Source organism: Pelobates fuscus, chromosome 3 (genome assembly GCF_036172605.1).
Source record: "Pelobates fuscus isolate aPelFus1 chromosome 3, aPelFus1.pri, whole genome shotgun sequence".
Lineage (NCBI taxonomy): Eukaryota > Metazoa > Chordata > Amphibia > Anura > Pelobatidae > Pelobates > Pelobates fuscus.
Window position 1 is genome coordinate 276,780,292 of NC_086319.1, and position 144,179 is coordinate 276,924,470.

Here is a 144,179-nt window from a genome sequence, read left to right on the forward strand (position 1 = left end):
AGGCCATTGTACGAAGATGTGTAACGTGTGCTAAAAATAATGCAAGGCAAGGACCAGTAAAGCCACCAGGAGTCCAGTTTATGGGGGGACTCCCCATGTCCGATTTACAAATTGACTATACAGTAATGCCTAAATCTGGTGGACATCACTACCTGCTGGTGGTTGTGTGTACCTATTCAGGCTGGGTAGAAGCATGTCCTACTCGTACAGAGAAAGCAGGAGAAGTTGTGAGATTCCTGTTACGAGAAATAATACCCCGATATGGACTACCCTGCTCTATAGGATCGGACAATGGTCCAGCTTTTGTTCATCAGTGCCTACAACAACTGACTCATATGCTTGGTATAAAGTGGAGGCTTCATACGGCATATAGACCCCAGAGTTCTGGTAAGGTAGAGAGAATGAATAGAACTATTAAGAATCAGTTGGCTAAAATGTGTCAGGAAACCCAACTTAAGTGGAACGTTCTCTTACCCATAGCTCTATTGCGAATCCGCAGTACACCTACCAGAAGGATGGGCCTCTCTCCTTTTGAAATCATGTATGGGCGACCACCTCCCGTACTTGGTAACTTAAGGGGGGATTTGAGTCAGTTGGGAGAAGGAATTACCCGGCAGCAGGTTGTAGAGTTGGGTAAGACTATGGAGGAGGTACAGAAATGGGTACAAGATAGATTACCTGTGAATATTTATCCCCCAGTTCATAGTTACCACCCAGGAGACCAAGTGTGGATTAAAGAGTGGAATAATGTACCGTTAGGGCCCAAGTGGAGAGGTCCTTATGTTGTTCTTTTGTCTACCCCTACAGCGATAAAAGTAGCCGAAGTGACTCCGTGGATACATCACTCCAGGGTTAAACCAGCAGCAGTCGATTCTTGGCAAGTTACAGCAGATCCAGAGAATCCCTGCAAGATCCGGTTAAAGCGCACGACTCAGTCGGAGTGACGAGGAACTTTGTGGATTACAAAATTTTATTGTTTCAGGGATTTGGTAAGTGAGTGAGAAGGCCATAATAAAGCCTGTCCGCTCACCGACGTATAGTATATAAGCCAGGAAAAGTCTCGAAGGGAGCCCTTACATCCTGGAAGCTGAGGTGCCTTCGCACGGACGAAGACTGAGGATGACGACGAAAGATGTGTTTATGATAATGTTTTTATATGTGTATTTTTATATTCAGGAAGGTAGAGGTACCGACACTCCTAGCTGTGAGGTATGCATTAAGACTACAAGAACAGGTAACCATATTTCCCAAACCCTAATTTGGCATTCGCAATACGAGTGTAAAGGAGATGTATCAAGATGTAGATACCTAAATATAGAATATAGTGTGTGCCATTTAGGAGTAGGAGAACCTAAGTGCTTCAGTCCAGAGTATCAGCCTCGTACAATTTGGTTGACTCTCAGGAATGGAGATCCTCAGGGGACCCTAATTAATAAGACGGTATTAGAATCCGTACATTCTTCGGGTGTTCTGCTATTTGATGCGTGTAAGGCGATATCAAGTGGTAGAAAGCCGTGGAATGTATGTGGGGATCTTAGATGGGAGAGGACGTATGGGTCTAACGATAAATATATTTGTCCCAGTAGTAAAAATAAATATGTGAGTCCTAGATGCCCAAATAGAGATTATAACTTTTGCCCATATTGGTCTTGTGTGGGGTGGGCAACTTGGGGACAGACAGTAGACAAGGACAAGATTGTGACTAAGTTGCCTACCAGCCCATATTGTAAGTCTATGGAATGCAATCCAGTCCATATACTTATAAATAACCCCGACAAGTTCTTAGATAAATATGGTAATTTATTTGGGATTCAAATATATGGGACGGGTTTAGATCCTGGGACAGTATTGTTTATAGGGATAGAGACTGATACGGTATCCTCCCAGACTCATCAAGTATACCATTCCTTTTATGAAGAGATGAGCATAGATAATAAGATCCCCCATAATGCTAAAAACCTGTTTATTGATTTAGCCGAAAGTATTGCCGGTAGTCTTAATGTTACCAAATGCTATGTGTGTGGAGGTACTAACATGGGAGACCAATGGCCTTGGGAAGCAAAGGAGGTAATGTCCGGTTCTGAGGCAGTTGACCAATTAATATCTACACAAGCCGATTATCATATGAGTGTTAGAGGTAAATCTGAGTGGAGATTAAAGACCTCCATCATAGGTTATGTTTGCATAGCAAGGAAAGGAATGATGTATAATACTTCTGTAGGAGAATTAACTTGTCTAGGGCAAAAAGCTTATGATGATGATACAAAGAATACAACTTGGTGGTCGGCTTCAAATGTCTCAGAACCATCTAACCCGTTTGCAAGATACGCCAATTTAAAGGATGTGTGGTTTGACCTATCCATCACATCTACCTGGAGAGCCCCAGCAAATTTGTACTGGATCTGTGGTAAGAAAGCCTATTCGGAGTTGCCACAGGACTGGGAAGGGGCATGTGTGTTGGGTATGCTCAAACCATCCTTCTTCTTGTTACCTATTGAAACAGGTGAGACTTTAGGTGTTAAAGTGTATGATGTGAATCATAGGAAGAAAAGGGGACCCATAGAGATAGGCGCCTGGGAAGATAATGAATGGCCTCCCCAGCGTATTATAGATTACTATGGGCCAGCCACGTGGGCAGAGGATGGTACCTTTGGTTATAGAACCCCTATTTATATGCTCAACCGTATTATAAGATTACAGGCGGTGGTTGAGATCATTACTAACGAGACATCACAAGCGCTCAATCTTCTAGCGAAGCATAATACCAGGATGAGGACAGCAGTATACCAAAATAGATTAGCCTTGGATTACCTATTGGCAGTAGAGGGAGGTGTATGTGGGAAGTTTAACCTGAGCAATTGCTGTCTTCAAATAGATGACGAAGGGCAAGCAATAGCTGAGCTTACTAGCCATATGGTTAAACTAGCGCATGTGCCTACTCAGGTATGGAAAGGGTATAATCCAAGTAGTTGGTTTGGTAGCTGGTATGAGTGGTTTGGAGGGCTTAAGGCAGTGGTAGGTGGAGTCCTACTGATTTTAATGTTGTGTCTACTCCTGCCGTGTCTTATACCCTTAGTAGTTAGGTCTGTGCAAAGCCTGATAGAAAATATAGCAGAGAGGAAGGCTGCTGCACAGATAATGGCAATTTATAAATATAAGGCTCTAGATCAGGGAGAACCAATGCAGGAAGATGAGTGTTGAAGATTCACATCATAAGATAAGTCTGGTCTGGTTCAAGGTAACTTGCGGTGTATGCAAACCAAGGTTAAGTGATGCCTCAAGTAATTGTGAAATATCAAGAGGCATCAAAGTAGGGAAAGTGGTGGAATCTCGGTAAAAATAAATTTAGTAGGCCGAGATTACCACGTGGCATGTGTACGTGCATATGCTGACGTATCGATCAGTTGGTTGCACGAGGCAAGATACGATCAGTAGTGTACGGAGCATGTGCAAGAATACAGGATGTAGTATTCCCCTCCTCCATTGTGCTGGACAGGCCATGCGGTCAAGCAGGAAGTTAATTCTTATTTGTATTGATTGGTCAAGAGAATGTGCGGGTGGAGCTTAATATGGGAGGAGTTATATGCCTATATAAGGAGCCTGCACTATTGTCCGGGGCTCAGAACTTGCTGTATTTTGGTGACATTAGTCCCTCTGAGTCCCGATCGGTGATCCAATAAAGAATCTCTTCCTTCCTGAAGAAACCTGTGTCCATCTCTCTGTGCTTGGCTTCCGTCAGTTTCTCCGGTATCACTTCAACTTTCTGCCGTAGTTCGGAGATTTGTGTTGTGTGAGTCTGAGTTGTATTTTCCATCTCACCGAGACGGTCTGTCAGTCCCCGCAGGTCTTGTCGGAGCAAGGCCACATCCGCAGAGATTTTTGATTGGAAGTCCGCCATGATCTCCCTGATGGCTGCCAGTGTCACTGGAGCGGCATCGGGTGCCTTGTGTGGGGGCTCCGTCCTCGCTGTTGGCTGCCGCACTGTTGCCTGTATGTAGTCTCCATCCTCTTCATCCGAGACTCCGTCGGAGAAGTCGGAGCAGCCTCCATGAAGGGACGCCATTGCGGCCTCCTGGGCGCCGCGTGCTTGCAGCCAGAGGTCCCCGATACTTCGCCCCTGTTGGGGTCTGTCGGGTTTTAGTCTTTTCGTCTTCTTGCCCATTAAAGCTTTATTAGGGTCTTTTGGGTGCCCTTTGTCTCGGTTTTTAGGGGTTTATTCTCGTCGTTTTGCCGGAGCTCTGAGGCCATGCGACTGGCTTATTTCTAACTTTAAGTCCCCACCCCCATAAAAAATAAATTTAATCCAGTATTTCCTACGATGCTATATCATTGTACTTTTTTGTGGCTACTAACCACAGAGGTCAATTAAATTCAGGGAGGGCTGGCAACTTTAGCCTAGGTAGTGGAGTTTGTGTGCAAAACATACATATCTCAAAGTGGATGGTTCCTCTAATGGGGAATGTGTTATATACAGTTTGACATATGGAGACTGGTAGAGGTGTGACATCATATATTCCTTCAACGTCCATCATTATGACCAGTATTCCTCTGTCCTTTGACACAGAGGGGACCTCTCATTTCCCTCCTTGTTACACCACCCTGATGAGGGTAAGATTAAAGAAAATAGCCCTGGGCATTTGAATACACAGCAGCCTAGTTTCACATTTTTGGATTTGGATTGGGAGAATTTCAGAGGTTTCAAACTTAAATGTTATGAGATGCTGATATACCATGATCAGCCACAACAGTAAAACCACCAGCCTAATATCGTGTAGTTCCCCCCTAAATGGTGCCAAAACAGCACTCATGTGTCGAGGCAAGGACTCCACAAGACCTGTAAACATGTCACAACCTCTAAACACGTCCTGTGGTATTTGGCACCAAGACATTATCAGTAGATCCTTTAAATCCTGAAAGTTGTGAGGTGGGGCCTCCATTAATCAGATTTTTTGATCCAGCACATTCCATTAATGCTTAATTGGACTGAGATCTAAGGAATTTAGAGGCTAAGGCAACATCTTAAACTCCTTGTCATGTTTTTCAAACCATTGCTGAAAAATTAGTGCGCTGTGGCAAGGTGCATTATCCTGCTAAGAGAGACCACTGCCACCAGGACACCATTGCCATGAAGGGGTGTACGTTGTCTGCAACAATCTCTGGGTAGGTGGTATGTTTTAAATATGTTTATTGGTATCATGTCTTAAGTTCTCATATCAGACAGATTTTCATTAAAGCAAACAGTCGCCTGCGCAGAGGCTAAAGTATCGGTTTAAAAGGGTTAATGCAGATTATCGCCTGCGCAGAGGCGAATTAGTCAGAACATATAAACAGATATAAACTTTGCAGAAATGTATCCGTACATATTACAACACAGACTGCACATAGTGAACTAATGTAACATGTTACGCTAGCTGCCCGTGGGCGTTAAGCTTCATGGTTATGTAGTTTATAACCGCGCTTTGTGGGCTGAAACACAGATATGCCTTAATAAAAGATTTAAAGAAAACTAATAAGGCAAAAAAAAAAAAATACAACGTGTATGCATGGTATATAAGCTTATGTATCCGCTTAAATATGTGGTATGGTAATCATGTATGGCAGTAGTATTACATCAGTCAGATGTCTTAATGCAGTAATAAATCCTATCTATTAGCATTATAGCAGCGGCTAGTTACTCACAGAATAGGCATGCCTGAAAATGAATGTATAATCGTCATATATATGATGCGCATGGTCTCAATGCGCATGGTCATTTCTATGCCTAAGTAAAAGCATATTAATGGTTGTCACCCTATGCAATAGCCTGACTATATAAGGAGGTAGTAATAAAAACTTTAAGTTTATGTGCTTGCTAGTCTAAAGATCAATTGTCCTTATGTTAAATCAAAAGTCCCTTCGCTGGGCGGAGTAATGATGTGCCCGGCACAGGGGATCATGTGGTGCAGAATCTCAGTCTCCCTCGGGTTTTGTTCCTGTGCAGGATTATATGTGCTTCGGGCAGGTTGCGCACATCCGAGTTCCCCCGGCTCCCCCAGCTTGGCGGGGCCCCCCCTTTCACCTCCAAGGCAGACCCCGTGTCCACTCGAGGCCCCGCTGCGTTGTGGGCACTCGGAGGTGTTGGCATTCCTCGCGTTTCTCCCTCCGGTAAGTCCGCATGGCGCCCTCTCCTGCACCTCCCCATTCCCAGCAGGGCCCCTACGAAGCTCCAGCCCAGTCGTGCCTCACCCGCCTCCGGTCTTATACTTGCCGCCGGCACATCCTCCCGGCCACCGGTCCGCCGGGTGTCCGCGCAGCTCAGCGTGACAGGGCTCGCAGAGTTGGGGGCACTGTCTCCGGGATCACACCTGTAACCGGAGATCTGGGCTGGCTCCGTTTCGACCTGTCAGCCGCCCGGGGGCTTCCAGCCGCGGGGTCCGCCGCCCCAGGGACCAAGGCGTCTCCGCGTGGGCTCCCGTGGCCTGCCTCCCTGGTGTGCCTTATTTCTGTGCGGGAGTGAATTATCCGCCGGCCATCTCAGTCTCAAATGGGTTCGGGCTCCATGCCTTATGGGCCTCTTTCCCCAGCCTCCGAAGTGTGGGCTTTCAGGCCTGGATCACCCCCATCGGCCTGTACAAGGGGGGGGGGGGAGCGGGGCTGGGCCGGGTCCCCTGGCTCCAACGCTGTCTCATTGTGGGCCATGTATGGGCACGTGGTTGTTGTGTGCAGTTAGCGGGTCAGGGTCATCTGTGCTCCGCTCCTGGGCATGTCACCCCTCGATTCCGGGCTTGTTCCCGGTTTCTAGCGGGTATTTAGGGTTTTTAAGTGGGTTTTAAGGCTTTGTTTAGCCAGAGCTGGCTTAGGTTGCTGCCGCTTTGCCCCTCCCCCTGGGTAGGTGGTATGTATCAAAGTAACATCCATATGAATGCCTGGACCCAGGGTTTCCTCGCAGAATATTGCCCAGAACATAACACTGCCTCCATTGGCCTTACTTCTTCTCAAAGTGCATCCTGCTTCTTTCTTTTCCCCAGGTAAATGACGCAGATGCACCCGGCTATCCACCTAATCTAAAAGAAAACATGATTCATCCCATTTACCCATAATTCTCAGTAAAATAAATCCCACAGAAGGGCAAACAGCAGACATCATGGGATGAGGAGAAAAATAATGGCTGCACCCAAGTATTGAAATCTAGATCAAGATAATAAAATATGAAATTACATTATATAATAATGTAAACAAAGGCAAGGGGGCATAAGGAAAGTAAATCCAAAAGAAAAATAAACATGACAGGGGCGCCTTAATAACAGAGCACATTATTCATTGAGAAGTGCTCTTTTGTTACATTTCTTTATTATGGGGTGGGTGGTATTAGTGTGGTCTTCAGATTCGTAAGCTTTCATTTTTATATTTGTTATGTTGGGACTATGTCTGCTTTCCTTCTCTTTTGTAATTCCTCTGAACCTGACGTGGAGGCCATGGGCAACTTTAGAGATTACCATTAGATGATGCTGTACTGTTTCTATGCCTCCATGAATCATAACACCTCATGTTTTAATTCTTACGGAGCACTAAGACTCCTAATAAACAACCACAACCTGCAAGGTCTGGTGATGTCTCAGTAAATACCCGAATCAGAAGTATCTCCCTTTGACTGCTTAATGATGTTGCGACTTGTAGTAAACAGTGCCTGACTGGCAGTATCTAGAATAGACATTGTTATGCTGCCATGGCATTCACATTACACGGGTATGACACCTGCAAAACACAAGTCTCTCTTGTAGGTTTTTGTCTTTTTTTTTTTAACAGCTGTGTTCAGGTTGAGTGAAGATGAAAGCAGTTGTGGTGGTGAGGGGGGGGGGGGGGGGGGAGGTGGGTAACATTTGTCTTTCTCTCACCTCCTCTACTTCCTGCTAATTCATATCTGAGAGCTAGAGGAAGCACAGATGTGTCAGATGTGTCACGCTGTCCAAAGAGATGTGGTTATATTTTGTGTCTGGTCCACAGAAACAACAAGCTTGTGGATTATTTCTCTCTGGTTTGGGATCTTAATTTTTCCTTCAGATAGCATCATTTTGACTTTTTTCAATTTATTTTATTTAATGTTTCAGCACTTAATCTTTTAGAGTTATGCCAGACAGGCCATGTATTTTTGTAGATTAAAAACAGAATCTCTTTACGGACACAGTTCTTTGTCTCCAGATTTAGTATCTTCCTAACGTTTCTTAATGATTTTTTGTTTCAATAAAACCTTTAAAGACAATACACTCGTCGGTATCTTGACAGCATGGCCTTTTTGCTGAGGTTTTTGGGGTATGGAGGGGAGAAGAAACGTTTGGTGGAAAGTCAGTGGCTACGTCGTGGTAATCCAGAATTGGACTGGGAGATCATGAATGAACTTGGGGATGGAGCATTTGGAAAAGTTTATAAAGTAAGTACTGAACAAATGAAAAAAACATACGCATGTTATATATATATATATGTAGTTTGTGACAAAACACTGGTAAAAGCTATACAAAACTATAATATTTTTAAAAAGAAAATGAGATTCATTGTTGTGGGAGTTTAACCCCTTAAGGACACATGACATGTGTGACATGTCATGATTCCCTTTTTCCCTTTTATTCCAGAAGTTTGGTCCTTAAGGGGTTAAAGTGAATATACATTATCCCACTGAAAGTCTAAAATGTTCGTAATATTATAAAATACTTGTATTTACATGCATTTTTTGTCAGGTTTCTCTCCTGCTCCCCCTCTCTTACTTATTTTATTACCTTTATCTCGGCCCACTCTCATTTACTGGCGCACAGTCCTTTTCCCCATATTACACAACATTTAACGAAAATGACTTGTCCTCACCTTAGTAATAGCATAAAGGCATTGCTTTACAGGAAGAGGAAACTAAGGTGGGTTGCGATGAGGGAGGAGGGGGTGAAATTAAAAATAGTAACAATGTATTTTAATACTTTGAGGTATAATTCACCTTTATCAAACGACCTACTACTGGTAATTCATTATACTCTACTCTAAATGATATTGTTTGGCATTCTGTGTGAGTCACTCAAACCAGTAATGAGTTTTATAATAGTGAATTTATAATAATACTTATGAACTAAAGGGGTTTTACGCTAATCTGGGGGAATGAGTACATTTTCAAGATTGTTTACTGATCCATGGCTATGTGATTCACATATCGTAGTGTTAATGCGTGTTAAAGTAGCTCTGTTATTTAATACATTTGCATGGCTGGTCTCTGGTGCTCAGAACGTAACAACATCCATCTCATCTCATCTTCCTGACGGGTCGTTTTTTGCATTTCATTTTTTGATTGCTTAGACCACCCTCTGCAACCCAATGATAGCTTGTTAAAGGTGCGGAAATGGTGCATTGTTGATACTCTCTAGAATATGCTTCGGTTCCTAGTTTTCTTACTAAAGGCAACCAGACCACTTTATCTCAATGTCGCTTTAGTCCTGTAATTTAAAACATTGCAGTTTAGTATATACATCAGTGTTTTGTTTTCAAGGCTAAACACACCTCTCTGATGGCTGTCTTCCAGACAGCGACTAGTGAATGCTTACTGCAATGACAGTATTTGACCTAGTTATATGACGTTTGACATTGAACGACATCAAACAGCACTTGATTGGATGAGCACGGCGCTTGCCACACATTTGCTTTTCAGACCCAATGCTTCCCTATGAGAAGCACTGGATTGGATGAGAAGCCAAGAAAGTGGCACCTGTGGGACAAAGGCATCACAGACAGAATGGGCAGCAAATCTTTGTTTTAATTTTATTTAGGGAGACCCCTGAATCGAAATAGGGAGGAAAACACTATAGGGTTAAGAAACATAAGTTGCTTCCTTTAACAAACCAGTGTAATTGAAATTGTGTGGATCTATATATTGAGTCATACATAATTCACATCAAAGAAATAGAAACAAGTCATGCATATTAATATAAATATTATATTATAAATAAGTTATTGCATATTAAAACTAGCCAATCACAATGTGCCCCTGCAAGAAGCAATACTTTTTTACATTCAGCAGCCTCAGTGTGAATGGGAATCTGACTGGCATTGCAATTGTAACAAGCAATATGAAAATCTGAAACAATTTGATTTCCTGTACACATACAATTAAAAAGAGTGAGTAATGGTCTTCTACTAGTACTTAGAAAATATTACAATACATTTATTTATGCCTTATGAAAATGTTTATTATTATTACTATATTTATATAGCGCCATCAGATTCCGTAGCGATGTACAATGGGTGGACTAACAGACATGTAATTGTAACCAGACAACTGGACGTACAGGAACAGAGAGGTGGAGGGCCCTGCTCCATGAGCTTACATGTATCTACCAAGTATGACATTTCAACATCCCCAGCTGTCTCAGAATATATGAGAATCACACTGTACATTTGTATGGTACTTACAGATAATATGGAAGTATAAAATTTATTTAAGTACTGCATATAAAATATAGTTTGAAATAAACACTGGTTGCGTTATACCAAAACCAACATGCGGAAAATAATGTTAAAGATGACAAAAGTTTAAATTATTAGTAAAACGGTGTAAATTCTAGTGTTTTCTAACATTACACCTGCTGACCATGGATAGGGGCTGTGGGGACTGTAACGGATCACCTGGCACCCCGACTTGGTACCTCCGTTAAAGGATGCTCCTAGTGCTTCCTGAGGACTCCAAGCACTCTGGCAGACACCATAATCACCGAATCCAAGAAACCTTTAAATTCTCCCAAGCGTATGAATGCTGTAGACCATTGAATAGGAACCATACGAATAGGCTTGTACCCCTAGCAGTCAACTGGAACAGCATACAATAAATCCTTCCCCCAATAATGAGACGACACATCACTTTGAGGTTAAAACAGGAACTCTGGACTGGCTCATCCAGCCTGGCTTTTATTACACTTGTACACTTACAGGCCACACCCAGGGGGAGGCATAAAATCACCAATCACACATCTGGTGCAACCCACACATTCCCTCCCCTCAGATAAACAGTTAAACCAATTATTACATACAATAAAAATACAGTTTTTACACACACACTGTAACTTTAAAACCATACATCCAATTTCAATAAAAGTTGCATATTCAGACTCAGCATACATCAAACATAAACACTTCCAAAAATCAGCCAAATCCCTCCAGTGGATCAAAAGTTAGCTGGAAGTCCTTTATGACCGACCGCAAGCACAATTTCCTGCCCAAAACAGTTCCATAGATTTGGGCTGTGCGGTCGGTCAATTTCATGCGAAAAAATGACTAAGTCCCATTTCGAACGGGACTTAGTCTCTGGAGCTGCAAGTTCCGTATGGGAGAAGGTAAGGGTCAGCGGTGTTCGGCAGAATGTGTAGCCGATTTCAGTTCCACAGAATCTTTAGCATACACCGCTGACCGCGTTCGACTGAACAAAGATGGCCGCCGCCACGTGCAATTACCCTGCAGTAACCTCACAGCCTGGGAGGTAAATTGCCTGCACACTTTAGCTTCTGGGTGGTCCGCCTGTGTGGTACTTGGTTCAGTAAGCCCTATTTACTGAACCAAGTGGGAGAGAGCCAGGGGCAAGTTATTTTACAGGTCTGGGGACATAGTCTTAAAGGGACATTGTTCACCAAAGTTACAAGATGTCCCCAGACGGTTCTTAAAGGGCCATACACACCAAATAAAAGTCCATACGTTTTCAGGGGCCATAGTCTTAAAGGGTATTGTTACCCAAAGTCTCAATATGTCCCTAGACAGTTCTTAAAGGGCCAGCAGCAGTACAATAAAATACCATTCACTGTGCTTAAAGGGCCAGCAGTCGCACAATAAAATACAATATGCCCCAAATAATCCAGGGGCCATAGTCAGCAGGTAGGAGGCGGGCAAACAGGCTTCTCCAGGGCCCAGTGGCGAGGTCGGTTTCGCCACAGGGACAAAAGGTTTTTCCCATCCACTGGAAGACCCCAGTGTTTATTATTAGAACTCCTACCCTATGTGTGGAGGCTAGGGGGATAATAAGTGTTCGTTATAATTAGACCCCCACCCGCTGACCACAGATTTTACATTGTCTGCGGACAGTGCCCCCACTCATGGGATGATTTGTGGGGACAAGGATGAGGTGCAAAACCTCCTTTGTAAGGAGTCATAGTGACCTCCATAGACTTTTATTTATTTACTTGACTAAGAGTTAGTAAAAAAAAATAAACAAACACATTTATAGGGGGATTTTTCTCACGCAGCCGACTCGTTTATTATGTTCAACTGCTAGAATTTTGTCTGCCATTAAATCCAGTCGAAATTTGATTAAAAAAATATTAATCATGCATAGTGAATACAAACATATACTGGGTATGTATACCCTTTCAATTTGTCAATTAATGGATCACATGGTTAGTCCAATTAACAATAAATTCTTGAAATCCTGACATGGATTACTCAAACTGGTTACAAATCTATTTGATCACAAAAAACAGTATAAAACCAACATAAAAAACATTACATGGAGTGTTCTATGTTAATGGTGCAGGCATAATAGTTTAAACTGTTTTATAGGCATATAGCTCGCATTATAAAATAGATAGTTTTATAATATATTCACATTGTAATACATATGAGATAAGTTCTTTACTTATATACAATAACAATTAAAGCCATCTCATCACATAAAATTGCAAGCATCATGTTTTTGTGATTATATTCTGGTGCACATCGATAATCTGAATTAAACAATATCATAATGTCTATCCTCTATATGCTCTTTACAGACAATATCAGTCCAAGTCAGGTTAAATCTATTTAAAGGACCTTGCGCCCCGAGCTGGGAACCGTGGTGCAGGATAGTGGGGCAGCGGCCGTCTGCCCCAATCACCGCTGGAGAAGGCCCTGTTCGTGGCGACGAGAGTATCTCCTCCCGGGGACTTTAGCTCGCTGAGCCAGCCTCTCCCGGTGTCCAGCAGTCCCTGTGAAAAAAAATTGTTTTCAATAACTCCGTCACACCAGCACTTATGTATACACAACTGCCAGGCTATGCAACCATACCCCGCAATCGTGTATTAACAATTAGCATATTTGCTCATTTTAATTTGTTTATTGTAAATTATGCCATAACTACTGTCAGAGAGCTCACAACGCAGCGGCACAGTAAGCTGCAACAATGCAAGCCTAGTCTAAACAGTGAATACAGAGACTAGCTCTTTATATCCAACGTTGTAAGCCCACCCTTCAACATATCTACAGCTTCTTATACACACACAATTTAAACCACAATTTTTTTTTTTCACTAATAGTGTTAGTGGGGACCTCATGTTTGAGTTTCACCTAAGGCCTCGACAAGTCTAGAGCCGCCACTGTCCAAGGGTTACAGCAGTGGAGGATCGATCATAAGGACAGCTGGGGAAGTGCCTTACCAGTTTTTGTTGCAATAAAAAATAATAATATAAATAAACTACACATTTTTTTTCTCATCCAGGCATTAAATGATAGCACTGCTCCCAAGCCAGATAGAACTTTACTTGATACTCTGCATATAGAATTTTAAATAAATTGTTTAGTAGTACCTTAAACAGTTAAGCCTTACCATCACAGACCTTGGAGTGTCACCTGTGTTCCTTGTTGTTGCACTTCTCCACACTCTGTCACCCCTTCTCACTCTGTCACCCCCTCCATACACTCTGTCACCCTGTCCTCACACACTGTCACCCCTCTCTACACACACTGTCACCACTCTCCGCACCTTGTCACTGCAGTTCTTGCTGACTACATTTTCCATGAGACTCAGTCAGCCATTCAATTGGATAAGTGTCTTGAGAAATATAATGTACTTATACTAGAGTACAACTGGTAAGGCATAAGTGTCATAAAACATAAAAAGACATCCAACGAGAAGGAAAACCACATTATGTCCTCCTATCGACTGATGTCGCAGGAGGAGGAACGCGACCCAACACTGGAATCAGGTAAGTGAATAAAGGGTTATTTAACCCTTTACATCACGGTGGGGGTGCACAGCCAGTGTAATCGTGTAATGCAACGCTCAGGGCTGAAAATGTATCTGCCAAAATGAATCCATGGATTGTTAGAGGATGATCCAGATCAGCATTTACAATTCTGTGAGGCAATTTTGAATGAAGAAACACAAGGAGATGGCATGATTAGAAGAATAACTTGGTCCGACGAAGCCAGCTTCAGACTTTCAGGTGCTATTAATAAGCACAACTGTGTATATTACTAAACAGAATACCTCCATGCAAATATTGAAAAAACAGCTGGATCAACCTGGAGTTACAGTTTGCACAGCTTTCATGCAAAGGGGTAATTGGACCTCTCTTTTTCAAAACAATGGTTACATCAGACCTGTACGATAACATGCTCCAAAAAAATGTCACACCACAATTGCAGTTGGATCATGAAAATGAAGACTTCTGTTTTCAGCAAGATGGAGCCATTCTTTATTATGCTGTAGCGGTGCATAATATATAATTTTCTTGACAAAAAAAATAATCCAAAAGGTGGATAGGTAAACAAGGCCTGGTTGAATGGCCAACACGATCACCAGAACTTACCCCAATGGACTTTTTCTTTTGGGGAGTCTTCAAAGATAAAGCATATTCAAGAAAACCACGCACAGTTGATAACATGATTTAACTCATGAAAGAAGCATGCCAAGAAATGAATGCCAATAAAGAACTTTGTGCCAAAGTGTAAAAACTATATTACAGCAATGTGTAAACAGCGAGGGCCACCAATTTGAGCATTTAAGAGATTGTACTTAATTGTTTTGTTAACCAATAACATTTTTTTTTTTAAATTCTTTATTTTTCGTGTGCAGATGATGACAACAAGCAAGTAGAGCCACAACAGCATCCACAAGCATAGTTATTGCAGTTTACATTGTGGCAGTTTAGTCGGCACATTTTTTGAATAAAGTTGACAGGCTAATAGAAACGCTTACATAACATGCTACAATAATTAATCCTATAACAAAGCTAGTCACGTTTAAGGAGTGTTTAGAGAAAATTAACGTCATTCACTACTGAACGCTTTTGATTGAAAGAGTATTAACATAACGTATTTAAATCAATAAATGCGTAGCTAGCTTATAAACATATAATGATAGAGTTGAACATTTGCTTGGCTTATAAAACCAATAACATTTTATTTAAACTGTATACCTATTAATAATAATTATTATTATTATATTTACCTTTTATTTAAACTGTGTACCTACTTCTGCACTCTCTGTATTGTTGATAGAATATAGGGGCAAAGTTTATGGAGAGGGGCAGAATAAGATTACTGGGGTAGAACCTAGCGTCCACCATCCTAAAAACGACACAAGCCGCCACTGTAATAATCATGATGAGATTCGTTTTTGGAAATTGTGAGAATAGGACTCTAATTAGACAACAGAACATAAAATAATAGAAAAGTGCAAATTAAACCGTATTGCCTAGTTAAAATGAGCTTAGACATAATTGTGAAACAAACATTGCAGTCGTAAAAGCAGATGCAGTGTTTAGACTTAACATCACAGATGCCATCCATGCTCTTTTATGTACAAGTAACAATAGAAGGCATGACTGTTTGATAGGCAGGAAATTAGCATGTCCCTTTCCTACTACACTTACTACATCCAAATCTTTCTCTGATCTAGGTGCATACCTGAAGCCAGTTTCCATATGCTACCTACAAGGAAGGGAAGAAGAGAGAAAAGTGTAGGTACACAAATGAGTCCTGAGCAGAGAGATTTCAAATATTGTGTTTAGTGAGAAAGAAGGGTTTAGAGCTGAGGGACTTTACGCTTAAAAAAAATTATCTTACAAATGCACTGCAGATCATTGAGAAGCATAGGAAAGAGCTTCTGCATGAGCTTCCGAGCATACAATCGTGGCTCCAGCACTGCAGCTTCCTTCATCCGTATTGGTGTGTTTCACAGCACAGACTAAAAGTCTGTGCCGGGGAGAGAATGGGGGCTTACAAAGGCTGCAGACAGTTTGAAAGAAAACACGAAAAAAAAATGCATGCATGTTTTATTTGATGGTATATCTACTAAATTGGCAAAAAAATACAACATTGTTTCAAAGAAGTGTTCATTTAAAGAAGATTTTACCCAATTAGTCGGGCACTATAAAATTCTTTAGATTAAAGGGATACTATAGTGTCAGGAATACAAGCTGTATTGCAGCACAAGGAGCAAAAGGGACAGTGCACCCAGACTGCATCAATGAGCTGAAGTGGTCTGGGTGACTACAGTGCCCCATTAATATGTCTGTGCTGAGTAGAGTGACAGTAACAAGTTTAAACACTAGAAGACTTTTATATGGTCCCTCCAGTGTTCCTTTAAGTAGAAAAGTTTGGCCAGGGTCATCTGCTAAAAAAAAGAAAGTCATCTTTCTTGATCAGTACTCTTAGTACTCTTTCCATGCTGTCCATTACTGTTGGGAGAATAAGGTCCTTTCACTCCCAGCCTGCCAGTGTTAGGTGGCACTCAGATGTACAACACGAGGGAGGTGTAGATATTGGTTATGGTATGTTATGGACACATACATGCCTGGACCGGATATTGGGCCAAACGGGCAAATGTCCAGTGGGCAACGAGGACTATGACCAAGGCCAACCACAGAGATCAAAGGATCTCCAAGACCAAGAAATGCAAGGATGGCACTCAGTGAGCTCTGATTCCCATAGAAGGGGCTCAGTCCCTTCATGGGCCAGTGGGGAGATCAAAGATTATTTGCCTAGGTTAGGTCTTTAAAAAAAAAAAAAAAAAATTAAGTTTTGTGAGCTTTGACATTGCTGTTTAGTGAATGATCTTAAGTAACAAAAGTTTTCCCAGTCTGGTCGGGGACACAAATAATCTGGTAGAGGAGTCGCGTGAAGGGGTTATCCCTATACCAAAGTCCATTATTTTCACAAAAATGGTACCTGTATAGAAAGCTGTTATGAAATAAGAATTCCATTTGACTGAAGAGAATTACAATTTTAAGAGCTTCAACCTAGGGGAGGGGATGTGGATATGCACATGTAAGTGAAAATTTGATTGTAACTGCCCATCCATCTAAAAGTGAATAAAGCATAGGTTTTTTTTATATATATATTGTGAGAAAAAATTTGGTTTGGTAGTTGATGGCATATACATTAGGCCTGATTTACTGAACAACACTTAACTCCCAGGGAGCATCTCTCCCTGGGAGTTAAGTGTCCCAGGGAGAGATGTTAGGTTTTCAAGATGCATTACTGGTACTCTGCAAACCACGGTATGGGTCCCCGGGGCGGAGCACTTGGAGAGCAGGGCGGGCCAGTGCTCCAATAGCACCAGCTGCTATGTAACAGTCGAACCAGAACTTTTATTTTGCTTAGTAGTTTTACTTATGTCTAATTGCACCTCACCTGTACCTGATCAATTTGATAGCAGGCTTTTAAAAAGAAAGGATCAGCATGCTGCAGAGTGAGGAGGAAAAGCCAGAGGAATGGTGTCTTGCAGTTATACTTTTTGTAAATTGGCAAGTGGGAAAGCCACCCAATTCCAGATAGGGATTTGCTGTGTATAGTAAGTGCTCAAGCAAGAGCAAGGAATTTAGTTTTGTCTATTTTTAATTTTTGAAACACCTGTATATATATATTTCACCGAATAAATCTGAAAAACTGAGCTGGATGTGTCCTGGACTTTCATTACCCTAGAAGGCTGTGGTTACAAGATCTAAATGTAGAAAGTAATCCAGGCACTCCAACAAATTCCAAAAATAGGCAATTTTATTAGAACCAGGAGCTACACAGCAATGTTTCAATTGCCTATTTTTGGAATTCGTTGGAGTGCCTGGATTACTTTCTACATTTATATTTCATATTTGGTCCGTCTGGTACTGGGACTTTTCCATTGGAGCACCCTGGATTCCAAGACAGATGGGTTGAGTGCACTTCCATCTTCTATTGTGGTTACAAGATCTGTGACAAAATCCTACCTGGAAATGAGGTGGTGTGTTACAATATACATACATATTGTGAATAGAGCTAATTGGCAAACCATTTGTTTAAACTCAACTTTTCAGTTGCATTTATAATGTGATTTAGGTACTTCAAAGAAAATACACTTTTTATAAGGCATTTCCTTTATATGTTAGGCTCAAAAATGCTCATCATGCATTTCTTTTCAATGCGTTGACTTCATGTCAGAAATGACTTTACTTTATTATATATGAATTCAAAAAGACAGTCTATCCCTGATTTCAACAACAACAAAAAGATAAATTAAACAAAATAGACACTCTGGGCACCCACACAACGTATGCTCATTTGATACTTTTTTAACCTCATAGTCCTAAATAATTTTTCTCTTTGTTTAAATCTATATCGTTTTCTTAAAAATGAAACGGAAAAAAGAGTTTGCAGGTTTCTGCAGCTTAACCTGTCCTGTTTATCCACGTCCCCTTTTTATACAATGATGTATTAAGGCAAAACAGGTGCTAATTTTGGTGCAATATGCTAAATGTTGAGATATATTCCAAACGATAAACGGACTTTATTGAGCACTTTACCACAGAACAGCAGACGTTTATGCCTCGATAAATTCCCCCAGAGTGGATTGGTGTCTGTCACTCAATATGTACTCAGTCACTGAGATCAGAGTGAGCTGAGCTGCGGAGAGACAGAGACTACTTTTACCATCACAAAGTCAATCACAGTGTACATAGCGTAATAATTAAAAATCAGAGTAGTTCAATAATGTCTTGGGATTCAGCCAAGTCCGAATGTGAAGCACAAACATATGTGAATTTAAGCAAAGTAGTTGAGTTTATAATTTTCATACCAGTTATGGTGACTGTTACTAACATATGTATGTCTGCCTGGCTGTCTATTTTATTTAATTTTGCTTTGTTTCACATCCCCTGTGAGTCAGCTCAAGGGAATATTAAAACCATTAGCTTTGAGCACCCATATTCACAAAGGTAGCGGAATCGGCCTACTGGAAGGACGCTCTATACTCTGGCTACATGCTTTACCTGATGCATTTCAGGGACCACTCAACACCCATAAAGCACTTCAGCTTTATGGATGAGGAATATCGCATAATAATGACAATTTATAAAAGTGACGATTTCAATAAGAAATCGTCACTTTTATTAAAACAAATAATGAAACACCCCCCCCCCATGCTGTCAATCAAACATTCACGGGGGTTCTTCCTGCATCTACTTGAGTGCTTGCCTCATTCCTCCCCCTTTCACTGATATCAACCAGCACATAACGTTTACTGTTTTGCAAACTGGATTTATGTCAAGAAGAAGGCCCATTTTCCATTTTGCTTACATATCAACTCTACCAGAACACTTAAAGGCTAGTGGTGTTGCCATAGAAACATCAAATGGAGGTCCAGTGCATTGAGAAAGGGGAGAACCCAAAACGTTTGTATTTGTTGTCCTTCAAATAAATCTTTATGTTCGCAATTGGTAGCGCTGCCCTCATGTTTTCTTTTTATTCTGTAATATCTAGATAATTTAAGTGCCCTGTTGATGCCCTGCAGTGCTTTAAGGGCCACTAATAGATACTAGATAAACCTTGGTAATTGTAGGATAAATGTCTACAACAGACAATGCAGATTTCCACAAAAATCCCACATATTAATTAATCCAACCCATCAAAAAAAGGGGTATTTTTTTTATACATCCCTACATGCATATTAACCCTTAATAGGGAACACATAGGATGGACTGCAGCATTGTAACCTAGCTGTTTAATATAAAAGTGAATACAAATACAAAGAAACAAATCCTGCGCTCAAACTCCCATCATTCCTGGGCGGCAGCAATGAAATGAACTCAACAATCTCATGTATTCCTCTTGTATTCTGTTGATTGTCATATAAAAAGTGTCAGGAGCTAAGGAGCATAGCGGGAAGCAGAATAATTACATTCTCTCTATCAGTCCTAATTCTGTTAATTTGATAGAAACTGTTAATTCAAGGTAATTTCTATTTATCTATAACTGAGTGTGATTGTGTTATATAAAGGTAAGGAGAGTATACTTGCATACAACAAACTTCTATTGTCTGGATGAGTTCCCCTTGTAAACTATACAAGTAAGCCAGGAATAGTTATATTTGTGCGTGATTATTATATTTATATATAACTATTCCTGAATAAATGATAATACATCAAGCACATAGCACACATCTTAGGTAGATTTATTCCCATATAGTGTCACCTTTAGAGAAGGTCCCAATAGGCCATTAATATAATGTATATGTAACTAAACTGTGGACGTAACTGCATTTTCCTATCTTATAACTTATCATAAAAATACATATTAATAATTAATAAAGCATAATACGTTATATTCCCCCATAACATTAATAAGATTTTTTTTTTTTTTACTTTAAACAGAGTAAATAATTATACTGCATAATCATATCTAAACTCGCATTCACATCTCATATAGGACGCTGGAGTATTTCCTTCCTGCCCAGTAGCGGATAGTAAAAAAACCACAGTAGTTTCCAGCAATGAGTAAAGTCTGGTATCACTTCAAATGTAATAATGTTATTGCAGAACATACATATGTGTATCTCTTACAATAAGGGCAAAATCCAACCCAATATGAGCAGAGAGGCATATACCATTTTACTATACTACAGTTGCAAGAAAAAGTATGTGAGCCCTTTGGAATGATATGGATTTCTGCACAAATTGGTCATAAAATGTGATCTGATCATCATCTAAGTCACAACAATAGACAATCACAGTCTGCTTAAACTAATAACACACAAATAATGAAATGTTGCCATGTTTTTATTGAACACACCATGTAAACATTCACAGTGCAGGTGGAAAAAGTATGTGAACCCTTGGATTTAATAACTGGTTGAACCTCCTTTGGCAGCAATAACTTCAACCAAACGTTTCCTGTAGTTGCAGATCAGACGTGCACAACGGTCAAGAGTTATTCTTGACCATTCCTCTTTACAGAACTGTTTCAGTTCAGCAATATTCTTTGGATTTCTGGTGTGAATCGCTTTCTTGAGGTCATGCCACAGCATCTTAATCGGGTTGAGGTCAGGACATTGAATGGGCCACTTCAGAAGGCGTATTTTCTTCTGTTTAAGCCATTCTGTTGTTGATTTACATCTATGCTTTGGGTCATTGTCCTGTTGCAACACCCATCTTCTGTTGAGCTTTAGCTGGTAGACAGATGGCTTAAGTTCTCCTGCAAAATGTCTTGATAAACTTGGGAATTCATTTTTCCTTCGATGATAGCAATCCGTCCAGCCCCTGACGCAGCAAAGCAGCCCCAAACCATGATGCCGCCACCACCATACTTCACAGTTGGGATGAGGTTTTGATGTTGGTGTGCCCAATAGTGATGTTTTGTTTTGGACAGTTCTGAATATGGGTCCCATTTCCCCCCATCCTGCATTTGAAATATCTCCAATAAGCAGGGCTGTATTTACCACAAGGCAAACAAGGCATTTGCCTAGGGCGGCACTTTCAGGGTCGGTGGCAAAAAACACCGCCCAAGCACCAAGGCAAATCCCTTGTTTGCCTTGTGTCCTGGTGGGCCCAAGAGCTGACTGGCTGGCTACCTTATGGCCCCCCATGCTGTTAAACTACTAATATTCTATCCGTGTTGTGAGGGAGATCTGTCCTCCGTTCTTGTTGCTCCCTTGCATGATGCTGGGAGCCAAAATATGACATCACTCTGGTCCCGGAATCAATAAGCGGTGCAGAGGGAGCTGAGCAATAAGAGCTCAGTTCCCTTGCTGCCTCCACTGAGCGCTAGCAGCCCCATCAGAGCCAGCAGCCCCAGCCAGCCCCGCCAGCAGCCCCATTAGAGGCAGCAGCCACAGCAAAGCCAGAAACCCCAGCAGAGCCACCCCAGCCAGCAGTCTCATTAGAGACAGCAGCCCCAGCAAAGCCAGCCCAGTCAGCAGCCCCAGCAGAGCCAGCCTAGTCAGCAAGAGCCGGCAAGGAGCCTGCCCAGCCAGCCCAGCAGCTGTAAGGGACAGCATCCACTTCAGCTCTCCCAAAGGTAGGGAGGCTGGGTGGATTTAAATTTTAAAAATATATTAATAATTTGTGAGTGTAATGAGTGTATGAGAAAATGTGTGTGTGTATGTGTGTGTCAGTCAGTGGGTGTGTTTGTGTCTGTCAGTGATTGTGTGTGTGTGTGTGTGAGTGTATGTGTGTCCGTCAGTGAATGTGTGTGTGTGTGCCTGTCAGTGAATTTGTTTGTGTCTGTTAGTGAGTGTGTATCTGTCATTGTGAGTCTGTGTGTCTGTCATTGTGAGTGTGTGTCCCTGTCAGTGAGTGTGAGTGTCATTGTGACTGTTAGTGAGTGTGTGTGTGTATGTCTGTGAATGAATGTGTGTGTGTCTGTCAGAGTGTGTCAAATCAGTGAGAATGTGTGTGTCTGTGAGTGTGTGTCTGTCAGTGTATGTGTATCTGAGAGTATGCGTCTGTCAATGAGTGGGTGTGTCAGTGTGTGTCTCAGTGAAAGTGTGTGTTGGTTAAACAGCGTATGTGCCAATGACTGTGTATCTGTCAGTGAGTGCATGTAAGTGCATGTATCAATGAGGGCATGTGTCTTTCAGTCAAAAACATGGCCCTGATATAAATTGGTGAGGCAAATTTAGATTAGGGAGGTGCCCGAATCATTGGCGGATCCAGGGGGGGGGGGGCAACGAGGCAATTGCCCCTCCCCGAGATTCCCCCCTGCCGGCTAGTGCAGTGCTGGCATTGCCCAAGCGCCAGCCCTGCAATGTGCCTGCGGACCAGGGAGGGTGATCAGTGATCTCCCTCCCCGGTCCGCAGGCACTGTGCTGACAGCCGGCAGGGGAGGGAGATGGAGGAGAGAGGACCCGGGAGCTCAGCCCGCAGCTCCTCCGGGTCCTCCTCTCGCGAGATTTGGAGCGTTGCCACGGTTACCACGGCAACGCTCCAAATCTCGCGAGAGTAAACTCTAGCCCTGGAGCAAAGGGCTAGAGTTCACTGTAACCACTGGACCACCAGGGATTCCCCACTGGGACCACCAGGGATCCAGAAATGTCCCCGCTCCTCTTCAATAAAGGTAAGAAGGGAGGGGGGACATAAATATATTTATTTTATTAAATACATTTTTTTTATTTATTAAAAAAGCCTCCCTTCCCTCCTCCCCCTTCCATACACACACTGCCCCACATACAAACACTGTCCCCATACACACACTGACCCACAAACACTGCCCCACATACAAACACTGTCCCCATACACACACTGACCCACAAACACTGTCCCCATACACACACTGACCCACAAACACTGCCCCACATACAAACACTGTCCCCATACACACACTGACCCCATACACACACACTGCCCCCACACACACTGCCCCCACACACACACACTGCCCCCACACACACACACTGCCCCCACACACACACTGCCCCCACATACAAACACTGCCCCCATACACACACTGTCCCCATACACACACTGCCCCACAAACACTGCCCCACAAACACTGCCCTATACACACACTGCCCCACAAACACTGTCCCCATACAGACACTGCCCCCATACACACACTGCCCCCATACACACACTACACACACTGACCCCATACACACACTGCCCCACAAACACTGCCCCCATACACACACTGTCCCACAAACACTGTCCCCATACACACACTGCCCCATACACACACTGCCCCACAAACACTGCCTCACACACTGTCACCATAAACACTGCCTCACACCCTGTCCCCATACACACACTGTCCCCACAAACACTGTCCCCATACAAACACTGCCCACATACACACACTGCCCCACAAGCAGTGCTCCATACACACACTGCCCCACACAGACTGTCCCCATACACACACTGCCCCCATACACACACTGCCCCACAAACACTGTCCACATACACGCACTGCACACCCATATACACACTTCCCCACAAACACTGCCCCATAGACATACTGCCCCGCACACACTGCACACCCATACACACACTGCAAACCTACACACACAGACACATACAGTGCCCTACACACACTGCTGCCCCCCATACACACATTGCCCCACACACACATGAACTCCCCATACACACAGTGCCCCCCCATACACACACTGCCCCACACATACATACAGTGCCCCCCCATACACACACTGCCCCACATAGACATACAGTGCCCCCCATACACACACTGCCACCCTCACACACACTGCCCCCTAACACACACACTGCCGCCCTTACGCACTCACACTCACACACACTTCACCGCTCACACACACACTGCACCTTTCACACACACTTCACCCCTAACACACACCACTTCTCCTATGCCCTATATCCCAGCAGACCCCAGGTAAGTTGTCAAACTGTTCTTAAACGGTATGACTACTTACTCTGGTGTGGGATCCTTGCACTACTGGCACCATAACTACTACACTAAGCTGTAGTGGGTATTGTGCCAGGATTATTTATTTAAATAATCTACAAGTGCCCCTCCCGAGATCAGGCTCTGGATCCGCCACTGGCCCGAATTTAGTCGTGCCTAGGGCAGCACATTTCCAAAATACACAACTGCCAATAAGCACAACATGAGCACATCATTAAATGTACATATATTGTGCAAACATAGGGAAATATCAGGGTACTTAATCGGTATGATAGTACTTCAGCATCATTCTGTTAAGGTTAAACAGTTCTGTTCCCTCACCCTAGTAATCGTTATTGCAGTGTTTACTGATGTGAATAGAGCATTAATGGTATGTAAAAAAAAATATATATTTACCTCCCCTGCACTTCTTTATTGGTGCAGATTTTGCCATTTCATATTGATTTGGATGTGCTCAGACATTGGCAGAGAAATTCTGAAATGACTGCATTCGCTCTCCAACCACAACCACAAAAATGGATGAACACAAATAGAGTGCCAAAAAGAGGTTTAAAAATCACACAAACAGGGTTTTTAAATCCAATATAAAGAGAATGTGCATAAAACCACTTGGCTTTGTTAAGGTAAACATGGTAAGCTGTAACCATGGTGGCCATAAGTAGCATTCCTAGTGCAAGTGGAGACGGCAATATTTCTGGGTTTGTATGTAACAAGTATGAGGGGATTTTTTATTGTATAGAAAATGTATGATTCATAAAAAGGACTAATGGACTTTCTGTTGTCTGAGTCACCTAGCATCATTTCTGACTTGCTACCTACTCCATTGGTTTCATGCCCAGTGTGAGACATTTGCCAAAACCTTTTTCCTTCTTTATGTACCTTTACAGGCACAGCACAAAATTAGCAAATACCTGGCGGCAGTGAAAGTGTTGGAAATATCCTCTGACGAGGCTCTGGAAGATCACATCGCAGAAATAAATATCCTGGGCCAATGCCAGCACCCCAGTATCCTCAATCTTCTAGAAGCAGTGTACTGGGAGCGGCAGCTATGGGTAAGATTATGGGGTAGATTGGTAAAAACAATGGTTGCCATTGTAAGGGCCATTTTGAAGTTTCCTCAGCTCTTGTTAACCAAAAAAGATATTTGTGCTGTTTTTAAATTAAAAGTCACATTCCAAAAATAAATAAATAAAATAACAAATTTGTTTTATCATGTTTCATCTCCTTTATTTACATTTTGGCATATACTATTTGCATGTATGTGTTAATTTTCCATGTTGTTTTAACACTGTCTCTATCAGCTCTTCATGCCTCATTGTGTGCATGTAAGGCAGATTACAGAAACTCGGCTAAATGGTGTAGGGACACAGCTGTTCAGGATGAAGTAGGAAGGATCAACAGCCAAGTAGTATGGAGAAGTAGACCAATAGGCAGCTGGGTTTGATACTCTTCAGAATTACTGAGATAAAGAACCCTTTAACATGGCGGGGTATCCTGGGTTGAGTGTTTGAGACTTTTGATTATGACACCTATTTGGCCTGCCAATTTTGTCTGGACCGCTACACAATGATAATTCACCAAGAGGCTTTATAGTAAATACATTTTTGTACTACTAATATCCTGTAAAACTAATATTCTTATCGATAAAAGGAGCAGTTACACCTGTGACACACATCTCCCTTACTTGAAGGGTTACTCCAACCATCATAACCACTACAACCTGGGTCCCTGCCATGCACCTTGTCTCTTCTCAAGCAGGTTGACGACATTAGGCTTCTGCAGAGGTGCAGAAACTGGAATCAGATTCTGATGGCCAATTATTGGCTGAGAGCGATACCACTGAACAATGAATGCAACTCAGTGCATAGGAATTACTAATAATGCTGTCAAATGTTAAGTTACGCCTCCAGCAGGTAAAGGTTTAATTTCAGTATGTTTAGCAGTTTATCGCAAAACGCTGCACATACAGACTCTAGGCACCATGACCACTTAAAATCACTGTTCATGGTTCTTGCCATTTAAATCAGTTATATATGTGTCCCTTATGGCACATATCTTCCCTTTTAAAATTTTCTAAGGCTTGACAAAGATCCTTCAGGGGCTGAAACACTGGCTCAGTGCTGCACAGTAGGCAGCAGTGCTATTCAGCGTCTCCATGCTCTGCATGGGGACGCTGAATTTTCCTCATAGAGATGCATTGATTCAATGCATCTCTATGAGGAGGTATTGATTGGTCAAAGCTGTGTTTGGCCCTGCCCCTTTGCCGATTTCAGTCAATCCAATACTTTCCCCATGGGAAAGCATTGGATTGGCAAAAAATCTGAAATTCTGATGATGTCACAAAGGAGGGAGTAGCTAGTGACGGCACACCTGCACGGCGCTGGAATTAAGGTGAGTTTATATTCCTGCTTAAGGGGCTAATGGGGTGCAACCTACCTAAATAGTTGGTTTAGCACTATAGGGTCAGGAATACATGGTTGTGTTCCTGACCCTATAGTGTTCCGTTAACACTCAATGAGGGTTCCTGACTTCCTGTAGCCCTGCTCCCACTGGAGGTGTGGCTAAAGCAGAGATTAAACTCTTCCTTCCTAGTCATGCCGATTCATACCTAAATGCGCACTAAAGGTGGTCAGCTGATACTCACAGCCAGTCACACCTGCCCATTGCTGCTCAGGCTAATACTTGAGAACTATGATGTAGCATTAAAACATTAAAAATGATTTAACACTGAATGGAAGGACAGCAGACCCCAGACACTGTTGCCACTTCAATGAGATGAAGCAGTTAAACTGCCTACAGCATCCCTTTAAGGTCGTACATTGCAAAAAGTCAAAATAAATCAGATCAAAATAAATATGGTTCTGTCTTTCTCAGATCCTGGTTGAGTTCTGTGCTGGAGGAGCGCTTGATAGTGTCATGCTAGGTGAGTTCCAAAATGTATATCATACATGTATGTCTATACTCTGAATCACAGACCTCCACAGCAGGCAAACAGTACTGTGTCTTTAAACTATTGTAAATGTGTTTATAAATCAGATTCTACAAATACAATTATATGATCATCTAAATTACTTTTTTAAGTGGAATAGTCATGCCCATAGATCACGTGCCCAGCCACACATCCTATGACAAAAACAACCCCTCATTAACCATAACTATGTGTCTCCTTAACAGAGCTGGGACGTGGTCTCAATGAATCTCAGATCCGTGTGGTCTGTTTACACACACTGAATGCCCTTCAGTACTTGCACAGCCATAAAATCATTCACAGGGACCTGAAAGCAGGAAATATTCTGCTTACACAGCAAGGTGACATTCGACTAGGTGAGTAGAGTACCTCCTAATACTAGCAAAATCAACTGGGTTGACCTGCTTTATATTAGGATCAGATTTTATTAGGCAATGATTGATGTAAAGTGGTGTGCATTAAAATATGCCCAGTGTATAAAATTCCATGTTATTGTATTTATTTATAATTTTATATGTTAAAAAATGATATTGGGGGGCGGGGCCGGGCGGGGGAACTGAACAGACGCTTGCAGCATGAGCTCCCGTCTGAATACTCACTTTCAAGGAAATTAACCCGATTTCCAAGCAATTTAACCCCATGTAATTGCATCACTCATGTCAGGGAAGCAAAGGAGATCATAACGAGACGTTTCAAGAACCGCTGAGACACGGGAAACGCGGCTACATCACTGGGGCCTACTGCAGCGCTAACCGACCCGTTTTGCGGCCTGGGAAGAGGCGAGGGCGCGGGTGAGGCGGCCGATCACCCAGCCTGGAGCCCCCTGGAAGCAGATCTCAAAGCAACAGACGACCATCCACCAGCCTCCCTCCCCCCCCCCCACCGGTAAGGGATATCCCGGCACCAACGGTACAGTTAAGGCAGAGACCCACGGCCCAAGGCCTGCTCGAGCCAAGAATCACCAAGCCCAAAATGGCGGACGCCATGCGCCAGCCGGCAGGCATGGGGGCCTGTGGGGACCCAGCGACTGACTCACTTACAAAGCTCAACGAGATTTTCGCTGCCTTCTGGGCCAAGATATGGTCGAGGAAGCTGAACACGGTTCCAGTCAAACAGGCTATTACTGCACCTACACCCCCGGCAATTTCATGCCTTCAGAGCGGAAGCAGAATGACAATTGCTGGCGGCTCCTTGAAGAGGCGCCGACGTCGGTACCGGCAACACAGGCAGAAACGAAAAGTCTGCCCCACGACTAACATCCACCCTCACCCCAACTCACCACAACTCCGAACCAGAACGGAAGCACCTTGCCCAGCAGGGCAGCACAGACTCCCCGACAACGTAAACCTCCGCCAACACCTGCTGGACGCCTGGCACCTACTCATCTTCATGCCTCCGACGCTCCAGGTGACAAGGGTTCTGGGGGACTGTAGCTGGCACCCAGAGGGGATCGGGTGAACAGAGGCACAGAACCGGAGTCTGCCAGGCATGTTTCACCACAGCTGGACTTCCTCACCATGCCCCCTAATACAAGAACTGTTCTCTGCACACTAGCTTGACACACAGTACAGTAATAGTCCTAACATGTTATTCCTTTATTTTGCGCAGAGTTTTTGTGCTTACTCCTTACCTGAGTTTATTTTAACAGCTCATGCTTTGTGTTATCAGCTAGGACAACTAATGGGGCAGCCCATGCATGTTATAAAAAAAAATTGTGGAAATACTGTTGGTTTAAATTCACATTTAACACCAAGCTATCATTGACTCAAACATAAAAATCTCCTTCTCAAATGCTATGCTACACACCTTACCATCGCTTTAAGCATGACTTGCCTGAGCATATGCATAATATCGAGTCTAGCATGTTTACTATAAAATATTGTTATCTTATGTTCTCCATGTTATATAAAAATGCGCTACTCTCTATGCCACAGTTTAGCCTGTTTAAAATTTACTTGTACGCTGTCGTGGCGTCTTTCAATGCTTATGTACCCTCCTGCGCAACAAAAATAAAGAATTCAAAAAAAAAAAAAAAAAAAAATGATATTGGGCCCAGATTGCCAGGACTGCACAGACTTTCTGTGTTAAATTACATTTATTTTATCTGTACATAGTAAGTAAAGTTGAATAGGATATAAACATTTTTTTTTTATTTCACAAAATATGAGGGTAAACTAACAAAATATGGCAAATTAAAGTGCTTTAAGGAAACGTGTTTTGTTTGTACATTTCAATTCAGTGTTATGCAAACTCTACTAGTTCTCGATTTAATGTTGTTGTTTGTTGGGCATGCTTTCCAAATGATTTAATGTTTTTGTATAAACTTTTTAAAATAGTTTAATAGTATGAAAAATATATACATTTTGTAAAGTTGTAAAATATTTTTAGATTTTGATAGCTTTTTTTTTTTTTACCATATTATGTTTTTTTAATATTTTAATATGTTGAAAAAAGTCATTTAAAAAGTTTATTCAGAAATAATAAATAATTTGGAAATCTTATACAGTAATACTAAATTGAGTTGTTAGTAATGAAAATGATAAACTCAGTGTGATAAAAGCATATAAAACCTACACAGTGCCCTGCTGAAGAGTCCTATAAGAGTAAAAATGCACAGTCCATGGCTAGGCCTGGCTTTGTGCGGTTTAGAGCAGTAACAGCAGGAATAGTTTCTCTGGCTCAGGAACTAAGCTAGCAGTGATGTATGCTCAAGGTGACCACATTTCTTTACATTGTCAGCGGATTTTGGAGTGTCAGCTGTGAATAAGGAAGCACAACAGCGTCGGAGTTCATTCATTGGATCCCCGTATTGGTGAGTTTACAAGTAGCAACCCTGATTAAGGCACACCTTAATTTATGAAAAGCATTCTGGAAAGAACAAATAGGGTGAGATAAAGCTGGAACACATCATATGAGATGGAGAACCCAAGATGAGATGGAATTGCAATTTTCTAGGATGAGCTCCACCACAATGGTACAGGTATCCCTAACATTGCTGGCTTCCAGCAAGTTACTATGCTTATCCTATCCATCTCTAACTACTAGCAATTTCTACAGAGTGACAAAAATAATATCCTGATAACTTTATACATTCATACCATTCAGTCCTACTGATTAGCAGTATGGGCTCTCCAATCAGATGTTTTTGTCGGCCACTGTGATGCATGATGATTGAGGTGCTCATTATGGTCAAGGCTTACATGATGCCTTTTTTCTATATATTGAAAAATAGGCTATTTTCATTTCATGTTATGTGTTAATGTTTTTTCTACACAATCAATACAATAGTTTTTGCATTTTTGTTCCAGTTAGGCAATAAGAGAATATTTCCATACGGCAACATATTCAAAGTGCCCATTTACCCCCATAGGATGGCGCCAGAAGTTGTCATATGTGAAACGTGTAAAGATGCCCCGTATGATTACCTCGCAGATATTTGGTCTCTAGGAGTAACTCTGATTGAGCTGGCTGAAAGGGAGCCTCCAAATCATGATCTGAACCCTACCCGTGTCTTGCTCAAGATTATCAAATCTCAGCCACCCAGTCTGAAATATCGTAAACTCTGGTGAGTCAACACCTGTCACTTAAAGGTAATGGTAACATACAAGAAAAAAATTCTTGTAAGGATCTGTGCATGAAATGCCATAAAAACCAGTAATATGTGAAATGTTTTCTATAAAATAGAAAAATGCCATGATCAGTTTTGCCATGATAATAGAAGACTGGATTTTTATATGTGGTACATAACGTTACCCATGGTGTCTATAGTGGAACTGTGGAATAATTATAGGTAATGCAGAGTTATTCTTTGTAAATAAAACCAGCTTACTATACAGTGCAGGCAATTACAATGTCCTTTGAATTCACTCAGGTCTCAGGATTTTAACAACTTCCTAGAGAAGTGTCTGCAAAGAAACCCTCGGGATAGATTTTCTGCAAGTCAGCTTTTAGAGGTAAGTGACAACAGTATGCCACAAGAGAACACTGTTACGTTGTATCAATATGGCTTTTAAAAAGTACACCTGAAGAAATTACACTATAAATCAGCTTTTTTGAAAGGTCCACTACAAAAACCACAATATATTTATTTAATGTAAAATATTTTTTCTACAATATCAGCAGTAACCACTACTAGCAGCTGCCTTCTTTATGATAAGCCTAGGCAGGTTGCCCACTGAAAAAAAAAAAACAAGACTCAGTTTACTTTATGATTAAAAAAAAAAAACAGCACTTCATTCCCTAGAAGTAACAACAAAAGAGACCAAAGTCAATACAAATAAACTTATTACAAAATTATAGATGAAAGCTCTTGGTTAATATTATGGAAAAGTTATTTTTCGATCAGTAAAAATATTGTCATTCCATATGTATATGTTCCAGTACTCACCACAGGGATATAGCAAAGTTTGAAAGAAGTGAGGGTCAAGCAAGAAACAGACCTTAATAATCCTCTGGAGAATCTTGACTAAAGGAAATTGGTAATGTCTGCTAAACATGTAAAGTGAACACCAGATTGTAACCACACATCTGTCCAGGAGAACAGAAGTAGATATAGCCCTTGCAGAACCAGAGCCTGGTGACAGGTGGAAACGTAAAAAGACAGAAAATGGTATGAATCCTCATTGAAATGGTTGCTATAGAAGCCACCATCCATTTTGATTACCTCAGAAGGTAACAAGTTAATGGTCCATCTTTCTGGTTTTCTTTGCTGTTTTTAAAATATCTTTATTTAAGAAAGGAATTGAAATAGCAGCAAGTGAACAAATCTTTGACAATGACAAATGAAATCCGTGTACACAATCTATACCTTATGTATTCAAACCAAAAGAAAATGTCATCCACAAAAGTAAATAAAAAGGAACACTGTGGTATGGGTTTCATTCCTGTGACATGAGTGCCTAACTCCAGAACATGATGTAGTGTCGCGTACACCATGCCCAAGACGAGCTTTAGACAATGGGACTATTTAGAGAAACACTGCCTGACTCTTTTGTTCTTATTGTGTGTCACTCGTAAGTCAATAAGCCAGTGTGTTTGGCCTGAAAGCAGGAGCCTCTGTTTTGGATCAGTTATCTACGCTGGCATTTCACATGCACCTGCCAAAGTGTGCAGTAGGACCCTTTGTCCTATTGGGTGGCAACCTAAGTTGGTATTTGCAAAAATGCCAAACAGTGCCCATTCTGGGGTTAATGTGAAGGTGAAGTCTAACACAAGGATTGTTAGGCCTAGAGAACTATTGAAACTTATTAATGGGGTAAGATTAGCTTTGTGGAGTATCTTGAACAAAATTTCCCAAATCGGTTGTGTACATTATATTATTATAGAAAGCTGCACTGAAGTAGATATAACAGAGCACGGAGGCGGTGGGAGAGGGGAGGTATCAATTCTGTTCTTGAAGCTGAAGGAGGATGGGCCATTCTTCTAAAGGACAATGCAGCTGAGTAAAGTTCCCTTTTAGTTTTTGACGAGGAATATAGTGGTGATCCAGAATCCAAGTTTGCATTAGTAGCCCTCAGCATCTTCCTTTTCAGGCTAATTTTGATCTAACCTTTACCAGGACTATTGGAAATAATACCACAGTTTGGCAAAAATAATATTCTAAGGCACAATAAAAACATCAAGTGCCTCTGGGGTTTCGTCTTGTTGAGAGAAATAAAACAAGGCACATTCTTGTTTATCCTGAGGATCATTAAAACTTTGTGGACGATTAAAACAATTGCATTGTCTTTCTGTTCCTCTAGAGGTCTACTGAGAGTGTCTACAATATGGTTGTTGAAACCTCTTACTGGGTTATTTACTAAAGTGGGAATTGCCTGAAATTCAAAGCAAAAATAGCAAAATTAAAAAAAGAATTGACTTAAATAATTATTCTAATTTAGCATTTTTGGACAATACTCTAAATTCGAATTACTCCCTGCGCCTTCTTCACCAGGATCCACTGAATGGTTTTCCAATAAAAATGAAATAAACACATTATGGAACGCCTACTTGCCAGGAACAGGTGAGTACTGGAGAGTGGAGTTGCCAGGTTTTTAAAAGTCTTGTGAGTTTCAGTGAGCTATCTGTTTAGGTGCAGCGTGCAGGAAGAAGAATGCAACTACTCAGCGATGAGTACTGCTGCTTTATGTACATAAATAGTAACTAAAGACAAGTTGCCAGATAATATTTTGTCCCCCCTATCTTTCTCCAGCACCCATTTGTGCCCAAGGTCACAGACAACCAGCCATTGAGGGAACTGGTGGCTGAGGTCTTGGCTGAAGTGACGGAGGAAGAAGGGTACCCGAAGACGAATGGTCATGACAATGTGGTGAGGTTAACATTATTTTGAAGACCAACAACTCTTAGTTATTAGAGACAAATCACAGAACTATAACCATATGTATGCTAGCTATGTAAAATGTAGATAACCAAGCATTCAGTGGAACATAAAACAGTGTAGTTCGATGTACATGCTGTGTGTATATGTTTTGATTCCATTTCATGTACAGTATATAATTAATAAAGACAGAAAAAGGTAGAAAACGGAGACTAGTGAGCAATGCATTGCATAAGACTTGTACAGTTTAAATAATGTATCCTTATCGTAGAAAATGTTCAAACATTATCATGAAAGGTGAATACATCTTATCTATTATATATAGCTATAGTTATAATTACATTTAGACATTTTCTAATCTCCACAGAATAATATTCCCCTTACCTATCACAACAAAGAAAAAAGTGTGGGGTACATGAAACATGAAAATGTTTCTTCAACGAAACATAACAATGGATATACTGGAGTAAATAGATGTGTCCTAGAAGGGGCTCAATCAGAAAAGCTAGTAAAACCTATGGATCAAGATGCACCATTGAGAGCACGTAGAGGGTCCAGCTTCCTGAAACAGATGCGCAGACGCTCCGCTCCCATATTTGCAAGGGAGTCTAGACCATCTATGAAGTGGAAGCTTGATAATGAGCTTAAAGGAGAAAAGCCTAAGGAATATCATGAAGAGTTGAAGGAGCAAACATTGCAAAATGTTCCTGCAGGATCAAAACATTCTGAACTGCATCTTCTTTCAAGGACTTCACAGGAAAAAACAGAAGTGAAGATGGATATTAAAGAATGGTACCATAAAGATGTGAATGTTAGTGATGCTGTACAATCAGACTCCCTCCCTCCAATTTGTAGGGAAAATGCAGAAATCAGTGGAGATGAGGTGGGCCAGGAGAGCATATGTAAAAATAATGCTTCTGAAAGCCACATAAATAAGGACAAATCACTTCCCTGCTATGCATCCCCAAGAATGTTGAAATTAAGATGTAGAAGTCATGAAAACCTGCACATTTCCAAGAAATTATTTAGAAGATGGACAGTGCCAAGGGACAACAAAGTAAATGCATGGAAAAGTTCAAAAACAAAACTAAGCAATGGAGTGAAACACAGCGAGACTGATGGAGATAAAGTAGCATTTTTGCATAGCAAAGTTGATTGTCAAACACTCAGGACTTCTGAACATTTGGAATCTAGTTCTATCAAGGATAATGAAGATAACAATGTCAAATTGAGTAAGAAAATGATAATCACACTGGCATCTGATTCTGGTCAGATTACAGATGGGGCCCAACAAAAGGTGACTCAAGAAAGATGTCCCTTGACTAAAAAGTCCAGGAAATCAACTGAGGGGACTGTTCTACTTTACACCACTGAAGCTTCCTCAATTTCGAGGGAAGCTAGAGCCTCAGTAAAATGGATGGTCAAAAGAGAAGATATAGGACTGACTCCTAGAATTCTCCAGGACTCTTCTACTAAGTCACCAAGTTTGGAATTGCCTCAGTGTGGTAGTCTTACTTTTGTAGCAGCAGGTGGCATTACAGAGAAAGAAATTATTGATGAAGGAGGTATGCGCTCACATTGTATAACAAGTAAAAATAATACCATTAAAGATAAACTGAATCAGGATTTACCACTTAAGAATGTAAGTGAATGTGAAGAAGATAAAACAAAGGAGGCAGACATTGTCAAGGGTTCACCATGGAGAAGTACCGAAAATATATGTATTTCTTCCAGGAAGTTATGTAGGAGGTGGTCAGTGCCAAGTACAAGGTACAAACTAATCACAAAAGTCCAGACCAGTGAAAAAGACACAGAGAACAAAATGGAGCAATTTGATCTATTGTCAGGCAAGTGGACCAATTCACATACTGTAGAAAAGAAAGTAGTTAGGACAACTCAAAGTTTTGGTTCAGGCTACACTGAGAAGAGAGAGGCAACCACTGGAGAGAGAGGCAGGAAAGATGACCTCACCTCACTTATGCACAGGAGAGATGGACATAAAAAAAGATTGCACTTTGCTCGATGTTCATGGTCTGTTCATCTGAATGACTCCAATGGAGTAGTAAATCTGCCAAGACAAGAGGAGTCAACAGACAAAGAAGAGGAAACAGTTGACTTGGACTCGGATAAAGGCCTTAATATGCAGGTATGAGGATTTGTTTCATATTCACAAAATCACTATTTGGAAATAGCATACCTATGAATGCGGAGATAATGGGCATTGGAGTGATAGTCCAAATGGAAATAACAGTAAAAAAATAAAAATAAAACAACAATATAAAGAGGTGGAAAAGGGTGACAGGGAAATCCTGAAATAAGTACAAAATGATAGTTGAGTAAATTATTACAATCCAGGGATGAGCAATGAGGCAAGGATATGTAATAAATAAAAGTATAACCTTGAAGTGGTGCAAGAACAGATACAATAGGCAAATGGATACTGTTAAGGAAAAATGAGGATGGTAAAGTCCACAACGTGGATAATTTATAGTATTTTAAATTAAAGCAGTCTGAAGATCATAGATATAAACATAATTTAATGAGCAAGTGTCAGAAACAAAGTGTCAGAAACAAAGATTTAAAAAAAAAAAATCTTTATTATGCCTTCAAATGAAATAGACAGGAGTATACAGGCATACCCCGCTTTACATACCCTCACTTTACATACACTCACGAGTACAGACATACCCGCGCCTCTTCTGTTTGCAAGCGAACAAGAAAATGGCAGGTTCTATTCTCGCCCGGAGCAGCTCAGTTCAGTGCCATTGGGGTAAGAACTTATCACACCTTCTGACATGAGCAATTTAATGAACAAGTGTTGGGTCAGAAACAAAGATTTTAATTTTTTTAATTCTTTATTTTGCCTTCAAGTAAAATAGACAGGAGTATACAGTAATAAGGGTTGAGGAAACAGAGGGCTGCATTTATTTTAGAAAGAGTAAGGGTTTACTGTGCTTACTGAAAAGTAATGTTCCCATATATTTCAATGGAGGAATTGTTATTCAGTGAGTAGAGTAAATCCTGCCCATTATATTTAACATGACTAAATATTATATTTTTAGCAGAAGCATACTGAGAAGCATTTATCGTGATGGCAGATACAAGAGAGTTTTTCCTATCTAGTCATATGAAATGTAGTCCATGTCATTTGGATTGGGAAAAGTTTACTAATCTATATGTTAGAATGAGAAAGAGCAGCCTTTCAGCTTTTGGGAGGAGTAGCACGCAACAGCGCTGAAGGAGACTCAGCGCTGGAGAAAAGGTGAGTAGATAGTTTTTTTATACTGCACACCAGAGGGGGGTGAGTGAGGGATAAACTAGCTAGGGACAGGTTTTCTATAGCACTAGGAATACAGATGAAGTATACTATGATGTTAATGGTTAGAGAAAGTGTAGTGAATAATGAAATATAGCATCACAAAACGAGGTATGAGGAACTGGATAAAAAGATCCAGATATAGCAACAACAAAAAACATCAGAAAAAATAGTACTCACAAATGAAGCAAAGCCTCTCACTGCTGCTCAAACAGTGACAATCCACAGTACAAATCAAAAAAATAGAGGCTGCACAAAATGTTGCTACGTGCACAAACAAAGTGCTACCAAAATTTATTGGAGGACAGAATAATAAACAAACGTTTCGGGTACAACCCTTTTCAATGCACCATGTCCCTCCTGAAATATAGCATATGGGCATAGTTCAAGTTCACATTTATTGGTGTCTTGGTTGTTTTAGATGCCCATCTGTAAATGCCTCTTGGTAATTAGCTTGTCTATGTTTTATAACTGCCAGGACATAAAGCACAGGGCATTTACAAATGTCAAACAAAAACATGAGGAAGCTGCCATGATTTGTCATACAGTTTGGTGCCTACAATACACAATAAGGTGATAATTGCTATACCTAAATAAGTGGACTTTAGAATTTTATGAGCTGCAGGACTATAATTTGACATAGCAAACCATAATAATTTATTACTCAAATTAAGCATAAGTTTGTAAGTCAATGTGGTCTACAGCAGGAGGGAAACCTACCAACTGAACAAAAGGACAAACAAACTATATGGATTACACGGAGGTTCATTGTAGACGGGAAGGAGGTGAAAGTGTCTTCATGCAAACGCAAGACTGAACCAAGTGTCCGAGACATAAAGGAACGCACTGTGAGGTGAGAATGTGTGTAATAAAAGCATGAAATTCAACTTAGGTCCATTATCCATCCACTAGCCATGATCCAGCCCTTGAACAATGTCTAAGCTAAAGAATTACTAACTATAATAAGTCAATGTCACATTCCATTCCATTTAATTTAATCAAACTGATAATATTAGTTATAACTTACTAGGTGGGCATGAGATCTTTTGAACCATGAACATGATAGAGTGGTCAGCGGCAACCAGAATTGGCCAGTGAAACTGGGAAAACATGGCATTAAACAGAGCATATTCTGTTCACTGGCCTTTAAAATATGTATGATAATTCCATCACGAAAAAACAGACATTTCATACTTCTAGTAAATAGAAACTATTGGTTCAACCAATATATATATATTTGTGTTAAGGGCTCATGATAGTACAGAAGATACAAACACTGATGGTATTAAAAGAGCAAGTCGGTTGTGGTGTGCCGGAACCGACGATGAGGTAGGCCTGTAAATAAAGAGGGCCCACCAAGAAGAAATGTAAAGAGAAAAGGAGTTAATAATGAGGAGTGGGCAGGGGCGGGCTGGGCCGGGGGGCAGGGTGGCAATTGCCCCCCAGGCCGCCCTAAATCCAGGGCTGCCCACATCCAAAAAAAAAAAAAAAAAGTTCCCCCAGTGGCTGAACTACCGGGTCGGAGCTGCGTCCAGGCCCATCACACCAGGGGGCCTGGCTGCTCTGTAGACCCCTGCTGGCAGGACTGCCTCCCCTTGCAAAACTGCTATTTAGTATATTGCTAATTCGACAATATACTAAATAGAAATTATCCTACCTCACTGATTGGCCGATCGGCCAGTAACCTCAGTAAGGGGCAGAGTGAGGTGCAGATGGAGGTCCCGCTGCATTCATTGTTTGGGTGTGCCGCGGAGGCACACTGGAACTCAATGCCTAACCCTCACCTCTTCCTGGGCGGAGTTCTGGCAGAGCTGCCTCCATATCCTGCCTGCAGGGCCCCTCCCTCAGTTCCCAGGATGCCAGCACTTAGACAGCACAGGGGAGCACAGAGCAAGCCCAGCAGACCTCAGGCCCACAGGATTTCCTGTCCCAGCTTGCAGCAGTGGCACACAGGATCAAGGTGAGTGAAATACTCTCCATCACCTCTTCCTGCACACATAGGAGGCTGTCTCTTCCTGGCTCTACTTCTTTCTGTGTGTCTCACTTCCTTTCTGTCTCTCAAGTTTTTTAACTGTCTTAGGCTCTCCTTTCCTTGTATCACTCTCTGTCTCTCTATAGCTTTCTAGCTGTCTCTAGATCTCCTTTCCTTGTGTCACTCTCTGTCTCTCTAGTTTTCTAGCTGTCTCAGTCTCTCCTTTCCTTGTGTTACTCTGTCTCTAGCTGTCTCTGGCTCTCCTTTCCTTGTGTCACTCTCTGTCTCTCTATGGTTTTCTAGCTGTCTCTGGCTCTCCTTTCCTTGTGTCACTCTCTGTCTCTCTATGGTTTTCTAGCTGTCTCAGTCTCTCCTTTCCTTGTGTCACTCTCTGTCTCTCTATAGTTTTCTAGCTGTCTCCGTCTCTCCTTTCCTTGTGTCACTCTCTGTCTCTCTATGGTTTTCTAGCTGTCTCAGTCTCTCCTTTCCTTGTGTCACTCTCTGTCTCTCTATAGTTTTCTAGCTGTCTCCGTCTCTCCTTTCCTTGTGTCACTCTCTGTCTCTCTATGGTTTTATAGCTGTCTCAGTCTCTCCTTTCCTTGTGTCACTCTCTGTCTCTCTATGGTTTTCTAGCTGTCAGTCTCTCCTTTCCTTGTGTCACTCTTTGTCTCTCTCTAGCTGTCTCTGGCTCTCCTTTCCTTGTGTCACTCTCTGTCTCTCCATCTCTTTACATGTGTAGCTCTGTCTCCCTTTGGCTCTCTGTCTCGGTCTCTCCCTCCCTATCTGTCTTCTCTGCACTCTATCTCCCTCTCTGTTTCTTTGTCTCTCTCTCAAACAGCCACAAATACAATCACACTCAGCCAGCTCTCACACCCACACAATCACACTCATCCAACTACACACATACATGTAACACTCACCCAGCAACAGTACAATCACACAAAGAAACCATACACATGTCAACCATGTGTATTGCTTAGTGGGGAGTGACGAGGAGTGAAAATATGCACCAGGTAGAGTGACAAGGGGGCCCTACTTTAATTCTTGCACAGGGGCCCAGTGGTCCCCAGTTATGCCCCTCGTTGCCCCCCATGGGCCCGCGGTACTGGTACTGTGGTTGAACTGGGGCCCACACACTAAGGGGGACCACCGGGTGACCCATACAAAGCAAGAAGAGCTAGACCCCAACTCCCAAGCACCCTAGCCAACACACTGGACCTCAGGAAAGGTACCAGCAAAGGTAGGAAACTGTCTTTAAAAGTGTAAAGTGTGTGTGTGTCAGTATGTCTGTGTCTGTGTGTGTGTGTCAGTAGGTCTGTGTGTGTGTGTCAGTAGGTCTGTGTGTGTGTGTCAGTAGGTCTGTCTGTGTGTGTCAGTAGGTCTGTCTGTGTGTGTCAGTAGGTCTGTCTGTGTGTGTGTGTCAGTAGGTCTGTGTGTGTGCAAGTATGTCTGTGTGTGTGTGTGCAAGTATGTATGTCTCTGTGTGTGTGCCAGTTTGTCTGTGTCTGTGTGAGTTAGTATGCCTGTAACTGTGTTTCTGTCAGTGAGTGTGCGTGTGCCTGTCAGTGAGTTTGTTAGTGTGTGTCAAATCAGCAAGTGTGTGTGCCTGTCAGTGAGTGTGTCTGTTTAGGTGACTGCCCCCCCCTTTCAATCACATGGAAACGTGTTTTTACTCTCCTCTTGTTGCGATGGGCCACTTGACTGGATTTGCCCCCCAGGCCTAACGCTGCCAGCCCTCCCCTGGGAGTGGGTGGGAGGGTGATGCAGCGCTGACCTCGAACGATATGGAGCCAGGTAAGGGGTGTCCCTTAAGTAGGGAAGAGGTGTGTCATACGCCCCTCCCACAATTACAGGCCAAAAGGCCTTAATACTTGTGTTAAGGGCTCATGATAGTACAGAAGATACAAACACTGATGGTATTAAAAGAGCAAGTCGGTTGTGGTGTGCCGGAACCGACGATGAGGTAGGCCTGTAAATAAAGAGGGCAAAAGTAGAAAATCAAATTTATTACATACCAGCAATATACATACTTTAACCAGACATGTCTTGAAAGGCATTTCTTACTTCTTGTACCGGGTTAGGTATGTATCTAGAGTAAGCCGATGATTTCCAGCGCCCTAGTGACTTGATAACATGAACTGGAATGTTTGCACTGGATGCTGTGGAGGCCGCTCCTATGCGGAAGGAGTGGCCCAAATAGTTAGCTGATTTGAGGCCCAGCTGTGCAAGTAAAGACCTGACGTGTGTCATAAAGGTGGTGGTAGTGAGTACCGAACCTTGTAGACTGAAAGTGGTTGAGATGGTGGTTCGTTGTTATGCTGGGTATATGAGTCCAGTAGTTGGACGGGGCTCCACCTGTTGTGAGTAGGATAGTACTTAACCTCTACTGAAAATGCATGTTGACTGGTTTTGGAGTGAGGCAGAGTCAAGATATAATAGTCCATGTGTTTTGTTAAGTGTGAATGAAGTAGGATGTGAGTGGACTGTGTTGTGCTGATGGCGGTAAATTCTCTTGGTCTCAAGAAACCATAAACAAGGCTACGTATATGGCGGTTTTAACGATGAGGTTTGTGTTGTTGGCAAAGGGTTTAAATCTAGTGAATTGTATAAGTCTTTAAAAATATGGAAATCTATGGGTAGCCTCTGGGCCGTACGTGGGGGTTCGGATCTCTGAATACCCCTAAGGGTGTTCTTAATTGGTAGGAGGACACTTGATTTGTCTGGTTGTAAAGTTAGCATGTGATGTTGGATGCCTGTCAGATATGGTTTGATTGTGTTGTTTGATAGTTTGAGTTTGAGGTGGCAAAAAGAAGCAAAGCCCAACCAGGATGTCACGATGAAAGGTTGTAAGATGTTGTGTTCAGAAAGGAATCTTTAAATCAAATGAAAGCTCTATCGTAAGTTTCCCGGGTATTAGTAGACAGTGCTAATTGGGACAATGTTCTGCTATGTTGCATAATAGCATCTAGTCCATTACTAGATGGTGGAATAGTGGGGTGTTCATGGCTGTGAGTGCGGCTGACGGGAGTATTTGACGAAAAGCCTGGAAATTAAAGCGAGACAAATTGTCAGCAGCAGTGTTACATACACCTGGAACATGAATACAAAACAAGAGAAAATTATGACATGCAGCCAGCCAAGTGAGTTTCCTCAAGAATCTCATAATAGTCAGTGATTTGGATCGGCCTTGTTTATAATGTGACAAGTTACTTGGTTGTCTGAGTAGCAACGTACAGACGAACCTGCCCATAAATGCACCCATGCCACGGCAACCGTCATGATGGGATATATCTCAAACAGAGCTGAGGTAGTGTAAAAACCCTCCAGGTCCTGAACTTCTGAAGGCCAGCTGCCCCAAAGCCATTCGTTCCTGAAAAAATGCTGTAACACCTGTGGTAGACGCCGCGTCTGACCAAATGGTAGGTGAGGAGTCAGACAATTTTGGAAGGAACATGCTTTTACCATTCAAGGTGGTTAAAAATTTTCTCCACATAATTACGCCTGCCGTGGCTTGGGTATCCAGGGGTGACCTGTGTCCATCATGTCTAAAAGTGGGAAACATGTAAAGGAGTTGTGAGATGAAAGCCCGGCCTTGAGGTATGATGCGAATGGCAAAATTCAGTGACCCAAGCAGAGACTAATTCTTGCGGTTGCAAGTACCGAGTTGTATGTAGAGATTATGTTGATCAGAATGTTTTCTACCTTGGGCGTGGCAGGCTAGCTTGCATGGTGGCTGAGTCTAGTATGATACCCAGGAATGTGATGAAGGTATCTGGTCCTTCAGTCTTGGTGGAGGAGACTGGGACACCCACCTGTTCGAATAGACTGATGGTTTCTTTTAGGCTACTGGGAGGGGAAATATTCTCCTCGACCAGTAAGAAATCATCCAGATAATGTATAACTGTAGGGCATCTGGCTATATTTAATAAAACCAGCATAGGGTTTCGGCGAATACGTCGAAAATGGCCGGACTACTTTGGAACCTAAATGTTAAACGTGAGCAAAATAGTAGTTCCCTGCCCACTTGATACCATGCAGGTGACACAGTGTAGGGTGGATAGGCAGTAACTTGAAAGCATTGTGATATCAGTCTTACTGAGCCATGCTCCGGCCCCTGCCTGCATGATAGCCGTAATGGCGTGATCTATGGTGGAATATTGCAGTGAAAATTCCTCAGAGGGTATGAGGGAGTTCAGACTAGGAGTGGCAGAGGTGTGAGGTGTTGATAGATCAATGATAAGTCTCTGTTTGTGAGAAGATTTCCCCGTGACAATACCGATGGGGTTTGTCCGCCATGTGGTGAACGGAGGGGACTGGAAGGGCCCCCATAAGAAGTCCTCTGCCACTTCCTGGCTATGAGTGCCTCCACCGCTGTAGGGTTTGTTGTGCGGATTGTAAATTAGGACATTCCAGGATTCCGGAAGGCATGTGTATGAGGCCTGTGTGAATCCTTCTGATAGACCCGAGATAATGAATTCCACCAAATGTCTAGATGGATGATGTGGCAGTAATGTCGTAAGTACAGAAATGTTTATTGATGTTAAGTATAGTTTTGGGATACATTTTATTTGGACACAGATTTAGCATGTGCCCTGAAACAGATGGCTGGAGAAAGTGATTGCAACTCAACCAGTGCTGGAGGGGTCGCAGCGGCCGACCCAGCCATGGTAAGGGGTGTAGTGACCGATTCCCCAGGGGTGATACTGGCAGGCTAACTAGGCCTGAAAGGCGAAAAATTAATCTTGTTTGTGACAGGTGAGGCCCTGCTAGTTGCCAAGTGGCTATGAGAGGCTCTGTCTATGAGTTGGCGCGAGGGGTTATTGAGGCCACCCGTCGTAGTGGCAGGAATCGTAGGCCTCTCAGTGATAGTAAAAGAAAACAGGGGGAGGGAGTGACAGGTGAGGCCCTCTCTATAATATTGCGAGGCGGCTTACTCACGTGTGGCCCGATGGCGTTTGCCTCCGAAACGTTGAGGCGGGGTGTTGGCCTCGAGGACCACTAAACGATAGGCAGAAATGCCAAGAAGGGAGGTACCTATTTGGGCCTATACCCCTAACTTGCCAGTACTCTATGGCCTAGAAGAATGAAACGTATGTGAACTACAACGTGAGCAGGCTTACGTACCTGGTAGTATGTATGAAGTTTTGAGATTCGACAGGTATGAAAACCTGGATAAACCTAAAAAGGGATCGAGTGAGAATGGATCCTGTGAGACCTGTGTAATCTGTATAGGCTGGGATTAGGCTTCTAGCAGTATGTGTGGGAGGTGTAAAATCTATGAGTATGATAGTGACATGACTGCCCATGCTTGGTGACAAGCGTTACGCTGAGTCCGATACCTGGCAGCAGGGGATTGGCCGTGTAATGTGTATATATGGAAGGTGATCAGATGATATGCATGTCACTAAACTGATCTGGGAATGCAAGGGACTTTTTAATGTGAAGTGACAATATGCAGAATCATAAATGTTGCTGTAAAGTGACGTATGAATGTATGAACCAGAACGTGTGATTCAAAAACCGAAAGTCTTGTGAGACGTATATGCCGTGTTCTTGAATACTCGTGTTACGTCGCCTGAGTGTGTCAAGAAAAGGCCTGAGTTTGTAAATGCCATGTGAAATTATGTGAAATGACAATCTATGCAGAAAATGTTGTAACGTGACGTATGAGTGGTTGAACCAATGCGTGTGATTCAACCCGAAACCCTCTGTGGAAGGTAGGACCGTGTTCTTATATACTCGTGGTATATCGTATGAGTATGATAAGAAATGGCCTGAATAGTTAGTGCCATGTAATCGTAATGTACATGGTTGTAATAACATCATATCTCCATTATACTCTTTGAAAATAGGACCGTGTCCTTGAACTCGTGGTATGTCGTACGAGCATGACAGAAAAAGGAGCCGTAATGTAGGCTAACCATAACAGTAATATACATGTAATATCTGCATTGTAAAATAAAATAACTTATTATTAAAACCATATATATATAATAAGCAAACTGAAACAAAATAGACAACCTAAGATCGTGTAAAATAAGTATTTTAAAGTTTAACCGATAACTGTGCAGGAAACGTATGATTGGTTGGATCAGTACGTGTGATTCAACCCGAGTATGCATGAAAAGGAATTAAATCCTTGTGTCATGGTTAACAACAAAGAAATGAGGCCTGTAACGTAGGCTGATTTAATTGTAATGAAATGGATAATTATAAAAAAAACTCCAGTAAGCGTGGGAGTCCAATGTCTATACAGAAATGTTAGCTGGTTTCATACCCTTGATGTAATAAGTGATACCTTAAAAATAGCATGAAAATGGTCTGTCTATTTAACCAAGCAACTTTTTAACCAAATGTAAATACATAAAATGATGAAATGTAACTCACGAAAAAGATCTATGTGAATACATAGCAGAATAACCGAATCTTAGTATGAAGGGAAACAGAAGTTAGCATGAATAGCTTAACCGTATGCATTTTAATGCGAACAGCAATCGTGCATAGAATATACTATGAATAAGTGCCGACCAGAAAACACAAACCGAAATGACAATCGTTTAAATGAAGCAAGGTTGTTTTTTACATGAAATGCAATAATGTCTGAGAAGCCTGTAGTACACTGAATGACCGGTAGGGGTCAGTGTGTAGGCGAAAATGCAGTGGTTTGATGGTTTGTACATGAAATGCAATAATGTCTGAGAAGCCTGTAGTACACCGAATGACCGGTAGGGGTCAGTGTGTAGGCGAAAATGCAGTGGTTCGTTGGTTTGTACATGAAATGCAATAATGTCTGAGAAGCCTGTAGTAGACTGAATGACCGGTAGGGGTCAGTGTGTAGGCGAAAATGCAGTGGTTTGTACATGAAATGCGATAATGTCTAAGAAGCCTGTAGTACACCCAAAGACCGGTAGGGGGTTTAAACGAATGATATGCATGAACATGCAATGGTTTTAGAACAGACTTAGACAAAATGCAGCCGTAAAGTGAGGACCTGACCCGTGCATGGTGCCGTGGGACTGATGCCTGGCATAACGGGTAGGTTGACTTACAGTTTGTGAGTCACTTGGACACCATCCACGGCGATGGATTGAAGAAAGAAGGTGGTAGGCCGGAAAAGCCTGTGGCTGGATTCCTGACACAGCTCTGCTTAAAAAACCTCATGGAGTAATCAGGTAAAATGGCGTCTGGATGACCCGGAAGTGGAAATGATGCAGCGCTGACCTCGAACGATATGGAGCCAGGTAAGGGGTGTCCCTTAAGTAGGGAAGAGGTGTGTCATACGCCCCTCCCACAATTACAGGCCAAAAGGCCTTAATACATATATATCTTAGATTAGAATGCTCTCAACAGAATCAAATCACAACTTTCCAACCAACCTGGGATTTGACATAATTTCAGAATTCCGTTTACAGGACTCCAGTTTAAGTAACTGTATATAATAGATTTAGAAATGAAATAGATCTCCTTTAACCAAATAAATGAATATTAGTCTAAAAAAAAAAAAAGAACCAGCAGGCCCATTGATTTCCTCCCATGTGATAATGTCCCATAGGGTTATTCATTAAGCATTGGATTTTGTCCAGATGGAGAAAACCTGGTGAAAATAACTGAATTCCAATCAGAATAGCCATTCTCATACTTTTCTCATACGTTTTCTAACGCTAACTCTGGTCAGAATTTGGTCAACTTGAACAGATTTGCCACAATTGGCAAATCAGTGCTTTTCGCATCCAAACCCTGTAAAAAGTACAGGATTCATAATATGTACAAAGCACTGATTTTGAATTCAATAAGGACCAATCACATCCAATAGAATGCACATTCACAAATTATTGTTCACTTGCCTTTCTGCAAGTAAATGATAGTTTAAAGTACTGTTTCCCGCTGCCCATTCGCTAAGAAAGGCCCCGTCTCATTTGCTAGCAGGCAAATAGTGTGGACATTTAAAATCTGGGTCTTGATTTTCAGTTTTAGTGCCCATATTTTAACTATTTGGATCGAGATTTCAGCCATTAGGCAGCTTTCAGTTTGGTTGAAATCCAGACCAAATTCAGACTCACTCAGATTCTATTTGGCAAAATATGGACATTGTAACATGCTGTGAACAATGTACAGATTTTGTAGTCTGAATGGTGCGGCCTATTTGGAACAACCCTGCCATTATAGTTATTACATTTCCTGCAGTTCTGGGCATTGACGATGTTGGTTAATAAACCTATGTTTTACCCCGAATATCCTACTTAGTAGTGACATAGGATATCAGAAAGCTAGGGTGGACACACGCACAAGCACTCATAACACCTCTAGCCACAGCCTATGCCTCACACCACAACTTCACCACATCCTTTATTAGCACTAGCTCCTGACACCCACATACATACACTCATGAAGCTGATAAATCAGAGGTGATCGATGTGTTCTGAGGGCCCCGTGCTGGCCCGGGCCCACTAGACTACCACGGATCACCGGTGAAATATTAATTTAACGGGGTCCACACCTGGTCATCGCCAGTGGGGTTTACAGGCTCTTCCTACATTCTTATATATAGCTGATAGGCTCCGACACCTTTACAACTCTTTTTTTTCGAAACACTGTATATGAAACTTTGCATGTATTATTGCATTCTCCCTCAACTGCTTTAAGACTTGCAAGTCTCGCATCTACACCTATTGCATTATTGTCATGTTGTAATTAATTATCTTAACCTTAATAAAGCCTTTGTGACCTAAATAAACCTATGTTTTAAAACATTATAGCAATCTGTGGAAGGAAGGGATACCATATGATCTTAACACAATGTCTTCATAATACCCACCCTGCAGACGCCAGGAGTTGCAGCAGTTGAGACTGTTGCAGAGAGAAGAAAAGAAATCTCAGAGTCAGCTAGAACAGAGAATGCAAAGAGAACGGGAGCTCATGTTTCGTCATATCGAACAAGAAATCATAGTAAGAAGGATCTAGTATTTATTGTGAGCTAGTTAATTATTTGGACATGGGAAATAGTTCACAAATGAAGCAACATGCGTGCCGCACAAATGTCAATTTTGTACTAAAAGACATTAATTTATTGCCAGTGTTTATACCATAACATCCAGATACCTCCAGATACATATTGGTAATGAGCAGCTCAGCTGCCAAATATATTATAAAAACTGTAAGAGTTTACTACCTAACCAGAAAATTATAAATGTCAGGCCAAAATAAACTGTGTAAAAAAACAAAAACAAAAACAAAATACATGGGTCTGAAAATATTAGGTAATTAATCTTAAAACTTGTAACTTTGTTGTAAAATATCCATAAGGTCTACAGTGAATATACCACACAGGCTGCAAAATTAAAAGGACACTTGGACACTCCAGGCACCAATACAACGTAAAAGGGTATTATATGTATGATGTATTTTCTCTGCATTCAAGTCTTTTTTTAGTATTGCTTCCGTCAGTGTAACTCCACCCCATAGCCACAATCTTCTTTTCACAAAGGGACTTCCTTATTAGATGTCCATTGAGTATGTACTCAGCTAAACCAATGAGGAATCGTTGTTAGCTAGGTTACTGATGTGACTTCACCCCACAGCCAATCGTTGTCCTCTTATCTCTTATCTCTGTTATAAGCAATATTAGTCAGTACGGAGAGAAAACTCATTAAGACCATAACAATTGTGTTTTTGCGCACTTGCAGGGGAAGAAGCACTATTATGAACGTGAAATTGAGACCCTGGAAAAACAGATGGAGCAGGCAAGAGCACGGTGGGAGCAGGAGCACACAAATCGAATGCAGCAGGACGCACTGCGCCTGAAATCTCAACAGCAGAAAGAGAGAACCAAAAAAAAAGCAGAGTTAAAGGAGAAATGGCAAGAGGTCAGATTCTACCTGTGGATGCAGAATATCAGCTGTCTGGCACAAGAGTTATTACAATAAATTGTACTATGTTGGACAGCAGTGCCTCAAATAAAAAAAAAATATATATATATATATATATATATGTTCAGCTCCTGCATTTTCCATACTATTTCCATACTATATGAACTCGCACTATGTTAATAATATGGAAAAATGCAGGAGTTGAAAATATATATTTTTTTTTTAGGCAACACAGTCCAACATAACACAAAGGCTGTCTGCAGGGAGAATGTGAAGAGTGAGCTGCTGCTCTGATTAGTAACAGAAAAAGGATGGCACATACAATGAGAAATAGACTCGGGACTAATCACCCATTTTAACCCCTTAAGGACACATCCATGACATGTGTGACATGTCACGATTCCCTTTTATTCCAGAAGTTTGATCCTTAAGGGGTTAAGTGGAGGATCATACCCACAAGCACCATTACATAAACCCAAAGTGAGAATTGTTAGGGATTTTAAAGTGAATTTGCTTTCAGTCCAGTAACGGGGCCGTAAATGTGCAATGTATATTTATTACCTAGTTATCAGATATCCTCATCCTGCAAGACATACGGCAGATTTTGGCAGTTCATTGTGAACAGAGGGACCTAATGAACGAGGAGACTAAAGTGCATTTGTTAAAATAGCACAAAAACCATCATCCAATTCACTTTTTAAACTCTCAGACTGACAAGTTATTTTAGTATTTGTTCAAGAAATCATTAAAACAACTTGATTAACAGGCAGCGCTCTTATAACTGTTTTATTCAGGATAAATGCCTGTTAGAGCAGCAGCAGGAGCTGAATGCCACTTTACAAAAAGTTGTTGCCGAACACAAAAAGAAAGTAATGAATATTGAGAGGGAGAATCTCTGCAAAATCCACAGCTTGAAGAGAGGTAGGTGATCACAGCATAATCCTAGTTCTTGAATGACCAAATACAATGATGCACATAACTTTTCAGCTTTTAACCCCTTAACCCCTTAAGGACCAAACTTCTGGAATAAAAGGGAATCATGACATGTCAGGCATGTCATGTGTCCTTAACCCCTTAAGGACACATGACGTGTGTGACACGTCATGATTCCCTTTTATTCCAGAAGTTTGGTCCTTAAGGGGTTAAGGGGTTAAGGACACATGACATGTGTGACATGTCATTATTCCCTTTTATTCCAGAAGTTTGGTCCTTAAGGTGTTAATGAGTGAACCTCAACATAATTAGAATGTAATCAACAGAGACTCAACAGCCAGTGTAGGGTCAGACAACCTTCCACTGGAGTTGGTTCGGTTGCAGGGTATCAGGGCATAACCCTATGGAATGAATATGAAAAAGAGAAAGAGACTAGATAGGGATGGAAGAAAATTCCTCCCCCTTCAAGTCCCTATACCCAAAACAACGTTAGTTCGTTAGTATGATGGCAGAAGTGTGCCTGTATAGAACTAACAGGAAATATATGAAAAAATAACAAATTTTTATTAATCCCACTTAGGGAAAACAAATATAAAATCAATACTCAATAGTGTATCACACAGTGATGAGTTAAAATAAATATAGGTGTATCAAAAACGGTGATAAAGAAATAAAAAATAAAATAATTATTAACAGTAGTTGTCTAGAGTTTGCTGTGCAGGCTCTACATGTATTATACAGGTAGTAATTGTCTAAAGTTTGCTGTGCAGGCTCTGCACTTATTATGTTGGTGTAAGCCAGTCGCTGGTAGTAGGTTTAGGGTAATTCGAGCATATATTTATAAAAATAGTCCAAACAATTGCTGTACACACTCAGCACTAACGTATAGGTAATAGTAAGCCACTGAAATAAGGTTCATAGGGTAGACCGTGTATCGAAATTTCAAATATGGTTAACAACAGAGTCTAAATGAACCACAGTAGCTCTATACATGTACCAATTGTGGCAAATTATAACGACTAAAACGGCTACTGTATTCCCCTCGTCAGTGGCCAGAATACGTAGACGGAATAGGTCCGTGCAAAGTCGCTAGTAACACCTCTACACGGTAAAGTATAATAGACCAAGCCAGTCTTCGTAGCAATTTAACCCGATAATAGAGGGTATGGGTATGGGGAACTCGGTAGTCACACCGAAAAAAATAAAGTGAGACTATAGGTATGCGGAAACACGTAACTTCCTAGTAGATTCCTAATCAGATAACAGTTGAGGTACTAGTTACACTAAGGTAGCCAAAAGGATAATAATTGGAAGCCAGTGCCCTGGATCCCAGGTTCCCCAAACCGAGTGTGTTGTCTCACCGGGAAAAACTCAAAAGGTGAGACAGTTAGTATGCAGACACAGGCATTACTCCCATAGTGGGTTAAATTTTTCCAGATAGCTGCTTGAGTCCTGCAATACACCACTAACGTACTAGGTGTAGTAGGGTAACAAGGAGATATTAACCAACTATGAATCAATTCCCTGAGTCCTAATTCCCCAGTCAAAGTAGAGGCAATCCCTCCTTGCTCAATATTAACGTAAAACAAAGTAACTGAATGGCCTAGAAACGAAGTATAGACCGTGTGGTCGCAGCAAACGATCAGTTCCCTAATCAGAGTGGAAGCAGAAAATTTCTTGCTAAATATAAACGTAAGAACGAGTAGATAGACTGCCTAAGCTGAGGTATAGACCATGTGGTCGCTGCAGACAAGCCCCGTTCCCCAGTTGAGGTGAAAGCAATCCTTCCTTACTAATATTAAAGATGCAAACAGAGTAACTAGACTAACTAAACTGAAGTAAAGGCCATGTGGTCGTGGTAAAAGCTCAACGCGCGTTTCGGCGCTATTGATGCGCCTTTCTCAAGAGCTTACCTGCCTTATCTCGCGCCACAATTTAAACCCCCTTAGGCTCCGCCTTCCGGTATCTGACGTCACCGCAGTAGTGATTGACGTCAGTCTAGTGGGCGGGGAATAGGTAGGTGAGTGGCAGGAATATCCTCACTGCTGGGAGATGGGTATGAATTAACCCTTCGAGTCCCTGTTTGTGCAGGAGGATGTTATTACAAAAGATCCCAGAATGCAGGATATATTAATAAAAAATGGTAAACGATAATAGGTAGTCTTCTATATTTCAAATGGAGCTGGTTGTATTAAGTGCATACAACAGAGTTCATGGAATACAAAATTCCAATAATGTAAAAAGGTGCAAAGAAATAAAGATACAGAATCTAAATAAATAGAAATAAATGGATAAATCAATGGATAAATAAGTGAATAAATCGATGAATCGATGGGTCGATAAACAGATAAAGTTTAAATATTGTTGAGCACATTAGAAAGGTATACATTCATATGTCCAACTTAACAGTAGGCGCCCCAGGTTAATACTGCATTGATGTGCTATATGGGTGGGAGCCTGATTGAAGTGATGTGGCAGCCACGGTAGGTACCAATACTGACTCAGGACATACAAAGTAAAAATGGATTATTGATATATTAGTATATTAAGTTAGTAATATATATATAATCCGTAGGACGCAGGTGATGATGGTGCACCTGTGGGAGATAACCCTAAATGAATTAGAGTGAGAGGCTTATAGTGAATAGAGGATACTGATATTTAAGATAAATGGGGCAAATGAAAAGCCTTCATTCAGGCCTTTCGGTTGTAGGGTCTTAAGTCTATAGATCCAAAAACTTTCACGTTGCCTTAGGAATCTGTCGTAGTCCCCCCTCCTCTTATTTCGTTTCACTAATTCAAGTCCACAGAATCGTAAGCCATGAGGCTTACTTGAGTGGTGTTCCTTAAGATGGCGAGCAATGGGTGTTTCAGTAGTGAGTTTGGGTGACCTGACATGCTCTTTAATCCTTTCTTTAAAAGGACGAAAGGTTTTACCCACGTACTTACGGTCACATTCACAAGTGAGAAGGTATACCAGGCCAGAGGTGTTACAATTAAAAAATGATGTCACATTAAAGACCTGTTTGTTCTCGCTATCGGATACTTTCTTTGAGTCTCGTCTAATATATTTACAGGCGACACAGCGTCCGCATTGGAAGGTCCCAGTTACCGGTTTGTTCAGCCATGTCTTCAAATTTGGACGTGGTAGTTGGAAGTGGCTAGGGACCAGGAGGTCTCTAAGGTTTTTTCCCCTCCGTGCCGTTATTTCAACTTTAGGGCCCAGAATTTTGGTGAGATGAATGTCGCCAGTCAGGAGTGGCCAGTATTTTTCAATGCCGGATCTAACTTTATCCCAACCTGCATCAAAGGTTGCAATCATGCGAGGGCGGGATGCCGTAGATGTTGAGGGTTTGTTTTTGCAGAGTAATGTCTCCCTATCAGATTCTAATGCTCTCCTGTACGCCCTTTTTAGGCACCGATTCGGGTATCCCTTTTCTTTAAACTGTTTATGAAAGCATAAAAAATGTGGACCTTGATTTTTATCCCAACATGAATCTAACAAAAAGTGAGGGAAAGGCTCTTCTGTCCCTCAAAGAAGATAGGGAAACAATAATAAAACCCGCAGATAAAGGCGGTAACATAGTGTTGATGAAATCCACCAACTATGTTAAAATGGCCTTAAAAATCTTGGATGACAGGGAAACGTATCGGATACTCCCCAATGATCCGACCAACTCCTTCCTGGAGGATTATAAACGGATCTTGGATAAGGGTCTCAGGAGGGGGGTTGCTATCTAGGGAGGAATATGACTTCATCCTCAATAAGAACCCTAGGATAGCAACCTTCTACTGTCTACCAAAAATCCATAAAAACAGGATGGACCCCCCAGGTCGCCCTATAGTGTCGGGCAATGAGGGGCTCACACAAAATGGGAGCATCTATCTTGACCAACTCTTACGCCCCTTTGTGGAAACCCTACCCTCCTTTATCCAAGACACCAAACAGACATTGGCACTCCTCTCAAACCTCTCACTTCCAGAAAATGCGAACCTATGCAGTCTTGATGTTGAGACCCTTCATTCCTCCATACCCCATGAGGGGGGACTACAGCATGTCCAATATTATTTGGAAAAAAGAGGAGTAAGCCATGCAGCGCATACAGAGTTCACCCTGGAACTACTCAAATTTGTGCTGACACATAATTATTTCTTATTCAATGACAAGTTCTACCACCAGGTGCGGGGCACTGCGATGGGGACAGCTTGTGCCCCATCATATGCCAATCTGCACCTGGGTTGGTGGGAGGATATTGTCATTGGATCCACGAAGCTCTCATCTTTTACCCCCATGATACATCTATGGGCGAGGTATATAGATGACATCCTAATAGTGTGGCAAGGCACGGCGAATGAATTTAATCAATTTGTAACCCTCTTGAATGACAATGACTATAATCTCAGATTCACCTCTGAATTTGGTGGAAAAAACCTGAACTTCCTAGACCTAACTGTCTCCATTGATGACAAAGCCATCCAAACAACTCTCTTTAGGAAACCTACCGCCTCAAACAGTCTTCTGGATTGGAAGAGTTTCCACCCCAAGCCTCTAAAGAATGGTATTCCTATAGGCCAATACTTGAGGGCCCGTAGGAATTGCAGCACCATTCAGGAATTTCAAACTCAAGCGGATAGACTGCGGAAACAGTTTAAAGAAAAGGGATACCCGAATCGGTGCCTAAAAAGGGCGTACAGGAGAGCATTAGAATCTGATAGGGAGACATTACTCTGCAAAAACAAACCCTCAACATCTACGGCATCCCGCCCTCGCATGATTGCAACCTTTGATGCAGGTTGGGATAAAGTTAGATCCGGCATTGAAAAATACTGGCCACTCCTGACTGGCGACATTCATCTCACCAAAATTCTGGGCCCTAAAGTTGAAATAACGGCACGGAGGGGAAAAAACCTTAGAGACCTCCTGGTCCCTAGCCACTTCCAACTACCACGTCCAAATTTGAAGACATGGCTGAACAAACCGGTAACTGGGACCTTCCAATGCGGACGCTGTGTCGCCTGTAAATATATTAGACGAGACTCAAAGAAAGTATCCGATAGCGAGAACAAACAGGTCTTTAATGTGACATCATTTTTTAATTGTAACACCTCTGGCCTGGTATACCTTCTCACTTGTGAATGTGACCGTAAGTACGTGGGTAAAACCTTTCGTCCTTTTAAAGAAAGGATTAAAGAGCATGTCAGGTCACCCAAACTCACTACTGAAACACCCATTGCTCGCCATCTTAAGGAACACCACTCAAGTAAGCCTCATGGCTTACGATTCTGTGGACTTGAATTAGTGAAACGAAATAAGAGGAGGGGGGACTACGACAGATTCCTAAGGCAACGTGAAAGTTTTTGGATCTATAGACTTAAGACCCTACAACCGAAAGGCCTGAATGAAGGCTTTTCATTTGCCCCATTTATCTAAAATATCAGTATCCTCTATTCACTATAAGCCTCTCACTCTAATTCATTTAGGGTTATCTCCCACAGGTGCACCATCATCACCTGCGTCCTACGGATTATATATATATTACTAACTTAATATACTAATATATCAATAATCCATTTTTACTTTGTATGTCCTGAGTCAGTATTGGTACCTACCGTGGCTGCCACATCACTTCAATCAGGCTCCCACCCATATAGCACATCAATGCAGTATTAACCTGGGGCGCCTACTGTTAAGTTGGACATATGAATGTATACCTTTCTAATGTGCTCAACAATATTTAAACTTTATCTGTTTATCGACCCATCGATTCATCGATTTATTCACTTATTTATCCATTGATTTATCCATTTATTTCTATTTATTTAGATTCTGTATCTTTATTTCTTTGCACCTTTTTACATTATTGGAATTTTGTATTCCATGAACTCTGTTGTATGCACTTAATACAACCAGCTCCATTTGAAATATAGAAGACTACCTATTATTGTTTACCATTTTTTATTAATATATCCTGCATTCTGGGATCTTTTGTAATAACATCCTCCTGCACAAACAGGGACTCGAAGGGTTAATTCATACCCATCTCCCAGCAGTGAGGATATTCCTGCCACTCACCTACCTATTCCCCGCCCACTAGACTGACGTCAATCACTACTGCGGTGACGTCAGATACCGGAAGGCGGAGCCTAAGGGGGTTTAAATTGTGGCGCGAGATAAGGCCGGTAAGCTCTTGAGAAAGGCGCATCAATAGCGCCGAAACGCGCGTTGAGCTTTTACCACGACCACATGGCCTTTACTTCAGTTTAGTTAGTCTAGTTACTCTGTTTGCATCTTTAATATTAGTAAGGAAGGATTGCTTTCACCTCAACTGGGGAACGGGGCTTGTCTGCAGCGACCACATGGTCTATACCTCAGCTTAGGCAGTCTATCTACACGTTCTTACGTTTATATTTAGCAAGAAATTTTCTGCTTCCACTCTGATTAGGGAACTGATCGTTTGCTGCGACCACACGGTCTATACTTCGTTTCTAGGCCATTCAGTTACTTTGTTTTACGTTAATATTGAGCAAGGAGGGATTGCCTCTACTTTGACTGGGGAATTAGGACTCAGGGAATTGATTCATAGTTGGTTAATATCTCCTTGTTACCCTACTACACCTAGTACGTTAGTGGTGTATTGCAGGACTCAAGCAGCTATCTGGAAAAATTTAACCCACTATGGGAGTAATGCCTGTGTCTGCATACTAACTGTCTCACCTTTTGAGTTTTTCCCGGTGAGACAACACACTCGGTTTGGGGAACCTGGGATCCAGGGCACTGGCTTCCAATTATTATCCTTTTGGCTACCTTAGTGTAACTAGTACCTCAACTGTTATCTGATTAGGAATCTACTAGGAAGTTACGTGTTTCCGCATACCTATAGTCTCACTTTATTTTTTTCGGTGTGACTACCGAGTTCCCCATACCCATACCCTCTATTATCGGGTTAAATTGCTACGAAGACTGGCTTGGTCTATTATACTTTAGTATGTTAGAGGTGTTACTAGCGACTTTGCACGGACCTATTCCGTCTACGTATTCTGGCCACTGACGAGGGGAATACAGTAGCCGTTTTAGTCGTTATAATTTGCCACAATTGGTACATGTATAGAGCTACTGTGGTTCATTTAGACTCTGTTGTTAACCATATTTGAAATTTCGATACACGGTCTACCCTATGAACCTTATTTCAGTGGCTTACTATTACCTATACGTTAGTGCTGAGTGTGTACAGCAATTGTTTGGACTATTTTTATAAATATATGCTCGAATTACCCTAAACCTACTACCAGCGACTGGCTTACACCAACATAATAAGTGCAGAGCCTGCACAGCAAACTTTAGACAATTACTACCTGTATAATACATGTAGAGCCTGCACAGCAAACTCTAGACAACTACTGTTAATAATTATTTTATTTTTTATTTCTTTATCACCGTTTTTGATACACCTATATTTATTTTAACTCATCACTGTGTGATACACTATTGAGTATTGATTTTATATTTGTTTTCCCTAAGTGGGATTAATAAAAATTTGTTATTTTTTCATATATTTCCTGTTAGTTCTATACAGGCACACTTCTGCCATCATACTAACGAACTAACGTTGTTTTGGGTATAGGGACTTGAAGGGGGAGGAATTTTCTTCCATCCCTATCTAGTCTCTTTCTCTTTTTCATAATTAGAATGTATTTGATCTAGTGCCTATTAATTTGATATACCTATACCTTGTCTCAACAAATCCCAGGCACCAGGATGCCATGGTGAATACGAATTTTGTCCTGGCACCTGGGGTTTGTCAGCACGTTTCCCTCCCCCCCCCCCCCCTCCTCCTGCCCGTCTATCCCCGTGCAGCTCTCTGTGCGCCGGTGTACTGGGAAGAAGTGAAGAGAACTGTAATTACTTCCTCCCGGAGCTAGGGCCATGTAGAGCACCAGTTGAAGACGGTGTTTAGCTCTGCTCGCCACCCATTCCCCTGTGGCCTCGGCGCCGGGAGGAAGTAATTACTGATCATTTAAACTTCTTCCCGGCACACAGAGAGCTACATGGGGATAGAGAGACAGGAGGAAGAGGAAGGAGTCTGGACCAGAGGCAGACCACCCCCATTAGCCACAGCAAGCCTCATTGCCCAGTCCCACTGGACCCCAAGGAAGCCACCCTTCTGCACCCAAAAGGTAGGAAATAGGAGAGTGGCTAAAAATATGTCTTATTTTTCTTAATTTCTGTGTGTGTATATCTGTGACAGTGTGTATATGTCTATATGTGTATCTATGAATCTTTGTGTGTGTGTTTCTCTATATGAATGTATCAAATAATAATAATTAAAAAAAAAAATAATAATACTACTTTGTGTGAATCCCATAGAAAAGCATCGTGAAGCTATTGGGCATGTGTGGCAAAATGCTACACCAATCAGCATCTTCTCAAATAAATGCATTCAAACAATGCTGCACCAATCAGCATCTCCTCATCAATGTATCTCTATGGAAAATGTTCAGCGCCTCCATGCAGAGCGTGGAGACACTAAATATAGGTACTGAGATAGGAGACACTTTAGTGACTGTTTGAGTGAATGCCACTAGAGGTGTTACTAGTCAGCAGTGTAAGCTGCCTTTTCTCTGCAGGGAGAGGCTATATTTACCAGAGCCACTTTAATAAACTGTAGTGGTTCTGGTGACTAGACTGTTCCTTTAAGAATTGTATTTTTGTTGTTAAAAAAGTTAGGAGCCAGTTTTTTTCATCTGGCTCCTAGATTCAAAGCAAATTTCTTAAGCCCTGGCCTATACACAATATACATTTTAAAGAGGCCACATCCTATGAAGTAATGTAGCTGGCAATTTCACACAAAACATTGAATGAAGACCAAAGAGGCCACTTTAAGATGTACATTGCCGGCTGTCTGCCAGCCTTCGATGAGAAAATAGCACCCTGCAGAGTCATACCCAGGTTCTCTGGAAGGGTTAAGCCTTTTACTCACTATATGCAACTGTAGCTTAATCTGTTGCAAACATCTGAAACACAGCCACCAGGCCTTCGTTGGGTACTACAGAACAAATATGTGAACAAATATGTTTTGCATGAATTTATACTTTAGGCTTCTTTAATCGTTTTCCTATAATGTTTTTATTGTCTGTATTAACTGAACCGGTTATAGATTAGAAAGGAATATTGAATAATTCTTAATACCTATTGTAATTAGCCCCATAGCAGCTTCCTCCATCTCTTTAACACAGGACTGTGTGGTATTAACGTAAAATACTGCAGAAACAAACTGAATCGGAATAATGGGTGGCTTTGATCTCCAGATATTTATTTTTGTGTAATGTAGCCCGAGAGTCTGTGATTTTGAGGCTTGAAGAGCGGCACCTGCACGAGAAATATCAACTATTTCGCCAACAAGTGAATGAACAATATAACTTACAAAAGCAGCAGCTAAACAAGCGGCATGAAAAGGTGAGGGAAGTGCAAATGGTGACCAAAACGGTCATATTCCAATTTGCTATATAGACAATCGCTCTGCACATTATGTATCTGTCTATTTTAATGCCCAGAGTAAAGAATATTTTCTTATTCAGACATATCTATATCATAGCCAGTTCAAGCATTTACTGTAACATTGTATTTCATGTAGATACAATATTTATGAAATATTCATACTGACTGTGTTAACATTTCACTTAAATTCCAACCCTGTCAAAAGATATACTAAGACAAAGTATGCTAAAATTTGATGTCTGCTGCAAGTTCACAACAATTCAGTTTAGTGAACAACCTCAGTTAATGTTAAAGATATTTTGCTAAAAAAAAAAAGTAATCTATGTACAATATAGTTGCCGAAATTTGACTGTACACACACATAGTAAGGAAGTTCTAAGAGAGGATAAGTAAAACTGAACAACAAAACTACTGTCAAAAAAAATAAAAACTGTCACACACAGAAAAAACAAAACCACAAAGCTTCCTTGCTTAGTAAATGTTTCGTTTTTAAACATTTGTGCAGTTATATAGCAGAAAGTGCTAATTATGTGGTGTCCTTTTGGTAAATCTGTCAGGAAGTGGAAAGGCTGAAACAATACCAGAACCTCCTTCTGGATGAGCTTAGATGCCAACAGTCCCAAGACAGAACACAGAACCAGAAATCTTTGCGTAGCGAAGGCAGGACCCGTCTCGCCATGTTCAAGGAAGGAATGAAAAGTCAAGGAATAAGCGTGACTGAGCAGAAAGAAAGGAGTAAACAGGTAATGATCCTTACCCTCAAAATAATTATAGACGTAATCTGTAATAATCTAATTGTTAATGAAGTCCTAAAGAAAATCATATTGCCATTTTCCAGAAGAATTGTATCACATTGTCATTGCCACTGGTTGATGAGCTCAGTTGAAAATATAAACAAGCAACCAAAACAAAACAAAACTACTGCAGAAATGAAGTTAGTGGGGATATTTATTGTGATGGAAAAGTGCACAGTATAGAAGTAGAGGGACGGGATCATGGAGTTTGGAGAACTCTTGCCCATCATTACATACAACCTCCCTATCCTGCCCGTTTGCATTTCTACATAATACAAATGATTTTGTACCTTCAAAGTGTAAGGTATGTTATGTTAAATGGTAAAAACACCCATGAGTTAAAATTAGGGTAGGGGAACTAGCGCTCTTAGTCCTTACAAGGAATTTCCCTGCTGCATCCCCTGCAAGCTGGAACAGCAGACACAGGTTAAATCTTCCTCACCTCCAGTAACTATACAAGACACCGTTCTGTAGGTACAAACGCTGACAAATTTATTTGGAACACACAGATTTTATGCACAGACCCCTGCAGGGTGTCTCCATTCAAAATAACCCAAAACATAAGCCCGCCCCGGCGTCGCTGTGTCTGGGAGATAATAAAGTTCCCTCTCAAGTCCAGAGGGTAATCCCTCTCATGATCTTATGTGCCTGAGAGATAATCAAGTTCCCTCTCAGGTCCAGAAAAGTCTACAATAATTCCAAAGCCCCCCCCACACACACATTTTAACATTACAAAATGTGTTAATTGATTGTATGATAGGACAGAGCTTACAACCCGAGTTACTCTTTGAAGCTAGAGACTTCAACAGAGCTATTCGGTAAGGTGTGGGAAGTCACACCTAAGTGGCCTGGAAGCCTGGTCTCTTAGATAGGAAGTCCTTTGACATGTTAATGCTTATCAGCTAATTAACCAAATAAATACGTTTTACTCACCTTATTTCCCCCGGGAGCTGGTCTCACTGCACTTCTGCTAGCTACGATCATAAATATTGATGATCTCAGCCAATCCAGTGCCTTCCAATTGGGAGGCTAGTAAGCATGGGCAGCAATCGCTACGTCAATCAAAATCTCTTCATAGACACAATGTATCTCTGTGTGGAGTGCTTAACCTTTCCAAGCAGAGCGTGGAGATGCGCGGAACGTCAGCCCTATACAGGAAGTCCCTCTAGAGGATGTCATGAAGTAGCAGTGTAAACACTGCCGTTTCATTAAGTTGTAATGATTTTGGTGCTTAGTGTCCCTTTCACTTCTTTAGGGACTGGTAGAAGAGTAGTGTATGCTTAGTATGTGGTTGAGGCTTATTGAATAAGGAAAAGTGTTTAACAGGTTAGTACAGTGAACTTGTATCATGCGCTGGTTGATGTATATTTTTTAATGTGCAATAAAGCAGGTTGCATGATTCATATAGCTTTGAACCCTGGTCCCCAAAATCTGCTAAAAGACAAAAGTGCACAGTGGCAAAGTGTACAAAACAAAAATCAAGAGAATGGAAAACATCTATTTCTAAAACTGCTCTTTCTTCTTTAGTTCCTTCTACAGGAAGCTGCCCGGCAAAAGGAACAGACTCAAAAGCAGCAGTATGAGCAGGAAGAAGAACTTCAGAAGCTCAAACAACAGCTTGAACAGACATGTAATGAGTTGGTCCAAATACAGGTAAACCTATGATATTGGTGAATTATACATAAATACCTGGAACCTACAGTATTAAAGCAAGGTTGACAGACAGCCTGAATGGTGGCAAGGTAGGTGGAGGGATACCAGTTTGCCAAACCTGTTATATAGCTGGCAACAAATAAATATTCAGTACGAGATGAATCGGATATCTATTTTGATCATCTTTTAAAAACATTTTGGATCAATTTGGCATTTTTACCCCTGGATCAAAGCACAGGACTAGGTCTCTTTCGATTTCCTGCTCATTTTTACATCCAAGCGCTCCTCATCTTTACAGGAAGAAAAGATGCAGACTTTGCAAGCACAAAAGACAAAAAAATTACAGCAGTTAGACTCAGAGCATAGCATGGAGGCAGAACAATGGAAAGTACGCCTGAGAATAAGTAAAGAGGTAAGCAGCTAAAATCCTCTAATACCTGGCTTACAATTGTTCTTTTTATCCACTGCCTGACAGTGATTGTTTTTATTTCCTTCACAGAACTTAGATACAGAGTTTGCCTTAAGACAGCAGAAGATCCTAGAAACTGGGAAACAGCCATGGAAAGATTCTGAGCGACGCACTTCATGGTTCTTTCATTCATGACCTCAAACACAATCCAGCAATCTGTTTCATGTGGATGACATTGATTTATAAATAAAAATAACAATAATCTATTTGGGTTTTGGTTCACATTTATTTATACTTGGGCTCAGAAAAGTTTGGAAAAAAATGAAAATTTATTTTTGCAAGTCAGATAAATACACTATATACAGGGATTTGGAAATGTAACTATGATTCAGATAATGTGATATATTCTCATTTGGAGAGGCAGATAATAAAAACAAGTATTTTTTCATGGTTTTGTGAGAATTGCTTGGAGGTCTCTTTAATTTGTTACCCCTCTTTGTTACTTAATCTCCTTGCATTATCAGCACATCAGAAAGATCATCCACACCTTGTAGCTTTAAATTCTGTAAAACAAAAATAATGTTAGGATAACCAGAAATTTCCTCACAGTGACACATATGCAAGAGTAAAAGTGGCTCAGTGAGTTGTGGAATCTTAGTGAATTTTTTATTGTTAACTATGTTTTTAGAACTTTGCCTCAGATAAGCTCTTTACTTCATATTTTTCCTGACAGCACTTGTACTTCCACACTTACCTTTTCATTAGCAAGGTGCAAGAGGCAAGCAAATGCCAATGGAACAGATAAGTTCTGTGCCATCACTGAAGGTAACCTGAAGATTAGAAACAAATTACAATTAGGGCATCATGTGGAAATAGTTGAAAAAAATGTAATTTTACTCACCATAAATTCCTTTTTAATATGGTGGCAGTACAATAGGGATGTACTCTTCCCTCGGGACAAGCATCTGAAATAAATAATTATTAACATAAAAAGTACCTCCCCATACCAGGTATAAGAGACCCAACCAGCCCAGGGACCTCAGTACGTACCAAGAACACCCAAATATAATATATATACATAAAGGGAGGGAGTGATGTACTGCCACCATAGTAAGGAAAAAGGAATTTATGGTGAGTAAAATTACAGTTTTTCCTGACATATGGTGGCAGTACAATAGGGATATATCGAGATCCCATACTAAGGGCGGGAATTTAGGCAATAACAGCTTGTAACACCTTGTGCCCAAAATTAGCGTCAGAGGCAGAGAATACGTCTAGCCTGTAATGCTTGACATATGTGTTGAAAGAAGAATAGGTAGACGCCTTGCATATATCTTCCGGAGAGGCACACGCTTTTCCGGCCCAAGAGGCAGCCATGGCTCTAGAAGAATGTGCTTTCAAGGAGGCAGGCAGAGGTAGATTCGAGAATAAGCCAATTTAATAGTATCCACCAGCCATCTAGCTAAAGTGGCCTTGGAGGCAACTTGGCCTTTAAATTTTCCAAAGAAATTCACGAATAGATGATCAGTCATCCTATATGTAGAGGAGCGGTCCAAGTAGATTTTTTTAGAGACCTACCCAGATCTAGTTGGCACCAATCAAATTTCCAATCTGGCATAGATGGACCATTAAAGGAAGGAAGAAAAATAGGTTGGTTTATAACCTTGGAGGAGATGACTTTCTGAAGAAAGGAAGGCTTAGGGTACATAACCACTTTATCCGGAAGAAGCTTTGTAAAGGCAGGAGAGGACGAAAGGGCCTGGAGTTCCTCTGTCCTCTTAGCCGAAGTAATGGCCACCAAAAACACGGTTTTCAGGGACAGATTCTTCAATGAAGCTTCTTCCAAAGGTTCGAAAGGCTCAGTACACAGAGATTTCAAAACTAAAGACAAATCCCAAGAGGGAAAACAGATTTTCTTAGGAGGCTTTACGAGTCTAACAGCTTTAAAAAAATCTCCTAATGAGAGGATCAGAAGCCCAATTTTTTTTTTACCAAAAAATGACTGAGAGCGGAAACTTGGACTTTGAGGGTAGATGTCACGTTTAAACATTTGTTATGAAGGAACACAACTGCAGATTTCGTATAGTTTGAATATTTATTAAAGAAAGTAAAAGGTAAAGACTTTAATTCCACTTTACAGGTACTGTAGCATTAAGTAATAAACGATAAATGAAGTCCACAGTTACATGCACTGTAGCTTTAAGGAGTAAACGGAACTGAAGCAGCAAGAGTCCTTTAGTAGTATTAGTTAATTAGATGATAAGAAGTTACAATAGCTGTTCCATAGACTTTAAATGAAGAAAGATAGATGCAGCTAACTGAGACAAGTATGAGTTGAAGTTAGCTGTAACGGTTGGCTTTAACGAAGGACTTTGGAGACAGGAAATAACAGCTTTAGATGCAATGCTTATCAGAGAAGTTTTACTTAGCTTCCGGCACATAGAACACTGGTTCCCGAGATTTCCTCAGAGGCGGATTATCCTGCATGGATAGAGTTCAGCTTTAGCCGTGGATGAGGAAAGGTGAAGGGAACTTTGCAGAGTCTTTCAGTCCGGTCTGGTAGCAGAGGCTTTCACAACGAAGTTGTAGCCGGGTTGTGAGTAAGGAACGTAGTTCAATAATCCAGCCCTGATCAGCTGGTGCAGTCAGATTAAATAGGCAGACCGTGTCATAGAGGGGTGTGGCTAGACTCCGTGGAACCAGGAAGTAAGAGGATACCGTAGTTAAGGCATTACAGTAGACAGACTAAAACCTTGAGCAAGACCATCTTGCAAAAAATAAAGGATAGTATCAGTAGAAGGAGAGGATCCTATGCAACAATGAGATATGCACCAGTGAAGAAATCTCGTCCACATTTTTAAGTACATAGAAGAAGTAGAGCTTCTGGTAGAATTTAACAGTAACTGAAACCTCTCTTCTTTAATGCCCCGATTATGCAGAATTAGCCGTGCAGCAGCCAAGCCGTCAACCTGAACATGTTCAATACTTCTACTGGAATTCCCTTGTTTTCCAGAAGATCCGGTGTTACCGGGAGAATCCAGTACTTTAAAGCCATCTTCTTTAAAACCAAGAACAAGCTGCGGTTTGGCCAGTATGGTATTATGGCCAGAATACGAGCTTGATCTGATGTTACCTTTTGCAGAATCCTTGGGACACGGCTCACTGAGGGAAAAATGTAAGCAAGGGGAAACTCCCACCGGATCGAAAGACCATCCATTACCAGTGGCTTGTCTACCTTAAAGAGGGAGGCAAACAATCTTACTTTTGCATTTGATCTTCTTGCCATAAGGTCTATGACTGGCAGACCGAATCTCTTCACCAGATGAGCGAAAATTTCTGGATTGAGAGACCACTCGTTCTGGGACCATTTTGATCTGCTTAAATCGTCCGCTACCACGTTGTCTACTCCTCGAATGTAAATGGCGGAAATGTCGTCTAGATGACTTTGAGCCCAGGACATAATCCGTGAGCAAAGGAAATACAATTTTTTTACTCTTGTACCGCCTTGTTTGTTTAGGTAGGAGACTGTAGTCTGATTGTCCGACTGGATCTTTAAAGCTTTTCCTATAATGAAATCCTTGAACTGCTGAAGAGCATAGAGAACTGCCAACTCCTCACTGAAATTTGAAGATTCCTTTGTTTCCTTTTTCGACCGAACACCTTGTCTTAAGCGATACAGGAGGTGAGCTCCCCAACCTGTATTTGAAGCATCTGTAGAAATCACGATCCAAGGTCTTTGACGAAAAGACAGGCCTTCTGTAATTAATTTTTCCTCTAGCCACCAAGAGATCTTTTCTTTTGTATGATCTGATATACTCAATGCATCCAAGTCTTCTTCCTTTTTTGACGATTGGAAAAGAATTTCCCACTGTAAGGGCCTTGATTCTGCTCTGGCCCATTTTACTGCCGGAATTGTAGAGGTCAGATGACCTAAAACCTGCATGGCTTTCCTCACCGAACATTCTGACATCCGAAGAAGGTTTTTTATTAAAATCTTTATCTTTTTTCTCTTTTCTCTTGTCAGATGAACCGACAGAGTCTCTGACTTGATCAAGAACCCTAGAAACAGGATAGATCTCGTAGGTGTAAGGTGTGATTTTTCTAGGTTGATAATCCAACCATGTTCTTCCAGGATTTCTAGCGTATAGGCCACATCTGACTCTAGAGCGCCTCTTGAATCTGCCTTTATTAACCAGTCGTCCAAGTAAGGTACTACTGTGATTCTTTGTATCCTTAAAAAAAGCTGTGACAGGTGTGAGGACCTTTGTAAAAATCCTGGGTGCTGAAGCTAGACCGAATGGAAGGGCTTTGAATTGGAAATTATGGACTTTTTTCCCTTTCCCTTTCCTTATAGCAAACCTTTCACATCCATAGGAATATGCAGATAGGCATCCTTTAGATCAAGTTGCCATGAAATCTCCTTTTCGAAGGATATGGGTGACAGACGCTATAGTCTCCATTCTGAAATGTTGGTAAGGAATGAGTTTGTTCAGGTTTTTTAGATCCAAGATTGGACGAAAAGACATGTCCGGTTTTGGGACTAGTAACAACCTGGAGTATACCCCTTGATATACTTGGGAAGTTGGAATCCTTTCTACCACACCTTTTCTTAATAGGAAGACCGTGGCAGAGAAAAGGGCTTGGTTTTTTAACTTCGATCGGTAGGAGGAGACAAGGAAACTCGGTCTTTGAATATCTAAGAATTTTATTCGGTATCCATTTTGCACCAAATTCAGAACCCATGGATTTGTAGTGGTCTCCCTCCATTTGTGAACAACGCCTTGCAACCTTACGCCCACTCTGATGGCATCAGAAACGTTTGTTTCTGTCAGACTTAGGGTCTTTTTGTGTGTCAAATCTTGGATTTTTTCTTTGTTAACGAAAAAAACCTGGGTTTTTCTTGAAAACCCCTACGGTTTTTGAACTGGAAATTTCTATACCTGGGTTTCCAGGCATATTTCCTGTCTTGAGGCAGGGCCTTCTTGGTTTCCGGCATTTGTCGGATTAACTCTTCTAAAGGAGAACCAAACAACTTTTTCTTCTCCAAAGGCAGTTCACATAATGCAGATTTTGATGCAGTGTCTGCTGTCCAGGCTTTAAGCCACAGTGCCCTTTGGGCCACAGATGTCAAACCCATGACACGAGCCGAAAGCTTTATCACCTCCGTGACAATATCCATAAGGTACTCATTAGACAAACTTAAATTCTGGAACATGAGGGAAAGACCTTTGTCTTGGTTATCACCCAGACCATCTTCCAAAGTGTTAAGCCAAAGATTCTGAGCTCTCACCACTGAAGCCCCGGCTAATGCTGCATTAGCCTGAAAACCTGCAGCCTGATAAGCCCTTATGCTGGAAGTTTCAGCCCTCTTATCCATAGGGTCTTTCAGACCAGAAACTTCACCAATAGGTATGGTAGTTTATTTAGACAATTGAGCCACTTGTACATCAACCACCGGCAATTCTTCCCATTTATCTTCCTCCTCTATTTTAACAATACTTTTAAAATATCTGGAGACAAAAGCCCTTTTCTCAGGGTTCTTCCATTCTCTGAATATTGAATCCAGCATTTTTTGTTGGACTGGAAGTGTTTTACCCTTGGATTTATCTACCGTTTCATCAGAAAGGGTAACATTAACCTCTAATAAATTTACTCAACTCATCATGAGGAAAACCAACCTCAGAAATAGAAGAGTCGCTAGAGGATTCTGAATAAGAAAAAGAACATTCACCCGAGGATAGTTCTGAACTAGAGGAGGTTCTCTTCCTTTTAGACTTCGGTTTAGTAGCTTTTACAGGAGAAGTGTGAGCAGGATCTTTAAAAGACTCAAAAGTCTGGGCCAGATTATCCTGAAACCAAGACAAAAAGGATTTCATTTCTTGTTGCTTGGATTTTTCTAGCGTCAAGAAGGAGCAAACATTACAGACTTTCCTTTTAAAACCATCTGGTAAAGGAGTAGAGCATTCACTACAACAGAGATGTTTAGCTTTGGAACTGGCTTTTTTTTAGAAGCAGATGTAGGCACTTTGTCTTTATCCATATTATCAGTAGAGACAGGACTAGACATATCTGTAATACATAAGCATATAAATCATTTTTTTGTAGAAACAATTAAAAAAAAAAAAGTTTTAAAGATGAGAGTAAAGAATCATACCTCTAAAACCTCTGACCCGTGTGGGGGGTCTGGTGACACGGGAGACCTTCACTGCCGAGCATCCATGCTCACAGGAAGGTCTGCACAGCATAAATAGGCAGATCCGCTTTAAATTTGGCGCCATTTCGGAGAGTTCAGACCACGCATGCACAATAGCGCGGTCGGTACTCCAGTGGAACGCAAAACTACCCGGGCGTGCGTTCCACCGCCGTGCGCATGCGTCTCCAATGGACTGTGATTTGTTGCCACTAGAGACCGCCACCCTGCTTTGCCGGTGACGGCACTCGGCATAAAAGCAGGCTTACATACCTGCTCCGTAATCTGCAGGATGTTTTCTGGCCATTCAGCTCTCCACCCGGGAGGCTATCAGACCGGATCCCCTGGCAGCAACCCATGTGCCTCACCATCCACATTCCAGATGCCGTCCGTTCCTGTTGGAACAAGAAAGAGAACTGGGGTCCCTGGGCTGGTTGGGTCTCTTATACCTGGTAAGGGGAGGTACTTTTTATGTTAATTATTTATTTCAGATGCTTGTCCCGAGGGAAGAGTACATCCCTATTGTACTGCCACCATATGTCAGGAAAACATCAATTTTGTTAAGTGCAACTGTAAATTCTTACCTTTTCTGCAGATGCTGTGTGATATTACTGAACACGCTCTCTTGCGCTACACCTGCAGGTTCAGTTTCATTGCTTGAGGGTCGCTTGAGTCCATAAAAAAAAAATATATATATTTTAACATATTTCCTTTAGTCCACTCTTTTTCTAGGTAGAGCTATTTGGGAACATTCCAATTAACTATTCAAGTTTGTGTATAATGTTAATTTATTTCATCCTTGAAAGAACTGAATTAAAAATCATTTATTTTTACGTAAATACAGAATGGGACAATTCCTTTTCCCAGAGAAAACCATCCAAGTAAGCCAATTCACAGGTAATCAATGAAAAAAAAAATTACACTTTTGGGTATCCTAAATAAAATTCTAAAGAACGTATATTCGGCAAACAAATCTCAGGCTCACAGAGAATAGAGATCTGAATGTCAAGCTATACATTTAAATACAATTACAATACATTATCAAGACTCTCTCTGTTTGTGGTTTGTTTTGTACGTTCTTTAGATTTTTTTTTTATTTACAATATGCATACATGGAAAATAAAGAAGAATTTTTTTATTGATTACTGATGAGTCAGATTCTATGGGTCATCTTGTCTAAGAAACGGAATAGCACATTTCTTTATTTACGTTGATATTGGGAATAGACTGGCCCGATAACTTCAGAGGGAGTGGGGCGCCTGGGCAGAAAACATAAGACATATTAGTAGCTGTTAAGTCTGGCATAAAACAGGGCTTGAGACATATCTATAATTATAACTGCTATAATAATAATAATAATAATAATAAAAAAATCAAAAAAAAAATCCTACTTTTAAAATAATTTCTTACTGCTCTTGCTATTTGTTTCCTATTTTGTATATCTTAAGCAAGCGATAACATTTTCAGTGAAAAAACTATTATCAATCTCGTTACCTCTTCTGCAGAGTCTGGGCAGTTTGTCAGCAACCCCCACATGGTAGTCTTTAGGCGTTTCATGTCCATTTTCTTGGCTGTTCTGGCATAATTAATTTCTATTTTGTTGACCTGCATGAAAGAAAAAGTATTAGAAGACAATATATAACATAACCATCTCTACCAGTCTAGCAATTACCAGTTCCCACTTAATTCACCTTCTGTGGCTCAGCAACCAGATTGCTCTCTGAATAGCTGGTGATGTTCATCGGTTTCTCAGGCAATCCTGTGTTTGGTATGAAATCATACTCATCTCCTGGTCCAGTGAATGGTCCATCATCATCATCACTGTCTGCAGCCTGAAAATAATAAATATTTAGACACACATTAAAGAGTACTATTGAAAGTATTTGGAGTGTCATTTAAAGAGATGCAGAAATCACCTGAAGGGCTGGACAGAAGTCGGCGGTATCATTGGGATTATTGTAGTCATATTCTCCAATAACATCTTCATGCTCAGAAACTGAGTCTTTATTAACCATCTTCCGGATCTGATGAAAGAAATATATTAAGGAACATGCTGGATGTAAAGATGATGGGCAGAAAGAACAGAAAAATAATTACCCGATCCACTGGCCTTAAGCTTAGCTTTACAATGTTGTCTGGGTCGTAATGAAAATCTGCCGGAAGTATGGTAGACTTTTTATTCTGGCTTCCCAGGGTAGACTTTGTGAGAGTTGTAGCTGCCTGCGCAGAGACAAGATATTAGATAAAAATTATCTCATGGTGAAGACATGGCTCCACCAATAATAAGACTCATTTGAAAAAGGAAACCTGAATTACCAGGGATTGAGTTTTTTTTTTTAAATTTCCACACAACTAAATAAATAAAAAAATAAACATTTCTGGTGTACTGTGTTTCAATTGGCATCCCAAACAAGTCAAGATTATTTATCAGGTTAAAGTTATAGAAACAAATTTGAGGAAGATCATTCAGGGCAACTGTAAGAAATCCACTACATTGATGAATGACTGAATTGAGAAAATTCAGCTCTAAATTTTCTGAAACAGCTCAGGTTAAAAGGCATACTCTAAAAACGATAATCAGTTGATCTCATTGAATTATTTATAGTGCAGTAATAAACCATTTTCAAGCAGTGTAAGGCTGAGTTAGGGTCCCAAGCCGTCTACAGGTAGAGGTATAACTAAAGCAGTGATGATACTCTTCTTTAGCCATATAAATTCAGATCAACAATAGGTGGCAAGTGACACTCTCAGATAATCATCGCTGCCCTGCCTGCAGCATAGGGGCGCTGAGGATCTCCTGTTTAGCATTGCACCAGTTAAGACACTGAACAAAAGGGCAGTGCCAGGTGAATTCAATGAGATGAAGTGGTTGCAGTGTTCCACATCCTAACATTCTATTTACAATCAGTATGGGTTGAATAAGGTAAGTGGCACGCTTTGTCAGAACCTGGGGAAGGTTCTGACAGTCAATCAGATGGGAGGTTCCCAAGAACGCGCTCAATCACACATCTCCCAGCATTTCAAATTTTTTATCCACTTGAGAAAGTCCTAAGGGGAGAAACTCTTTGTGGAAATTTTAACTAACTGTATTTTAATAAAGGTATTTTGGCCACTTTCTTTGTTGTGAGTTAGCCATTTTATCTTTTTTACCTTTTTTATTATTTTACTACATGGCATTTGAGTTTTACTTGTTCCAGAGAGATACTACTCCAAAGCATCCTTGGTAGATTATACCACTTATGCCCTATCATTGAGCAGTGCATCTGTCCAATTAAATGTGAGTAACCATTTGGTTATTTTATACACTCTCCTGGTTTTATCACAGTGAGCACTATTGTTTTTTATGCTACATATGGTCCCCATCTGACTAGATATCGGCCAGTTACGCATAGCCTTGTGCTTCTGACATGACTCTAGTAGGCTGGATAGCAGGGCAGCGGCCATCCACCCCGCTCACCACACCGAGCGATCCCCATCTTGGATGACAGAGAGCACCTCTCCAAGGGACTAGAACTAAACATCAAGCCTCTCCTCAGAACCATAATGTCTTCTTGCACTGGGTCATAGCTGCAAGTCGTTAGGTAGGTACTAATTCTGTGTTTGTGGGCTAAAAATAGGAAAGATTGCAGGAGCTGCTCTGTTGTGTGACCGTTCAGCATGGCGGTCTGGCCCTGCCCCCGACAGCTTTTTTTTTTTTTTTATTCCTTACACATGAAAATCTCTGAATCTAGGGATAAGGGATAATTTTGTTGCCAATAGTGATGCAATCTGAAACATATTTTCAAGGTAAAATGCCAGAACACATCTCTAAATTGCAAATAAATTAAACTCAAATGTAAATTCAGGAATATTTCCCCAAAATAGTATATAATAAATCAATACATAAACTATAAAAGCACATATGGTCTTTAGTGAAGTTTCCTAAATTAGTTGCCCTTTGTTTGCAAGCTGTGGAGATATCTAAATACTTAGTAACACACTTATTGAGGGCCTGCTAGCGTTATTGCTGGAGGACGTAACTTACTCTGGTTTTGCAGAAATGAACATCAAAGTCAATGTCATCATCAAAGTTCAGCTCAAAAGCTTTCTTCACCTTCTTGACCTTCTGTTTGTCAGTGCTAGAATCAGCTGTAAAAGGAAGATGAAATCATGTAATTCAAGAGTAAACACAGGCTATATTTTTGCAGCCTTAATGTAAAAGAGAGACCCACCTTTGTGACGAGGACGGAAACGCCAATGCTCAGGCCCTGCCCACATAGACATTGTGCGAGGGCTGAAGTAGGAATACTCTCCTGGACAAGAGGACAGCTGAAGGCACATGGTGTCAATGTCTCCATTTCCAATTTGAGTTATTTGGGGGCTGCAGTGAAAGTGTTGGTAAGTTGAATGAACTCAGTAATATAATCATCCAGATTTATTTGAATGCTATCAGAAACAAAGGCCTCGTGCACTATAAATTCTCCCCCTCATCTTCTACTTTAAATATAATATATGATCAGACAACTAGAAAGAAATGTACAGTTGCATGGTCTGTGCAGCATTTTGTAATTCACATGCATGAAAAGCACATACCTAACACAGTAGAGGTACAACTGGTTTCCTAGTGATTAGGAAAATAAAGGGACTTGCTAAGTAACAGAACCACTACAGCTCAGGGTAATGGTTACGTTGCCAATAGACTCTGGGCACTCTACCCAAGTCCTTTTTCAAACCATTTGGAAGTGGATGCATTTATAAGTGCTCTCAGCATAGAAGCATGTGGTCCGAGTTGAATGCTTAGAGTGATCCTTTAAGAATCCAAGTACAGGGTTTGCTGTAAAATGGGGCAATTAGGTTGGGGTATTTTGCTGTCAATCAAGATTACATTCATTTAACATAATAGGGAAACATGAATATTATTTGACGATCATCATGTTTTATGTCAACTGTTGTGTTTTTATACATGAAAACATAACTTGAAAGTTTAGTAATGCACAAAATAAAGTGTGCAGCTTAACAGAGAGTAAAACAGAGTTAAATAATCATTATGTAACCTATACATTTTGAATTAAGGCAAGTTTACAGCTCTGCGTTGTAAAATATTTTACCAACAAAAATTGTGGGTGAAGAAAATACTGTTGGTTTTGTTTGAACATGATCAAAAGAAACAATATATTTTTAATACTTTTAGAGTACAATGTTTAGATAAGCAAGCATTTCTGAAGTACTGGCTGAACCAAAAATAACAGTTTTAAACTGGGAGATTGAAATGGACATGTAGGAAGCTTGTGGTGTCTTATTTACAAATGGAGAACTCTCAAAACATTCTTACTATTCCACCTTTGTAGGTCAGCAGATTCTTACCCTTTCCGCTCCGATCTAAAAGCTTCACGATGCTCTGAAAATTCCCCAAGATCTCCAGATTCCATTCCATCACATGCATCTGCATCAAAGTCATCTGCTATAGGATCTGCTGCATCTGCACAGTCCTCCTCTACTTCAGCATTAATGTCAAACACATGGTCGCTCTTCTTAAACTTATCCATCAACGATGATACTGTCTGTATAATAACAACAACAACAACATCATCAGATGTAGTTGAGTTAATCAGGTATTCATGTTTTAAGGACAGCAGTCATGACATTTTCACTTCTTGTTTCTTAGAAACTTATTACATTTAATGATACTTGGTATATATATATATATATATATTTTTTTTTATTATTATTATTTTTAATTATGTGTATTGATTTCTAAAAAAAAAAATTTTTAAAGAAAATTTCACTTTATCTGGCTGAGCAGCCATGTTGTTGATAACAGTCGGGTCTACTGTTATCTGACCAGATGCTGCTCAACTTAAATGTTTACTGGGCACTGCCTTCAACCAGACGTCAGCCATGGCCTTGCGCAGTCCAATCATCGGATTGTTTCACTGGCTTAGAGCACAAGCATGCATTCAGAACCGGCAAAGTGAGGTAGAGCGGGTGGGACAGAATTAAAACAAAAAATTGCATTATTGAGGTGATAGGGAGGAGGGGAGGGGAGGGTGAGGACACCCACACTTAACATATCCATTACAGCGTGCACTGACAAAGGACATATTTTATGCACAAAATTAGCATTTGGCATCTCGGAATGTGTGCTGAGGATGTAACTTTCCCAAGGCACACAAGTGCAGATTGCTCTGTATGTTCAGCATTATAAGCAGAAATGCTGCCTATATTGAAGTGGTCATAGTGATTGAAGTAACCATTAACTTACCTGTTGTTGCTTTTGCTCTATGTAAAGCATCAGCATGGGCAGCAGGTAATCAGTTATCAATAAAGTCTGACCCAATATGGCTAACATTTTTTCAAAATATCAATATAAATCATTTTTTTTAATTAAATATCGCTGTTTCATTAAATGTAATAAACTTTTAGAAAATGAAAATTTCACGATAGTTGTCCTTTAATGTAGATTGAGAACAGAAAAGTCCTTCTCCATTATCCAATAAACCATAAAAGTTATATATTACAAATATATTTTTTTAACATTTCAAAATGCATTCCCTGCAGTATTAATTCACATCCTACCCAGTTTACAGCTCTACGTTAAATTGAGAAAATGTTAAAATGACAGAAAACTGACAAGAGGCATCTAGAATCACCACACTGTGATATATTATGGTTTCAGATGAGACACAAAAGAAGCAACATATATAGACCCACAAGAAAGTAAATTCATTTAGAGTAATTAATTGCTTACTTAACCTGCTTAGCAGAACTTTAAATGTTTTTACCGTATGGCCAATACAGATTAATACAAAGTCAGGAATGCACTTTCAAATAATAACATTAAAATAATTAGAATAGTAAACCAAACAAAATATGAAGTGTTGCAGTATTAAATAGCAAATAGTTCCATATTTGTTGGCAGAACTAGCGTAGACAAAACTATAATACAGGAAAGAATAGCAGCAAGCTTAAAGAGCAAATAAATGCACTGCTAGGGACAGAGAAAAAAAAAAATAATGGTGACAAAAGAAACAAGGATTACAAGAACAGAAATGAAAAGAGTGTATATTAAGTAAGCCCCAGTTCTGATTTGTCATCAACTGCATTAACTCTGTAGCCCCAATGTTATTGATTTTTCCAAGCAAGTGTGACACACCTCATTTTGAAGATCACTGTCCCACTGCATGAATCGAAAACCTGAGAGCGATGGACATATCGGACGTTTCTCCACACACTGTGATAGAGGAGCTGTCAATGTAAACATGCAAGTCAAAACATTACATACCCTAACTTAGTGATCTCTCAGCTGAAAACAAACTGGAAAAGATTAAAGAACTCTAAACACTAATTACAAAATAAAACATTAATTATAAAAATACTTGAATGAAAAATCTTCGTAAAACAGCAATAATATTCACCAAAACATCTTTAGCTTAAAGGAACACTATAGTCACCTAAATTACTTTAGCTAAATAAAGCAGTTTTAGTGTATAGGTCATTCCCCTGCAATTTCACTGCTCAATTCACTGTCATTTAGGAGTTAAATCACTTTGTTTCTGTCTATGCAGCCCTAGCCACACCTCCCCTGGCTATGATTGACAGAGCCTGCATGAAAGAAAAAAAAAACTGGTTTCACTTTCAAACAGATGTAATTTACCTTAAATAATTGTATCTCAATCTCTAAATTGAACTTTAATCACATACAGGAGGCTCTTGCAGGGTCTAGCAAGCTATTAACATAGCAGGGGATAAGAAAATATTAATTAAACAGAACTTGCAATAAAGAAAGCCTAAATAGGGCTCTCTTTACAGGAAGTGTTTATGGAAGGCTGTGCAAGTCACATGCAGGGAGGTGTGACTAGGGTTCATAAACAAAGGGATTTAACTCCTAAATGGCAGAGGATTGAGCAGTGAGGCTACAGGGGCACGTTCTATACACCAAAACTGCTTCATTAAGCTAAAGTTGTTCAGGTGACCATAGTGTCCCTTTAATGAAGCAATGTTTGTATATAGATCATACTTCTGCAGTTTCACTGCTCAATCATTTAGGAGTTAAAATCAGTTTGCTTCTGTCCATGCCACCCTAGCCACACCTCCCCCTATCCATGACTGACACATCCTGCATGAACAAAAAGGGTTTCATTTTCAATCAGATAATAACTTTAGAAATGTGTATCTTCTACTCTGTAAACTGAACTTTAATCACACACAGAAGGCTCCTGCAAGGTCTTGCAAGCTATTACCAGTACAGGATATAAGACATTCTAAATTAAACAATAGATCTTACTTTACATGAAGTGTTTAGGAATACTGTGTTCATTACATGTAGGTAGGTGTGGCTTCGGCTCCATAAACAAAGTGATTTAACTCACAAATGGCAGAAGATTTAGCAGTGAGACTCCAGGGGCATGCTCTATATACCAAAACAGCTCCATTAAGCTAATGTTGGTTTGGTAATTATAGTGCCCAGTGTAATAACAAAACAATAACAGTTTTGGAGAGTCTTACCTATGTAGTTTACTAACTGTAAGAGCCTGGCAATAGGTTTGGCTTTCTACTTTATCTTTCAGTCCGTTACCGTACTCAGAAAAAAAAACATTACGTCCCTTGCTTTTTAAAGGACAACTGTCACCTCAACATTATTTTTTAATATAATGATTTTTTTTTTCTTCAAATTGTTTTCATCTGATTTTTTTTGTTAAATTAAGTATATATAAAGAAAATATTAAAAACTAGTCTTTACCTTTAGTATATGGCAGGATCCTTCAGACATATACATGCAGTTTGGGATAGTGACAACATTTGGCAGTTAGTCTTTATGTTCTTCCCTAGTTCACTCCCTGCACAGCGCAGTGACATTTTCAGCCCGACTAACTGTCCAATTCTAATACTGTCTGACCCAAGGTGTATGTATTTGGCTGAAGGTTGCTGTCATATACTAAAGATAGGGTGTTTTACCTCCATTTCTTACATATACTTCATACAACAAACATCTATTACCTTTCAAACCTTGATGAAAGGATCATTATATTAAAATATAGTGTTGAGGTGACAGTTGTCTTTTAAGTAAACCCTAGGTAGCATGCACTCTTGAAATTGAATGGATGTTTTAAATGTTAAATATTATTAGGTTTTTCACAAACTTGAACTCAGAAATACAGATTCCCATCATTATGCATTGAGTAAAAAATAAAAATAAAAAAATCTACCTTCTGCAACAGAACATTTTATATAATAAATAAATTACTCCAGTAAGCAACTGCAACATACATTTCAGCTCCGATACATCCACAGACAATGGGCTTGGAGGATCATTTTCTTCAATGGTTGAAAGTGGCTTCACATCTGTCTCAAAGCGAAGCTCACTGTGGTAATTGTGACATTGAAGGGTAGAAAGAAAGACACCAGCAGTGCTAAATTCATCAAACGATGCAGCTGACTTCTGGAAGAGGGGGTCAACCTGCAGAGAGAAGGGATTACTGGCAGGCTGGTCTGCTACTTCTGAAATTCAAGTATGTTTTTCAAATTTAGAGTACAGTAAAATATAACAATGCCACTGAGTCAGCTATCGTGGAATAGACATGCTGAGTGGCAGCAAGCTCTTAGAAACATAAAAAAGGCAGTCAAACCACCAGCCCAATTTGTACTCAACCATATGCAACAGATCATTTATCAGAAAATATTTTTTTTGTTACTGAATCAGAAAACAGTCAGAAAAACAAATCATAAAAAACCCCAAGCCACACCAAAACCAACAAGAAACAATACATACAAATACTTAGTTTGTAGTTAATTCACTATACAAAAACGGTGACTGTAAGAAATCTAACCAGTTCAAAACCAGAAACAAATTGGCAATATGACAGGTATTTACTTTAACATACTTTAGTTTATTGCTTCTACAAGTTAAATACAGGACAGAAAACACATAAAAGCTGGGTATGCAGGGGATACTCAGTTAGTGAAGTACCTCCCTATGGGTACACACCCACCTCACTCTTGCAATCATTTTCAGAGCGATTAATGTTGTTTAGATTTTTCTCAATGGTTTTGTAGGAACGCTTTCTTTTTTTCCCCTTCTTTTTATCATCTTGACCTTCTGTAGAGGCATCTGTATTGAGAACATTACTAGTAAGTAAGTCAAGAAAACATAATTTGAATATAGAATTATACTCCCTAAATGTTACTTTGTTTTTATTACAGATTAAAAAAATTGGAAATATCCTGCACCCTAGATCGCAACCTCTATATCTGAAAGTGAACAAGAGTGTGATGTTGAGTTGCTTCTTCATTCATCTGGTTTTTATGATCTACATTTCCACTGAAATTAGCATGTTCAAATTAGTTTAGCTGCTTTCAAGATTGTATTATTTTAATATTTATATAGCGCCAGCAAATTTCATAGTGCTGTACAATGGGAGGACTAACAGACATGTAATTGGAACCAGACAAATGGAAGCACAGGAACAGAGGTGTTGTGGGCCCTGCTCAATGTGCTTACATGGTAGAGGGAGTGGGGTATAGTGACACAAAGGGTATAAGTAGGGGTAATGAAATAGATTGCTAGAAAAGTGATCACTGAGAACTTAGGTTATTTTTGACAGTTGCAGGAGAGGAGTCATGTGGGGGAGTGTTTACCCGGTCAGTGCCAAAATCATTATGGGCACTGGCTTGGGTACTCCTCTCAAGAAAACACTGCAGGGAAAAATAGCCAAACACCTCACAGGAGACGCAATGTCACAACTCTTGGTAACATATGCAATAAAAAAAAACCTTACTCAGGTTATGAAAAAACATTTAGCTTATTTGCTTATTACCTCTACATTTCCTATGAAAGCCTTAGATCCACTTACAGACTAAAGGTCCGTAACGGAGGACTAAAAAAACACAAACTATTGGCCCTCCGGCTAATGTAATGGAGCTCTTGAGCGGCGCTCAGTAGTCCCAGGTAAAAAGTCAAATTGTTATAAAACAGTTTAGCTACCTACAGTATAAAGGGTCAGGGAACTTCTTGTGCCATAACCACAACAGTGACCAAGTTTTTTTTTTCACTTAAAAATTACCTTATCTTATGACTGGTTTCTGAATTATTTAGTCTTAGTTAGTCTTCACTGCAGATGATTCTTGCATTGATTTGAAAGCATGCTTTAATGTAAGGTGCCATTAACATGGAAATTGTCATGCATGGAGCCAGGTATCGTTGTAGTTACATACCAGGGTCTTGATGTTCAGACTCCTCTGGAATCTGCGACTCTTTCCCAAGCCCGCCTAGAACTTTATATACATCTAAATGGACTGCATCAACTCTAACGGCATAGATTTTAGCACTTGCATCCAGTGTTCCAGCAGCAACCTACACAACAAGACACAATGCAAAGTGAACTCTGACAAAAAGCTGTAGCTTTGAACAGGGAATACATGATATGTAAGTTACTCACTTTGAAATTTGTCAGTTCACTGTCCTTTTGTTTCAAGATGTCTCCCATATAATCAATCAGGTGCAATCCAAATGCATTTTTTGTTGTGATTTTCTAAAACAGAAACAGAGTATGCATTAACCCATTCAGGACCGGCCTGTTTTTGCGATGTTTGTACGTTAAGGACCAGAGCAGTTTTAACACTTTTGTGGTGTTTGTGTTTAGCTGTAATTTTCCGCTCTCTCATTTACGGTTCCCATACAAGTTATATATTGTTTTTTTCAAGACAAGAAGGGCTTTCTTTACATACCAGTATTTATATTATGTCATATATTGTATTTAAAAAAAATAATGAAATATGGTGAAAAAAAAAAAAAAAAACATGTTTTTGGACTTTTACTTGAAAAATCTTTTACTTATCTACAAAAGCTAATGAAAAAAACTGCTAAATAGATTCAAAATTTTGTCCCGAGTTTAAAAACACCCAGTGTTTACATGCTTTATTGCTTTTTTTTGCAAGTTATAGGCCTATAAATACAAGTAGGAAATTGCTGTTTCAATATATATATATTTTAAATGTATCAATAGTGACATTGTTACACCGTTATCTGTCATAAATCCCCGAAACACACCTAACATGTACATATTTTTTAAAGTAGACAACCCAGGGTATTTACAATGGGGTATGTCCAGTCTTTTTTAGTAGCCACCTAGTCACAAACACTGGCCAAAGTTAGCATTTATATTTGTTTGTGTGTTAAAAATGCAAAAACCGCTAACTTTGGCCGGTGTTTGTGACTAAGTGGCTACTAAAAAAGGCTGAACATACCCCATTTGCAATACCTTGGGTTGTCTTCTTTTGTAAATGGTATGCCATCATGGGGCTAATTCTCATTCCTTGGCTACCATACGCTGTCAAAGGCAACCTAACCAATCTGACAAATTTCAATTAAAAAAATCAAGCCTTATATTTGACCCTGTAACTTTCACAAACACTATAAAACCTCTACATGTGGGGTACTGTTATACTCAGGAGACTTCGCTGAACACAAATATTAGTGTATCAGAACAGTAAAATATATCACAGCAATAATATCCTCAGTGAAAGAGCTGTTTGTGTGTGAAAAATGCAAAAAACTTCACTTTCACTGACAATATCATCGCTGTGATATGTTTTACTGTTTTGAAACACTAATATTTGTGTTCAGCGAAGTCTCCCGAGTAAAACAGTACCCCCATGTACAGGATTTAGGGTGTCATAGAAAGTTACAGGGTTAAGCACAGTGCTAGCAAATTAAATTATCTGGACTTTTGGCCTGGGTTGGCAGGCAGGTCCCTCAAATTGCAATCATTAAAATTACTTAATTAGGTAAAAATATTACATAAATATGCACGTAGAATTTTAATATATATACATATTTATATATTTGACGTCTACGTGTATATTTATGAAATTAATAATGTAATTTTGTATGTGGACATATGTATATTTCGTATTATTTTTATTTATTTATTTATACATAGATATATATATCATTACATTCTAAGTGTATTTTGATATAAATATATATATCAATATCAAAATACTGTTAGAATAAAATTGAATATATATATATAATTTTTTTTTAATTATTAAAAATTATTTTTATTTTTATTAACATATTATTTGTATTTTATAATAATATATATATACCATATATATAGTTATTATATATATTGTATATATTCGTGTGTAATTTAAATATAAGTGTATTTTTATATTAATATACGTATATATAAATATAAAAATACACTTAGTGTGACATTATATATATGATACATATACATATATTATATATATAGATATAATACATGTATATATATCATATATATACACATATTATAATTTTTTTTTACACTGATTGTTTTTTTTTTAACTTTATTTTATGATTTTACACTTGCAGGGAGACTGCCTGTCAGCACAGACAGTCCCCCTGCAGGCAGATACAAAGACCCCTATTGCGGTCATGTGATCGAGTGATCACATGGCCGTGGGGTCCTGATCTGCCGAGGGGGGACTGCCCGGGCAGACAGGCAGTCCCCCTGGACCGGGAGGAGAGCTGATCGCCGCCGTGGGACCGACGGCGATCAGGTAAGTAGCCCAAAACCGTTATGACGGTTCAGGACCGTCAGCGGTCCAAACGCACGTTTTACCGCTGACGGTCCTGAACCGTCAGCGGTCCTGAAGGGGTTAACACAGCTCTTAATGCACTGTGTTGGATATATGAGCAAAATTGATTTTCAACAAAGAAAGTATTGAAAGCAAGAACCTGAATTGAACGACCTGAATTGTGATCTATAAAAAAAAAAAAATCTATAAAAGGGATGTCAAGCTGCAGCCTTCTAGCTTTCTCTGGACTACTACTCCCACAATTATGTTTGGCTATGGTAGAGAATCAAGGAATTTAAAGTTTAAAAATATGTGGGGCTACAGATCAATAAACTGGCTTTACACTAAACATTTAATGGATATTGATACTTTAGAGAGAGTTCAGAGAGGGGCTACTAAACTGGTTCATGGATTGCAGGATAAAATTTACAAGGAAAGATTAAAGGATCTTAACATGTATAGCTTGGTGGAAAGACGAGACGGGGGAGATGGCAGGGGCAGGGGGTCCGCCACCGCTCCTCTGGCCCGCGTCCCGCCACGCACGTCTGTGAGCAGGCCGCGGCTACTCAGTCTAGTGCATTTAACTGCTGTCTTGTAGGTCTGCCGTAAGGCTCTCAATGTTATATATTTTTTCTCTACTTTCTCTATCCATTCCTGACTTCCACTTGGCTGGTATCAGGATCTTTGCCGCGTTCAGAAAGTGTTTCGTGAGGGATCTCTTATATCTCCCAATGAGGTGTGGTGGAGTAGCATTGGGAGGGGTTGCAGAGGAATATCTGAGTCCAGGATCTATTTCAGTTTCTAATGGATTTGTTGCCAAAAGCTGACGGTGACGGGACACGACCACCATATGTGTAGGTCCGTACCTTCCGCCGTGCCGCATCTCCAGCAACTAGCCGTCTGGGAAAGGCCTATGCGGAACAGTCGCGCTGGCGTCCTGTACCAGCAAGTCATGAGTTTATAATTAAGCTCCTGGATCTTGGCGCTGATCATCCCTTGATGCGTCAGGATGTGGATCTTCTCCCATTCGGCCTCCGATAATACAAGCCCCGTGGCGTGCTCCCATTTCGCCTGGTAAGGTGCCGGCAGGGTCTTTGTGGCTGCGGGTATTATGGCATAGAGCATCGAGATTCCCCTAGGTAGGTGTGTCTCTGCGGTGCATAATGCTTCGAATTGGGTTAAGGTCCTGTGTATGACATATTCTATGTGTCTTGTCTGCAACCATACATCACCTCCCTCCATATATTTAAGAAAGCAATGCTGAGTTGGAAAGTGAAACAGTAAATACTCACATTTTCCTGTGAAAGTTTGATGCAGGTGGAGTAATGATCAGAGATCTGTGTATTATTCAGCTTTGGAAGTAGTGAAGTGGGAGTGTCAGTCCCCCTAAAGAACAGGCAAAGTGGCAACAATCATTAAAACTATATTCAACATGGAATCAAAAATATTCAAACTGGGACAGATGACAATTAATTTGTACTCGAAGTCTGTATTTAAAGCAAAAAAATAAAATTAAAGGGACACTATAGTCACCTGAACAACTACAGCTTAATGTAGTTGTTCAGGTATGATCTATAGCTCCCTGCAGGCAATCTAATGTAAACACTGTATTATTAGAGAAAATACAGTGTTTACATTGATTGATAGGAATACCTCCAGTGGCCGTCACTCAGACGGCCACCAGAGGGACTTCCTATCATGCAGGGCCCTAAAAAGGCCCTGTATACGTCAGACGTATTAAAATACGTCTGACGTGTGCAGGAGAGAGAAGGCACTGTGTGCGCGCCTTCTCTCTCCAGCCTGTCAGCAGAGATGGGGGGCGGGCAAAGACCGTGAGCTGAGCTGTCAGTCAGCTCAGCTCGCGGCCGCGCACATGCGCAGTAGTGCGCTCAGGACTTCAGAGGGCGGCTTGAATGCCGCCCTCTGAAGTATGTGCGCATGTGCGGCAAAGCCGCGCATGCGCACAAGGGAGCAATGACGCTCCCAAATGGAAGCGTCTGATTGCTCCCTGCTCGCGCCCGCCTATTTCGTCATTTTGACGAAATAGGGGGCGCGGCTTCACGAGGCTCCCGGCGCTGGAATGAGGTGAGTAAAAGACTCTGCCTGGAGAGTCCCTTTAATAATAATTAAAGGGTTACTCAGCTAGTTGCACCCCAAGCACACGTGACATTGTCAGCCCAGAACTGTGTTCCGGGTTGTCTAACGTCAACTCTGAACATAAAATCTGTATGCATAAAACGGACATCAAAATGTTCCCCTTGCATGCAGAGCTGTCCCCTCCCATCCTGTGGGCGCTCCCTCTGTGCAGCAGTGATTTATTGATTTTTTTTAAAACACCCTCCCTCCACCTGTCTGGAGAGCGCACATATGCTTTGAGACAGCGAAATGGTCCAAAGATTTCTCTATGACGCAAGATTTAGGCAAAAATAGTTTTAACCTCACTTGTGTAATTAAGATATCATTTTGCTGAACACTCCAAGTAACAATCACTACAGCATGCTGTTGTGGTTATGGCACAAGAAGTTCCCTGACCCTTTATACTGTAGGTAGCTAAACTGTTTTATAACAATTTGACTTTTTACCTGGGACTACTGAGCGCTGCTCAAGAGCTCCATTACATTAGCCAGAGGGCCAATAGTTTGTGTTTTTTTAGTTTTCATTAGCTCTCCTTAGCCAAGCTCTGGAGCACAGAGGTAGCTCATTGGCTGAGACCATCAGGTGATTTCTCTCAGAATATGAGCTAAGCCCTGCTACTGTCAAGCTTAGCACAGAGAGTTTCTTGCTCTCCAGCTGACGTAGTTGAGGCCAGGGGCAGCTGCTGGTGAGTGGTGGTCACTAAGTAAATTTGTCTTTAGTTTTTTATTATCAGTAAAAAAAAATGTTTAATTTAAATCACAATTTAAATGTGTTAATGATATCTATCTGAACCTGTGATAAAATAATTTTACTGCAAGAAAAATAACAAAATATTGAATATGTTTCATAGAGAAGTTAAGTATGCACATTTACACAAAAAGTGAATAGTTCTGGTGCAGTAGAATTAAAGCAGCTTCAGGTGCCAATGTGAAGTGTAGGAAGCAGGCCAACTGAAGATGAGAGTCATCATATTGCAAACTTCACTGCCTATCTATATACAGGAAGTATGAAAAATTGAAATGCCAATATATCTTCCAAAAACTTTACAAACAAGGCAACATTTCAATCTTCTTACATCCATGTGCTGCCTAGTCATGTTCTCAGTTAAAAGCTTGCCAAATATTTAGTAAACAAACCCCTCCAACTTTTTTATTGAGTTGTTGCACATTGATGTACCTGTGAGTTGGAGAGATGGTGGATGCTGGGGAGTCAGCATTACTGAGCTGCAGGTCGATGACCCTAGACATACGCCTTTGTTTTCTTTCCCGTTCATCATCGTTGCTGGTGAAGTTCTGCAAAGTTGGTGTGCCAGCCAAACTTACTGGCTGACGTCTGGTTGCAGGGGATAGGAAAACACTATCTGGGGTGTCAACTTGGTGACGGTCACCTGACTGAGGCGTAGAAATCGACATGATGTCTAAAAATACAGTAAAGAGAGAAAAAAAATAAAGTAATAAATTAGACCAATATCGAATACCAGATGGATATAAAAAGAAAAGCGAATAACCACAGAGTAACAATTTTAGTAGAGGCAAATAATTTGCCATGGATAGCTATTAATTTGTTCTTAATGTAAAAGTTAAACAGCAATCATATAATAAAGTGAAACTTTTAAAGGAGTGTGCTAAAGTAGCACGTTGCTATCTTGAATGCGATAAATATATAGAAGGGGATGATACAGGGATTGTGAGGGAAAGGTAAGAGCCATATCATTAGAAACACTACAATAAATAGGTATATATAGCTAAATTTAGTGCCGCGAAGGAGTTTGTTGAATTGCACTACATGAAGAAAGGAAAGGCCTTAAATTGGAACGGTCACTACTCTGAAAATAATAAAACATTGAAAAATCCCCATAACATGGGCCAAACCTTTCACATTCGATGCTCTGTATTCTTTTAAATTTATCAACAGTTGTACCAGATTGATCAAGGCACAGACATGACACACAATGCTAGAGAAAATTAATATCGTTTTGATTTCTCCTCTTCCACTGTTCTTGGCAGAAAAGGGCAACATTTATTACAATGATGCCAATATGGCGATGCCCAGTTCCAGAACAGACATGTGGATTTCTATGTTTAATTTTATTTTTCAGACCTCTTAAAAACAATTTTGATAAATATAGAGGACCGGTAAAATGACTTTGTAATCACATACACATGTATATAAATATATCACACATAACCACAGATACACAAAAACACACAAAATCACAGACCGATACTCACAGTCACAAATACACACACTCAATCACAGACCTATACAGTCACATACACACACACACACACACATTTACAGACCTATACACACAATCACAGATGCACACACACAATCATATACACATACAATCACTGACAAAACATACACAAATAATCACACATATACACAATCACAGACCTATACACACATAGAATCACACTTCTATATACACAATCACCGCTACACACCTAAAACCACACACATATCCGTAGACCCCCATACCACACACAAACACTGACAAAACATATACAAAAATCACATACACACATTTAGTACTAAAGAGCGCCCATTGCAGGGTGCAAGAAGGAGCTGTGCCGGAGGAGCACAGAATGGAATAAGCTCCCTGACTCCCGGCTTTAATTTTAGGTATATACTGTCGGTTTCCAAACCATACACCCTACTGGGCACTTTGTATCTAGTAACCCCCCTTCATTCCCCTTGTATCTAGTTCACCACTGTAGATTCGACTTTTAATTATAGGCTCGCTCACAGGGCTGCCCACGAGTGAAGAATCCAATTACATTCGTTGCGAGAGTGTTGATGACAGATGTCATTTTTGCACAGCATTAACATTAGTTATCATTGCACAGAGTTCAAGGCTGACTTATGTACATGTACAGGGGATGTAACTAGAACAAAACCCCTAATAGAAGTGGTCATGACAGTTTGAAAAGCCCTTTATTGCTGAATTGAAAACTAAACTGCAAAATTTAGACAAAAGTTGTAGATTTTGAAAAATTCTTCAACTCGGTCAAAGCTTAGCTATTTTAGCATAAATATGCTATTTAGTTTTCAACTAGCCACAATTTGGTGTTTAGTGAATCAACACCACAGTGACAGCTGGAATTTTTAAAGGAACAATATAGGCACCAGACTACTTCAAGGAACACTATAGTCACCTAAATTACTTTAGCTAAATAAATCAGTTTTAGTGTAAAGATCATTCCCCTGCAATTTCACTGCTCAATTCACTGTCATTTAGGAGTTAAATCACTTTGTTTCTGTTTATGCAACCCTAGCCACACCTCCCCTGGCCATGATTGACAGAGCCTGCATGAAAAAAAAACTGGTTTCACTTTCAAACAGATGTAATTTACCTTAAATAATTGTATCTCAATCTCTAAATTGAACTTTAATCACATACAGGAGGCTCTTGCATGGTCTAGCAAGCTATTAACATAGCAGGGGATAAGAAAATCTTAATTAAACAGAACTTGCAATAAAGAAAGCCTAAATAGGGCTCTCTATACAGTAAGTGTTTATGGAAGGCTGTGCAAGTCACATGCAGGGAGGTGTGACTAGGGTTCATAAACAAAGGGATTTAACTCCTAAATGGCAGAGGATTGAGCAGTGAGGCTGCAGGGGCATGTTCTATACACCAAAACTGCTGCATTACGCTAAAGTTGTTCAGGTGACTATAGTGTCCCTTTCAGCTAATTGAAGTGGTGTGGGTGCAGTGTTCCTGTCCCACTTACTTATGCAATGTAAATCATTGCCGTTTTAGAGAAACTGCAATGATTATATTGCAGGACTAAGACTGCCTCTTGTGGCTGTCAATTAGACAGAGACACTTCCTGGTGGCTAGGCGATGTTGCACCGGACGCTGGATGTCCTCACGTTTTGAATGAGGACATCCAGTATCAGTAAAATCCCCATTGGAAAGCATTGAAGCAATACTTTCCTATGGGGAGGGCCTAAGGCGCTTGCGGCACTCACCGTAAAAATGTGCATCATCCCCATCCAGCAGCTCTCACTAAAAGGCTTACACACTGAAGCAAAGGCTGGTGGTAGAGGGACCAAGAGTTCAGACACTGTTGAGAGAACTTATGGGTTAAACTTTTCAGAAAAAGTTTAACGCCCTGTGGGAAGACAGTGCTCCAAACACCGCGATTGTGACAAAGTTATGGTGCCTGGAGTGAAGCAAAATTGTCACTTCTCTAGAAGTTCAAAAACAAAGACAGTCAAGCACTACCGTAATATAGCAAATATGTGCACAATGTGGAAAAGAGTCAATAAGAAGCTCTATACACCTCAAAGTGGTGCCCCCTATACCACTTTAAAATCAACAATATACATACACAAACAAGATGGAGCTTCTTAAAATGGCAGTATAACAGATATTCTGTAAAATAGAATGTATACCATACAATACAGTAATGCAAATAAAATAAGGGATATACACACAATAAAATATCACTCACAAGCCTGGAGTCATAATCTCATATGACTCGGATGGTATGCGCCCTTGGACCATTACAGGATGTCCAGATCCTTCTTTCATACAGGATTATGTTTGTTGTCACCTTTAACCAGCTCACAGACACGAAATGCAAGGTCAGCAGCGTGTTTCCAAAAGGATGGTGCTTTATTTTCAAATTAAAAAACTTGGATCAAAAGTAGTAAATTAAAATATAACAATTCAAATGTTAATAGGGCTATATAGTCCTTTAAAAAAATCACCAAAACGCGTTTCGCCTGGTACAACAGGCTTCCTCAGTTGGCTAGATTATCCTCTGTTTGGTCGTTCCTCTCTTTTTAAAAGTCCGCTCGTTTTTACTTCCGGGTTCCGGTTTCTGCCTAGTTGGAACGCATTATGTGTTCCAGCGATGTCACTTCCTATTGCGTCACTTCCGGGTTTCGTGCACGCTGCGTTCCAACTATGCACTATGGTATAAATTCTATTTTACAGAATATCTGTTATACTGCCATTTTAAGAAGCTCCATCTTGTTTATGTACGTATAAAGTCAAGCACTACCGCATAACATGTTTCCCTTTATTAAAGGGCAAAAAAACATACAAATCAATGTTTCCACCAAATGGAATCATTATTGAAGCATTTAAGTGTGAAACAGAAGCGGAAGTGAAAAAAAAAAAAACATTAATCAGCTACATGTCTCTGTTATTGACAACAAAGCTTTGTCTCTCAGTGGTGCTTCATACATGCTCATGTGTATTTACATAAATACTGTACAGGTTCACAAACACTCCTTCCTTGAGCAGTGGGTACAGCTCTGCAGGTGTTAAATATAATTGTGCGGAGCTAATGCATGAAACTGAACAGTCGACATTTCTTTGAGCTCTTCACGGTCCCAGCAAAATCCATATAATATCTCCTTCCCAACTCGCCATCAAGCTTCGAAACCACGAAAACTGCACACAGGCCCCTATACCGCATCGACCGTTGCCCTTTCAGTACACCCGAGGAAAAATAAACAGAGGCGCAGATCTGAGGCCTACCGCCTCAAAGCCTAGACTCGCTCCATGACTCCCTCATCGGAGTGCAAACACCCCGGAGCAGCTCTGGTCGCCCCCCGCTGCCCGATACTCCAAATATGAAATGTCGAACGCAGAAACCCGACAGGAACATAGGGGCTATGCTCTAGAGACTCGCAGCCTTGAAGACTCAAACAGCAGAGGCCAAACATGCCACAGTGGTGCCACCCTTGGGGACAGAGAGCAGGGACATGGGAACTGGGCCCACCATTAGCCATCCCAAAGCTTACAGCATGGCACCAACCACTAAAGGTGACCTCAAACTGCTCCTCGCAGACCTCCATAAAATGATGGCGGCTGACCTTACACGTGTACGCACAGAAATTCATGTCAACACAGACTGCATAAAGGCCATGGAGGAAAGCATCCTGGATGCCCATAATGGAGGTGTCCCACGTCAAGAGCCCAGTACAGCGGCTCAATACTCACCACCGGGCACTGGCACACCGGCTGACAACACCTGAAGATCAGCTACGGCGGAACAACATTAAAATCTGAGGCATAACAGCGGCGGTAGGAGCTGAAGAACTTCCGCATTATACCCGGAGGCTGCTAGCCGCCATACTGCCACCAACGGTGGCCAAAAAAGTCACACTAGATGGCGTATTCTGAATCACCTGCATGACCAAGCCTTCCACCCCTGAGCCAAGGGACGTGATCATCAGCTGCACCTCTGCGAATGACAAAGGCCGTATTATGGCGGCAGTACGAGGTAAAACCCCACTGCAGTTTGAGGACTCCTCATTAAATTTATTTCAATACCTAACAAGGACAACGCTGCAGTGGTGCAGACAAATGGGCCCCATCACGACTCACCTCTTATCCAAAGGATTACCATACCGCTGGGGAATGCAGGGCACCTTACTCGTAACGGAACTACCCACACACTCCGAACACCTACGGAGGCGCCTACACTCAGGATAGAGGCACCTGACCTCAGCATCCCTGGAAGTACCACGAATGGAATATGGGATCCTGAGATGGTGCCACAACATGGGAGCCACTCATCGACAGAGACTTGACTATGGGAAACAAAATCAGGTCGGAGCCCACTGACCCAACCACAGGACTAAGCCATGGATAACCTTATTGTATATATTTTGTTGTTTCCGCTGTATACATCTTAGGGATCGACCGATTATCGGTTTTACCGATATAATCGGCCGATATTCGGTATTTTCGGCAATATCGGTATCGGCCAATAGGGATACTGATATTGCCGATAATACCTCCCAGGACCGCCAGGCTCATTACAAGCCCGGCGGTCCTGGGGGGGCGGGCAGCAAGCGTTTACTCACCTCCCAGCAGCTCCCCAGTGTAAATCTCGCGAGACCCGCGGCCAGCTCTGACGGCCGCGGGTCTCGCGAGATTTACACTGGGGAGTTGGAGGAGCTGCTGGGAGGAGAGTAAACGCTTGCTGCCCACCCCACCCCACCCCCAGCTAAGCCAATGCCACTGGACCACCAGGGATTAACATATCCCCCCTCCCTGGCAAGGCAACAAGCAGGGAGGGGGGGACAACAAAAAATAATTTAATATAAAAAAAAATTTAATAAAAATTGCCCCCTCACACATACACTATTATTATACACATACACTACAAAAACACACTGTGTATATAATTCAGTGTGTTTGTATAGTGTGTGTATATATAATGCAGTGTGTTTGTATAGTGTGTGTATATATAATGCAGTGTGTTTGTATAGTGTGTGTATATAATGCACACTACACAAACACACTGTATTATATACACACACACACACACACACTATACAAACACACACTGCATTATATACACACACTATACAAACACACTGCATTATATACACACACTATACAAACACACTGCATTATATAAACACTACACAAACACTGCATTATATACACAGTGTGTTTGTATAGTGTGTTTATATAATTCAGTGTGTGTTTGTGTAGTGTGTTTATATAATGCACACTACACACACTCTGCATTATATACACACACTATACAAACACACACACTACATTCACTATACACACACTACACAAATACACACACTCTGCATTCCTTATATACCCACTCTACACAAACACACACACTTTGCATTTAGTATATACAGCATTCACTTTACACACACTGCATTCACTTTACGCACACTACCCACACACTACACAAACACTCTGCTTTCATTATATACACACTAGACAAATACACACTGCATCCACACCACTCACACTACACAAACACACACTGCATCCACTACACACACACTGCACTAACACTGCATCCACTACACACACATACACAGCTCCCCTGTCTAAACACACTGCATCCACTACACGTGGCATGTATATTTTGTGCATTTACCTTTAGAAATAGTTTTTTATTTTCCAAAATGGTAAATGTACAGAATATCGGCAAATTATATCGGCCTGAAAGTTCACAGAATATCGGTATCTGTATCGGCTCTAAAAAAATCAATATCGGTCGATCCCTAATACATCTTCAGTTTCTCCTTACCACTGAGTAGATCAACGTTATAGAGGCCCAGTAGCCCCTGATGTTGCAGATCCGATGACCTGCCCCCCCTCCCCCGGTTATGGGGTAACATACACACAGATAGGGCTGAGGCACACTACCACCCATGAAAGCAACAGCCACTTCTCGCATCATACCGACCAGTAAAGCTAATGCACCACACCACAAGTAGCAGCAGGTCATACTCCTTATCGCAAACCCTCATGCACACCGCCACCACACTATGTGATATGTACCTGAATCTACAAAGCCACCTGAACAACCTTACTGCTCCCTATACCCAATAGTAGATCCACAAGGTGGCAGAGGGCGCATAAGAATGGAGGAAAAAAATATAAAAAGGTGTTCCTTTTTCACCGATCATATCCCAGTTATACTCCTGTCTATACTCTTGTGATGCTATGCTGACTCAAAATAAGGTGTATATATATATATAAAAAAAATAATATAATTGTCATCTCTGACAGCGCATGTAAATAAAAAATAAAATTAAAAAAAACAAAACTTTTCATTAGAACATTCTGAAGTTCTGCAAGTGACCGTTCCTCTGTAATAGCTACAAATCCCGTGTTGCCAGCCTGATCCTGCAGTGAGCGGTGAATATTAGCGATATTTCACAGTGAGTTAGTGGCTGCATGCTCACACTCCTAATTACAGGGTTATTTACTAAAGTGGATTTTACATTTAAGGTCAAAATAGCCGAACTGGAAAAGCTCAATCTATTCTCGTAGTTCGGCTACTCTGGCCTTAAATCTGAAACTCCCTCTTTATTCGCACTTTAGTGAATAGCCCGGTGCCGTGCCGGCCGCTCGTGGGGTTTACAATACAGACTCGGGCTGTCACTGTTACACGGTACGCAGAGCGAGGCTCCCGCGCTATTTATTCTGTCGGTAAATAGTAAAGCCGAGCCCGTGGTTACATACCGAGTCCGGTCACCCGCTTCCGGTCCCCGAGTTCCTTTCAAAAAGTTCGCGCCCTGCGTGCTGAGCGCGCGCGTGCGTGGTAACGTCAGAGCAGGAGGCGGGGCGAGTGCGGTGATAACGGTCGCGGATAGAAGAGGAGTGAGCTAGTTCGACGTATTGCGCTCCTGCTACTGCATGCGTTCTGCTTGAGCCATGAACCGTAAAAATAACGAAAGGGGCTGCAAGCACAGTGCGCTCTGCTCGGTCCTCAGAGGCATATCGCAGAGGGACAGGCATTTATTTTAAAATGCAGTGTTAGTCAAACATTAAAAGACATCTTTTAGGCAGATTTGTGGTATAAAACCTGTCTATACAATATGTATGTTTAGTATAAGGAAAGAGCCGCCTTGCACAAAAGGCAATCATCAAAAATATGGAGGAGAATCATCCCACTACAAAACAAGATTATAAAACAAACTATACAGACCTTGCTATTTATTATAGTATGGGCTCATACCTTGCAAATCAAACAGTAACTACCACCACTATAAACTTATATCAAATCAAACTAACTATAAACTTATATCAAATCAAACAGTAACTACCACCACTATAAACTTATATCAAATCAAACAGTAACTACCACCACTATAAACTTATATCACATCAAACTAACTATAAACTTATATCAAATCAAACAGTAACTACCACCACTATAAACCTTTTATCAAATCAAACTAACTATAAACTTATATCAAATCAAACAGTAACTACCACCACTATAAACTTATATCAAATCAAACTAACTACCACCACTATAAACTTATATCAAATCAAACAGTAACTTCCACCACTATAAACTTATATCAAATCAAACTAACTACCACCACTACCCCAACACCGGTGGCCAGACACATCAATAATTTTCATGAAGGCAAACCTGAAAATCTCAAATTCCAGGCAATAGAAAGATTATTGCCCAACCCTAGAAAAGGAAACTTCAATAGAACTTTGTTACAAAAAGAATCTAAATGGATTTATCTCTTTAAGACTTTGGTTCCATCGGGACTGAATGAAGAATTTAACTATACCGCATTCATTCACCGATGACAAGCACTGTACAAAACTTTAATTGACTTTGAACTGACTAGCACTTTTGTTGCATTAATATCATTTCGATACTCTCCAGTTAATACAACTATCTATTAACCTACAACGGCATATCTATCTCTTGCGATATACCACCAACCACCATGAATTATTCACTAATTACATTCATCACCCAAGCACCTTTATGGGCATGAACCTTTTTCATTACCAAATATCCTGTCATCAATTTAAGATTGGCAATAATCACGTAGAATTCTATGTGGATACTGCTATTTATCCGTGGGAAGATCTCATTTTATTCTCTAATGTTTATTGCCCTTTATACTACCATAATGCATTAGTTTCTTCATGTCAGGATGAAAATTTCGGGTGCCAATGAATATACATAATACATGATCACTACGATGTACTCCTTTGTTAGCGCTTTTTTACTCTTATTGATCGCGCTGAGCCACCGTAGCTGGCAATGATCGTTCATGACATCATGTACGTGGTTGGTCCAATGAGGACTCTCAGCGGGTTATTTAAACTCACCTTGTTCGGGGAGTCGGTTCCCCCTGATGAGCCTGTGTTCGGTGAAACGCGCGTCGGGGCTCTTGACATTTGGTCCTGTCCGGTGTTATATATATATTTTGCTAATCTTCGTGCTACCTTACACGTTTATTTTGCAGTTATCTTTGCTACACCCAGGACCTCTGGACTCTTTTCAGTAGTTCTATTATATTAGACCATTATACTATATTTAGCATACTAGTACTATTACCGTGATCAGCACTGCTAGGTGCCCACGAAGGCACAGATTAGGGCATCAGTCTAGACCAAGATTTGGTTTTAGTGCTTACACGGTTAGCCCTTCTTTAAGGTACTCAGTATTTATTTGCACTCTTCAGTGACAGGTACCCCTGAAGGCACAGTTGAGAATTTTTGACCTAGTTTATTCTCACTCTACTACCACTTGTGTGCTGACTAACTGCTACATCCTCCGCTATACCATCTGGGACCCCGATGTATTCTATTTTCTGAGCGGGGTTTTTCCTAAGGAGGATACTAGTTCTGGTCTTCGTTTTTTAGGGCATTTACCTATATTGTTGTTCCCACTTCTTATTTTTCCAGCTACCACACACCTGGTTATTCTAGCCCCTTACATTGTTGGGCAATATTTGCTATACTGTATCCATTTCTGTGTACCTTGATAGCTTTCGTTACACTGCACTGACACATTACGATCTTGCCAATGAGTTAACTCTGGGAAACTGTATCGTGTGCACTGTGCAGCTATCCGTGTGGGGACGTATCTACTAAACCTCTTTTTGCGGTTTTTGCCCTGTATTTGTCCATTTATGTTCTGTTCACCCACTTCTCGTTTGTATATATTCCTCACTTTGTATGTTTAGTTGCAGTCATCCTCTCTACCCCAGGTATCCATTATTGGGGCAGTAGTGACTAGTGATTTTGTCATATTGTGTATGTTTTTAGTCTTACCTAATAAAGCATTTTTCTAGATTTTCTTCTATATTACTTAGGGACAGTCCTTTTTCTTCTTCTCTTGCACTATAAACTTATATCAAATCAAACAATAACTACCACCACTATAAACTTATATCAAATCAAACAGTAACTACCACCACTATAAACTTATATCAAATCAAACAGTAACTACCACCACTATAAACTTATATCAAATCAAACAGTAACTACCACCACTATAAACTTATATCAAATCAAACAGTAACTACCACCACTAGAAACTTATATCAAATCAAACTTATATCAAATCAAACAGTAACTACCACCACCACTATAAACTTATATCAAACAGTAACTACCACCAATAGAAACTTATATCAAACAGTAACTACCACCAATAGAAACATATATCAAATCAAACTAACTACCACCACTAGAAACTTATATCAAATCAAACAGTAACTATCACCAATATAAATTAATCCTGCATCTTGGTAACTGCTAAATCCTTCCTAGTGACCAGAGTGACTGTCAAATGAGCACTTCTAGCACAATAACAAGATAGTGTGCTGCAGTGGTTGTGGTGCCAAGAGTGCCCAGCACCGTCCCTCTGTAAAATGTCATATTGTTTTTGCACAGTTTGACAACTTATATGGGTGCCACCGGGTACCCGTGCAGCATCCACTGCAGCTGGCCTTTTCCAAAAATAGATGCTGAATTGCTCTACAATGCTTAAAATTGTGTTTTTACCCCAGGCAATTGAGGGTTAGACAGGGTTAATCACTAAACTGAGAATTCAAAGAGAGTTTCAAATTTATGGCCAAAATATCCAAATTGAAAACATAACTGACTTCCCAGCAATTCTCACTTTAGTGAATAACCCAGACAGTGTGTTTAAAGGTAGGAGTCGTGAGGTGGTTTTGGTGTGTTCATGGTTAAATAGTTTTTAGGAGAAAGCCTTGCTGAGTAAAAGGCATGACAGTTAAAGGATTCCTCTGAGCATCATTACTACTGCAATCAACTATGGTAATGGTGCTAGGAGTACCCTGGTGAACTTCCCCCTTAATAGGTTTTGCACCAAACTGAGTGCTGAGTGAACAACATTTGGCTACCTCAGAGCTGCAGAAGCTGGATGCTGGTCATTCATTGGCTGAAAGCTTCAAACGAGTGCTTTCAGCCAATTTATAAGTAACTGTGCAAAGAAATATACACACAGTTTATATTAACTAGCCAGAAACTAGCTCGTGCTGACTAATGACGCTGCTGGGGGTGGAGTTAGAACCGCGGCAGCAACATTTGATATCTAAGTATGTGCAGCATTTCAAACATGGTCCTTGACTATAAAACACTGATGTGGTCATGGTGCTTGGAATATCCCTCAGAGGAAATCACTCTAAACACAAGAAGCACTTCAACTTGCTAAAGTTTGTTTGGAGTCTGTAATTTCTGTCATGGCAGATCAGCATGTTTGGGGCAGGGCCTAACTGCCATGTTGTTCAGATGCACTTGATGAGAGCTCTGTGTGAAATAGCCATTAACTGAGATATGCTTCTGATTAATGCAGTTATTATTTTCTGTCTTTTTTCTCTTACATAAAATTGAATTGTTTATCTGTCTACATATGTGCGGTCCATAGGTGTTTTTTTTTTTTTACATTTTATGTCTAATATGATTGTTATCCATTTACCTCAATAATAAAATAAATGACAAAAACTAAATCATCACAATTTTTATTTGTGGACAGAAATACTTCCCTAAAAAAAAACCTATAAAAAACAAAAATAGAAAGTTCAATATAGACAAACCCCAATATCTCCTGTAAATAATCCTGACTTTGCAATAATGTATAAACCAGAATCTGATTTTCATACATCAAGCAGCTAACTTAAAGGACCACTATAGTCACCCAGACCACTTCAGCTCAATGAAGTGGTCTGGGTGCCAGGTCCCCCAGGTTTTAGCTATGTTTACATTGCAGGGTTAATCCAGCCTCTAGTGGCTGTCTTCCTGACAGCCTCTAGAGGCGCTTCCGTGACGCTCAATGTGAAAATCGCATTGCGCACGAAGAACGTCCATAGGAAAGCATTGAGTAATGATTTCCTATGGGCAGTTTGAATGCGCGCGCGGCTCCACTCTGGAGCTGACGTCGGAGGGGAAGGAGAGGTCACCAGCACCGAGGGAGCCCGGCGCTGGATTAAGGTAAGTGGCTGATGGGCCACTCCCACCCGCTGACCTGTCGAGTCTCCCCGCAACTTCCAGCAAGCTGGCTCCAAACTCTGATCATGCTGGAAATGGACAGCTTTCTTTGGAGAACGCTTCGGCTTTTGCCACACGGAAGAACGCCTGTCACTGTTGTGACGTGACGTCATGGTGAAATCCCCTATAGATTAACACTGAAAATTAAGCACACTAAATCTACGTGTTTTTCAGAAATAATGGGCTTTATAAAGACAAGGCTGCCACCAAAAGAAACTCATTATATACAGTCATCCGCTATAATTACTTAATGGTATACAAGTCTAATAAGTTGCTAAATATCAAGTCAGTTGCTTAGGGATGCATTTTTATTGAATACCTCTATTGCAGCATATAAATGCTACGTACAGGTTTATTCACTGAATCCCAGATTAAAATCTAAATTGCAAGATGTAACTCTACCTCAGTTGGATAATTTTTCCATATCTGCTATTTTTGGCTAATTTCCATTAGGAATGCAATTTTCTACATTTCTGAGTAAGCTGGGTTATTCGCTAAAGTGAGAATTGCCTGGAATTCAAAGTGAATTTCAAGTTTAGAGTCAAAATGAAAAAAAAGAAACTGTAAAAATTATCCAAGTCAGCTATGCTTTCAGTTGAACTTCTTTGGCCATAAATTTGAACAATTAAGTAAGTGAAGTGACAGACACAGGAGTAACAACACTTGAGGGAGGAAAGACCAGAATTTCAGTTTTAGTCAAATTTAGTTAATGGAAGTGAGCAGCCATCCAGTTAGAAATGGCAGAGAGGCAGTCAGAGACACTAGTCAAGAGGGACGGGGAGAGATCAGGAGAGGACAGGTAGATTTGCTTGTCATGTGCATAGAAATTATATTGGAAGCCAAAGGAGCTAATGAGTTTAGCAAGGGAGGCAGTATAGATGGAGAACAGTAGGGGACCACGGACTGAACCTTGGGGGACACCAACAGAGAGGAGTTGGGGAGAAGAAGCTGAGCCAGAGAAAGAAACACTGAAAGAGCGCTGGGAGAGGTAGGAGGAGCACCAGGAAAGAGCAATATCTTGTAGACCGATATTGCGGACGATGAGAAGAAGCTGTTGATGATCAACAGTGTCAAAAGCCGCAGACAGGTCAAGGAGAATCACTATAGAGTAGTGACCACAAGATTTTGCAGTGAGTAGCTCATTGGATACTTTGGTCAGTGCCGTTTCTACAGAGTGCTTAGAAACATAGAAACATAGAATGTGACGGCAGATAAGAACCATTCGGCCCATCTAGTCTGCCCAGTTTTCTAAATACTAAATACTGCTTAGCGAGGAAACCATTCTGAAGCGGGTCTAGCATAGAGTTGGACTCAAGGAAGTCTGTCAATCTCGCATACACAACTCTTTTAAGGATCCTGGATGCAAAAAGCAGTAGCGACATAGGATGGGAGTTGGATGGGGAGTTAGGGTCAACGTTGGGCTTCTTTAGATTTGGGGTTACAGTTGCATGTTTGAAGGGCGATGTAAATATACCAGAGGAGAGATAGATTGAAAATTTTTGTGAGATAGATATACATTAAACTAGTACCCATAATTTTGGTAATACATGAAAACAAGTTTGACTGGGCAACCCTATCTCTCCCCCATACCTGGATGCAGTGCCAAAGATACAATAAACAAGTAGCACCCATCTTTTTGGTAGTACAATACATTTATATTTCAGAATGACTAACGAAGAATGAATTGCTTGAAATTACTGTATTATTTGCTACAATTTTATGTTCTAAAAAAAAAGGAAAAGCACTTGGCACTGTGTTTTAGTTAGGATAAACCACACACGCATGGGCTTCATAGACAACAACATAGAAATTGCGTCTTGACTGATAAAGTTACGTTAAAAAAAAAAATCAACAGGAAGTACACTTAGACTGCTCCGGAAGTTGAAGCTGCTAACCGGAAGTGTCGTCTGCAGCGCGTTGTTGCCCCGTGAGTGGAGAGTGAGAACGGGCATCAGGCGGCAGGATGGCGGATGTAACAGCCCGTAGTTTGCAGTATGAATACAAAGCGGTGAGTAGACCGGAGAGTGCACAGGGAGCACGCTGCTTGTAATACGAAGTACTGGAAGTCACACATAACTATTTAGGCAGAAAAGGACCGACTGCCAATTGCCCAGGTGGGAGCGCAAGGCAGGCGACTAGATAGTAACTGGGTCTCTCAGACCTTCCTGGAGCAGTGAGGGCTGAGCATTTATTTGTAATTAAACGTCTCACGATTTTCCTGCATAATTAGAAATGTAACCTCTAGCAGCCGCAATGCCAAGTGTTTCCTCCACCGTACTAAGTGAACGAGATAAAGAGAATCTAACCTGCATGGGATTTGGTTTTCTTTCTCCATTTTGGCATCTATAGGAATCATTAAGTGTGAAACATTACTTTTCATGTTTTCATTACAATCAATAATATATATATATATATTTTTTTAAACATTGGTAAGGCACATAGGGACATATGTGACATTTGAGTTTTTAGACTTACTATTATACCTTTTTTTTTTTTGTCCTGCACAGAACTCTAATCTTGTACTTCAAGCTGATCGCTCATTGATAGACAGAACCCGCAGAGATGAACCCACAGGTGAGGTGTTGTCACTTGTGGGGAAGCTGGAAGGATCCCGGATGGGTGATAAAGCTCAGCGAACCAAACCTCAGATGCAGGAAGAGAGACGAGCTAAGTAAGTGTTGCCATCTTAATTATATTATGTTTTGTGTGTGTGTGTGTGTGTGCAAGGTTGAAATGATACTCTAAGCACCAAAACGACTTTAGCTTTAATAGGCAGTTTTAGTATATGCATTGTGTGCATGTCCATGTAGCCATTACTGCTCCATTCTCTATTTAGGATTTAAATCACTTTTGTTTATGTTTTTGCAGTCCTAGCCACACCTCCCCTGGCTATGAAAGAAATTGTTTAATTTTCAATCCGTACAGTGTGTTTACTTTATAAGTTTTTATCTCCTGCTTTGGTAATTGAACTTTTATCACACACAGGAGACACATGCAGTCTATTTTACAGAGCAGGAGATAAGAACTATTAAAGGGCAGATAATTTGGCAGTTAGACTGCAGGGCCATAATTTACGCATCAAAACCACTCCATTAAGCAGTTATTCCAATGTCCATGACCAATTGAAAGAGATATTTGCACTTTTGTGCCCGGGCTAGTTGCACCCGTGGCACACATGACTCTGTTTCGGTGGCCTAATGTCAATTCTGTGCAAATTTGACATCTGTGCACAGTTTGAGCTGACGACATATGTAATTACCTTCTTCACTTGAAGGCAGACATGTGACAGTGCTTTTAAATGAAGCCCTCTCTTCTTCCTTCCCTTAAGATTACATCAAAGTAAGCAAGTCCTCTCTTCGTGCCATCCACCCTCCATTCTACTTCACTTACAAGAGCTCCCCACTTTTAATTTGTCCACAAACACCACTTGTTTGTCAGAGCATGCACAAAATTTAAAAGATCACTCCAGACCAAATTGCTGAAGTGCATTTTGGATGAGGATTATCCCATTGAAAATGCAATTTTATTTTTAATTTATGAAACACCCCCCTGCTGTCCAACAACCAGTGATGTTTGCTCTCTGTAGCTTCTCTGAACTCAAGTATAGTGCACTTGCATCCCCCAGCATATCTCATTCTCAGAGCAGTGTTCTTAAAATAGCTTTAGAGGCTTCTCAATGAGAGCCAACTGACAGGTTATTTACCTGTGAAAAGATTTAGTCTCTTCCCAGGATAAAGGGAAGGGCTTACGTTGGTTGCTGTTAATGAGAACTGCAGCTTTTGCAAGCTATTTTTAGGTACAATAAATACATGCATGTGTTCATTGGGGGTGTACCTACTAAATAGTGATTGCTTTTTCTCTCAAGTTTAAATGTGGAGTGGTCTTTTAAGGTAACGTTGTCTCTTTTAGTCATCATTCCCTCACTAATATTACCTTTATTTGCTTGGAGAATGTATGAGAATGCAGGTTGTAAATAAAAAATAGAGAATTTGCCTAAATGTGCTTTGATACAAGCACAATACACAGATTTGTATTGGATAACTTTCTGTAACTTTTTGAAGTAGCCGATTAATTTCAAATAAAAAAAAAGTTGAATTTTTATTAAAAAGAAGAAAAAAAACTTGTAAAAAATAGCCTATTTTGTTCTACACTGTTAAGTGACAATTCCTAATGCAATGTTGTTTCATTCCAGGAGAAGAAAGCGAGACGAAGACAGACATGATATTAATAAGATGAAAGGATTCACCCTACTGTCAGAGGGGATTGATGAGATGGTTGGCATAATTTATAAACCAAAAACTAAGGAGACCAGAGAAACCTATGAAGTGCTTCTTAGCTTTATCCAAGCAGCCCTGGGCGATCAGGTAAAATATATCACAGGATTGGCTTTAATATGTTGGCTCCTGTAAAGTGAGGGTCAGATATCATTTTTATACCTTATTCCCTTACTTACAGAGACAGGAGATAATATGCTTTAATGTCAGGTTATTCAAACCTTTTAAATTTAAGTGGATAGAGGCTGTTGTGTTCAAATATATAACCATAGCCAAAAAAATATAGGTAATAGTTGTGCTTAACTTCTCGTGCAGTCTAGCACATTAAAAGAATACATCTGATAACATAATTCTCAGCATCAGGAAATATAGTTCACAAATACATACAGGGCCAGGGTCAACTAGAGGAAATATGAGTACTCTGTAGTTACAGCACAGAGCTTACTAAAAAAAAATAGATGTTTAAAAAAATAAATAATGTGTATACTGTATGCCAAATTAGGTACGTTTGTAAAACATTCCAACCTATTTAGATTATGGATGTTTTTTTCTCAGATATGGTATTTTGACCAGAATTTTGGAACTCTTTTTAGTTATTTCAACCCATTGAGGAATTAATTCTTCTGAAGTTTACTTAATTGTACTGATTTTTGTGTTTTACCAGCCACGAGACATCCTTTGTGGAGCTGCTGATGAGGTTCTTGCTGTGTTAAAGAATGATAAACTAAGAGACAAGGAGAGGAGAAGGGAGGTGGATCAGCTTTTGGGGCAGACAGACGATACTAGGTACCATGTGCTTGTGAACTTGGGCAAAAAGATTACAGACTACGGTGGAGATAAGGAAATTCAGAATATGGGTAAGTATAATACATCATGTGTAAAGATTTTCATTCTGTAGTATGACTGTAACAAAGCCACTTTAATTGCTCTTTTCCTTCTGGTTGTTATCATGACTTCAAAATGCATATTACATATTTTCTAAAAAAAAAAATCTTTTCATACTGTGCACTTTTCTGACATCTTAACTATATCTCTCTTCACCTGTTCCGCAAAGCGTGTTGTTCAGAAATCCCTTTCCAGCTTTATCTACATTTATTGTCTTATCAATAATTCTTACCAACCGTTTCCTTTTATTTCGACAACTCGTCCACCTCACCTATTGTCTTATTTATGCTTCAAGACTCCTATATTTGTGCTGTACCTTTCTGCTACTATTCTGACTGACCTCTATTAAACAAATTCTGTTTTCAAATGGTAATTGTAGATGTCAACTCTTTTTTGCAGATGACAACATAGATGAGACATATGGAGTAAACGTGCAGTTTGAATCGGATGAAGAGGTTAGTTGAGAATAGTGTACATTGAAAATAAATATAAAGCAGTGGCTGTTCTTTGTCTTGGGTTTATTCATGGTCTAGTTTGGAGGCTTTGTGCTTAGGCAAATAGCATGCTTGCTTTGGACATTCCTTTTGTGTTACTGTATGTGTCCTGTAAACTACACATGGGCTGTAGCTGAAGGATATCAACTTTTTATTTATTTATTTTATTCTAACAATTCTATTCTTTTCTAACTATTAAAACTATTTTTGAGCCAGAGAATTATTACACCTGGGTATTTTTTAAATGCTGACAGGAACACGCTAAACAAAGTAATTCAATCATAGGTTCCTGTTGTATTTTAGTTTAGTATACTGGGCATCCTCTTTTTATTTTTTTTATTTTAAAGAAAATTAAAGTTGCTTTAAAACTTACTTGTGATCCATCATCCAGACATTCTTCTCACTGTGGCCCAATTATTTTCTAGTGAAGCAAAAAATTCTGATAGCTTCTGTTGTACCAGGTGGTTCCCAAAGAGAAGCATTGAGAGCACATACATAGCAATTCAGCAATTGCTGAGATCATTAGTAAGAGTGGAAATAAAAAAAATGTAAGCAGTCACGTTTTTTTGTTTTTAATTGCAATGGTGCAAGGAGAGCATCTATGTCCCAAAATCACTTCATGATGGTGAAGTAATTTTCGTGCATAGATGTCACTTTACAATCCATAAGTAGGATATTAAGTAGCATTGGATTCTAATATTTGTGAATTCCTGTAATAAACTATACCTTGTGCATAAGGATTTTTAGGACATTTTATGTTACACTGCAGATTAATTGAAGTGCATTCATTTTATATGCACTATAGTTGGGTGTATGCTGCTGGAAGATGGTTCCACCATAAACTTGTTTTTGAAACTGTAGGTTGGTGATGAAGATGTGTATGGTGAGGTGCGAGATGAAGCATCAGATGATGACATGGAAGGAGATGAAGCTGTGGTGCGCGGCACATTGTCAGCCAATGTAAGGAAACATACAATCTGTGCATTGTTTGTACATATTCTTTGATATTTTTTTTTTTTACGTGCATTTTTGTGTTACAATATTAAACGTGAAGATCTGCTCAACTTCCTGTTAATCCTTTAGCTTGTGACGTCTGGGGAGTTGATGAGTTCTAAGAAGAAAGATCTCCACCCCCGGGATATTGATGCTTTCTGGTTGCAGAGGCAGCTAAGCAGATTTTATGATGATGCTATTGTGTCTCAAAAGAAAGCAGATGAAGTTCTGGAGATATTAAAGGTATGTTAATGACTAATACAACATTCCAAACTGAGTTAGTAGACTTTATCCTCTAGCTTAAGGGTTCCCAACCCAGTCCTCAAGTACCCCTAACAGTCCAGGATTTAGGGATTACCCAGTTGTGTCTAAAGTGTTTTGTTTCTTAAAAATACAACCGAGTAATCCCAACTGGGTAGATCCACTGCTCGAAGCTGATCGATTGCCGTTTCCATAATTCTTTGGAAATTGGATTTACTATATTCCATTAATGCACTGTTCGCTAGTTCAAAATGCACAGACTTACTCTGAGAGCCCTATGTATGTTTAAGTGCAGATTTAAAAAAACAAACAAAAAAAAAACCTTACTATATATATATATATTATATCTCATAATTTATATATTACGGGAAAGTAATACCCCCAAGAGGCTTTGTCGAACTCATAATAAACCATAAGACCGAGGGTTTTAAAGGCCTGGCCTGCTTCTTGTTGAAGTGGAAAGTGTGTGTCTGTCTCTCTCTCTCTCTCTCTCTCGTTAAAAAATGGCAGCTCGATGTTTCAGTCCTGTTCTAGGACTTTCATCAGAAACACTCAGAACAGGACTGAAACGTTGAGCTGCCATTTTTTAACTATGTTTGTTTGAATAAAGTTTATACTTTTCATCTACTCTACAAAACTGTGAGTGCTGGTCATACTGTTCATTTTTGATATTTAAATCTGCCCTGGATTTCAAGCACCCGGACCTTAACGCTACAGTCAGTGTGCAAGGAACCTTATGTGGTGAACACATTTAATAAGAAAGTATTTAAATACCCTGCAATGATTCCAGAAAAATAGGAGAATCATTACAGGGTATTTCAATCCTTTCTTATTAAGTGTGCTCACCACATAAGGTTATACACTCGTGTGTGTGTGTGTGTATGTATGCTTGTATATGTGCGTGCACTTTCCACTCTTTCTTTGTTTGGCTTTATGTAATTTTGTGAAAATTAGTGATTGTTTTCACGGTGGTATTTAGCAGCACTAATTTATACTTTTGAAGCACCTCTTTTACTATGCATTTGTTTTTATTACCATTTGTGCTTGTTGAAGTAACTGCTGTATCATGTAATATAATGCAACATAATAAAACGTTGTCATTCTTCAGTGATTTTTCCCTCTTCTCTCTTTTTCAGACTGCAGGTGATGACCGTGAATGTGAAAACCAGTTGGTTCTGTTACTGGGTTTCAACACCTTTGATTTCATTAAAATTCTTCGTCAACATCGTATGATGAGTAAGTCTCCTTTCATCCAGACTTTGCATAACTTGTATTAATAATTGATGTCTTGCTCCTACTCTCTCATAGACCTTATGGTCACTGTTGATGAATATGTGATGTACCTCTGATGGAGGGGGGGAGTATGGAGTGATTTAATTCCTAAATTGCAAGCAATTGAGCAGTTAGGCAGCAGGGGCATAATCTATACACCAAATCTACTACATTAAGCTACAGTTGTTTTGGTGGCTATAGTGTCCCTTTAATGATATTGTGCAGTAGCAACAAACTGGTCACATGTTCTAGAACTTATTAGACATATTTGAGTTAATACTGGTGTTTCTGTTTGTGTTTTCCAGTCCTGTACTGTACCCTTCTGGCCAGTGCGCAGAGTGAAGCTGAAAAGGAAAGGATAATGAGTAAAATGGATTCTGATCCTGAGCTCTCAAAGTACCTGTATCAGTTGCAAGAGACTGAAAAAGAGGATTTGATTAGGGTAAGTGGTGCTATTAAGTAAGCCGTTTTAATATATTAAATGGTTGTCTCTCTCTATAACATAATTTTCTCTATTGTTAGGAGGAACGCACACGTAGGGAAAGAGTAAGACAATCTCGCGTTGACACAGATTTGGAGAGCATGGAGCTTGAGCAAGGAGAGGTGTGTGCAGGCTGAATCATCACTACAAATTATTTTGCTTTTAATCTTTCACACGCTACAGGATTATAAAGAATTGGCCATCACCTGGACAGTTAAGGGGCTTATTATATGTTTTTATGTTTCCCTCTGCCGTGTAGGGTGATTATTTCAAACTAGAATTTGACAAGTCTCTATCTTTTTATTTATTTTTTTAATTCTGTATAGTTTGCAGCTCTGTCACTAGAGTTTGCCAACAGAGTTGAGCACTATTTGTGCAAGTTTATTTGCTACGCTGAAAATTGACAAAATGGCCAATCTGAAAAATTGGCTAGGTTAGATAATTTTGATATTTTGTTTTAGAGGTTTCAGTTAATTTTCTGTGCATTCATTTTTTTTTTCTGCAGTCTTTCACTCCTCGCCAAGTTCTTGACCTGGAGGATTTGGTATTTGCTCAGGGCAGTCATTTTATGGCCAACAAACGTTGCCAACTCCCTGATGGTTCATTCAGACGTCAGAGAAAGGGTTATGAGGAGGTACACGTGCCTGCCCTAAAACCTAAACCTTTTGGTACAGATGAGGTGGGTCAAATTAATTTATTGTCATGCCTGCTCTCTTATTCTCAGATGTTACATGTGAAATCTTTTTCTCTTATTTTCAGCAACTAGTGGCAGTGGAGAAGTTGCCAAAATATGCCCAGGCTGGGTTTGAAGGATTCAAAACACTGAACAGAATCCAAAGCAAACTCCACAAAGCTGCTCTGGAAACAGATGAAAACTTGCTGCTGTGTGCCCCCACTGTAAGAACATGCTTTTATTCAGGGCAGTTATGTGATTTTAATGTATTCATTTGTCATTTAGCTCAGTCCTATTGACATTTGTATTTTTAACAGAAATGATCTATACTTTATTTTGGCACATTTATCAAGGTTTTCAATTTTCTACCAGACACACAATCAGTAAATATTTTCTATAAAACTGGTAGCTTTATAGAATAGGGTTTTTATAAATTAGTCCTTGTAACGGACCGTTTTGCTCACCAGAGGTTAAAAACCGTTTAGGCGATATTCCCCTTTCAGATGCACAGGCAGCAACTGTAAGCACCAATCTCCCGAACTGCAAACTCTACAAATCCTGGAAACAGCTAAACATGAAAACCATACGAAAGGGTTACACTCCTGGCAGTCAGCATACAATCCAATTCCCCCAATAACGAGACACTTCGTTTTGAGGGTTAAACAGAATCTCACTGTCCTGGCACATACAGTCTCTTTTATTCCCAATCCACAACCACAGTACAGCCCACAGGGTATTACAGAACAACCAATCAATCCGTACAATACACACAGACACTCCCACACAAAATCCTCCCCTCTGCCTGTGATATGATTACTGAACACATGGGTAATCTCATTATCACAGGCAGAGGAATACAGTTTTTACACAATATTCATTCCTTTGAAAGTATGCATCACATTCACATAAAACTTACATTTTCAGAATCAGCATACTCCAAATACAAACATATGTTATCCAAATTGGTCCACTGGTTCAAAAGATAGATCGAAGTCCTTTGTGACCAAATGAAGCATGGCTTTTCTGCCCAAAACCAGCTCCACAGAGTCTTCTATCCTGGAGATAATTGAGAAGTAATCCAATTATCTCCAAGGACAGAGGCAAAACTCCATTAAGCACATGGCTGTAAAAAGACAGTAAAATACACATGGTTACATTTATTACATAAAATACAGACATTCTACCTATCCCCAGATAGCTTATATCTGAGCGCACATTATTACCGGATGGCGCTCAGATCACATGCATACAGTTCAATCGCCATGGAGCCAAAGTCTTTCATACAGTCTTTCAGTATACGGCTGGGCTCCATGGCATAGCTATCTGGGGTAGCATGGCTTTAACAGTCCGCAGAAAGGCACAAACCAGCCTTTCTGCAGGGAAAAAGACTAGGGGCCATAGTCTAAAGGCAAGAGGCGGGCAAGCAGGTTTCGCCACAGTCCTTTTCATATTTTTCGCTGTATCTAATGTATTCATCTGCCTGTTTTTCCAGGGAGCTGGTAAAACCAATGTGGCTCTAATGTGCATGCTCCGGGAAATTGGAAAACACATCAACGTGGATGGCACCATCAATGTAGACAACTTTAAAATTATTTACATTGCTCCCATGAGATCCTTGGTACAGGAAATGGTGGGAAACTTCAGCAAGGTAAACTAACTAGTTATGCCTTCTCATTGCATGGAATATCTGTAGTGTTGGCATTTGTGTATTCACTCTTTCATGCCTTTCTATCGTCAGAGGTTGGCTACATACGGTATCAATGTGGCAGAGTTAACTGGGGATCACCAGTTGTGCAAAGAGGAGATCAATGCTACGCAGATCATAGTCTGCACTCCAGAGAAGTGGGATATCATCACCCGTAAAGGAGGGGAGAGGACTTACACTCAGCTTGTTCGTCTCATCATTCTGGTGGGTTTTATATACATATAAATGGCTATTGCTAGTATAGGAAATCTCTAAGCACTACAGCAAACTGTAGTGGTTATGGTGGCAGGTAGGCGCTGGCATCCTCCCAGATTACACATTCGCACTTTGTAAACAGTTTGTCAACTTTCCTGTTGTCTGCTGGGTGCCTATCTCAGATTTCTGTTGAACTGAGTGCCGGATCATTGGCTAGGAGTGATCAGCTGGGGATGTCAGCCAAAGAGCAGACCCTGCAATGCTGCAGTGCAAATAACTTCCAGCAGTTGAGTAAAAGATAAGTGACTGGGAGACCCCAGGTAAGTCTTCAAACAAATTGCAAACAGTGTGACTATTTATCCTGGCAGGGCTCCATAAGCACTACAACCTGCTGTAGTGGTTATGTTCTTGGAGTGTTTCTTTGAACGACAACTGATAATTTATTGAACGACAACGATAATTTATTGAAGAAAATTGCACTCTTTTATTTGGTTGAGCAGCCATGTTCTGTCAGATGAGTTATCTGACCATCTGCTGCAGGTTCTCACAGATAACACTTAGCAATCACAACAGCAGACATGTTAGGTTGAGCAGACAACCGTAGAATCTGACCCAACATGTCTGCTCAGCCAGATAAAAAGTAAGATTTTCATAATTATACATACACATAATTATTTTATTTTTTTTTTTTAAGTCTTTCTTCCATTAAATGTCAACGAGATGTGAACCTTTAAAAGATAACTTCCATAAAAAAAATTGTATGATGTCTTAGTACGTGAAATCTGTATACCTCAATGTTACAAAGCATGTAGGTATAACAGGCAGAAAGATTCTGTCTGAACAATGCAGATTCATCAAGCTGGGAATAATAGAGAAGGAGAATCAAAGAAAAACGGTAGTGACAGGAAAGGTGAGAGGGGAATGTGCAGGGAATCCAGAAAAGGAAGAGAAGCACAATTGAGTAAGATTGAAAATTAGTAGTAGAATTCAGACAAGCAAATCTAATGGAATCTGAGGAATACAATAATGAACATGTTGGCTTGCACGTATGAATAACTACAGCTGAAGAGAGGACATCTGAGAAAAGGAGTAGGAAACCGCAAAGAGTGCGAAAAGAATGGTGGAAAAGTAGTAGGAGTAGTATGATGAGAGAGAAAAGCAAAAAGGAGGCTGAACAGGAGGACGGGTATAGGGACAAAGAATGTCCGGACATATCAAATGCCAACAAGTACACCATATAATGTGTGTCAGGAAAGAATGTCAAGGAAGACACACGGGGTAGCTCTAGCACCCTTCACATGAACAAAATACAGCGCTCTGTCTGCATTAAAACTAAGGCAGAGATAAGCTACTGAGCACATAGTCCAGCGGGTTTCCACACCCCAGGGCAACGTGGGTGACCATAGATGCCTCCCCTCAAATATCTCAGCAAGATTTGTAAACGTATTTCTCAAAGTCAGGGCTTGTTTAACAATGTGACCCAAATCCTCCAACTATTGAGGTAGTTTTTAGGTTTCCTCTATAGATCAAATTTTAACAATCCATTGTTGAGAGAAGGGGGTGTTGGAAGGAATTTCGGATTTGAGGAATTAGAGCTATTCACAGTATTAAGTAAATGAAACATTAGTGAGTGTACGACTTACTTGATGGAGAGCTGTGGTGGAAGAGAAGTTGCTCTAGGGACAAAGGGACAGAGATACCTGTAACAGAAAAAAAATCGATGTTTCTAGAAGGAAATTATTTTCTGCCAAGTCCACCAAATATGCCCACGAGTGGCTCCATCATTATTGTATCCCCAACAGAATGTTAGTAGGGCTATTTGGTAGTATTGTGTAAAAAAAAAAAAAAAAAAATCTTTCAATCTTGGTCAGTTCAGTGTATGTCCAATACTTTTGGGTAGTAATAGTTATTTTCTAATCTCAATCTACTGTTACACAGGATGAGGTTCACCTGCTGCATGATGACAGAGGCCCTGTTTTGGAGTCACTAGTTGCTCGTGCCATCAGAAATATTGAGATGACCCAAGAAGATGTGAGATTGGTTGGTCTCAGTGCCACACTGCCTAACTATGAGGATGTGGCAACTTTTCTTCGTGTGGATCCTGCCAAGGGACTGTTCTATTTTGATAACAGGTATTTCCAGCCACGTGAACAAGTTTATAGCACTAAAGTAATGTGTATTTTTACATCATTTTCACAAGAAATAAACTTAGCAATTTTCAGAACTTTCTCAAATATTCTGTACATAAGTTCATATCTTGCCCATTGTAACTTCTCTTCTCCCCTCATGTGAAAAATCAGTTTGAATTCTTTTTTTCTTTCTAACTCTAGTTTCCGCCCAGTGCCTCTGGAACAAACATATGTTGGGATCACAGAAAAAAAAGCCATCAAACGTTTTCAGATCATGAATGAGATTGTATATGAGAAAATAATGGAACATGCTGGAAAAAATCAGGTTTGAATGTTAATGAAAATATATTTTCTTTGATGCCAGAGATTGTCATAACTAAAATATTTACTATGGCCAGTTGTTGTGTGCTCACTGGTGTATATAATTGCCCTTGATTATTGCAAACTCGGGTGACATTCTCTCAATGTCTTTACTATACTGTCTAGGTGCTGGTATTTGTTCACTCCAGGAAGGAGACTGGCAAGACATCCCGAGCTATCAGAGACATGTGTCTAGAGAAGGACACATTGGGATTATTCTTGCGAGAAGGTTCTGCTTCCACTGAAGTCCTGCGTACAGAGGCAGAGCAGTGCAAGGTAAGACGTTTATCCATAGTGACAAGCTGTAGAGTCATTGTCTTGCAAATGTCCCTACTTTTATTTAACAAAACAATTTTTTTTGTTAGAATTTGGAACTTAAGGATCTTCTGCCATACGGATTTGCTATTCACCATGCTGGTATGAGTCGCGTGGACAGAACTCTGGTGGAGGATCTGTTTGCTGACAAACACATTCAGGTGAGAACAGTGCTAGTTTAAATTTTTTTATTTTATAAAATAGCTATAGTTGCAAACATTTCCAGCAGGTTAGCTTTGCAAGGCATTGATTTGATTAGTGTGCGATGTTCACACTAGTTTTTGTTTTCTCATGGGAGCCTTTTGATTTTTATTTATTATTCCTGATGATTGTGATACTGAGGTTTTCTGTAGATGCCTTTTTAGGTATCTTGACCTTTTTTCTGAAGTATATCCTTTCATGCAATAGTCTTGTTCTCTCCAATTATAGAGCATTGATGATTTTTATATTCAACATGTCCTGGAAGTATCTACCATGTTTGGTATGCTTATAATGGGCAAACTGTCATTCTACACAATGAAAGCGGTAAAGCCGCTCTAAAGGGATTTTAAAAAATTGGAGAATCCATAATCTAATTATAAGCCATATCAAAATAGTGAATACATCTGTGCTTAAATAATGAACCAACTAAGAATAAACACAAAAAAGCCCTACTCAAAAATACTTTGTGTATATATATTCTACCTAGTGGTAATGGAAAGTATTACAAAGAAGTGCCACTTTAACTCCGACAATGCTATTATAATTTGGAAAGATTCCTTTTATTAGGTACAAAAGTAGCTTATTGTCTAAATGAATACCATATCCCAGAGAACATCAACTGGATACTTATAAAGTGGAAAGGAGCAAAATGTGTCCAGTGTAATATAGGGATCTAGAGGATATTTATTTTCTGTGTATATATAGGACCCTAAGCATCTTTTAGACACAACTGAGACAATGTTTCCACTAGTACAAAGTTACAGAAAGTAAGCTATAGTTATGTAAGTAACAACCCCAATTACTACTTAAACTAAATGGGGGAACAGAGTCATAATAGAGATAATCTGTCCTGATCAAAATAATACTATGAGTGCAAAAAATATGCACTAGAGGAGCTCTAAATGTACTCCCTAAAAAAAAGGGGGAAAAGAGGATATGATGGGGGAATCAATGTATGTTACCACACTAGATGATAACCATAATCGCCTGATAACAAATAACCCCAAGTGTATGATACCAAAAGTCCAAAGATCCCCTTCTCTAATACCTCAGGACAGAAGTCCCTACAACAAAACTAAAGCTCCAAATCAAAGCTCCATTTATATCTCCCAAATAGACTGTCCCTGATGTAGATAAGTATTCGGGATCGACCGATTATCGGTTTGGCCAATATTATCGGCTGATATTCAGAATTTTCAGCAATATCGGTATCTGCCTATAAAGATGCCGATAGTGCAGACAGCACAAATGGGGCAGGGCTTAGCGGGCGGCAGGGCTAATTGTGGCCCAAACTGGTAAGTGTGTGGTAAGCTAGGAGTCCATGCGCCCTAACAACCACATCTGCCCCAGTGCCTAACAACCACATCTGCCCCAGTGCCCTAACAACCACATCTGCCCCAGTGCCCTAACAACCACCTCTACCCAAGTGCCCTTACAACCCCAGTGCCCCTACTACCCCATCTACCCCAGTGCCCCTACAACCCCATTTAACCCAGTGCCCTTATTTATTTTTGCTGCTGAGTCTAATCATGAGGTTTTCTGTAGATGCCTTTTGGAGTATATTTAACCTTTTTTTCTGAAGTACATTCTTTCATGCAATAGTCTTGTTCTCTGCAATTATATAGCATCGTAGATTTTTATATTCAACATGTCCTGGAAGTATCTACCATTTTTGATAAGCTTGTAATATGGGGCTATTAGTTATGTTTATAAAAAGACGTATTTGTATACTACTCTTGTACCATCAGGGGTTAATACAGGCATGTGCTAAAGGAAAATTTGCCAGCGGAAATGTATTTATAGAACAAAGGGTTTGATGATAATGCTTATGCGTATTTGATTGCAGGTTCTTGTTTCAACTGCAACACTGGCCTGGGGTGTGAATCTTCCAGCTCACACTGTCATTATTAAAGGGACACAGGTTTACAGCCCAGAAAAGGGACGCTGGACAGAACTTGGAGCTCTTGATATCTTGCAGGTCTGTCGGAATCTGAAACTGGGGGGAAAAAATGTTGTTGTTTTTTTTCAGTAGATCAAGAACGCGATATGATCAGTTAACTCCTGCACAACGGAAATATACTTCCCACTTAAGCAGCTCTGTAATACATGTATAAAAAGGCTTTCCACTGACACAGAACCACAATATTATTTGAATTCAGGAACTCCTTTCGAACTTAGGAATCCTAAGGTGTTTATTCACTAAACCATGAATTGCCGCAAATTGAAAACCAAACCTGGGGAGAAATAGCCTAGCTGTGTGACTACCTGATTGATAGAATCTTCCAAACTGTCTGTTGTGTAACCATTGTCCATCATTTTTATGTTCTCTATAAATTTGAGTTTAGTGAACAAACACTTTTGTGTTATTAAATGGGAAGTGTCTTTTAAGGATTGTGCTTAGAAGTGATTTACTTTTTTTTTTTTTTTTTATATTTTCTTGTGCATAATAGGCTATCCTTAAGGTTTATTCACGTTCCTTAGTATGTGGTGTGTTCATGCTTAATACTTTTTTTTTTTTTTTTTACAGATGCTTGGTAGAGCTGGGCGTCCTCAGTATGACACAAAGGGTGAGGGAATCCTCATTACATCACATGGGGAGTTACAGTATTACCTGTCCCTCCTGAATCAGCAGCTGCCGATTGAGAGCCAGGTGGTGGCAAAGCTTCCAGACATGCTGAATGCTGAGGTGGTACTGGGAAATGTCCAGAATGCAAAGGTATCTTAACAGGTTTCTATTTAATGTTCTATTAGAGGGAATGTGCAGCAAAGGAAGAGCACTTTGGTTAATATTGCAGACTCTTATTAAAGGAACACTTTAATTCAAGTCTGCCCTTCTACAATTTAAAAACAAAATGCAATAAAGGCTGTTAAAATTTTGTGGTTTTGTTGCTTTGTGTCCCTTAAGATCAGGAATGTAATCAATGTATTCATCCCTTGCATATCTTCATCAAACCTTGTATATATTAACCTTCTCTGACTTAACTGCTATATATAGGATAGTATAGGACACTTAAGAAATGAATAAGTTGTTCTGTTATAAGAAGGCCCCTAAGACATCCTGTTCTTGTGTTTGTCTGCAGGATGCTGTGAATTGGTTGGGTTATACCTATCTATACATCCGCATGTTGCGCTCTCCCAACCTGTATGGTATCTCCCATGATGATCTCAAATTAGACCCTTTATTGGAGCAGAGGCGCCTGGATCTTATTCACACAGCAGCCCTTTTACTGGACAAGAACAACCTGATGAAATATGACAAGAAGACTGGAAACTTTCAGGTATGGTGAAAGTGGAGCTATTATCTTCTTATAATGTTTGATCTATGTCCAAGAATTTTTTTATTAAAGGGACACTATAGTCACCAAAACAACTTTAACTTAATGAAGCAGTTTTTTTTTTTTTTATTCTTTATTTTTGTTCCAGCATCCGTAACGGCATCAAAAAAATACAGTAGATGACCCACGCAGGGGTCTTTCATGTACATGTAATACAGTGTTTTAACATGATGTATATCGTGTCATTATACATGAGTATAAAGGGTTATGCCGCTCGGCGCTGGTTTTCCATAGTCCGGGCATTGGTAGCCCAAGTATCAAAATGAAACATACCATAAAAGAAAAAATAAAACTAAGTGTCTATTAACATGGTTATTAAAGTTCTGTACCACATTTCGTATCACGTTTACCAGTTAACTTTATTTGGGTCTGGCAATCTGCTGGTGGGCGTGGAGTGTCTGTGTTTGCGAGGTAGTGCTCTGTATACTAACACAGTTACTAATCGCCTTTTGCGTCGTAGTGCATTATTCTACCCAGTTGAGGTAGTCGTACTTGTCTGGTATGTCAAGCCCTCTGCGGTACTGATCAGTCGTACTGAAAGGGGGTAGGATAGGGTAGGTTGGGAGTTACGGGTGAGGGGGGGGGGGGGGAGGTAGTGGGAGGTGGGGGTACTGTGCCCGTTGGGGCGCCCGGCAGGCGGAAGCACGCCGGGCCGCAACCCGCGACTCTCGGTTATTTTGGAATTATTCATTGGCATAAATTTCCCATGGTTGCCAGATTTTTTGGAATGATTTTTCTGTATGTCTGACTTGAGCAGTCAGTTTGTCCATCAGATAAGTGTCTTTGATTTTGACTATCACGTCGTTGTCAGTAGGGACCGTGGGCTGTAGCCATTTTTGTGCTAGTGCCCTTCTAGCCGCCAGCGTAAGTTTATTTAGTAGTTGTTGTTCTTTTTTAGAAAGGCAGTCATTAGGTCTGGATAGGAGGATCGCCCAGGGATCTAGGTCTATGTGTCGTGCGAGGACCTCTTGAAGTAGTGTTTGGATACTTTTCCAGAATTTGGTCACCTCTGGGCATTCCCACCACATGTGGATGAAGGTGCCTTTGCCCCCGCATCCCTTCCAACATGTGTCTGTCGTTGTTTTTCCCATTTTATAGAGTTGGGCAGGTGTGGTGTACCACCTCATGAGCATTTTATATGCTTGCTCCTGTTGTAGCACACAGATTGACGTCTTTGCTGTTGCTTCCCATATGTCTACCCAGTCCTCTCCTTCTATTGCTCCCCCTAAATCAGTTTCCCACTGGTGTATGTAATTTGGGTCTGCGGCTCCTCTGTCTGGGGCACTGAGCTGAGCATAAATTGTGGTGATCATCCCTTTTTGGATTGTTTCGGCGTCGCATAGTCGTTCGTAGAATGTCATAGGGGTCTGGGCTGCTTTCTTTATGTTTGGGAGTCTGGCAAAGTCTCGTAACTGCATGTGGCGGAAGACGTCCTTGGTCGTTAGGGGTGCTATAGTTTGTAGGGTTTCAAAGGATTTGAAGGAATCCCCTATGTACATATGTTTATATCTTTGCATTCCTGTGCTTTCTAATCCCCTGAAGTCTCGTGCGCTCAGCCCGGGCCCAAACGCTTTGTTCCGTAGGTACGGAGTCAGCGGTGAGGGTGTATGTGTCAGGGCGAATTTGGTGGCTGTTAAGTCCCAGATCCTAACGGAGTTGAGGATCGCTGGGCAAGATGTTTGCAGTGAAGGTCGGTCCTGTTTTGGTACCCATATCCAAAATTGAGGGAGGTCAGTGTGCATTAGTTTTGTCTCGAGGTCGACCCATCTGTGTGCGCCCTCCGGTGTATGCCATGCTACTATCTGGGCCAGTTGGGCTGCGAGGTAGTAATGATAGAGGTTCGGGAGTCCCAGTCCACCCCTCGCTTTAGGTCGGTATAGGGTCTGTCGAGCTATCCTGTGTCTTTTTTGTGCCCAGATGAAATTGTCTATGTGTGTTTGTAGTACTTGTAGGTTTTGTTTGGTGACTTTAGTTGGAAGGGCTTGAAATAGGAACAAAATGCGTGGGAGCAGCGTCATTTTGACTGCATGCATCCTACCAATCCACGATATGGGCCTTTCATGCCATTTTTCTAGGTCCCTACAGAGCGCCTGGATGGTGGGCGTGTAATTGGCGCTGAATAGCCTCTCAGGGTCTGCCGTGAGTTTTACTCCAAGGTATTTGAAGTCTGACCGTGTGAGTTTGAAGGGGTAGGTGTTTTTTATGTTGTCCGTTCCTGCCTTGTCCATTTCTATAGGCATGGCTACCGTTTTATCTAGATTAATTTTGTAGCCTGAGACGCTTCCGTACTCTTCCAGTATTGTCACCAGTCGAGGCAGGGATTGAGCAGGTTTGGTTAGTGTGACCAGGACGTCGTCCGCATATGCAGAGACTTTGAACTCCTCCCCTCCCACCTGTATACCCGAGATGTTCTCATCCTCTCTTATCCTCTGCAGGAGAGGCTCCAACGAGAGGACGAAGAGTAGGGGGGAGAGGGGGCAGCCTTGTCTCGTGCCGTTGGTTGTCGCGAACGGGGTCGGGGTCGCTCCCGGCACTTTGGTTTGCGCCCTCGGTTGGGCATAGAGGGCTTTAATGCCCTTTATGAAGGTTTCTGGCATCCGTAGTTGTTCGAGAAGTGCAAATAGGTAGTGCCACTGCACTCTATCGAACGCCTTCTCTGCGTCCAGGGAAAGGATCAGAGAAGGCGTTCGAGATCTCACCGCCCACCATATGATGTCTGCTCCCCTCCTGGTGTTTTCATACAATTGTCTCGTTGGCACAAAACCGACCTGGTCCGGGTGGACCAGCATGCCCAGATGTTGGTTAAGTCTTGTGGCTAAAATCTTCGCGAAGATCTTAACGTCAAAGTTAATCAGGGAAATGGGCCTATAGTTGGAGGGTTCGGTTGGGTCTCTCCCTGGTTTAGGTATAAGCGCTATGTCAGCCGTGAGCATGTCTGAATTGGGGCACCCACCCTCCATCCATTCTGCGTACATTTTCACTAGGTTGGGCGTCAATGCGTCCCTAAAGATCTTATAATATGAGCCGTCAAAGCCGTCTGGTCCTGGGGCCTTGTTGCCCTTAAGGTCTGTGATCGCCTTACTAATTTCCTCCTCATCTATTGGGGTCCCTAAGGTGTGTAGAGCTTCCGGGGCCAGTCTCGGCATGTTAGTCCTAGCTACGTAGTCTGCTACTTCTTTTATATGGTCCGCGTTGTCGCTGTTGAGTGTTGGTGAGTGGTTGTAAATGTTTGCAAAGAAATCTGTGAATATCTGATTAATCTCCGCTGGGTGTTGGGTTATTAGACCCTGTTTATTTTTAATGGCCGAAATGGTATGGTAGGTGGGCTTGGGGTTCAGCGCCCTAGCTAGCAAGGTGTCCATCTTATTAGAGCGTTCGTAGTAGAAGCGTTTTTTGCGAACTAAGTCTTTCCCCAGATCCTCTACTGCTATTGACCTGATTTTATGTCGAAGTTCCCTGAGGTCGTGTAGTCCCTGAGGTGTGGGGTCTTGTTTATGTTTGGCCTCTGCCCCCCTCAGTGCCCTTTGGAGCCCGAAGAGGGTTTCAGCTCTCTGTTTCTTTCTGCGGGTAGCTATTTTTATTAGGGTACCTCTCAGTACCGCCTTATGTGCGGCCCATACCGTGGATTGGGTCAGCTCTGGGTGATCGTTCTCTCTAAAGTATGTCAGAATTTCCTCCCTAAGGTGCTTCTCCGTCTCTGGGTCTTTTAAGAGTGTGCTGTTAAGTCGCCATTTCCATGGTGGTTTAGGTCCCGGGATCCTGAGGGTGAGTTCTATGTCGGCATGATCCGACCAAGTGATGAGGTTAATATGTGCAGTTTGCACCCACGGGATCCCGGTTTGGTTCACCAGGAACATGTCGATGCGAGAGTATGTGGAGTGTGCGGCCGAGAAGAACGTGTAATCTTTCACTCCTGGGTTCCGCAGCCTCCAGGGGTCAAATAGTGTTGCCTGCTGTATAAATTGTGTTAGGAGTTTGTCCTGTCCCCTCGTGCTTTGCGCCCTCTGTCCCCCAGTAGGGGTGCTGCGGTCCACTGTTGGGCAGTGAGTGGCGTTCATGTCGCCCCCTAGGATTAGGATGCCATGTGACAGGGCCTGGGTTAAGGCTTGTATTTGGTCCCAGAAACCTGGGTCCGGCTGATTGGGTGCATAAATGTTAATGAGGTGGTATGTGGTAGCATGGATCGTCCCTGAGACGATTATATATCTTCCCGACGTGTCCGCTTTTGTCGACTGTACTATAAAGGGGCAATTTTTGTGTAGGAGGATTTCTACCCCATTCTTTTTTACTAGGGCCCTGGAGGAATACACCCTGGTGTATGTGTGGTCCTTCAACTGGATCCGGGCTGAGCGCAGGAGGTGGGATTCTTGTATGAAAGCTATGTCCGTTTTTTGTCTTTTCAGTTCCCTCATTAGCAAGCGTCTTTTGGTCGGTGTGTTTAACCCGTTTACATTAAGGGAGGTAAATTTTAGCGTCGTCATGTTGTAGAGTCTTTGAGGTTACCTTGAGTCGCTAGTGCAGCAAGACTATGCTCCGCCGCCGAGCGCCCCCCCCGAGCCCTGCTGTTCCCCGGGTATAACCCGTTGGGCCCACCAGACTCGAGCCCGGACGGGGGTCGGGCCGGGAAGGGGGATGGGGGGTGGGATAGGTGGAAGGATGGGGGGGGGGGGGGGAGTAGGGGAAGGTAGCTTGAGGAGGGGGGGGGGGAGGTAGTTGGAGAAAACTCCGGGAAAATGCCCCGGTCTTATCAACTAGTGCCGGGTGTCTCGGGGGGTGACTACCCGCCCCGCGGTACCAAGTGTTAGCGCGGAGGGGGCAATCAATCGCCGAGCACCCCGGTGTCGGTCCTTATGGTACTGTTATTCGTCACCCGTTCCCTGGTCATACCTGTGTACGTAAGTCAGGTCGTCTATGTGTCCCGTCACACGTGACATGTATAAACAACAATATATGCAACAAATATTAACTCAAGAAGTTTTAACGTAATCAGGTTTAGAGCGATAGTAAGAAAAATAAGAAAAATACAAAATTCAAAATTTAGGGCATTCACCCCTTATCCATCCTGTGGGGCTGCCTAATCTTCCTGTCCCTATTCGCCCCCGCTGAGTGTTTTACATAGAGGTATAATATATGTGGGATTCCCGCTTGTGGCTACCCAAGCTACCCTCTAACCCAAGCGTACTGGTTTAACCTGAAATAATGAGGGGATGATTTTTCCGCACAGTGTAATGTCGACTACTCTCCGGCCCTGCCGGTTCCCATGTCCCCTTAAGGTGGGTGGCCCTATCTACCTAGTCTTGATGGTATACTGTTTCCGATGTGGGTGGGGTGGGGGTGAGGGGGTGTGTGGATGGTGATCCTTTCCCTGGGCCCACTGACCCTACTGCTCGCCTGAACTGCTCCCTCCCTCCCCGTTAGCATGGAAGTAAACATAAATATACATAAATACACAACACAGGGTGAAACTTGCGTGTCTAGTTGGATGTGAGGTGGGTATAATAGTCCGCATTGCACTCCGGCAGGGGCCATATTCATCAGGGAGTGTGTGGTCAGGTGGTGCTCTCAGTCCATCTGTCGATACTGCCGGTATAGGCTCGTGATTCTTTACGATCACTACACCGCCCTTGAGTGCCTCAGTTCGTGGTAGGCATATGCAAAGTCTTTTCGCCCTGTGTCATCGACCTATGGCGGTCAGCTTCTTCCTTAGATGGTTCTTTCTTGGGCGGTAGTCGGAGAGTGCCGATGAAAGGCGCTTTTAAGAAATTGTCTCTTTCCTTTTCTGTCCTCGTTCCTTCACTACTTTCTTCTTCCGAGTTGTCGTTTCTTCATGTTTCCAAACACATATTTACAGCACAAAAATAAGAAGAAGGGAGAAAAAACCGGTGGGGGGCATCTCTGTTGCTGCTCTTACGTCCCTTCTTGTTTATATAAAGTCAATATATACCATCAATGGTGGAGCATGTTAAAATCCGGTTCCGGCCTGTGTGATAAATTTGCTTTGCAGGTCGTGGTGGGGTTGCTTGGGTAGTATTTGGTCTTCAGGAAGTCTCTGGTTATTTACATTGTATGAAGCAACTTTGCTTGTGATGCTGAGTTGGGGAGCCACATAAGGGGGGTATCGGTCGTTTTATTATACAATGGAGGCGATGTGGTGGGAGGGGGTCTGTTAGTATCTGTTAGTATGCGTTAAGATGCAATGCCGTCTAGTGCTTCGCCTTCCCTGGGTAACAGCCCCAGCGCCTGGATACCCCTCTGGGGGAGGTGAAAGTCTGCCGGGATTTCAATTCCTAGGTCCCTCAAGAAGGCTCTGGGGTCCGCCGAGGGCAGGAGCACGGTTGGGCGAGGCCCGTTGAACACAAGCATTTTGAAGGGGTGTCCCCAGGCGAAATTCAGCCCCTTGGCTCTGACTAGGTCAGCTATAGGTTTCCACTCTCTGCGCCTGGCGAGCGTTGCTGGTGCTATATCTTGGTATAAGTGGAGTGTGGTGCCGTCTAGGGTATACGTGTGACGTCTGGTGCTTTTGATGATGGCCTCTTTGGTGGAAAAGAAGTGCCACCTCATAATCACGTCCCTGGGTGGGCCATTGGGGGGTCCTCTGGCCCTAAGTGCCCGGTGCGCCCTGTCTATCACCCACATGTGGTCAGGGATAGCTGGCAGCTGTGTTTTGAACATGTCTATGAGTACCTTCTGGATGTCTGTGTCTTTAATACTTTCAGACAGGCCCTTTATCCTCAGGTTGTTCCTTCTCGATCTGTTGGAAGCATCTTCAACTTCTGCCTCCAATTCAGCTACCCTGGACAGTAGGGTGTTGGTGGTAGTGGCAGTCTCGTTATGGGCCGTTATTACCTGGTCCATCCGCCATTCCAGGGCTTCAGTACGTTGCCCCACAGTTTGTATTTCGGCCTTTACTTCTCTTGCCGATCTTTCAATCTCCCCGGCTAAAAAGTTTTTCACTTCTGCCAGTGACCGCATTATGTCTGACATTGTGGCCTGCTGTGTCGGGGCATTCAGGTCCCTGGTGCCCGGTGAGCTTGGGGAGTCCGCGCTCGCGTGGCCGCCGCCATCTTTATGCGCTTGCGGCCTAGGCGTTGTGAGGAGGTCGGCTACGGATGGAGTACCGTCTCTCCGTTTGTTTCCCGATTTTTTGTGTTGGGCCATCTCCTAAACCTTCTTCGTTGCTCTGCTTTCAGTTTCAGGTGTTGGTGAGCGGGTAATTCGCGTCTGGCGTGGTTTTTGGACCGGTCGGGGTGCAGAGCTCTCTGCCTAAGCGGCCATCACTTTCGGCGGTCAAGCCACGCCCCCAATGAAGCAGTTTTAATGTATAGATCATGCCCCTACAGTTTCACTGCTCAATTATCGGCCATTTAGGAGTTAAATCACTTTGTTTATGAACCCTAGTCACACCTTACTGCATGTGGCTTGAACAGCCTTCCTAAACACTTCCTGTAAAGAGTCATCTAATGTTTATCCTTCCTTTATTGCAAGTTCTGTTTAATTTAGTTTTTGCTTATCCCCTGCTATGTTAATAGCTTGCTATACCCTGCAAGAGCCTTCTGTATGTGATTTAAAGTTCAATTTACAGAGCAAGAGAGAATATTTAGGATAAATTACATATGATTGAAAGCTAAATATTTTTTTTTTTGTGCAAGCTGTGTCAATTAGAGCCAGGGAGGTGTGGCAAGGGCTGCATAAACAGAAACAAAGTGATTTTAACTTGTAAATTGCAGTAAAACCTGAGAAACATGAACTATACACTAAAACTGCTTCATTAAGCTAAAGTTATTAAGGTGACTATAGTGTTCCTTTAAGATATTTTTTTCCTCTCCATTTGCCTAGGTGACAGAGTTGGGTCGTATTGCCAGTCATTACTACATCACCAACGAGTCTGTTCAGACATACAATCAACTTTTGAAGCCGACACTCAGTGAGATTGAACTGTTTCGAGTATTCTCTCTCTCTTCAGAGTTCAAGAATATCACGGTCAGAGAGGTGAGTCAAGATATTTAGGGATCCTAAATTTTAGACTTGAACAACCAGACGTTAATCCTCATGTAATGTTACTTCTTGATAATTTCTCTGTAAAAGTCAGCTGCTTTTTGTAAGTTATAATTTCGTTTAGATACTTTCATAGCTTTCTATCCACTGTCCTTCTACATGAGCTATCTACAGTGTCACTAAGCTTAATATCCATCAGCTTGTTCATACTATGATACAAATGTGTTTAGGTGATTTATCTACTGAAGTCCATAACATTTAGGATATTTTCTTATGTGATAGGTGTAGCATTTAGTTATAACCTGTTAACAAATTGTGGTGACCTGAGTTACGTGCTTATGTTTGAACAGCAAGAATGTTGCTAGTGTTCTGACCTGATTAGTTGTTGCAAACCCATTGTTGTAGGGCTTTTTGTATTCTAAACCTGATTGTTGTTTATCTCCCAGGAAGAGAAACTAGAACTACAGAAGCTTTTAGAGAGAGTACCAATCCCTGTGAAGGAGAGTATTGAGGAACCAAGTGCTAAGGTAATGATCCTGAGATGCAATAAACATGGTAACTTCAGTATTCATTGCACCACTATTTTTGTGACTTCTGTCCTTATCCCTTTGTGCAGATCAATGTCCTGCTCCAAGCCTTTATCTCCCAGCTGAAACTTGAAGGTTTTGCCTTGATGGCAGATATGGTGTATGTCACACAGGTATTGTAGGATTTTTGTTATTGTCTATAAAATAGAACTGCAGAGTCTTGAAATGTGTGCACTGTATTAAACATTTTAAACCGTTTTAAACTGAGTTTTACATTTAGACACTTGCATCTGCTTATTTCATTGCAGTCTGCAGGACGTCTCATGCGAGCAATATTTGAAATTGTACTGAACAGAGGATGGGCCCAGCTTACAGACAAGACTTTAAATCTTTGCAAAATGATTGACAAGAGAATGTAAGTACCTGTACTTTACCTTTTTGTTGTCTTTTACCGACTCCATGAAAAATGATTATTTTGTTTACCTCTCATTACAGGTGGCAGTCTATGTGTCCTTTGCGACAGTTCAGAAAACTGCCAGAGGAAGTGGTAAAGAAGATCGAGAAGAAGAACTTTCCTTTTGAGCGCTTGTATGATTTGAATCACAATGAGATAGGTAAATAGGATATCAAACTGGAATCTTGTTATCCTGTCAAGGCATTTCTTTTCCCTCTGACTCTTAGCCCCTTTTTACATAGTATTTTATTTCAGCAACTCTTCTTTGAATTCCCACAGGTCTTTTGCTTCCCACGCTTTTTTTTTTTTTTTTACATATTTTAGCTATTTCACTTAATAGGTTTCTCTAATCTTGTTTTCAAGTTTAACTTTTTTGTGACTATACCACTTTTTCCTTGCTCATTTTATTTTAATCCACAAAATTTGTATTCTTCTAACGATGGACAAAGGCCAAATTGTGTTGCCAAAACCTATTCCTATTGTCTGCATTTAGAAGATTTAAAGCATGTGCAGCCCCTTGTTTCTGTGAATTGATTGTGTGCTTCAAACGTCATAATCATTTAACGTTCATTGTTCTGGATTTTCTTTTTCTAATACCTCATCCACTTTTTAAAGGCGAACTTATCCGAATGCCAAAAATGGGAAAGACTATCCATAAGTATGTCCATTTGTTTCCCAAGTTGGACCTGTCTGTACACTTACAGCCCATCACCCGCTCCACACTCAAGGTGGAGCTCACCATTACACCAGACTTTCAGTGGGATGAGAAGGTAAGAGCCTATGTGATAATATATACTAGCGCGCGCGTATGTATGTGTATGTATATGTTCATATTATATGAATAAAGAAAAAAGACTGCACTCACTGGTCTTCAACAAATCAATTTTTTTGTGAAGATCTTGAAAAAGACCCGAATGGGATCAAACGTTGATATTTTTGTAAACACAGCATTTATGGAATTTATTTTTAAACACTAAAAAATGTAGTTGATGAAGATCTGTGAGTGCAGTCTTTTTTTTCTTTATTTCTATTACTAACATGGATTTGCACCCAGGCAAATATTGATGGTATATACTGGTGAAGGTGGAGTGCCGAGCGATTTGTGCAGATGTGTGTTTTTATATATATATATATATATATATATATATATATATCATATCTATATCAAAAAAGTGCAAGCCCCTTTTCCATTATTGTATTATTTTTGGCTGTGAATTTTTTGCCTTGATTAGGTGTTTATAAAAAAAAAAAAGGAAAAGAAAAAAATATAAAATCTGTGAGCTTTGAAGTTGCTGTTTAGTGGATAAGTGAGTTTGCTGGATCTTGTGTACTCTATATATATCTCAGTACAACTTCTGTGTGACACACTAATGATTTTTGTATTCGTTTTTGCTGTAAAGTGCACACCACATCTATATCAACCCATGTCCACCTATATAATACAAGCTCTATACCATTGCAGGTTCATGGTTCCTCAGAAGCTTTCTGGATCTTGGTGGAAGACGTGGACAGTGAAGTGATCCTGCACCATGAGTATTTTCTGCTGAAAGCAAAATATGCCCAAGATGAGCATCTTGTTACCTTCTTTGTCCCTGTCTTTGAGCCTCTTCCTCCACAATACTTCATTCGAGTTGTGTCTGATAGGTGGCTATGTAAGTGATGATCCTTGAGAGACATTTAATATTTTAGCAGCTTGGACAACACTTCTGATTACACTGCTGCTGTCTGCTATTGAGTGCATTTCTTAATTTTTTTGCAACATTGTAGAACCATGAATCTTACCTGCTTTAAAAACCGTACTACAACCGGTCGGCTAATATTTATTTTCTAATTCTATAATTTTGTAAACAAAGGTACACCATAATTTCACAGAATAGTTATATGTAACTCAATAGTTATACGCTCTGTCTTGGTCTAAACTTATTCTGGTGTTTTAAAGGAACACTAAAGGGTCAGGAACACAAACATGTATTCCTGACCCTTTAGTGTTAAAACCACCATTTAGGGGGCTTGCCCCCTCTCAACCCCCTTAAAAGTAATTAAAGCTTACTTTATATCCAGCGCTACACTGCTGGCCCTTCCCCGATCCGCCCCCTTGATGACATCAGAATGGCAGACTTTTAGCTAATCCAATGCTTTCCCATACGGAAAGCATTGGATTGGCTAAAATCGTCAAGGAGGCAGGATGGGGGTGGGTCCAAACGCCGTTTTGGCCAAGCAGCACTTCTTCATAGAAATGTATTTAATCAGTGCCATCTCTATGAGGAAAATTCACCGTCCCCATGCAGAACGTAGAGACTCTGAACGGCAGTGCTGCCTACTGTGCAGCACTGCCCCAGGAAACGCCTCCAGTGGCCATCTGAGGAGTGGACACTTGGAGGTGTACCTAGGGGCAATGTAAACACCGCCTTTTCTCCGAAGGCAATGATTATACTCACCAGAACTACATTAAGCTGTAGTTGTTGTGGTGACTATAGGGTCCCTTAAATGTTAATGTTAATTTTAGTGTTGTTTTTTCCCATTTGGTGTCAACAAATTTCTACTTGGCCTGCTGAATGTTAAAATATATATATATATATATATATATATATATATAAAATAGTTCTGATATATTAAATTCTGCATTTCCTGTTTCCAGCATGTGAGACACAACTGCCTGTATCTTTCCGCCACTTAATATTGCCTGAGAAGTACCCTCCTCCTACTGAGCTTCTAGACCTGCAACCTTTGCCTGTGTCAGCCTTGAGAAATAGCGCCTTTGAGAGCCTCTACCAGGACAAATTTCCGTTCTTTAACCCTATCCAGACCCAAGGTGAGAGAAACATTACATTAGTTTACGACGCATCTGAAATCTTCTATGGTTATTCTCACCCCGCTAGTACTGGTAATCACCATTTCCTTTTTGGTTTCGCCATCTCTTTACAGTTTTCAACACCGTGTATAATAGTGATGACAATGTTTTTGTTGGTGCTCCCACTGGAAGTGGAAAGACCATTTGTGCAGAGTTTGCCATCCTAAGAATGCTGCTACAGAATTCTGAAGGACGCTGTGTGTATATAACCCCAATGGAGGCCCTGGCAGAGCAAGTATGTTCTATAAATGAATGTCTACAGTTGGTGTGTCAGTATTCCTGTGTATTTATTAAAAAGGTTATAGGATCCTTTTAAAATAGCAACATAAATCAAGATCTTTCCCAGTTTTTGGAATGTTACCTGTACTGCATTTGTATTATTCTCATGCTCATGTATTTATTATGTTTATTATAACATTTTTATAAATGATCTTGAAGACGGCATTGAAAGTCATGTTTCAGTGTTTGCAGATGACACAAAACTTTGTAAAATAATACAATGTGAGCAAGATATTACTTTGCTGCAGAAGGATTTAGATAGACTGGAGGACTGGGCACTCAAATGGCAGATGAAATTTAATGTTGAAAAATGCAAAGTTATGCACTTCGGCGTAAAGAATACAAGCAACGTATACCCTTAATGGAAGTGAATTAGGGATAACAACACACGAAAAGGACTTGGGAATTGTTATAGACAACAAACTATGCAAAAATGTGCAATGTCAATCAGCAGTGGCCAAGGCCAGTAAGGTATTGTCATGCATGAAAAAGGGCATTCATTCTCGGGACGAGAATATCATTTTGCCTCTCTATAAATCACTGGCAAGACCACATATTGAATATGCTGTGCAATTTTGGGCACCTGTTCTAAAGAAGGATATCATGGCACTAGAAAAAGTGCAGAGGCGGGCTACAAAATTAATAAAAGGAATGGAACATATCAGCTATGAAGAAAGGTTAACAAATTTAAACCTATTTAGTTTAGAAAAACGTCGCCTGAGAGGGGATATGATAACATTATACAAATATATTCGCGGCCAATACAAACCATTGTGTGGAAATCTATTCACAAACCGGACTTTACATAGGACACGAGGCCATGCGTTTAGACTGGAAGAAAGAAGATTTCGTCTAAGGCAAAGGAAAGGTTTTTTTACTGTAAGAACAATCAGGATGTGGAATTCTCTGCCTGAAGAAGTGGTTTTATCAGAGTCCATACAGATGTTCAAACAGCTACTAGATGCATACTTGCAAAGACAGAATATTCAAGGATATAATCTTTCAATGTAGGGTAATAACTGCTTGATTCAAGGATAAATCTGACTGCCATTCTGGGGTCAAGAAGGAATTTTTTGTCCTAGCTTGTTGCAAAATTGTGCTTCAAACTGGGGTTTTTTTTTTTGTTTTTTTTTTGTTTGTTTTTTTTGCCTTTTGGATCAACAGCAAAAAAACAGGTGTGAGGAAGGCTGAACTTGATGGACGCAAGTCTCTTTTCAGCTATCTAACTATGTAACTATGTAATATTTTTTTTTTACCACTAGCAGTCTCTCCACTCTTTCATATTTACAGCCCTTGCCACACTTCACCAGATCGTTTATTTCTACTACTTTTTCTTTGCACTAAAATATTGGATGAAATACCCATCTCTACTTGCTTCCTCACCAGAAGTCTTATTAAAATGTATTGCATATTGAAATAAAATCTGAGAAAAGAGAAATCTAATTATTAAAGGGACTCTATAGTCACCATATAAAAGCAAGAAAGACAGGTCCCCCAGCCTTCCTTCTTGCTTTTATATGTACTTTCATTCATTAAAAAAAAATTCGAGGTGTTTTTATATTAAAAACTTACCTCCGTTCCAGCGCCGAGCTCCCCGCTAGGCCGCGCCCCCTTTTTCGTCAAAATGACGAAATCGCGGGGCCCAATGGGACGGCTTCGCGCTGCACCAATCGCGTTCTTCATAGAGCGGCATTGAATGCCGCCCTATGAAGAACCTGAGCGCTTTACCGCGCATGTGCGCGGGATTGCGCGTTCGCGAGCTGAGCTGTCTGACTGACAGCTCAGCTCGCTTTCTAAAATTATCAATAAGGGGGGGGACCTGCTGTCCCCCTCCCCCGGCCCCCACCCCTGTGCGGCGGGTGGGGGCCCTAAAATTATCAATGAGGGGGGGGACCTACTGCCCCCCCCCGGCCCCCACCCCTGTGCGGCGGGTGGGGGCCCTAAAATTCTCAATGAGGGGGGGGACCTACTGCCCCCCCGGCCCCCACCCCAGAGCGGCGGGTGGGGGCCCTAAAATTATCAATGAGGGGGGGACCTACTGTCCCCGGCCCCCACCCCTGTGCGGCGGGTGGGGGCCCTAAAATTATCAATAAGGGGGGGGGGACCTACTGTCCCCACCCCTGTGCGGCGGGTGGGGGCCCTAAAATTATCAATAAGGGGGGGACCTATTGTCCCCCCCGGCCCCCACCCCTGAGCGGTGGGGGGGGGCCCTAGTTAACCCTCCCCCCCCCCCCCCCCCCCCCCCCCCAAAAAAAAAATATCTCCCTACCTACCCCCCTCACCCTAAAAATAATGAGGGGGGACCATTAACTAAAAACCTGTAAAAAAAAAAAGAAAAAATAAGATAAAATCAACTTACCATTCGATGTTTTCTTTCTTCTAAAATCTTCTTTCTTCAGCCCCAAAAAAGGCCAAATAAAAATCCATAATAACCGACGCAATAAAAAAAAAAAAAAAAAAAAACGAGCGCAAAAAAATTAATCCATCTTCACCCATGGAGGGCTCCGCGCAGACTGAGCTCCGGGGGAAGGCTTATAAAGCCTTGCCCCGCCCTGCAATTAGGCTAAGAACACTCTGATTGGTGGGTTTAAGCCAATCAGAGTGCTCTTTGTCATTTTACAAGCGTGGGAAAATTCCAAAGAACTTTCCCACGCTTGTAAAATGACAAAGAGCACTCTGATTGGTTTAAACCCACCAATCAGAGTGTTCTTAGCCTAATTGCAGGGCGGGGCAAGGCTTTATAAGCCTTTCCCACCCTGCAGAGCTCAGTCTGCGTGGAACCCTCCATGGGTGAAGATGGATTTTTTTTTTTTTTTTAAATTGCGTCGGTTATTATGGATTTTTATTTGCCCTTTTTTGGGGCTGAAGAAAGATGATTTTAGAAGAAAGAAAACATCGCATGGTAAGTTTTTTTTTATCTCTTTTTTTATTTTTTTTTTTTTTACAGGTTTTTAGTTAATGTTCCCCCCCTCATTATTTTTAGGGTGAGGGGGGTAGGTAGGGAGATATTTTTTTATTTGGGTCGTGGGGGGGAGGGTTAACTAGGGTCCCCCCCCTCCTTTGTATTTAGGGCCCCCACCCACCGCTCAGGGGTGGGGGCCGGGGGGGACAGTAGGTCCCCCCCTTATTGATAATTTTAGGGCCCCCACCCGCCGCACAGGGGTGGGGGCCGGGGGGGACAGTAGGTCCCCCCCCCCTTATTGATAATTTTAGGGCCCCCACCTGCCGCACAAGGGTGGGGGCCGGGGGGGACAGTAGGTCCCCCCCCTTATTGATCATTTTAGGGTCCCCACCCACCGCTCAGGGGTGGGGGCCGGGGGGGGACAATAGGTCCCCCCTTATTGATCATTTTAGGGCCCCCACCCGCCGCACAGGGGTGGGGGCCGGGGGGGGACAGCAGGTCCCCCCCCCCCCCTTATCGATAATTTTAGGGGGGGGACAGTAGGTCCCCCCCCCCTATCGATAATTTTAGGGCCCCCACCCACCGCTCAGGGGTAGGGGCCGGGGGGGGGGGGGGGACAATAGGTCCCCCCCCTTATTGATAATTTTAGGGTCTCTCCCCCCCCCCCCCCCCCCCCCCCCCTTCAACCACTATTGTGGACAGTAAGCGTCCCTGTGGGTTCGGGCTTCAGCTGTAAGCTGAAGCTGTCAGCTGAAGCCACGCCCACAGCAGTGCTGACAGGCTATCAGCACACAAAGCGCGTTCACAGTGCTTTGTGTGCTGATAGCCCGTCTGATGCATTCACCCAGAATGCATCGGACGAGAGGCCTTTTTATGGCCTCTGAACTTGGAAGTCCCTCTGGTGGCCGTCTGATTGACTGCAACAAGAGGTGTTCCAAGCTTCCAATGTAAACACTGCATTTTCTCAGAAAATACAGTGCTTACAAGAAAATGGCTCCGGGTAGCTGTAGCACTCACCTGAACAACCTCATTAAGCTGAAGTTGTTCAGGTGACTATAGTGTCCCTTTAAGATGGTGCCCTCTTCATTTCATTTATGAAAGTGCTAGATCCAGGGATGGACTGACGACTCATGGGGCCCCTGGGCAATGGGAGATCATGGGGGCCCCCTTGTAACTACCAACTTGCAAGTTACAGAAATATACATCATGCCCACATAGCGCAATGTGCACATGTAAATCCTTGTTACAAAAAAGGATTGGGGGAGGGGGGGGGGGTAATGGAGTATATTCATTGTAGTGGACAAACGCTGTGGCGTGGGGCTATATGAGATGCAGTGGGTGGAGAAAGGCTGTAGTGCGCGATAGGAGTAGTATTGTGGGATAGTGTAGTGTGGGTGTATGTGGGAGACAAGGACAGGGCCTCTAATAGGGGTTATAATTGGGGATAGACACTAGGGTGGGGCCTGGGTGGTTAGGGGCTGTAGTGGGGAAATAGTGTAGTGAATGGTTTGAATGCTGAGATGTTTATACATATACACTGCCACACAACGTACAGACACACAGTGACACATCCGGATACACATATAGATCCACAGGCACACACAGATACACATGCAGATACAGACACACACAATGACACACATGTAGATGCACAGACCCATAAATACACACAATGAAACTCAGCAGAGCTAAATTTACACATACATGCACATATACAAATATATACACATACATGCGCACGCAAACACACTGGTAACACATTCATACATATTACATATGTTTAGTTACTCCCTGCTTCTATATCATTTTTGTGCAGGAAGGTGGCTTCCCTAGGGTCCAGTGGCATCTGGCTGAGTGTGATGGGTGTCTGATCCAGGCTCTCCATTATCTCTGGTCCTGGTTCTCAGTCTCTCTCTCTCCTCTTTTGTGCTCACCACTCTTCCCCCGCAGCTCTCTCGTATGCTGGGAGGGAGTGACTTGTACACACTTACTTCCAGCACCACAGCTTCATGGAGCATGAGGTCCTGTCGCACTGTTAAAAGCCAGAGTTGCCTGACCGGGCCTTTAATCAAGGGTATGTTGGACTAGAGGGGCCCGTGTAAATTTGGGTATGACAGTGCCACACGGAGTGGTTGGGTGGCGGGCCCTTTGACAATGTCGGAAGTGGCTAACTGCTTAGTCCACCCCTGACTAGATCATATAAAAGTTGGTAGCCTTCTTATGATGTATGTGAAAGGGGCTAGATCTTTTAACATTTTGATGAGCTGTTGTACACAAAAGGAATAGATTGAAATAGAAAACTATAGCATAATCCTTTCACCTACAGCATGAGGAGGTCATCAGCTGTTGAACAAACTAGAGAAAGTAATATAATTTGGCTATAGTCTAGTTTATAATTCCTCTTTTATATTAATTCTGTTTTGTATCGTCTTTTGTGTACGTTCTGTACATCTCCATGAAATTCAGCTATTGATTCCACTCCTCTCCTCCTTTTAAAGTACAGTAGATTGTGTTCTTTGTAAAAAGCCTCCTCCTTTCAACTTTTGTCAATTTAGTCATTATTCAATACTCACATCTTTACTTTAGAACCTGCAATCATTACGGATCTTACTTTATAAAAGAAAAACATTTCAACTTTCAATGTGTATTTATTTCTTCTATTTTTTTTTTTAGTTGTTCCAAGACTGAAGTACACACTTAAATCTCCTACGCCCACTTTCCACCTATCTATCTCATTATCCCATTACACTCTTTCTTTTTGTGCTTTCATTTGCAATAACTGCTTGCTGTTAGACTAGAGTTATGATTCATTTATGTAAATATATGCTTAGAATAAATCAGAAAGCATCATGCTTCATTATGTTCATCCTACTGGCAGAGAATAACTTTTTGTTAATAGATAGCTATTCAGCACACCTATTATGAGGAATTCATATACACCTACAGTACAGCTCTGCAAAATTTGTTGGTGCTTTATAAATAATGGTAATCTGGGATTTTTAAGGGCCTATAGAGCAAATTGTGCATGTTTAAAGTGGTACTGTCACATGTCTGACTTTATGCACAAATTGGTTATGCTTAATTCGTTTTTTTTCGCTTTGTGTTCCTGGATGTCCTGACAGAGCCAAAGCATACCATTCAAATTACCCCACAGAGTGCCATACACACAGGCATGGCACTATTTTAAAGGAAATCCTGAGTGTGCATGCACTTACTTTTCATTTGTGTACATATGCCTAGATATATGAGGATGTGATGATGTCCAGGACACAGATGAGTTTTTTTTTTTTTTTTTGTTTTTTTTTCTTCTCCTTCTGCCACACTACTTATTCCAGTATGTTTCAACTGCATTTACTTTCAAAGAAGTGATGATTTTGCTTTAACTTATTTAGAGTGCTCAATGCACTTTCATTTTAACTCATTTTTGAGTTCAGCATTGATGAAGACATTCAACACTTAATTCATCCTAAAAGCTTGTTAGTTTTGGATGGGGACATTGGAGAAAATGTGATACTTTTTTAAAGTCATGAAACTTATAGTGTGATATTAAAATTACGCTTTTGACTTTCTATTGACGTGTGTGTGTGTGTGTGTGTGTGTTCCGAAGGGATTCAGAGAAAATTGGCAGTTTTTTGTAGAAGTTGCAGAGTGTATTGATGTGTCCTAATAAGAGCTTAACTTTGATATACAACCATAGTTTTAACATGGTTTAACTTATCTACTTAAATTTGATATCTTTATTACTTTCTATTTTCCCCTAAATAGAGGGATAAAATTGATTTGGCTATTATGAGACATGATTTTTCTTTTCCAATATTATTGTGTAGGTGTTCATGGATTGGTTTGAGAAGTTTCAGGACAGACTCTACAAGAAAGTGGTTTTGCTTACTGGTGAGACTAGCACAGACTTGAAACTGCTTGGGAAGGGGAACATCATCATCAGTACACCAGAAAAATGGGATATCCTTTCCCGCCGTTGGAAGCAGCGCAAGAATGTTCAGAATGTCAGCTTGTTCATTGTTGATGAGACTCACCTCATAGGTGGGGCCAATGGGGTGAGTACATCTAGCAAAATGTTGAGTTCCACTTGCTTTCTCATGATCATAGTCATAATAGTCCAAATTAATCACATTGTTGGATGTTTTAAAGTATGGCCACTTGCTTGGGTTGACCAAAAGCCAAAGAACCAGAGATTAAATGGGTCTTTGTCCTCCATCACTACTTACTTGCAAACTGTTGGTTTTTTTTTTATATAAATATGCACATTTGTGAATTGTCCTTTATTGATCTTTTTCATCTTTTTGCTTTCCTGCACATTTGTGAATTGTCCTTTATTGATCTTTTTCATCTTTTTGCTTTCCTGCAGCCTGTGTTAGAGGTAATCTGTTCTCGAATGCGATACATTTCCTCTCAGATTGAGAGACCTATCCGTATTGTGGCTCTCAGCTCTTCCCTCTCCAATGCTAAAGATGTGGCTCATTGGCTGGGTTGCAGCGCCACAGCTACGTTTAATTTCCATCCGAATGTAAGGCCAGTCCCTTTGGAGCTACACATTCAGGTAGGTTGTCTGTACCAAATTCATTATCAGAGACTCAAGACATTTTATTCGAATTATATTTATAAAGTACAAGGTCTCTGGTGATGTTTTGTTTTGCCATAAAACAAATATTAGAATCACTATGTACTATTAGTTACATTGATCCTGTCCTGTATGGTAACGTTTAAGCTTCAAATTCTAAATCTACATGAAACTAGTTACTAGTTCCCCCTGAAATGGATGTCTTGTTTGCCTAAGAGCCATTAAAAAGTGCATGTTCCAGTAGGAATTGACCAGTTGGATTCTCTTTGGGTGAAGCTAAACTGGTTAGGAGTGAGTGCAGTTAACACTGGTAATTGGTCTGATGTATTTAACAACTTTCTTTTCATGTTTATTCTAGGGTTTTAATATCAGCCACACACAAACGAGATTGCTTTCCATGGCAAAGCCTGTATACCATGCTATTGTGAAACACTCTCCCAAGAAACCAGTCCTTGTCTTTGTCCCATCAAGAAAGCAAACACGGCTGACTGCTATTGACATACTCACTACTTGCGCCTCTGATGTGCAACGGCAGAGGTAAGCTGGAATGAACTAGTGTTTTGAATTCTACGTCTCGGTTTGTTTAACAATCTTGTAAACTGACTTTACCAGAATACAAAAATACGGAAATGAAGGTGGAGCATCCCTAAAAAAGAGAGCAAATCCCATCAAAACCAGTACCTCCAATAGAGCACTATAAATAGACTTGTAAAAAAACTGTATCTCACACAAGGTACAAAAAATAATAAAGTTTTATTGATAGTAGGATAAACAAAAAAAAAAACTAAACACCAAGTGTCTAAAATACACCAGACTGCTTAACCTATGAAAATGGAGAAACACTGAGAAGTATAATCCAGCTCAATTAAACACAAACTAGTAATAGTTATGTAGTAAACTTGATACTTGATAAATGAGTCACTCAAAATGACAAAGTAGCTACTAAAAAATGTAGCAATATAGGTAGCAAAAGTAACAGTGAAGCTTACATATTCATAGTATAATAAGAAATGGCCGTAATAAACTCAGATTAATCCTAATTTCTATGTACAGAATCCTAAAAAATCCTATTGACTAACTGTAGGTTCAAATGCACTGAAGCTAGAATAGCACTATATGTATCAAAAAGATGTGTAAATCGAAAGAGGCGGATAAGTGAAAAATAAAGTAAGAAGCAGTAAAGAGGGTTCTCAAGACTCAATTGTAGTGTATACAACAAAAAACAGAGACTCAGCCGGCAAAATAGTCCCTGGGTAGGTGTAGCGTGTTAGAGTATAACAGGCTACATGGAAGCAGTCTGCAGAGTGTGAAAGAACACCCACAGCCTGACACGCGTTTCGGCGATAATGATCGCCTTTCTCAAGGGCACCAGTAAGCAACTTGACACATAAGGAAAAGTAGCCCCTAATTTTATTTATGTATTTTGTGAAATCGCAAGCTCTCTGGAATTAAATAAAAATATATTCAGACACATGGAGAAGTATAGAAACAGTTTGTTTTTGGTGACAGATCTGCTTTAACCCCTTAAGGACACATGACATGTGTGACATGTCATGATTCCCTTTTATTCCAGAAGTTTGGTCCTTAAGGGGTTAAGTCCCGGTTATCTTGCAGTAAACCTCTTACATGACAGAGGCTTAAAGCAAGGTTATATGTTGGCTGCCAGTCAAATTTACCCACAATCAATCAGTGAATCATTCCCGCAGAAGGGCTAACAGCAGATCTCATGGACAGAGGAGAAACAAATGACTACACAAGGAAATCTAAATAAATCCAAGGGAGGGAGTATCAGAAGATTTTTTTTATTTTTTTTGCCTGTCATGACATCCACTATGGAATAATCTTTGTAAGGAGCAAACCTCTTAATCAGTTCTGTTTCTATACTGTTAATGCTGGCATACTTTCTTTTTTTTTTTTTTTTTTTTGCTCCCACCTCCCTTCTTTTGTTTTCTCAAATTTTTACTGGCTTCATCTTCCTGTAGTTAATGAAAATGCTATAGACTCAGATGAGTTTTTGACAATTTTTGTTTTCCACCATACTATCCTATCATGAATGCTGTGAGAACATATAAATCACATAGAATGTTCAGAAATTGTGTATCTGCCCTCCTACAGGTTCTTACACTGCACAGAGAAAGATCTGCTTCCATACTTGGATAAATTAAGTGACAGTACACTTAAAGAGACCTTGCTGAATGGAGTGGGATATCTACATGAAGGACTTTCCTCATTGGAGAGGAGAATAGTTGAACAGCTCTTCAACAGTGGTAAATACCGCCAGTCCCCTAGTAACATTGTCTAAATTGTTTGCATTTAGCAAAATCTTTTTCTTCTGTTCTAGTTATATTTTCATTACTCTCCATATTCCTCATATGCTGTATGCCAAGATCAGTCTTATTTTGCTTTGACTTTGTCACAGGTGCAGTGCAAGTGATTGTAGCATCTCGCAGCCTCTGCTGGGGTCTGAATATTGCTGCCCATCTCGTAATCATCATGGACACTCAGTATTATAACGGCAAGATTCACGCGTGAGTATGGAGTGTCCTGAAATATATGGAGGATTTTTGGTCTCTTTTTTTAAGAACCTTTTCAAATGAAATATCCTCTCACCATTCTCACAGATATGTGGACTACCCCATTTACGACGTCCTCCAGATGGTAGGCTATGCAAACAGACCTCTGCAGGATGATGAAGGGCGTTGTGTCATTATGTGTCAAGGGTCAAAGAAGGTGAGGGACAAATAAGCTTATGTGTATAACCTGTTTCAAGCTATCGTTACATCATCTTCCATTCTCCAGGCAGCGCTAGTTGTTTTCTGGAGTTTTCAGATCTCTAGCGCTTTACAGAATTTAAGCCAGATGTTTAAATAATTAATATAACAGCAAATTCCTGTTTGTCATACTTTACACTACTACAGTTGCTGTTTTGAAGAACAGCAAAAACAATAGGAAAATAAATCCAAATCCACCCTTTATTGAATGTGTCGCAATATATGTAGAGCATGCAGTTTCACACTAGACATATTGGTTTCAATATTGCTTCATTTTTGTGGAGGGATGTGCATTCAGCCAAATTTAATAGGCAATTTCTTCAGCACAGCGCATAGATTATTGGTATACCAACCCGATGGCGAAGCGACAGTTCACACGTTTTTGGAAAAGAGAATCACTTACATTTTTCAATCCATTAATCTGTTTTGATTAGTGTTCATCTAGTTGTTTTGTCAGCACTGTCTTATTGAAATTCATCTAAGCCCCTTTCACCTGTTTTGTTTTTCTTTTCTTGGCGTACATAGGATTTTTTCAAGAAGTTTCTTTATGAGCCACTTCCTGTGGAATCTCACCTGGACCATTGCATGCATGATCATTTTAATGCAGAGATTGTAACCAAAACCGTTGAGAACAAACAAGATGCTGTGGATTATCTGACATGGACTTTCCTTTACCGACGCATGACTCAGAATCCCAACTATTACAACCTGCAAGGTGAGTACTTACTGGCACGTGTCCAATGTAAACTCTCTTCCTACAGCCACATTTATATAAAGTATTTGTGTTTTGCCCCTGTTATTGCCCATTCTTGCCTCCTTCTGTTAAATTGTGAAAAATGTTTTGGTCCCCTTACCTTTCTATTGCAGTCATACTCCCCTGCTGTGCTTCTGTTTTATTCTGCCTCCTGCTTTAAGCCACTACAGTTTTCTAAACGCTTTTGGGGTTATGTTTATAAAGTGTCTCATCTAAATCCAGTTTTCTAACACTTTTTTTCCTTTTCTTTGGGTTTTTGTTTTTTTTGCTCTCCTCCTCATGAAGATTGTACTAGTGATTGCACGCAGAATATTAGACAAACTAGTAATAGTGCTAAGTAAAAGGAAAAAAAAATACCTGTGAAATGTTGTCAGTCTTTCTTGCACTTGCACTTTCTTGCAACTAGGAAACCAAAAATAAATGGAACAGGAAAATACTGATGGGAGAGGCAAAGAGAGTTGCAAATAGGTGATAAATAGGCGCAGATAGGATAAGTTCCTGAAAAACCGCCTACAATTGAGCACATCACTTTTTATACATAGCTCCCTTTTCTCTCTCATTTAATATAATCTTTTTGATCTTGGGGATTTATGTGTCCATTCACCTGCTGGTTATTTATTATGATCTATAGTTGTTTTTCTTTCTCTAATACAATGTTGTGTTTTTTGTTTTGGTGAATTGCTGGATGGGTTCTTTATAAAGTTTTTGGTTTCACAGTATGCAATTCATTCTGTTTTCAGGTGTATCACACAGACATCTGTCAGATCACCTGTCCGAGCTTGTTGAGCAGACTCTTAGTGATTTGGAGCAGTCAAAGTGTATCAGTATTGAGGATGAAATGGATGTTGCACCTCTCAATCTGGGCATGATCGCAGCATATTACTACATCAACTATACAACCATTGGTGAGCAATAAGTTCTCACTTCTCCCTTTTCTGTTTCCAACCCATTTCACTAGTTCCATGCTAATCCTTTTTCTCTTTTTGTCTCACCCAGAGCTTTTCAGCATGTCCCTGAATGCCAAGACAAAAGTTCGTGGTCTGATAGAAATCATCTCCAATGCTGCAGAATATGAGAGCATACCCATCCGACACAGAGAGGATAACCTCCTCCGTCAGGTAAGCAATTGGTTTCTCTTCCTTTAAATTATATTTTTGTTTTTAATTCGATGTTCACGGCTTATGGAACTTATAAGGAGGATTTACCCATGAGGGAAATTCAGAAAATGTAATCTATAAACCAACTCCATTGTTTGATCCTTGTGGCTTCTCCCATTTCATGGATTGCAATAATAGTGTATATAGATATAAAATTGAATTTGAGATATTGAACAAAATTGTCCAATAGATTCAAGCAATGTGGCTAACAAAATGTATAGATTAAACTTTGTCTCCATAGTGTTTGTCTTTTTTATTTATTTATTATTTGCATTACATTTACTGTAAGCTGAGGTTTAGAAATAAACCACAGTCGGTACTGAAGGAAGTCATTGATCGGTGTAGAAGACATATGGATGGTTATATAGGTCATTGGTGGATTAGAGCAGATCAAGGAGAAACTTCAGACATTTGGTATATATATTTAGCACAGTGTGCTTTTTTTGGAACAATGCAAAATTAGCTCTTACTTGAAATGACCAAGAAATCGAAGTATGAGACTTGACATTTACCTTCGCTATCATTAAGGGCAAACTTTAGCGTTGAATAGTCACCCAGTCAGTATATTTTACGAAATAGAAGTATATTGTTCTGTATCAAATACTGAAAAGGTAATTGCCCACAGTAAAAAAATAAAAAATAAAGAATTTTTTTTTTCTTTTGCCAGCTTGCACAGAAAGTTCCTCACAAACTCACCAATCCCCGGTTCAATGACCCCCATGTGAAGACAAACCTGCTGCTCCAGGCGCATCTCTCACGTATGCAGCTTAGCGCCGAACTGCAGTCTGATACAGAAGAGATCCTTGGCAAGGTGAAGAACTTGGTTACCGTTATTTGAAACCATAACATGCAATTACTAACTAAATCGGATGTATATTTAACTGATATTTGAGGTATTTCTTTTCACCATTATTGTTTCTCTTCCTACCAGGCAATCCGACTCATCCAGGCTTGTGTAGATGTGTTATCCAGTAACGGTTGGCTCAGCCCTGCTTTGGCTGCCATGGAGCTGGCACAGATGGTGACCCAGGCTATGTGGTCCAAGGACTCCTATCTGAAGCAGTTGCCTTACTTCAGTTCTGAACACATTAAGCGCTGCACAGACAAGGTACTAGATCCTTACAGAGTCCTTATATGCAGCTATAGTAAACAAATGAAATTCAATGGGTGGCTTTGATTTCTCCAACACTAGAAAGATTCATTTATTTCTCCCAAACATGTGAGAACAACTGCATTGTGGATTATAATATCTGTAATTTATAGGGGTGACATCTTATATACAGTTTTTAACATTACTTCACTTTACCAGAAAAGTTTATTCTGTATCTGATAGCCCTGTTTTCATGCTCTATAGGGAGTGGAGAGCGTTTTTGATATCATGGAGATGGAAGACGACGAACGCAATGAGCTGTTGCAGCTTTCTGATGCCCAGATGGCAGATGTGGCAAGGTTTTGCAACCGGTACCCCAACATTGAGCTGTCTTATGAAGTTGCAGAGAAGGAAAACATTAGGAGGTAAGCAAATACTGTACCATTTATTCCCAGCAAGTGGTAAGTAGAAAATGAGTTAGAGAGGCAGGGAAGGAGAATTGATTAAATGTACATTTGGTTCCAAAAGGATGTTTGATTTAACACTCTAGGCCCCATAACCACTTCAGTAATGTTGCGTACCAATGGTTCATTTAGTAGGACTCTATGACACCAACCCATGCCATACAATGTGGAAAACAGACGTTTTTAAAATGATACCAAGTTTAAGAAGAAAAAAAAAATTAAATTATGCAAAATAGCACACAAGTATGAATATTGTTGTGAATAAAATATGCCAATGTCTCGGTGAGTTGATCCTGTCTAAACCTAGTCTGAGTTGGTATGTTGTGGAAGTATGAACTTCCTCTTTATAAGACCAGAACGACTGCTCAGCAAACTAAACGTAAAAGTTTCTAAATGGTCTGACAGATTACCATCATACAGTACCTGGGGACTTCTGGCATCATAACCTCTACGGCATATTGAAGTGGTTATGGTGCCTAAGATGACCCTTCAAAGCAGCACTGATTTGCAAAGACCCCCGAATGTAACATCACCTGTGGTGGGCCGGGGGCGGGGAAAGATGATATTTACTTGCATGAACCTGTCTTTGCAGGTACCATCTTCTTCTGTTGAGCCAACATCACTGCTGTATTCTCGTGCATGCACTAGAGTACAGCATTATGGTCTATGGAGGACCCCGCAATACCTCAGGATCCTCCATACATACAGCTAATATCTCTGATGGCTGGGGTGGTTTTCTAGATGGCAGGAGCTCTGCACAGTGTTTAGAAGTGTCAGGCGTAGTAAATATACCGAGACAAAGTAGTTTCTAGTTTGTCTCAGTATCTTTTTGACTAGGTTGTAATTTCAGTAAAATTCCAACACAGTCATGATGTATGAATATATCTTAAATATTGTATGTGTACTGGGAGTGTAACAGTGCATCTTGAAGTGGAAAGGCACAATAAATGGGCTTTTATTGTGTGGTGTTTGTTCATATGGTGTCGTGTTTTCCCTTATAAATGCTTCTTTCTTTCTTACTTAGTGGGGGAGCTGTTGTGGTGCTCGTGCAGCTGGAGAGAGAAGAGGAAGTTACAGGGCCTGTCATTGCTCCACTTTTCCCCCAGGTATGTTCGGCGCTGTATGTGGCAAGAGCAATGGTTAGAACATGCAGTTTGTTCCATGTTAAAATATGCTTCAACTCCTGAATCTTTTACTATGTTAACATGTCACAAACCAAATGGAAAGACAATCGGTCATGGATCACGATTATCTGCTTTAACATTAATAGTTTGCTAGTCTCTGTACAATGAAATTGCACACTGTACAAGTATGCAAATTGTACATTCGTAAATTGACCTATCGTAAAATGAGTCGGAGTTGAAGTGTTTATTTTTTTTTTTTTATTTTTTTTTTTAAGATTAGCTGGGTTTTGAAGACTTCGTGCCAGAAGTTAATTTTGTTAGAAACTCAGGGCAATTAAGCAATCCTTTATTTATTTTTTCTTCCTTCTTGATAATGGAGAAAAAGGAAAGGGTAGGTGAAAATATTGTCAGTGATTTAGTATCTGTACTGGGTCTACTGGTTCTGCATCCCAGGAGTTTGTCTATGGCGGGGAAGCTTTGGATGTCTTTAAATGGAACCCTAACATGGCGGGGGCGCTCAGAATGCCTTGCTTCCCAAAATGTGGCCTTCGCTTCAAATGTTATCAAACCATACAAGGTGGAAAATAGCGGTTTCCTAAATGATACCTCATTTAAGAAGAAGAAAGGTTAATTATGCAAAATAACACATGAGTATGAATATTGTTGTGACTAAAATATGAACTGTTTGGTAGTAATAGGGTTATATATTAGGTGGAATGTGTATATCCTATATCATATCGTGTTTTTGGACTGCCAGGTTGGTTTTGACTGATGACACATCTTTGTTTTGTTCTTTGCAGAAACGAGAGGAAGGCTGGTGGGTGGTAATTGGAGATTCTAAATCCAATAGTCTGATTTCCATCAAGAGGCTGACACTTCAGCAGAAAGCCAAGGTGAGACGCTGTTCTCAATAGTTCTTGTAATAGTAAGACCATGTAAAACACCTCCGATTAGTAAGTAAACATGCTCTGTTGTATCCACGGGTGAATTAATTTTATGTACAACTGTGGCATTTTATTACTTCAAATGTAAGGTGTTTTTTTTGCATGCATTGTGAAAAAACTAATCGTCTATAGCTACACTTTGGGCAGCTCATCAGGAGTAGATTGCCAGGTGCATGCTAATCTAAGAACGTATTAGACTGTTATGAAAATATCTTGGGAACTGCTAGCCTTCTTATATTTAGACATAAATTGCCTGTTTATTATTTATTGGTTAAATAGCTCATTTAAGATTTGTCAATGTAAGGGTTTATATGCTTCTAGCAGAAGTTGATAATTTGAATGAATTACAATGTTTTGGATGATTATATATATTTATATTTGGCTGTTTTTCCTTAATGTAACACCGAGACAAAGCAGTAGCATTTTTTGTAAAGAACATTGATGAACTTCATTTGAAATCTCAATCCACTTATTTCTGTTCTACAGGTAAAACTTGATTTTGTGGCACCGGCAACAGGAACTCACAATTATACCCTTTATTTCATGAGTGATGCTTACATGGGCTGTGACCAAGAGTACAAGTTCAGTGTGGATATCAAGGAAGCAGAGAGCGACAGTGATTCTGATTAGAAGGGGCATTCAGGCTTCCGTGAACAGAGCAGATTGATACATAGGATTCTAAGTGAACTTGCTCCCAACTGACTGTTTACTTCAATATTCATTTTAGAAAGCTAGTAGAAAAGAGACAAATTCTGTTCTCCCACATGTTGGTTACTGTATATATCACCTAGCAAGTAAGCCTGCTCTTGGGGAAAGGTATGAATAAGGAGCAACAGGATGTGCTACAGCAGTATGCAGGCATTGCTCCCTGCATGTACATGCCATGTAAAAAAACTAAATGCTACACACACAAATTGCGGTCTTTGTATTGTTTATTTGTTGTTGGATTCCAAAATA

At 40.8% G+C, this 144,179-nt stretch overlaps 3 protein-coding genes across 3 annotated transcripts in view; 2 read left to right on the forward strand and 1 right to left on the reverse strand.

Annotated features, from left to right (window-relative positions):
* The first annotated feature begins 8,234 nt into the window (after positions 1 to 8,234).
* LOC134603025 (serine/threonine-protein kinase 10-like) lies at positions 8,235 to 62,329 on the forward strand. Its single transcript, XM_063448610.1, has 18 exons — positions 8,235 to 8,407; positions 25,266 to 25,430; positions 27,253 to 27,301; positions 27,553 to 27,702; positions 30,086 to 30,158; positions 30,717 to 30,911; positions 31,218 to 31,299; positions 33,537 to 33,653; positions 34,030 to 35,808; positions 37,683 to 37,831; positions 47,773 to 47,896; positions 48,634 to 48,813; positions 49,611 to 49,737; positions 59,079 to 59,203; positions 59,803 to 59,988; positions 61,567 to 61,692; positions 61,991 to 62,104; positions 62,192 to 62,329. The coding sequence occupies exons 1-18, from the start codon at positions 8,264 to 8,266 to the stop codon at positions 62,294 to 62,296; spliced, it is 3,990 nt and encodes a 1,329-aa protein (XP_063304680.1). The 5' UTR covers positions 8,235 to 8,263; the 3' UTR covers positions 62,297 to 62,329.
* A 38-nt stretch (positions 62,330 to 62,367) lies between these two features.
* On the reverse strand, positions 62,368 to 93,016 carry NCAPH (non-SMC condensin I complex subunit H). The gene is made up of 18 exons (XM_063448611.1): positions 92,947 to 93,016; positions 85,146 to 85,386; positions 83,126 to 83,219; positions 79,706 to 79,798; positions 79,482 to 79,620; positions 78,260 to 78,378; positions 77,538 to 77,727; positions 75,424 to 75,515; positions 73,635 to 73,831; positions 72,503 to 72,651; positions 72,316 to 72,419; positions 70,389 to 70,511; positions 70,208 to 70,315; positions 69,983 to 70,123; positions 69,786 to 69,896; positions 68,876 to 68,958; positions 62,856 to 62,931; positions 62,368 to 62,664 (listed from the first exon to the last, which is right to left on the reverse strand). The coding sequence occupies exons 2-18, from the start codon at positions 85,379 to 85,381 to the stop codon at positions 62,605 to 62,607; spliced, it is 2,115 nt and encodes a 704-aa protein (XP_063304681.1). The 5' UTR covers positions 85,382 to 85,386; positions 92,947 to 93,016; the 3' UTR covers positions 62,368 to 62,604.
* A 6,622-nt stretch (positions 93,017 to 99,638) lies between these two features.
* SNRNP200 (small nuclear ribonucleoprotein U5 subunit 200) overlaps positions 99,639 to 144,179 on the forward strand; it is a 44,563-nt gene continuing 22 nt past the window's right edge. Inside the window, exons 1-45 of the mRNA XM_063448612.1 lie at positions 99,639 to 99,766; positions 100,266 to 100,429; positions 101,951 to 102,122; positions 102,697 to 102,889; positions 103,317 to 103,372; positions 104,273 to 104,371; positions 104,495 to 104,647; positions 105,802 to 105,901; positions 106,243 to 106,379; positions 106,460 to 106,540; positions 106,924 to 107,097; positions 107,178 to 107,315; positions 108,584 to 108,739; positions 108,830 to 109,000; positions 110,930 to 111,123; positions 111,322 to 111,445; positions 111,607 to 111,756; positions 111,846 to 111,956; positions 113,843 to 113,974; positions 114,524 to 114,712; positions 115,077 to 115,274; positions 123,168 to 123,320; positions 123,773 to 123,853; positions 123,943 to 124,026; positions 124,162 to 124,268; positions 124,349 to 124,467; positions 124,923 to 125,077; positions 125,770 to 125,959; positions 126,946 to 127,119; positions 127,233 to 127,393; positions 134,167 to 134,394; positions 134,706 to 134,897; positions 135,277 to 135,455; positions 137,034 to 137,185; positions 137,338 to 137,446; positions 137,540 to 137,648; positions 138,215 to 138,404; positions 139,184 to 139,348; positions 139,440 to 139,561; positions 140,268 to 140,411; positions 140,532 to 140,708; positions 140,955 to 141,115; positions 142,179 to 142,260; positions 143,079 to 143,171; positions 143,709 to 144,179. The exon at positions 143,709 to 144,179 is cut by the window's right edge and continues 22 nt beyond it. Coding sequence (XP_063304682.1) covers positions 99,722 to 99,766; positions 100,266 to 100,429; positions 101,951 to 102,122; positions 102,697 to 102,889; positions 103,317 to 103,372; positions 104,273 to 104,371; positions 104,495 to 104,647; positions 105,802 to 105,901; positions 106,243 to 106,379; positions 106,460 to 106,540; positions 106,924 to 107,097; positions 107,178 to 107,315; positions 108,584 to 108,739; positions 108,830 to 109,000; positions 110,930 to 111,123; positions 111,322 to 111,445; positions 111,607 to 111,756; positions 111,846 to 111,956; positions 113,843 to 113,974; positions 114,524 to 114,712; positions 115,077 to 115,274; positions 123,168 to 123,320; positions 123,773 to 123,853; positions 123,943 to 124,026; positions 124,162 to 124,268; positions 124,349 to 124,467; positions 124,923 to 125,077; positions 125,770 to 125,959; positions 126,946 to 127,119; positions 127,233 to 127,393; positions 134,167 to 134,394; positions 134,706 to 134,897; positions 135,277 to 135,455; positions 137,034 to 137,185; positions 137,338 to 137,446; positions 137,540 to 137,648; positions 138,215 to 138,404; positions 139,184 to 139,348; positions 139,440 to 139,561; positions 140,268 to 140,411; positions 140,532 to 140,708; positions 140,955 to 141,115; positions 142,179 to 142,260; positions 143,079 to 143,171; positions 143,709 to 143,852 — 6,408 coding nt within the window. The 5' untranslated portion in view covers positions 99,639 to 99,721 and the 3' untranslated portion in view covers positions 143,853 to 144,179. The remainder of the gene's footprint in view (positions 99,767 to 100,265; positions 100,430 to 101,950; positions 102,123 to 102,696; positions 102,890 to 103,316; positions 103,373 to 104,272; positions 104,372 to 104,494; positions 104,648 to 105,801; positions 105,902 to 106,242; positions 106,380 to 106,459; positions 106,541 to 106,923; positions 107,098 to 107,177; positions 107,316 to 108,583; positions 108,740 to 108,829; positions 109,001 to 110,929; positions 111,124 to 111,321; positions 111,446 to 111,606; positions 111,757 to 111,845; positions 111,957 to 113,842; positions 113,975 to 114,523; positions 114,713 to 115,076; positions 115,275 to 123,167; positions 123,321 to 123,772; positions 123,854 to 123,942; positions 124,027 to 124,161; positions 124,269 to 124,348; positions 124,468 to 124,922; positions 125,078 to 125,769; positions 125,960 to 126,945; positions 127,120 to 127,232; positions 127,394 to 134,166; positions 134,395 to 134,705; positions 134,898 to 135,276; positions 135,456 to 137,033; positions 137,186 to 137,337; positions 137,447 to 137,539; positions 137,649 to 138,214; positions 138,405 to 139,183; positions 139,349 to 139,439; positions 139,562 to 140,267; positions 140,412 to 140,531; positions 140,709 to 140,954; positions 141,116 to 142,178; positions 142,261 to 143,078; positions 143,172 to 143,708) is intronic.

Coding starts and splice junctions, on each gene's coding strand:
- LOC134603025 (XM_063448610.1), top strand. CDS start 8,264: ATGGCCTTTTTGCTGAGGTTTTTGGGGTATGGAGGGGAGAAGAAACGT. Junction 35,809..37,682: donor ATAAAGGCCTTAATATGCAG/GTATGAGGATTT, acceptor TGTGGTCTACAG/CAGGAGGGAAACCTACCAAC. Junction 59,204..59,802: donor TAAACAAGCGGCATGAAAAG/GTGAGGGAAGTG, acceptor TAAATCTGTCAG/GAAGTGGAAAGGCTGAAACA.
- NCAPH (XM_063448611.1), bottom strand. CDS start 85,381: ATGTCGATTTCTACGCCTCAGTCAGGTGACCGTCACCAAGTTGACACC. Junction 68,959..69,785: donor GCCCAGACTCTGCAGAAGAG/GTAACGAGATTG, acceptor TATGGACTCAAG/CGACCCTCAAGCAATGAAAC. Junction 62,665..62,855: donor TGCACCTTGCTAATGAAAAG/GTAAGTGTGGAA, acceptor TTTGTTTTACAG/AATTTAAAGCTACAAGGTGT.